The sequence below is a fragment of the Elephas maximus genome, chromosome 17, assembly GCF_024166365.1.
Source record: "Elephas maximus indicus isolate mEleMax1 chromosome 17, mEleMax1 primary haplotype, whole genome shotgun sequence".
In the NCBI taxonomy this organism is placed as follows: domain Eukaryota; kingdom Metazoa; phylum Chordata; class Mammalia; order Proboscidea; family Elephantidae; genus Elephas; species Elephas maximus.
Window position 1 is genome coordinate 60,156,344 of NC_064835.1, and position 144,179 is coordinate 60,300,522.

The 144,179-nt window shown below is 42.3% G+C and overlaps 1 protein-coding gene across 1 annotated transcript; it reads left to right on the top strand.

Annotated features, from left to right (window-relative positions):
* The first annotated feature begins 29,770 nt into the window (after positions 1 to 29,770).
* EVA1A (eva-1 homolog A, regulator of programmed cell death) lies at positions 29,771 to 93,982 on the top strand. The gene is made up of 5 exons (XM_049856359.1): positions 29,771 to 29,981; positions 30,097 to 30,375; positions 67,014 to 67,133; positions 71,488 to 71,637; positions 92,613 to 93,982. Exons 1-5 carry the CDS (start codon positions 29,771 to 29,773, stop codon positions 92,987 to 92,989), a joined length of 1,137 nt encoding a protein of 378 aa, XP_049712316.1. The 3' UTR covers positions 92,990 to 93,982.
* Positions 93,983 to 144,179: the final 50,197 nt, after the last annotated feature.

The following is a 144,179-nucleotide window of genomic DNA, read 5'->3' on the forward strand; positions in this document are numbered from 1 at the left end:
GTTAAACACTCAACTACTAGCTAAAAGGTTGGCGGTTCTAACCCACCCACACCCAAAGGCACAGTAGAAGACAGGCCTGGTGACCTGCTTCTGTGAAAGATCACAGCTTTGAATATCCTACGGAGCAGTTCTACTTTGCCTACGTGGGGTCGCCATGAGTCAGAATTGCCACCAAGGCAAATAACAACAGAAATTCATTATGATGCTTCTGAAATATTAAATGCTTCTTTTAGGCAAGAGAGAACAGAGGAAAATTAGGAGGTTTACCTTAGTGGTGTAAATATTCTCAACTAGGCATAACTGTGCTTGACTGATTATTTATTTAAGCTAAAGTGGATAAATAAAAGGAAGGAACCTAGACAAGGTAAAACATTTATCTCCAGATATATCTCTGATAGTATTGTCTACTGGATTTTCCCCCAAAAGCCTCATCCTGATTTGTGAGCTGCATGTGTCAATTGTATTTGAATATATTTACATATTCATATCCCAGTCAATTTTCAACACTTGCAAAACTTCTACAGCCCTCACTCACTAATGAGTCCTCTGGGAACAAAGCTGTCCTTTAACAAACCTGGCTGAGCTCAGTGGAAACAAACAGCGCATAAATCACACAGAGCAACCTTGACTTATGGCTTGTGGCTTAGGAGCAATATTTTTTGTAAGTCATGCCTATGACAAATACGTGCCCTTGCAATTTCTCCTTGACTAGGCCTTGCTACAAGTAGACAGGGGAAACCCTGCTCATGAACCATAGCCTTGAAGTGTAGTCCCTCATCCACTTTTTCTCTCTTCTGCACATTAAGGGACCCAGGCTCTCTATTACCTGCTCCCACCTATGAGAATGGGGAAAGATCACAAGAATTAATTCTTCATGTCTCAGCCAGTGAGTTCTACTCAATGTATTATTTGATCCTGGGTAACATCTATTGAGATTTTGCCCCTCCCTACCAATAGACACGATGCCATGGAAAAACAGTTCACACCTACAGATGGGACACTACGGTTAAAAGTAGAACTATTGTCTACATTGACATTAACAGAGATAATAGATGACCCCAGCTTCCATTAATCTTCTATCAGTGCATTTTCTCCTGTGGATGTTGTGTCAAGTTCATCACATGATGGGACAGAGAGAGTGTGCAAGGCCGAATGACCTTAACCATCACCGGTTTGAGGGATATTCGAACAAGTTGAAGCAGAGAATGAAAGTTTGTTTTATTAATGTAGCCAGAGGAGGTTTATTGAACTGTGTCCCCAGATCAAGGATTTGGGAACTGAATAAATGTACCCTCAGAGACCCCATTTATCAGGCGCCCAGTGGCTTAGAAAATTTTACATCCTTAGTGATGTAACAAATTTGAACAAATTGACCTTGAAATTGCAGGGGGGAAAAGTCAAGTGTACTTCTAATTTACGTAAGGAAGTGAAGGTATATGGTTTCACACTGGTGGATTTTCTTTATGAAACTTCCGTGAGTTAATTGGGGATACAGATTTGTGGAAACTGTAGATATTTGATGTAAATGAAGTCACAGTATCAGAAAAAAAGTCTCATATTGTTTAATGCATATAAATCATACTTTGAATTTCTGCAGCTGCCCTTGGATTGGAAAATTCAGGATACTCAGATTTGCCTAACATTTACTCTAACGGTGTGTGTCTCTTTCAAGAAGAACTGTTTGGATTAAAAGTGTGTTGTCTCCACCAAGAATAAGCCATAGCCCTGACGTTTTGGAGACAGGGATATGCGTACTAGACTAAATCGTGAATACATGCCGTTGTTTTAGTAACAATTTAGCCTGTTGATACCACTTCTGTAATTAACAGGACCAAAGTTGAACTGAAGCTAGTAGAGGCCTATAACGTTGTAGAAGAAAGATTTATAAAAGTGTGTTTTGGTCTGCTTTGGCACTGTGCTAAAATAAATAGATACATAGATGGATGGGTGGATGGATGGATGGATGGATGGATGGATGGATGGATGGATGGATGGATGGATGGATGGATGGATGGATGGATGGATGGATGATGGATGGATGGATAGATGATAGATTCATAGATGATAGATACATAGATACATAAATAGATACATAGATGATGGATGGATAGATGATGGACGGATGGACAGACGGACGGACAGACGGGCAGACAGACAGACAGATGGACAGACAGTCAGACAGACAGATAGATAGGTAGATAGATCCATATTTCTGGCTAGCGAACAGACTCTCAGTAAAAGTTGCATATATTCCACACGTGTATATGGCCCATTGTTGGAAAATCGGAATGTCCAGCTGGATGGGCTTCCTTGGAGTATTTCTGACTCATGGCCGGTCTCTGTAACAGTATCTGGTTAAAAAAAAAAAAAAATCAAGTTAATCCTGGGTTGTGGAGTAGAACTGCCTCGTAGGTTTTTTCTTTTTGGCTGTAAACTTTACCGAAGCAGACCACCAAGATAAGCACAAACCGTTTGTGCCACCCAGGGACCTAAATACTCGAGGGGGGTTGTTCAGGGCATGCCCAGGTGCAGGTATCCTTTGGCCAGCCTACTTTTTTCCCATCTGCGTGGCCCGATGCTCTCTTTCATCTCTGCGTGTAGGGTTCTGTTTCCATCAGCGTTCTGTAAGGAATGAGGCAAGAATGACTGGTTCGTTCAAGCAAAGACTTTTCACAGTGCCATGCAATCCGTGCGTGCCTCCTGTTCTGTGTTTTGCTTGCAGCATCTCAGCCCCCAGACTAGGATTTTCTCTGCTATGTGTTTGATGGTTACATGAAACATTCTTGGTAATGAGACTTAAATCTTTGCTCTGGATGAATGCCATCCTTAAGTATATGCTTGTAAGCTTGGGTTATTGCCACACTTATTTTGCGAACTTTTATCTGCACTAAGCTGTAATTTTGGTTTATCGTCCAGGCTCTGTAACAGATTCTAATCCCTCCGCCTCTGGTTTTGTTTTCAGCCTTTGTGTACATTAGCTCATCTCCAGCTGAGATATGTTTGGCATACTTGACTGTCTTACTGGCCCCCTTGCCTCGAAGCCATTTGTGACTGTTTAGAAGCACGTAGACAGTTTCTTTCCAGTGCTAATGGATTCAGCCATAGTCCATGTTCTTTACAAAAAAAAAAAAAAAAAAAAATTCTTTTGAGTTATTTTATGCTGTCCAATTTTTAGACATTTATTTCAGTCTTTTAACATTCTATAGTCACTCAAGGAGTGAAGAAAAGGGGTTTATGGTGGCTCCTAAACTGTTTACATAATGAAACTAGCTCAAATCTTTTTTATGGATTTTTTTCAGATCATAAAAGTAACATATGCTTATTCAAGAAAACTAGAAAACAGAGAAGAGTGAAAAGAGGAAAAAAAAAAAACAGTATCCAGAGAAAATGTACATTAACTTTTGAGTGTTTTTTTTCTTTTTATTCATTTAAATAGCATAGCAGTTAAAGTTACAACTCAGGTTTGCATCCAGTTTTTAATTTCATTTTATGTCATCAGCATTTCATTGTGTTACTACAAACAACGTAAACATTTTTAATGGTGTCAAGATGTTTAATCACAGAGGTGTACCATAGTTTAACAGTCCCTGGAGAAGGACATCATGCTTGGCAAAGTACAGGGTCAGCGGAAAAGAGGAAGACCCTCAACGAGGTGGATTGACACAGTGGCTGCAACAATGAGCTCAAGCATAGCAAGGATTGTAAGGATGGCGCAGGACTGGGCAGTGTTTCATTCTGTTGTGCATAGGGCCACTATGAGTCAGAACTGACTCAATGGCACTTAACAACAGCAACAATATTGTTGAATATTTTAATTTGTTTCTAAATTTTTACTATCATGCATAATGCTGTAATGAACACCTTTGTGCACATGGCTTTTAAAAATGTATTTAAAAATATTTTAATATATTAATATTTTGCTAGGCTGGTAGTTTGGTACTGAACCCAAAACTCAGGAGAAGTCTCACCAACACAAAGTTCAAATACTCAAAGGAAGTAAAACGGAAAAATCTGAATAAATATCTTACTAACTATGGTTCATTTATCAAAAACTAAGAAATTGACATAGGTGCCTTTGCTAAAGTATAGACTTTTGTTTAGATTTCCCTAGTTTTTCACTAAGGTCCTTTTTCTATTTCAGGATGCAATCCAGGACACAACATTGCATTTAAGATTCAATTTTTAGAACATGGTGAGAAGTAGCTTATTTAAACTTTCACAGTCTGAATTGCTTGCAGCTTGTCAGAACCTCACTGGTAGTTTGCTGCCTAAAACTCCAAAAGTCTCACCAGCACAAAGTACATTAGAACTTCCAGTACTTCCATCTTCAATACTTGGCTTTAGTTGATACAGCCCATGATGATGTTACCTCCTTTAGCAGCTTTATCTCTTTGTTGACTCACAGTGAATATCTATTCAAATAAAATTCCCAGGTCTTTATTACCTTAACCTAGCCTATCTTATCTTAACTGATGAGTTCTCAATGGGGGATGATATTGCCCCAAGGGGAAGAAGAGTGAAAAAATCTTAGACATTACGGGGGTCTGAAGCTCTGTAAAGCACAACCCAAAATAATAAGATCGCATTCCCTGTATTAATTTCTCTCATTAGGGAGAAATTAAACCAAATTTTCCCTTGTGGGGGCAATAATGAAAGTTATGCAGTTATTATCTTTAATAAAATACAGGTTGTCCCAATACGACATAATAATTTTGATCATATGGAAGCCGAGGATCCCTGGTAGTGCAGTGGTTAAGAGCTATGGCTGCAAACCAAAAGGTTAGCAGTTGGAATCCACCAGGTGTTCCTTGGAAACCGTATGGAGCAGTTCTACTCTATCCTAGAGGGTCGCCATGAGTCAGAATTGACTCGATGGCAACGGATTTGGTTTTGGTTATAGAGGCTTAAATGTATACCTTTACTATGAATTGATCTTAACCATCAACAAACATATTAAACATTGAAGCCCCTTGGCCATAACACTTTGGCTGCCCTAAAGTTTGAACCAGAGTTAGTGGTTTGGTACAATTATTCAAAACCTAAAGATTCCTCCTCGTAGAGAGCACAACACCATTTTGTTTATAAAAAACTATGATATAATAATAAAAAAAAAAACCTCAATTAAATGCTTTAAGAAATGAAGACAGATTAGGGCTGATGGTATTTTCTTGATTTTACCAGTTTAATAACCTAAATGAAATGGTAAACAAAATCAGCCTGGAACAACTATTAATAAATCTTTCCCAGTCCCTAATGATCATTGCATTCTCTCTCAATGCTTGTAAATCACCACCACCTTCGTCACCATCATCATTATCACTACCTTTTATTGAACAACTGGTATGTACAGGTTCAATGCTAAATGCCTCACATTTATTATCATTTTTCAGGTAGCTTATTTTATGTTGAAACCAGTTCTATGCGGCTAATTGTTGTTGTTAGTAGCCGTTGAGTTGATTTCAAATCATGGCGACCCCATGTGTATAGGGTAGAACTGCTCCATAAGGTTTTCAAGGCTGTGACTTTTCAGAAGCCCATTTCCAGGCCTGTCTTCCGAGGTGCCTCTGGGTGGGTTCAAACCACCAACCATTCAGCTAGTAGTCAATCTGTTTGTGCCATACCACTTTTAATCTTTGTGAAAATCCTATGAAGTAAATATTCATATCTGCATTTTTGGAGAAAAGGAAACTGAGGCTCAGGGAAGTTAAGTAAATTTTCAAGGCCATATTTCTCTCAAAGGGTGGAGCTAGCCTTTAAGATCTGCCTGATTTCAAAGCTCATGTGCTTTACCATAGTGAACACTGACTCTCATTCATATTTCTATCTTCATTAATATGTTCTATATTCCATGTTGGAAACTCTGGTTGCATAGTGGTTAAGAGCTGCAGCTGCTAACCAAAAGGTCAGCAGTTCAAATCCACCAGGTGCTTCTTGGAAACCCTATGGGACGGTTCTACTCTGTTTTATAGAGTCGCTATGAGTTGGAATTGACTCAACAGCAATGGGTTTGTTTTTTTTTTTTTTAATTTAATACTCCATGTTATGGATTGAATTGTGTACCTAAGAAAAATATGTTGAAACCCTGACTCCTGTACATGTGACTATAATCTCATTTGGGGAAATTAAGGGTTTTCTTTTGTTGTCAGTTAAATTAAATGAGGTGGTACTAGAGCAAGGTGGGTCCTATTCCTAATGCTTTCTTAGTGGTGTTTTATAAAAGAGAACAGACGTGGAAATAGGGCCACACACAGACAAAAGACAGAGGCCACATGAAGATGCATTTATAAGCAGCAGAGGAATGCCGAGGATTGCCAGCAGCCACTAGAGCTGGGAGAGAGGCATGGAACAGTTGCTTTCTCAAAGCCCTCAGAAGGAATCCACACAGCTGAAGTCCTGAATTTGGACTTCTAGCCTCTGGAACTGGGAGACAATAATTTCTGTTTTTAAAGCCGCCTACTTTGTGGTATTTTGTTATGGCAGGAAACTAAAATACTCCATCTGACTGGCACATACTTCCAGCATTCCACTTTTCCCTCTGTTTAAACATTTGGATATCATTTCATCAATCTCTACGCTTTCTTATTCCTGAGGAGTTCTGACCGCTTCCTCAGTCACATCTGTGTGTTCTGTTTCACATATGTGATTGAGGAAAAAAAAGAGAGCCCAGTAAGCTGGCATGGTAGAGATCTGAGCTTGGAGAATTATCTTCACTTAATTGGTACCCCCTTATCATTGCCAGCACAATTACAGGCAAACTTTAGGATAGAAAGATTTTGGGCACCATCCAGGGTAGGTAATGAAATCCCTTGGGGCTGGGCATTTGCTGGAGAAAAACACCCTCCTGACTGATCCCAGCTCTCAGAATTCTGCCAAGTGAATGTATGCTTTCGTTCGAGAGTTAGTAAGGCTGCAAATTTTATGAATCATTTGACTCTTTCCTGTGCTGCCCTGGTTACGTTTTCCTAAGTTTTGCCGATGAGTTGACCCAGCCATGGTTAGCAGATGAACTTGGAGGTTCTGGGGCCAAGAAGACTCCTTAAGGCAGCTGAGGAAGGCAGGTTGGCAGCATTCAGCAAAGCTTTTATAGGATATTGGGCCCTCTGACCAGCTCTGGGCCACCAACTCCATCATGGCTGTTTTTTCTTAGAACCTTGGGGGCTTTGAGGTGAACCTAGTCTCACTGTTTGGTGCTCTTCTATAAGACATATACCAGTCCAGTTGCCACTGAGTTGACTTTGACTCATGGCGACCCTGTATGTATCAGCATAGAACTGTGCTCCACAGGCTTTTAAATGGCTGATTTTTTGGAAGTAGATCTCCAGGCCTTTCTTCCAAGGTGCTTTTGGGTAGACTTGAACCTCCAAACTTTTGGTTAGCAACTGAATGTGTTAACTATTTGTACCACTCATGGTCTCCATTAGATTTTAGTGCATCTGAAACCAAAAACCAAACCATATCTATTGCCGTTGAGTTGATTCTGACTCATAGCAACACTACAGGACAGAGGAGAACTTCCCCATAGGGTTTCTAGGCTGTAAACTTTACGAAGCTAGATTGCTGCATCTATCTTCCTCAAAGCAGGTGGTGGATTTGAACCGACGATCTTGTGGTTAGCAGCCAAGCACTTAACCACTGAGCTTGGTTCCTTTTAATGATCTTAAAACATGAGAAAATGTTAGATAAAACTTCATTTTGATGGATTCACATTCCCTGATAGAAAGGGCAATAATTCTTTGGTTTTAATTCATGACAGATACAGAATAACTACAGAGAAAAAGTGCCAGTATACCCAAACCTCAATATAAATAAATGCCAACATTTTTATCATATTTTCTTTACTTTTTTTTTTAAAGAAATACAACTTTATAATAAATATGAGTTTGTCTTTGCTCACCTTCCCAATTACATCGATCTCCTTCCTTCTCCAGAAGGACCACCATGAATTTGTCAGGTAGAAGTATAAATGCATTATATTCATAAGTAATATATATTTGTAATTTGTACATAAATGGTATCTGTTATGGATTGAATTGTGTCCCCCCAAAAATGTGTATCAGCTTGGCTAAGCCATGATTTCCAGTATTGTGTGATTGTCTACCATCTTGTCATCTGATGTGATTTTCCTTTGTGTTGTAAATCCTACCTCTGTGATGTTAATGAGGCAGGATTAAAGGCAGTTACGTTAATGAGGCAGGACCCAATCTATAATACTAGGTTGTATCTTGAGTCAATTTTAGATATAAAAGAGAGAAGCAAGTGGAGAGACGGGGAACCTCCTACCACCAAGAACGAAGAATGAGGAGGGGAGCACTTCCTTTGAACCCGGGGTCCCTGCGCTCAGAAGCTCCTAGACCAGGGGAAGATTGATGACAAGGACCTTTCCTCAGAGCTAGCAGAGACAGAAAGACTTCCTCTGGAGCTGGCACCCTAAATTTGAATTTCTAGCCTCCAAGACTATGAGAGAATAAATTTCTGTTTGTTAAAGCCATCCACTTGTGGTATCTCTGTTATAGCATACTAGATAACAAAGACAATACCATTTTGTACATAATATTAATGCAACTTTTTCCACTCAACATTATTGTTCAAATTTATTTTTGTTGATATATAAAAAATCTAGTTTAGTCATTTAAACTCTATTATGGTATTCCACTGCTAAATATACCAATACTTATCTGTTTTCCTTCTGATGTTGTTGTTGTTAGGTGCCATCAAGTCATCTCTGAGTCTTAGAGATCTTACGTACAACAAGACAAAAGTTTGCCTGCTCCTGTGCCATCCTTATAATTGTTACTGTATTTGAGCCCATTGTTTCAGCCACTGTGTCAAACCAGCTCATTGACAGCCTCTCTCTTTCTCACCAAACATAATGTCCTTCTTTAGTGATTGGTCCCTCTTGATGACGTGTCCAAAGTAAGAGAGAAAAGTCTCTCCATCCTCGCTTCTAAGGAGGATTCTGACAGTACTTTCTCCAGGACAGATTTGCTCGTTTGTACCTCCTGATGGACATTTGCAAAGTTTCCAATATTTCGTGATGACAAACAAAGCTGAAATGAAACTTACTCTGTCTTCCACAGTTGGTCTTCATCTGAGGTCCTAATCTATACTTGGCATTGCTGGGTCGTCAACTTCTGCATTCCAGTTACTAAGAAACAGGTCTCCAAAGCAGTTGAACAAAATTGTACTACTATTAGCAGAGTTCAAATTAATTCCTGTTTTCTTTTATCCTGATGAATAGAAATATGTCAGACTTTTCAAGTTTTGTCATATTGAGGAATGTTAAATGGAAGCTCAGTGTTGCTTAAAGTTGGATTTGCCTCTAACTAGTATCTTCATAAGCAAATCACACTCTCCTTTTGGAACTTCCTTGTTTGTAACTTTTGCCCCTTCCTTTCTTATTGTGTTATTTTTTTTCTCTTTTTCTAGAAGTGTGTCTTCTCTTGATACTAAACCTTTATTAAGTTTGTTAAAAATGTCTTCTCACACTGTGTCTCTTAAAAAAAAAAAAAAAGACTTTAAAAAAAAATAGCCTTTACTGTACAGAAGATTTAGTTTTGATATAGGCAAATAATTTAGCCTTTATGATTTGTGCCTTTTGTGTCTTCTTTAGGAATTCCTTTCCTCTCCTAGGTAATATAGAAACTATTGTTTTTTCCCAGTATTTTTAGTTGTTTGAATTTTACATTTAGACCCTTAATCAATTTGGAACTTATTTTTTGAATGGTGTGAGGTGGGGATCCAATTGTCTTTCTCTGATATGGAAATTTACATATGGAAATCCAGTTGTCCCAGATGCTCTGATTAAATAGCCTGTCTCTCCCAAATAGTTTACAGCACCTCATCTATTTTATGGGCCCTGGAATTTTTTTTTTTTTGGTGGTGCAGTGCTTAAGAAATTGGCTGCTAACCAGAAGGTTGGCAGTTTGAATCCACCAGCTACTCCTCGGAAACCCTCTGGGGCAGTTCTACTCTGCCGTATACCGTATGCCATTGCTATGAGTTTAGTTGGTTTTTAGTATCTGTTTTATACCAAGGACTCATTTATACTTGGGTCTCTTTGTGGGGTCTTTATTCTACCTCATTGATTTATTTGCCCATCCCTGGGATATTAGTGTCTCACTTGCTTACTCTCTTGCTATTTAACTTATTACTGTACTTTATAGTAAGTCTTTGTATCTCATGGGGCAAGTTCTTTGGTTCTGTTATTCTTTTTCAGAATTGTCTTGGCTAGATTTTGGTCTTTTGTTCTTCCATATAAATTTAGAATCAATTTGTTCATTTCAGTGAAAAAGCCTATTAAGATTATGATTAGCATTGCATAGAATTTATAAGTTAAATTTGATGAGAATATTGTGTTAGAGATCTTCCATTTCCCCTTTAGGTGTCCCCTTCTCTATCTTACTCTCTTCCAAAAGCTGGCTCTACTCACCCCTCTTTGCACACCTCAGTTTCCTGATCTGTAAAATGGGGATAATGAGAGTTCCTTTATGATATTGTTATAAGGGATTAATATAAGGGATTAATATAAAAAATAGTAAGCCCTATATAATAGGCTATTAAATAAATGAATAAACTATTTAAGACGTTAAGGGACAGGTTAATATACATGAAAAAGAACAAAGAATTGTGAAGTAAAAACAAGCTAGATGTGAATCCTGAACATGAAAAATTGCTGACAGAAGAAAAAAGAATCAGAGATCTTGGAAATGTCAATATAAGCTCTGAAATTTAAAATACAAGTTGTTACATGGGAAATATTCTAGATTGGAAACTCTTTAGAGATAATTAATATATTGGGGTAAGATAATTAATATATTGGGGTATAGAACTGCGGAAATCCGCAAACTTTGATGGTGCAGTGGTTAAAAGTGCTTGGCAGCTAACTGAAAAGTCGGCTGGCTCAAACCCACCAGCTGCTTCATGAGAGAAAGATGTAGCAAACTGCTTTGCAAAGATTTACAGCCTTGGAAACCCTATGGGGGCAGTTCTATGTCCTATAGGGTCACTATGAATCTGAATCTACTCGACGGACACTGGTTTTGGGTTTTTTATTGCAGAAATCATAAAGAAAGTTGTAGAGAGCTAAACAGATAAGATGATGAATGACATGACATGAAAGGGAGACACAAAGTTTCCAACATAAATAAGAAATAAAGAATCAGGAAACAAAAGACATTACATTGCAGCAGAAAATCAACTTTGTTATTGTTGTTGTTGGGTGCTATCAAGTTGATTCCTATTCATAGTGGCCCCATGTGACAGAGTAGAACTGCCCCATAGGGTTTTCTTGGCTGTACCCTTTTCAGAAGTAGATCACCAGATCTTTCTTTCACAGAGCTTCTGGGTTGGTTCGAACCACCAACCCATTGCACCACCATGGCTCCTTCACTCAACATTAGAATTTTCCAAAAGTAAAGGAAAGCATGAGTTTTAAAATTATGAGAACGTAGAGGGTGCTGAGCAAGATGAAAAAAATAAACTCACAACTAGAGATATTATTGGGAGCTTTAGAACATCAATGATACAAAAATATTCTTAAAATTTCACAGAAAAAAAGGAAGGACAATTAGACTGGCAAAAAAATTTCATTAAAAAAATATTCTTAAAATTTCACAGAAAAAAAGGAAGGACAATTAGACTGGCAAAAAAATTTCATTAGTAACAATAAATGCCAGAAGACATAGAATAATATCTTCAAAGTTATGAATTGTTAACTTAGAATCCTATACCCAACTAAACACACATAAGTGATGAAAGATGAAGACATTTTTAGAAATATTAAAAATATGAGAATTTACCTTTTATATCCATACTTGAAGAGTTACTGTCTTAGTTTGCTAGGGTTGCCATAACAAAATACCACAAAGGGGGTGGCTTTACAGAATAGAAATTTATTTTCGCACAGTTTTGGAAGCTAGAACTCTAAATTCAAGGTTTTGGCAAGGCTACGCTCTCTCTGTTAGCTCTAGGGGAAGATCTTTTCTAGTCTCTTTCAGCTTCTGGTGGCCCTGGGCATTTCTTGGAGTTCTTTGGCTTATACCTGGATCTACACAAGGTGTCTTCCCCTATGTTTGAGTCTATTTCATGCCAAAAAAAAAAAAAAACCAGTTGCTATTGAGTCATTTCCAAATCACAGTGACCCTATAGGACAGAGTAGAATTGCACCACAGGGTTTCCAAAGAGTGACTGGATTTGAACTGCTGACATTTTGGTTAGCAGCCATAACTCACTGTAGCTCTTAACGACTGCACCACCAAGGCTCTTTTTTGTGCCAGTCCTTCTCTTTTATAAGACGCCATGCAGGAGGGATTAGGATTAGGATCCACCCTACTCTGGTATGATTTTGTTAAACAAAACATCTGCAAAGAAAAAAACAATTTCCCCAAACAAGGTCACATTCACCTGTGCAGGGGTTAGGACTTCAACATATCTTTTGGAAGGCACAATTCAATCCATACCAGTTACTAAAGGATGTAGTTTAGTAAGAAGATATAAACTCGCTCATACAGAAGACTTGGGAGGTAAGAAACAACAAGGAGCCAAACTATTCCTAAAATATGTTGGCAAATCTAATCAATGAATTAATTTAGAGGTTTAAAAAGATAAAACTAATATTCAATGGATAGGTAATCCACCTAAGGCCCTTTTCTTATTCAGAATGGGGAATGGTTGACAAGGAGGGTTGTGGCAGAGATATGTGAATGGACCACTTGGAATAGGCCTGTAGGTACACCACTTTAACAAGCCCCAGTCAAAGTGGTAGTCTCAGCTTTTGTAACCTACTTTCATGGAGCGAGCCCAGCTCTGGTCTCCTGTCAGGCATAGGGTGCTTTTGAGTCCCGTTACCCTTCAGGAGCTGAAACACCTCAGGGGTAGAATTCTGGCCCCTCTGCCCATTTCTAGATCTATAGTTTTATGGCTTCCACCCCTGATCATTATTATCTCATTCGTGAAAATGTTTGTGAGCACATCATAGCCTCATTAAATGTTTTGTTTGTTTTTTACTGTGTATTATCATCTGTGGAACAAAAGGAAAAGTTCCAAGGCAAAATGCATTGTGCCCTCTTGACTGCTCCCCCCCGCCCCCCTCCCCCAGCCTGGGCCGGATGATCTGTGGTCAGCTCAGCAACAGCACCACCCATTCCACAGGCTCCTCCGCATCACTGAGGAGGGGATAGGAATGGCATTTCCCAGAATCCCTTCCCTTCATGGTCACAGGTAAGTGAGAGCCACTGGCATGCGATTGGGAAGGCAGAGGGGTGGGAGAGGTCACAACCTCTGGAAGTAGTTGCAGGCAGAGGCAATGAAGTTCTTGGCAGCTTCAGGGTCTCTCTTGTGAATGACCTGCTTTGGTGCTATAAAAAACCCAAAATACCAACCCCATTGCTGTCGAGTTGATTCCAACTCATAGCGACCCTATAGGACAGAGTAGAACTGCCCAATAGGGTTTTCAGGGAACAGCTAGTGGATTCAAACTGCCGACCTTTTGGTTAGCAGATGTAGCTTTACCACTACAGCACCGGGGCTATAGGCAGTTGAAATGGCCAGTGGTGGCTTCTCGGAATTTCTCACTTCAGAGCTGCTCGCTGAGATAGACAGTAGAAGTTTCCTGATATTTGAAGTAGTTAGGTCTTCAGAGCCTCTCATGTCAGTCTTGCAGGCTGTGATCATCTCACATCATCTTCCCTGACCTTCTCTCCTTACCCCTACAAATAGACATGAAGGTTTCAAATGTCCTGCTTTAAAGGAGAGCTGGTGGTACAGTGGTTAAGAGCTTGGCTGCTAACCAAAAGGTCAGCAGTTTCAATCCAGCAGCTACTCCTTGGAAACCCTATGGGGCAGTTCTACTCAGTGCTATAGGGTCGCTGTGAGTTGGAATCGACTCAATGGCAAAGGGTTTGATTTTGTTTTTTTTTTTCAAAGTCTTTAGTGCTTTCAGTAGATTCAGGAGTGGGGTAGCCAGCTTCCAAGATGGCCTCCAATAATGGCTATTTCCTGGTATTCATGACTTTGTGGAGTTCCTTCTCTCACTGAATCAAGGATGGCCCTGTGTGACCAATAGACCAGAATAAGGTAGAAGGGACAGCATGTGATTTCTGAGACTAGATCATAAAAGACATTGTGACTACTTCCTTGGCCTCTTAGGAGACTTAAAAAGCCAGCTGCTCTGCCATGAGGACACTCAAACAGCACCATGAAGAGACCCACACAGTAAGAAACAGAGGCCTCCCACGAAGGAGCAGCACCAACTTGCCAACCACATGAGTGAGCTGCCTTGGGATGGACCCTCCAACTTCAGCCAAGTCTTCGGGAGACTTAAGCCGCAGTCAAGGACTGACTTCAACCTCTAGTTGTTGTTGTTGTTAAGCACTGTCGAGTCAGTTCTGACTCATAGCAACCCTATGTACAACAGAACAAAACACTGCCCAGTCCTGTGCCATCTTCACAATCACTACTTAAGCCCATTGTTGCAGCCACTGTGTCAATCCATCTCCTTGAGGTACTTCCTCTTTTTCGCTGACCCTCTGATTTACCAAACATGAGGTCCTTCTTCAGGGACTGATCCTTCCTGATAACATGTCCAAAGTATGTGAGACAAAGTCTTGCCATCCTTGCTTCTAAGGAGCATTCTGGCTGTACTTCCACCAAGACAGATTTGTTCGTTCTTTTGACAGTCCATGGTATAGTCAATATTTTTCAGCAACGCCATAATTCTGCCATAATTTAGAGGGAGTCTAAACTAAATCTTCCAAGTCAAGCCACTATCAAATTCTTGCCCATAAAAACCATGACAGATATTAAAGGATTATTGTTATAAGCCACTAAGTTTGGGGGTTTATTACTCAAAAGAGATAACTAATACAAGTGGCTTCTAGTTTCCTGACTAAGCCCTGGGTAATAAACTTTTCATTCTTAAATTTCTAAGTTGCCTCATGTACCTACACAGTCACTAAAAAATGAAAGTTGGACCCATTGCCACTTTCTTGCCTGGAATTATTTGACACGCCCAGGCAGCTTGTCTCTTTCAAACTCATTGTCAATTTCCAGTTAGAAGAGTTGTTTCTGTCTCCCAATATTATCAGCATGCCCATTATTTATTCTCTTTGCAGAAAGAAGTTGCAGGTTAGAGAGTGGTTAGAATGTACCCAGTTTGTTTCCTGTCTCTAATATTTTCTGGCTGTGTAATCTTGAGCAAATGTCTAAATTTTAGTTTTCTTGACTTTTAAATATGAATAATATAGTACCTATTCTACACATTTATAAACGGGTTAAATAAAAAAGTGTTTAAACACTTAAGACATAATGTCTGAAAAGTTGTGCTCATTTTTGATGGTTCCTATGATGATGATAATGGTGATGAAGAGTAGACGTTGTTGTTTGGTGTTCAAGGCCTCCCACAACCCCTTGCTGTTTTAGTTATCTACTGTTGCATGACATAAACCCTTTGCCATTGAGTTAATTCTGACTCATACTGACTCTAAAGGAGAGAGTAGGACTGCCCCATAGGGATTCCAAGGCCATAATCTTTATGAAGTGGACTGCCACATCTTTCTCCTTTGGAGCAGCTGGTGAGTTCAAACCACTAACCTTTTGGTTAGCAGCTGAGCTCTTAACCACTGTACCATCATCCCCAAAATCTGTAGTATAACACACAGACTGCTTTATTATCTTTCACAATTCTCTGGGTTGACTGGGGTTGGTTGGGTGGTTCTTCTGCTCCATGTAGTACCACCTGGGGCTGCAGTTATCCCAGGGCTTGATTGGACTGGAATATGCAAAATGGCTCACTCACATGTCTGTTGGCTGGAAACTCACTTGGGGCTGTTGATCTAAGAGCCTACACATGGTTCTCCATGTGGTTTTGGCTTCTTACAGCATGGTGGCTGGCTTCCAAGAGGCAGCATCTCTAGAGAAAAAGTTCAAGAAACAGGAAGCGAAAGCTGCTGATTCTCTTAAAAGCAAGGCCTGAAGCTGGCACAGCATCAGTTTTGCTACATCATATTTGTTAGGCAGTCACTGAGCCAGCCCGGATTCAGGGAGAGGAGAAAGAAACTAACCCAAAGAGCAGAGTGACATGGAATTTGCCACCATCTTTAATCTACCACATTTCCTCATTTTCTTTCTAGACAGCTTCCAAAACGATCCTAAGGGAATCCTGCTTAAGCCAGGTAAATCTACTGGCTTTTCTAAAATATGCCTAGTTATTTCTCACCTCTGTCCAGAGCCAGCCCTCCCCTCTCCATAAAGCCTTCCCTCAGATACCTTTACCCTCTGGCACACCTGGGATCATCAGATCTGGCCAGTATCAGTGCCTCCTGTGAAGTTTTATGATATCACCTGTGCCTGCTATTTGACACTTTCCAGGCTTGAGTGCTCATTTTGAAAGCAGTTTCTCACTGAGTGGATATTTTACTCCTTGACTTCCTGCATAAAACCTTGTGCAGGTCTTTCCATTAATCAGAAATTAGTAAGCATTTTTATGAGTACTAGTGGGTCAGTGGTAGAATTATTATCTTCAGTGCAGGAGACCTGGGTTTAATTCCCAGCCAACACACCTCATGTGCAGCTACCACTAGTCTGTCAGTGGAGGCTTGCTTGTTACTACGATGCTGAACAGGCTTCAGTACAGCTTCCAGACTAAGGTGGACTAGGAAGAAAGCCCTGGCAATCTACTTCTGAAAATCAGTCATTGAAAACCCTATGGATCATAAAGGTCTGATCCACAATGAATCATGGGACAGTGGGACACTGGGCAGTGCTTCATTCCATTGTGCATGGGGTAGCCAGGAATCAGGGGGCAACTTGATGACTGCCAACAACAAGAAGTTAGATATTTCCTGATGTGAATGACATGCTGTGGAGAGGCAGTGGTGGGATATACATACATTGAACACTTAGTATCAAGCACAATGCTACATGTTTATGTCATTGTCTTAATCATCTAGCACTGCTACAACAGAAATACCACAAGTGGATGGCTTTAACAAAAAGAAATTTATTTTCTCACTGTAAAGTAGGCTAGAAGTCCAAATTCAGGGCATCAGCTCCAGCAGAAGGATTTCTCTGTTGGCTCTGGAGGAAGGTCCTTGTCATCAATCTTCCTCTGGACTAGGAGCTACTCCATGCAGGAACTCCAGGTCCAAAGGTCATACTTTGCTCCTGGTGCTGCTTTCTTGGTGGTATGAGGTCCCCAACTGTCTGCTTGCTTCCCTTTCATCTCTTATGAGATAAAAGGTGGTGCAGGCCACACCCCAGGGAAACTCCCTTTACATTGGATCAGGGAGGCGACCTGAGCAAGGGTGTTACATCCAACCGGAATCCTCTTTGACCACAGGCAGAGATTATAACACATAGGAAAATCACAAAATGGAGGACAACCACACAATGCTGGGAATCATGGCCTAACCAAGTTGACAGGTGTTTTGGGGGGACACAATCCAATCCATGACAATCATCATCTCATTTATTCTTCATGACTGACTATCTTGTAAGAATTCTCACTATTCCCATCTGACAGATGAGGAAATCAAGTTCTTAACTTACCTGACTTGACACAACTAACAAGTGAGAGAACCAGAAATGAACGTTGATCTGTTTGACGTCAGGCCCTTATCTTTCACTGACATTGCCCTGCCTAAAACTCTCTTGAGATGAAGCTATCTGGGGAAAAAAAGGGGGAAAATGACATAAGTAAGGACTGTGGTTTCTAGAGCATTTGAACTATGAACTGCTCATGGCAAGGACATACTCTAATTGGCTTCTCTTTGCACAGTTATGCGCTGCCACTTGGGACCAAAGCTAAACATTAACCCACTCGAGCTCTCCCTTTTCTTTCCCCTTTTCCAACTCCCATGGCTCCCAGTGGCTTTGGTCAAAAAGACCCCATCCATTATTATTCCCTTTTAAACAGTGTGTCTGGGCATCCTGAGAGCATGTTTGGAAACACGTGGCATATTTGTGGTGATTAAATGTCCTTAGAATGTCTGGAGCTCCGGCTTCCACAGGCCTCGTGGCTCCAGCCTGGCCTGGGAGTCCCCGCTTAGGCCTGCCTTGGAGGACTCTCTAGCAAGTGCTTCTGGCTCCTTCTCTCCAGCCTGGGAGGGAAGAAAAATTGCTGGCCAGGCATTTCCAGGGTATTTGAAGGGGATCAAAGAGAGAAAAGCAAACACTGAGGAAAAATGTGCTATTTATTCTTGGAACAAAGTTACATTGGCAGCTTTCTCCTCTCCAGTAATACTTGTTTTCCTGAAAGGATTACACACGCGCTTGCTTCCTCCCAAAGGATTTAGCCACCACTCAGCTCATGACCTGCAACTTCTATTCTTTCCCCTCCCCTTCCACCATCCTTTCAGTTTTCTCACAGGCTGGGCAAAAATTAAAGAGATTAAAACCATCCATGAGAGAAAGTGGGTTAGTGCGGCTGCTGCAAATCTCCAGCGTCAGCAGCCTAGTCAGCAGTGCAAATGAACTCAGCCATGTGAGCGGCCTTCCTGGCACAGACAAGAGGGTACCAGAAGCTCTTGGCCTCCCTCGGAGAGGAAGGAGAAGGAAGAACAGGCTCAGTGAGGACGGCTTCTTGGTGGAGGTCTCTTTCCTTGGGAAAGCAATTTCAGTCATGTTTTTCTTGGGCAGTTCAGCTTTGATTAAATAAGTAAGCAGAAGCATAGATGGCTATGTGGCAGAATAATTTATTGAGATATTCTTCTGTGTCTTGTTCTCTTCGCTGTATGTACTTTTCTCTCCTCTATCCCAAGAAGGTAGCGAGACCCTTGCATGCCCTCGTGTTTGGCAGCTTTCTTGTTGCAGGGTGGAATGCAGATTTTCTAGTAAGGAGAAGCCATCCCTGTTCCTCTTTTTGTTTTAGTTGCTTAACTCGTAAAGGGGAATGGTGCTGCTCTGTGCTGGGGCAAGGGGGAGGGGTTTGGTATGCAGTCCAACTGGAGGCTAAGGGAGCCCCTGAAAATGGAAGAAAGTACTGGAAAATAGGGGGCACCTATGAAGTGTCAACCCCTGGCCCCGGCTGATGGACAGCAACCAAGATAGGGGCTGCTGAGAGGTGCTAAGGGGCATGAGCGGTGGGGTTGGGGTGGGAATGACAAAATTTTGGGAATCCCATAAAAAAAAATTCCCTAGGCCCAAGCCTCTGCAGAACCCGCTTCCAGGCTTCACATAGGCTTGGACAATGAGCATGGGGGTGGAGACCAGTGTAGACAGAATCTGGAGGGCCCTGTTATCATACAAGTCACCAAGGACCTCCACCTGACCCTGGGGAAGGGACACACCCAGTAATGACTGACATTGAATTTCCCTTGAAAGGGAATGGAGTGCTATGGATAAATTAAATTCAGTGTAGAGAAATAAAATTGGTGTGATGTTTCTTGCACCCTAATCACGTAATAGCACCTCCTAGATGCTAGACACTATCGATCTCTGGAGATGGAGAGACGGCCATGCATGTTATGGTCCTCCTGGGACTCAGAGTCCAGGCGGGGAGCTGTACAGAGTTCTACAATGAAGACACGTCAGATGGTAGGGACGCAGGAGACAGTGTCACCTCTATTAGGAGTAGGGAAGCCTTCTGAGAATGTCTCGCCTTCATTCCAAGTCTTACAAGATGAGCTAGAATTCCTCAGGGGAAGACGGGGTGGGGTTTGAGAACATTACATTCTGTACAGAAGCGTGAAATAGCATGACATGTTTGGGAAACTGTAATGAGGTTGGTGTGGCTGAAGTATAAGATGGGTTGCTACTGGGTGAGCTTTGCATCCATGCTAAGGAGCTCAGATTTTCCCCTGAACAAGGTGGGGGACCTCAGGCAGAGGAGTGCCATGAACAGATGTGACTGTTATGAAGCAAAGACAGTTAAGGAAGGTCACGAGTAGGAATGATCACAAAGGTAGGAGGGGAACTAGGACAATGGAGAAGTGCAGAATGAAGGAGGGAGCCAGTGTGTGAAGAGGAAGTAACCACTGGTGTCAAATCCAGCACAGAAGTCATGAAGACAAACACAGATGAGTCCACTGGGCTTTGAAATTTGGAGGCTCTTGGTGACTTTAATGAGGGAAGTTTTAGTGGGGTGTTACAGACAGAAACCAGGCTACACTGAGCTGAAGATTGAATGGTGGTTAAAAAAGGGAAGAGAGGGAATACATCCACTCCTTTGAGAAGTTCAGCTATCAAAAGAAACAAAGATATAGGGAAATCTCTAGAAAGAGATACAAAATGTACAAGATGATTATTTACTAATAATGTAGTGATATTTTTTTACACGATGGAGGAGGTTCAGACATGTTCAACGCTGAGGGGAAAGAGAGGTAAGGGAAGATTATAGACAAAAGGAAAAAGGAAGTCGAGCTGAGGAGGGAAGATCTGGCAAATAGAAACTTACAGCCCAGAAAAGACCCTCCCACCTGTCCGTGGAGTTTTAAATCACACACCTGTGTGGAAGCTCTGTTTCCCTGCTCATCTCATTGCAAGAAAACCTTATGAGGCTGAGAAGTATGTTGTTGTTGTTAGGTGCCGTCAAGTCATTTCTGACTCATAGTGTCTGGGTAGTGACCCTGTGTACAACAGAACGAAACACTGCTCAAACACTGCCCAGTACTGCACAGTTCTCAACAATCGTTGCTATGTTTGAGCCCATTGTTGCAGCCACTGTGTCAATCCAACTCCTTGAGGGTCTCCCTCTTTTTCGGTGACCCTCTACCAAGCATGATGTCTTTCCCCAGGGACTGGTCCCTCCTGATAACGTGTCCAAGGTACATGAGACAAAGTATCACCAACCTTGGTTCTAAGGAGTAATATGGCTGTACTTCTTCCAAGACAGATTTGCTTGCTCTTCTGGCAGCCCACAGCATAATATTCCTTGCCAACACCATAATTCAAAGGCATCAATTCTTCTTAGGTTTTCCTTATTAATTAAATCAAACAGATCATATTGTTAATAAATTAGTGAAACTTACTATCAAAAGGATTTCGAGTGTGGACACTTTGGTGATGTAAATGAATCAGACTTCCATTTATTATCTATACTTCTGTTAGGGCTATTATCTTAGAACATTTATTTACGTACAAAGTAGAGACCAAGCTCTATCACATATGTACACACAGAGGAAACTATTTGGTTGCTGGTTACAGCCACCAATTCAGAAATGGAAATCACTTCAGTTTTGGGAACAAGGGTAATGAACAGATTGCCATCCATTTGGTTTGATTAGATCTAGCACACCTGCGCTCAGGATGTTGTGTTCCAAAACTTGCTACAATGAAGTTATGAATCAGAGAACCAATGAAATGCCTGCACTGAGGGGGCAGTTCAGAAGTCCAGGACCCCTCATCTATCTGGTGAGTGTACATTCTTCATGGCAATTAATAGTTTGGTATGATTTGTCATCTGTCCCATATTTGTCCCCACTTATCTCTCAGATCAAATCACCCTATGAACTTCTCAAAACTTGCACCTTTCACACACTTATAGGAAACAGGTCTGTGAGGAATTTGGAAGAGTTGTAGGCAATCTCGTAATGGAACACTGAATGAAATAGGGTGTTTGGTTCAATTATGCTATTAGAGCTGAGCTATTAAATGTAATTTTATACTTTATTTTGAACCCTAGTGTCTTTCTCCTCTAAAAAATACTACTTTCAATAGTTTCCTAAATATGAAGTGTGATTTTTTAATAGGTCATGGGACCAAAACCAATCAAACCAGTTGCTGTCAAGTCAATTCCTACTCATAGCAACCCTATAGGACAGAGTAGAACTGCCCCATAGAGTTTCCTAAGAGCACCTGGTGGATTTGAAATACTGACCTTTTAGTTAGTAGCTGTAGCACTTAACCACTACACCACCAGGGTTTCTGGTCATGGTACAAAACTACTTATAGAGAGGTGCCTCAATTTTGTATTGACGGTCAGTGGTATTTTCATTTTAAAAATTGACATAGATATATATCTCCTAGATAATTTTTCAGGACCATATATATTATGGAGTCCCTGGGTGGTACAAATGGTTAATGTGATTGCCTGCTGACTGAAAGATTGGAGGTTTGAGTCCACCCAGAGGTGCGTTGGAAGAAAGGCCTGGTGATCTACTGAAAAATAAACTATCGAAAACCCTACTCTGACACACACAGGGCCACTATGAGTCAGAGTCGACTTGACAGCAGAGGGATCTAACTTGCATTTCCTTAACAGACAACTACAGTATTAGCAATTTCACTAGGTTTTTTTCATGGTTCTGTTGTCATTTTTTACAACTGAATCCTCTCAGTTTTACAGTGGCTTCCTGTTGGTTAAAAAGAGAGTATTTGTAGGGAAGATTTATCAAAGTTATGTTTGTGCTTATCTAACCTTGGGAGCCAGGATGAAAAATGTAAAGGAAACTTCAGCCTTGACATAAAAATTTCTCTATAAAAAAATGTATGTCGGGGGGTGGGGTGGAGAGAAGAAAAGAAGCCAAATTTATACTAAACTATGTTTATGCTTTAACTGATGAATATGTTTTGATTAAAAACCTATCATCAATCAGAGGTAATGTTGTATTGGGCAGCAGCAACAGGCTATAAAAATATTTTGATTTCTTCTCTATTACTCAAGCAAGATAAAGAGGTTGAGCCAAGAGTGTTTAAATCTCTACTCTTCTGACTAGGGCTATGAAGAAATAATTCAATGAGAGATAAGCCTCCAAGTCACAACAGAACAAACAAAGAAGATAATTGATGGTTTTCCTCATAACTACATCCATTTTTGGCACATGGAATTTTAAGGAAGGTGGGGCAAGTAATTAGAATACAAGGTGGACTCAGCTATGCCATTTATATTCCCTGGGGTTTTCAGTTCTATTAAAGCTTCTGTTATACACAGAATGGTGTCCCAGCATACCCTCACCTTCCTCTGTATAGGTAGAATTTCTCTTTCCAAAAAGAAAGAGAAGGCCTGGAGAGCATGAGTGTTACAATTTGGTGGTCTACATCTGGAAACTAGAACTTCAGAGGGGGCATGACTGTCAACATTGATTTATTTGGAGATTAAAGGCATCTATTATCCCTTGTAAAACCTGCTGAAAGGTTGGAGCGTAAATACGTGGTATGAAAGTCTTAGACCTTTGGTGTCTAGGAGGTGTTAGTAGCTAATGCTATCAAATGACTAGTTTTATTTCAGCAGGCTCTGGTGGAATGAATGAATTTAAATGCCCTGTAGTTATTGACTATCCATGGGCCTTAACAGAAACCCCATTATTCTGCTAAGGAATGTAATGCTAAAAGTGAGACAGTGGGTTAAAAAAAAAGAAAAAGAAGAAAGAAATTGTCCTGCTTTTCACAAAACTAACAATTCAGACAAGTCCAGGTTTTCTTCTCAAGCTCACTTTTGCTAAGATGAATAGATATGAAACCACCGTAGGGCAAAGCATTCAAAAAACAATTCTCTGCCTCCTGATTTTCCTAAAGTGACATCATTAATGGTGACACATTGGTGTCTCCGTCTGCACATCCATTAGCCTCTCATCTGGCCACAAGGCAATTTCCTTTGTCATTATTCGGCTTCCATGACTGCCTTGCTCCAACTCTCCAGGAGACCATTTACCACTTCTGGAATTAATCAGGGCTGGAGGTTTAAGAGCTTCTTGTAAACAGCACTGCCATGGTATAAGAGGACAAGGATTCTGGTTTCAATCATTTGTACTTTCTTGGGAGGGAACCAGACCTCCTACCCCTTGACCACGTGATGGAGATGACTTCACTTACCCAAGTCAGAAAGAAGACCAGGGGCTTTTGTCAGTTTGGCATTGTCTTAACACACCTCCACTGGTGGAGCGATTTCCACGTTCTTCTGTTCCTGATGACATTCGGAGATCATGCACTAGACTGAGCTCCTTACTGTTTTGTAAACTCCTTAACTGCGAGGATCTAGGTTTTGTCTCTGCATTTCCTGCAGAAATGGTTCTCAACCCTGGATGCAAATTTAATTTCCTTGGGGTGGGTTAAAAAAAAAAAATGTCCAGGCCCATCCCCAGAGATTCTGATTCGACAGGCCAGCCGGGGGCCCAGCTTGTGATTTCAAAAAACTTGCCAGGTGAGTGTAATGTGCAGCAAGGTTGCCTGCGGTGTCCAGGACAAGTCCCTGTCAAGGGCAACCTCCAGGAAGTGACAGTTAAATGGACTTCATTGATAGGTAAGCGAACTACAGAGTGCCAGAGCGTTTGGGTGAAAACAGAACAAGATATCTCACTGCAGACCTCTTGTGGTGCCTTTCGCAGCTCATCATTTAGAGGTAAAATAAAAAAAAACAAACAAGTGGCCATCAAGTCAATTTCGACTGCGGTGTAAATGGTTAAACACTTGTCTACTAACTGAAAGTTTGGGGGTTCAAACCACTGCTGATAATTTACATTTCCACCCTGGGTATACTGGGTCAGAATCTATAGTTTAACAAGATCCCCAGGTGATTCTCACGTATAATACATTTTGAGAACTACTGGAGCCCTGGTGATGCAGTGGTTAAGAGCTCAGCTGCTAACCAAAAGGTCAGTAGTTCGAGTCCACCAGCTGCTCCTTGGAAACCCTATGGGGCAGTGCTACTCTATACTCTAGGGTCGCTGTGAGATGGACACAACAGCAACAGGTTTTTTGGTTGGCTAATGGTTCTCAGAATTGGTCCTTAACCAGCAGTATTAGCATCAACTGGGAACTTGTTAGAAATGCAGATTCGTAGCAGGGGTTCTAACCTGAATGAGCCAGTTCAAAGCCCTGGGTCATACTCACCCAGAGGCACCTTGTAAGAAAGCCTGGGCAATCTGCTTCTGAAAAGATCACAGCCTTGAAAACCCTATGGAGCCTAGTTCTACTGTGACACACATGGGGTCTCCATGAGAGGTAAAACCATAGGGACCTAAAGTTCTCACCTTGGTTCAGCTGGTAGCTTGGTTTTTTTGCCTCCATTTGGGTTTTGTGCCTTCATTTCCACATCAGTAAAATTGGGATAATCCAAGTGGAAGGTCGAATTTTTGAGGCAAAACCCAGTAAAATTTGCCACAGTGAGCTTTGTGTAAAATCGTCAAGCTGCTGTCAGGTGAGCACAGATGAGGTTTTCAGAAGCGGAAGCAGCAGGAACGTGGCCAGAGTTCTCATCAAACTGTAGCTGACAGCAGGGAGTCTGCAGTCACGTGGAGGCAGGGATCCTCTGTCACCTTCTGGCATTGGGATGTTTGTGCTGTAGAATAAACGCCACAGCTCCCGTCATTGGGGATTAGAACCACCATGTCTTCTGTGCACTGACTGAAGGGGTCTGAGGGTCTAGACGTCTTCCGGGAGTAGGACTTACTGTTGGCCCAGACATCAGCATGGGGGACAAGCACCGGGAAGCCCTGCCATACTCTGCAGGGAAGCCCAGGCCTGCTGGTGTCACCTGTCCACATCAGCAGGGTGTTCACACGGAGAGCCCTGGGCCTCAACTCTGAGCCTGGACCCAGGCATGGAGTGGTTAGTTCACATTCTGGCTTCCTGGGGTGAAGCCTTTTCCTCTTCTAATCCCCCACACCTGGCTAGAACTGGTGCTGCACCCCATACCTGCTCACGACCCCCTGTGTTAGTCATCTAGTGCTGCCATAACAGAAATACCACAAGTGGATGGCTTTAACAAAGACAAATTTATTTTCCCACAGTCTAGTACATGACAAGTCTAAATTCAGGGCATTAGCTCCAGGGGAAGGCTTTCTCTCTCTGTTGGCTCTAGAGGAACGTCCTTGTCCTCAATCTTTTCCTGGTTGAGGAGCTTCTCAGGTACAGGGACCCCGTGCCCAAAGGACGCGCTCTGCTCCCGATGCTGCTTTCTTGATAGTATGAGGTTCCCAACTCTCGGCTTGCTTCCCTTTCCTTTTATCTCTTGAGAGATAAAAGGTGGTACAGGTCACACCCCAGGGAAATGCCCTCTACCTTGGATCAGGGAGGTGACCTGAGTAAGGGTGGTGTTACAATCCCACCCTAAGCCTCTTAACATAAAATTATAATCACAAAATGGAGGACAACCACAGAATACTGGGAATCATGGCCTAACCAAGTTGATACACACATTCTTGGGGGGACATAATTCAATCCATGACACCCTCCCTGCCTCTGCCTCTGTCCACCCTGTGGATTCCAACCCTGGCTTTTGTTCCCCAGCCACCCAATTTGCAGCCAGCCTACTCAACTCTGGTTAGGGACCATTTCTGAGACAAGCTGGAACAGCTTCACAAGGCACCACTGAGCCCTATGGTGCTCACACAGTGGCTTGATACCCCTTCTTCACATCTGATCTAAAATCTTACTTGATATTTCGTGTTATTCTTTAAATATGACCCCCTAGAGATGGAAACTAACAGCAACAGAGATGGAAATAGGAGTCTCTGGGTGGCACATATGGTTAAGTGCTCCACTACTAACCAAAAAAATTGGTGTTTGAACCCACCCCGAGGCACCTCAGAAGAAAGGCCTGGTGATTTGCTTCTGAAAGGTCACAACCTTGAAAACCCCACAGAGCAGTTCTACTCTGCACACATGGCATTGCCATGAGTTGTAATCGACCCGACGGCAACTGGTTATGATAGCCGTGCTATTAGTGAAGTGCTGGACACTCTCATCTCTGGGATAAATCACCCCAACATTCTCAGTTTCTCTCCACAGCCTATGGGCTACCCCCCTTATTTCCTCTCAGGCTATGGCATGTCAAGCCACACACAGTACCTTAGTAAAAAGTCAATCAAGGACAACCTATTTTATAGGTGGGAAAAATGAGGCACAGTTTGTTTTTGTTTGTTTTTCTGTGCTTTAGGCAAAGGCTTACAGATCAAATTAGTTTCTCATTAAACAATACACATATTGTTTTGTGACACTGGTTGCCAACGCTGAAATGTGTCAACACTCTCCCCTTCTTGACCTTGGGTTCCCCATTTCCATTCGTCCTGCTTTCCTGTCCCCTCCTGCCTTCTTGTCCTTGCCCCTAGGCTGCTGTGGCCATTTAGTCTCATATATGTAGTTGAGCTACATGTATAATTGTTTGTCTTATGGGCCTGTCTAATCTTTGCCTGAAGGGTGAACCTCAGGAGTGACTTCAGTACTGAGTTAAAAGGATGTCCAGGGGCCATACCCTTGGAGTTTCTCCAGTCTCTGTCAGACCAGTAAGTCTGGTCTTTTTTTGTAAGTTTGAGTTTTGTTCTGCATTTTTCTCCAGCTCTGTCTGGGATCCTCTCCTGTGATTCCTGTCAGAGCAGTCGGTGGTAGTAGCCGGGCACCGTCTAGTTGGAGGCACAGGGAGTTTTGATGTCTTCTAACACAACACGTGAGTGGGACTTGAAGTGAAGACTCTCCTTTCCAAGGCAGGGGCAGGGGTCCTGGGCAGTGGAGGACATGGATAATGGTGGCAGTAAAGCGTACTACTCAGGAAACTTAGACTTCAGAGACCAACTGATCTTCACTTCATGATGTCTCTGTTTTCTCAGCTATAAAATAGTAGAACCTAACCCATCAGGGTGCCATAAGAATTAAAAGGAGGATACACAGGGATTGCACCCAAGGGGCTCTCATTAAAAGGTAGTGCATGCACACATGTGTGCACACATTCACACATCCAATCAACACATGTAACCATGGAGCTGATAACTTCCAGGAGTTCCTTTCCAGGGCTCAGCCATAGCCCACAGGTTCCCTGAGGTAGTAGCTGGGAGCATCTGTTTCCGTGGGACCCAGTCACTCCCAAGTTCTTCCTTCACGTTTGTCTCCACACAAGAATATATATATACTTTGGAAAGTGACCTGAAGGACCTCCAAGGGGGCCCTCTGACAAGCAATGGGTGATGCGCCTATGTCCTGCTGCACAACCAGAGGTAGGGGTTGCCCTAGACAGCAGATCTAGTCCCTGCATGTCTGTGATTCCTTGAAGCAGTGCAGGGGTTCAGCAGTATCTTCCCCCTGATAACAAAATCAGGCAAGCACTTAGCCCAATGCCTGGTTTGTACTAAGCATTCAACAGACATTAACAGTTCTTAGGGGTAGCAACTTAAATCCAAAGTAGACTCACAGGTCAGAATGCTTCTAATGTTCTTCATCCAGCCTGGTGGGCAAATGAATAGGTTCTGGATTGGAGCCAAACAGTTTATGGAAACTCTATGCCCACCTACTGGCATTTGTGCCTCATTTATTCAACACATTTATTGAGCACCATATGTGTGGCCCTGTGCTGGGTGTACAATCTTCTGATCTCTGGTATTTATGCATGGCTGTGCTCTGGGCTGGCCTACACAGCATCACACCAGAAAAATCCACTTCTCAGCACCACCTCCCCATCCACCTGCTGATAAACCTGGAGAGTTAGGGGAGCACCGATGATGGCACCTTGCATGCCAGGGTGTGGAATTTGGAGTCAGCCAGGTGTGTTTTCTATTTTACAGGTAAGGAAGCTGAGGCCAGGGAGGGAATGCTTCTCCAAGTTCGGATAGTAATGTAATGGCCTCTGAGCCTAGAACCGGGCTCCCTGACTAGTTTAGGAAACAAGGGCTATTTTCACCAGACCAGCTGCCTCTGTACAAGATAACTTGTCTTGACGTTTTTACCCACGCATAGGTGTTCTTTTTCTTTCTGAAGAGCAAACTTTCAAGGTCCAATGAAGTAGCTCTTGAAGAAGTCTAGAACAGTGGCTCTCTCCTCGGGCTGTATTAGATCATCTGGAGGGCATTCAAAAATACTGCCGGAGCCCCACCCCAGACCAATTAAATAAGCATTTGTGGGGGCGAAGCTGGGGCTTCGTATTCGTTTTTTTTTTTTTTAAGCTCTCCAAATTTTTCTAATAAATACATAGTCAGGGTTGAGAACTAGTGGTCTAGAAAGCAGTGATTTTGAAACTGTAATGTATATTTGAATCCCGTAAGGATCTTATAAAAAGGTAGATTCTGAGTTTGTAGGGCAAGGGAGGGCTGAGATTCTGCATTTCTAACAAGATTCTGCCTTTCTAACAAGACCCTGCCTTTCTAGAAGGCTCCCATTTGATGTGTATGCTACCAGCTCCTGGACCACACTTGCAGTAGTAGCTCTAGAAGTTGCTCTTGGATTCCAGTCATCCAGGTGGTCACTGGTTAACTCCAGCCAGAGGCCTGGGAGTTCTCTCTCCCCTTCATCATCTGCTCATCTCCAGGCTATCCTGCCATTGGTCAGCAGATCTTGTCAATTCCTCCATGCCAGTATTTGTCAATTCCATCCTACAGCTTCCCGCAGCTCCTATCATCTCTTGGTGGGACCGGTATAACATTCTCTTCCCTGCTGCCGCAGCCATCACTCACCACCTGTCCTAGCTTCTTTGCTAGACTGCCTCCTAATGGGGGTTTCTCATTTCTTCTTATTTCTGCTGCTTTTACTACATAGCAAGCTCTCCCTCTTCTTGACAAGAGCCCAGAAGACCCCTGCACCCCAGTGGACTTCCTGCCTCTGCATTAGTGACCTTATGTCTAGGAACAAGATGCACTGACTCCAGCACCCAGATCGGCACCCATTAGGCTCTCAATAAATACTTGCTGAATTTAACAAATAAATTCCAACGTAGAATGTGCAAGGCGAAACAAAGGCCTCAGCTGCTCTCCTTCCAATCGATCAAAACAAACATTCCTCAGAGATTATGCACGGGGCTTTAAACGTCCCACTGGAGGAAAAAGTTGATCAGATTTAACAAAGTAAGTGCTTATTTCCTGTCTGGAGTGGGTGGTTTAATACAGGCTCAAAGCAGGCGACGGACAGGAATGAGAGGATGGATGCTGGCAGTGATTTCGAGGTCTGCTTTCAAATCCGGGCTCGCCTCAGCAGCGGGAAAGACTGGGGCTCCGGGATAGGGTGGAGACGGCCTCTGGGGAGCCTCATCCCGGCCCGGGAGAGTGTCGACAGCACGGGGAGGCAGGCGGGAGTTCGAGAGCGTGAAGTAACTTGGCACCGAGGGAGGCGCACAAGCCTCAGCCTTTCAGGTTTCCAGTCTTCCGAGCGCCCACGAGGGCTGTTGGCTTGGAAAGGGGGCGGGGGAGAGGGAGGGCAGGTCCGGAGCAGAGGGGGCGGAGGAGGGGGAAGACTGAAGGAAATGAGACAACCTTTTCCTCCCACTGACTCGGGCTCCTGCAGCGTCTGCGGGGCTCGGCGTGGCTGCCCGTGAGTGCCGAGGCCGGGACCCCGTGTCCCCAGCCCAGCTCCAGTCTCGCGCCCACTCCACTGCGATTTCTCTCCGAGGCGCCGGCGCTGGCTCAGTCCCCCGGCAGCGCTTTGTCTCGTCCTACCCTCCGCGATCTGCTCCGGGTCTCTCGGCAGCTTGGCCCGGCGCGCCCCGAACGCAGCCCCCGGAAGTGCGCACCGGCGGCCCCGGGGAAGGTAAGCGGCGCCCGGGAGCGCGCCCAGGGCGCAAGGGTGCTCCCATCCCCGGCGGGCCCGGATCTCCCCAGAGTGCCCCTCCTCCGAAGCTCCCCGAGCACTTCTGACCTGAAGCGGCTGCGTTGTTCCTGACCCCCTGCCCAGGTGTAGTAGGCTGGGTCTCCCCTCCCTCACCCCCGCAGAGGACTCTGCTTCCTAGTGCTTTCTTTTTGCCTCCTCTTCCTCCTACTTTCCTGTTACTTCCCTGCTCAACGCTCCTTTTTTCTGGATGAAATAACTCTCAACTCCTACATCTGCAGTCCGGCTTCGGAGAGTGGGTCCTTTCCAAATCCCGGCGCCTCTCTCGTTCTACGCCTCCGGGAGCAGGGGCTGCGTAGGGCTGGCGCATCGCATTGACTGGCTTTGACCCCAGGCCTGCCGGGCGCGGACCTTCCTGGAATTCTCGCGGAGCACGTTGAACTCAGTACCTGGCTTGTTTAGAAAGTGCCCGGCTTGCGCCGCGCGTTTGGCAACCCCCAGGAACTTCAAGTCAGAATGGATTGGGGAGTGCAAAGGCAGGCAACCCCTAAAGCCTCTTTGGGACCCTCAGCAGGTGGTGAGAGGGACAGTCAACTCCATGCCGCTCCATCTAGGGTTTCTACTGGAGTGGGGAGTGGAGGGGTAGGGGGGCACTTGATTCTGGATGGGCGTGCAGGTAATGTGATTCTGGAGGAGAGCAAACCACAACGCCTTCGCTTGACATTATTATTAACGTATTATTAACTGCTGCGCTTTCACATCAAGCCTGTGAGTAAGGACTTGTATCCCTAGTTTACAAATGGGCAAAAGAGATCCAGAGAGGTTGAGAAACAAGCCCAGGGCCACACAGAAGGGAAGGGGCCCAGCCAGGAGTTGAGTCCAGCTGGTTCTATCACACACCCCACATCTGGGCCTACAAAGGGTTCCTCTGCCCAGTTTGAACAGGAGCCTGCTTGCTCATACCACAGAGATCAGCTTTTCTTTTTTCTTTTTTTTTTGAGCAACTACATCTTGATTCTGTTCAAATCCAAACTGTTTAACACCGCCTACGCTTCCAGTTCAGAGTCCCTGAGTGGTGCAAATGGTTAACACTGTTGGTGCATGGCTGCTAAGCCAAATGTTGGAAGTTCAGTCCATCTGGAGGTGTCTCAGAAGAAAGGCCTGGCAAACTACTTCTGAAAAATCAGCCATTGAAAACCCTGTGGAGCACAGTTCTACTCTGACACACATGGGGTCACCATGAGTCCGTCCACTCAATTGGCAACTGGTTTTTTATGCTCCCAGTTTAGTGCTAAGCACTGAGGTCTCTCCTTTGAACCCACCCTGTCATCCAGTCTGTCACCAAATCTATAATTAATTCTTCCTCAGAAGTCTGGCTTCAGTCTCTCTTTTCCCTGCAAGACAATTGAGCACAATGACCAAGAGCCCAGGCCCTGGCGTTAGACTACCGGCATTTCTCTCCTGGGTGGGGCAGGTGAATTCACCTCTCAGTGGCTGGATTTCCTCATCTGTAAAATACAGATGTTTAGATGAGGGTTTAAAGGGTTTAGCATGGTTCTCAATGTGGGGCGTGTTTGTGATTTTGCCCCCAGGGACATTTAGCAATATCTGGAGACCTTTTTGATTGTCAACACATGAGGGGGAATGGAAAAAGAGTGCTATTGCGTCTGGTGAGTAGAGGCCAGCAATGCTGCTTGACGTCCTTCTACGCACGGGACAGCACCAAGAAAGAATTACCTCAATTATCCAGCCCAGAATGTTAATAATGTCAAGGTTGAGAAACCCTGGTTTAATATATCAGTTGACGAAGGTTGGCATTATTTGCAGCTCTCGTCCTCTTACCTTCTCCAGTTTGGCCAATTACACCAGTCTCTATCCCCATCTCTCCCCTCATCCCAGTGCCAGAAATCTGTTGATAAAACCACAGCAGTTCATGCTACTGTACTGCCTTAATGCCCTTGTTGTTCCCCCCATTGTTGACAGCAGGGGCAGGAACCTGCACATTTTACAAGCACCAAAGACAATTCCTCTGCGTATTAAAGTTAACTTTCAAAACGCATGGGACACATGGTGTCCCACCCACTTTTTATGCCTCTGGAGTTCTTTGGGAAGGAGGTAGCCTGATTTTAATGCCTTTAGCCACAAGGGAGGTACCTTTTGAAGAAACATGAAACTCGAGAACCCTGAGTTGGAGCCTCATTTTTGCATAGTATGAGCATTGTCTTTTTTTTTTTTTTTTTATGAGCATTGTCTTAGCTGAAGCCTCCTGTATGCGTGCATTTTCTAAATTTTTGACAGATTTGCCTTTATTTCTGTGAGATAAGCCTCTTCACTGTGTTTCCCAGTTACTATGTTCTTGTGAGGATGCACTTATCTTGAGAATAAGCCATTGCCGGTACTCATTCAGTCATACCAAACCAAACCCAGCCCATTGGCATTGAGTCGATTCCGACTCATAGTGACCCTATAGGGCAGAACAGAACTGTTCCATAGTTTCCAAGGAGTGGCTAGTGGATTTGAACTGCTGACCTCTTGGTTAACAGCTGAACTTTTAACCACTGCGCCACCAGGACTCCTCATGCAGTCATAGTAGCCATTTGCTCCTTGATGCTATTGTTTCTAGGTGTTAAATAATGCCTTTGCAATAAGAAATAAGGTGCTATAGTGGCACTTTTCAAGAGATTGGAACTCCTATAAGTTATTCTTACCCTGCATTCAATCTTAGGGTCCAGTCATTGCTTCCATGTGTAGCAAGTAGAATGCACCAGTGTGAGCAGTTCTGCAGTATTCCAGGGCAGCTGTTTCTCCTTCTTAGCTGTTAGTACTGCTTTTGTTATAACGAAGAATACGTAATAGTCATAATTTTTCTGAGTTTCAAATTCCTTTGGTTTTATTTATTTGGCCTGTAAGTACTGCTTTTGTAGTAATGAAGAATGCACTGTACTGATAATTTTCCTGAGATAAAAAATCCATTGATTTTATTTATTTGGGCTGTAAGTACTGCTTTTGCAGTAAGGAAGAATGCACTGTACCATGTTTTGAAAACTTTCATGAGAAAAAAGATTAAAAGACTAAGAAGAAGGAGACTAGAATAAAATGTGTATGCAGTCATTGCCAGGTGCCCTCATGTTTTACCTCATGCTCTGCACATTTTCAAGAAAAAAAAAAATTTTAAAAACTTGATTTTATCATTGACTCATATCGACAGCATTTACATCATCCAGGGTCCGTTGGGACACATGGGATCCCAGATTATGGGTATTGAAATCCATAACTTATAACAAAAATTCTGAATTGGTCCTTTAATGAGCATGCCTTCATTAGTGAAAACACATAGTATCAAGAAAAAAATTAAAGGAGAAAATAACTGGGTCTTGAAAGGTTTAGGAATCACTGTCTTGCATAATAAAATCTAACCTCTGACCTTGACACAAAAGCTCTTCCTGACCACCCTTATCCTTCCTTCCCAGCCTCACCTTATGCCCCTCCCTCTATGCTCCTGCTCAAACTCAGGACTTAGATACACTTGCCATTCCAGGTCCTGTCTTTTTGGAATGTTCTTCCTTCTCCTTGGCTGGCAAATTCCTCATCATTCTTTGGCACTAGACCTCAAGTCCCCTTCTGGGTGAAACATTTTTTAGTTCCTGCAGAGAGAGTTCTATTGCTCCCTGCCACACCAGCCCCAGCACTTTTTTCTGTGTATCTCTTTTGTAGTATATAGTGCATTGTATAGAGAGTCCGTGTTTGTCTCCCTGCTGGTCTCTGTGTTGCTTGAACCTAGTGCAGTGCTGTGCTCATGTGGTGGTTCAACTTGAGGGCTTTGGAGTCATGCTGCCTGCATTCAAATCCCAGCTCTGCCACTTATTAACTCTGTGACCTTGAGCAAGTTGACTCAGTGTCTCAGAGCCTCATTGGTAAAATAGTTCACGGCGCCTTTCCTACAGATTCACATGACTAAGTAATGGGACGGTAATTGTTCATCTTAATACTGAGTGCCTGCTCTGTGCTAGAGTCCCTGGGTGGTGCAGATGGTTAAGCGCTCAGCCACTAATCAAAAGGTCAGAGGTTTGAGTCCAGCCAAAGGAGCCTCAGAAGAAAAGCCTGGAGATCTACTTCAGAAAACTCAGCCGCTGAAAACTCCATGGAGCACAGTTCTACTTTGACACACATGGGGTCACTGTGAATCGAAGTCGGCTCAACAGCAGCTGGTTATATTACCTCTGTGCCAGTTCGTGGTTCACATTTAGCATTTTATGTTTCAGTCATTTAATCCTCATAACAACCCTTTAGAGGTAGTGCTGCTATTGCCCTTTTTTCCAAATAAAGAAATGGAGGCACAGAAAGGCCAAGCAATTTGCCCAAAGTCACACAGCTAATGAGTGGTGGAGCAGATTGGCACAAACGGTTGTACTGCAGAGCTCATGCCTTTCATACCTCACAGGTAAAAAGCTCAGCTCAGTGCTCGTCAGATAGTATGTACTCAGTAAATGTGAGCTGAGGTTTGCTGAGTACATTAATGAGAGCCAAAGTCCATTGGGCTTTTAGTCTGCACCATACTTGTGACCTAACACTATGCCATTACTTTCACAACCTCTGTTCTTGTCCTGCCCTCCTTGCCCTGCCGCGCAGTCACAAACGGGTAGGACCTCAGGGTCAGCCTGTAGTCACAGCGCTAGATCAGCACCAATTGTCTTGCTGCTAAATGGAGCCTTGTTGCCATAGGCCCTAAATGTTCCTGGCCACACTGAGAACAGCATTAACTCATTGTGTGGGGTCTGGGAGTAGATTACCACCCCTGCCTAGAGAGGAAGGTGCAGACATGGGTCAGAGACTGCCTGACCCCAGCTTTGTCCTTCCCAAGCGCGTGCCCTTTACATTATGGAACTAGTGCATACATGTCGGTGAAATCAATGAATAGTGGTGGGGGGGATGGATGGCTGTCGCCAGCGGGGCCTCCCACTTTGTAGTTGATCAGATGCAGGGCATTCCTTCTCCCCAGTGTTATGAGGAACGTTTCTGTATTAAGGGTAAAACTTGTTAAGGGTGCTTAATGACCCATATGGGGTGTTGGAGGACCCAATTTAGAGCCAGTCACTGATCCCCTATGTGAACCGTGCGACAGACATCAGATACTAGGTGACAGGTGATCTTTTCACCAACTTGAAGTCTTCCGTTTCCCCGCATGCAGCAGCCCTGGCTTTGAAAGCTGAGCCCCCGCCACCCCCCTTCCCACTGTCCCTTGGCCACTTGCTCTGTAGGCCAGACTGCCTTGCAAAATACCTGCACGTGTGTGTACTCTGGCTTCCTCTGCAGCTGCCCCGTACAGCAGTAATCCCCCCTCAGTTTGCTTGTTTTGGCAGATTGTCCCCTGAACTTCAACGGGATGAGGTCACCTGGTGTGTGTCAGGCCCTGAGATTTTGTTAGGGTCCAGAAAAACACTAAAGGCTGCCTTTGAGCATGGGGACAGATGGACACTTTCCTGCCCACTGATACACCACAGAGCCTTCAGGTCCCTAGTAATACTGCCCTCTCCCTTCTTACCACCAAACTCTTAGCATCTTCGGGCATTTTCTCCTCCTGGGTCACCAGCTATCTGATCTGAGAAACAGATTTCCCAAGGGCTTAATGACTGAAGTAAAAGACCAAGATCCTTGGGCACTGCTCGTTTTTTCACTGATGCTTTTTTAGCCTGGCTCCAGGAGATAAACTAGCCCAGGGTGAAATGTCAGGCTTGGGGCCAGGTCTGCAGACCTCTGATATCACACCCTGTTGGTTGCCATCTTGGGTAGCACCTCTTAACTGAACAGCAAACAGATTCCTAAGATGACTGGTTCCTGTTATGTGTGGCTGGTTCTAGGGAGACACAGCTCACCCTATTTAGGTCTTAGACTGTGTTGCTGTGAAATATACATCTGCTGTTTAACTCTGTGAAAACCTGTCTGGTGCTGTAAGGGGCATTCTGGTCTCGGACAAGGGTCTGAGTAGTGATGTGATCTTGAGATCTGAGTGCTGATGTGAGGTGTTGGGGTGGGCTTGGAATCCAGGTGTAATTAGCAGCTCTGTGCTGGGTGCTAGAAGACACGGTCTGTATAGTTAAGGGGGTCACAGTCTGCTTCGTGTGATGGACATGCAAACAGACCATCAGAATGTGCTAACTTGAAGGAGAGAGATCTGAACTGAGAACTGGGAGTTCAAAGGAACCAGCCGCTATCTCTGCTTAGAAGAGTCAGGAAAGGCTGCAGAGGGAAGAGGATGTCTGAGTTGGGTCTTGATAGATGAGTAGGAGCTTGCTGGGCTTGGGGTGGGAGTGGCAGACTGGTGATCAAGGGGCATTACAGACAGAACACAGCACGTACGTGGTACAGAGTCAAGAAGGGGCCTGGCAGATGCGTAGGAATATGGTAAGGGATTGGAGGGCTGGGGATGGGCCTGAGGAGGTGACCGTGACTTTTCGACAGCCCAGGAGCCTGTTCCTTTACTGTTGGAGATAATGGAGTGGGGATTTACAGCTCAGGTGTGCCGAGTTCTTTGAACGTCTCTGCTGGCCTGTTGCCTTCTGGGTCAGTAAGACCAGTCCCTGGTGGCCAGGGTAGGAACACTGTCTCCAGTAAGCAGAGAAACCACAGTTAGAAACAAAGCTGGGTTCAGTGCTTGTGGGTGATGTTTTGTTTTGTTTTCTAAGCCATGGCTGAGGAACTACGTGGATGCCCCCTCCAGAGTCTGGGCTTTTGAAAAATTCTCTTTTCCTCTCTCCTTCCCTCCCTTTCTCTTTCTCTCTTTCTCATTGACTCCACGGCAGTGCTTTTTTTTTTTTTTTTTGCTGGCATTTTACCTTTAGAGCATCCAAAAGTCTGTATGAATTGCTGAGTTTCCCAGGACCTAGAGAGAGAGAGACAGACCCAGAGATCCTCAAGGCTGAGATCTATCGTATATAAAATCTAGCCGGTGACCTGACAGATAGAGCTGTCAGGACTGACGCATTTCCAGGGAATCATGTTCACATTTGCAGTCCTTCTCCTTGAGTCCAGAGCCTTTTGAGTGCACTGATTGCATAGGGCCGACCCAGATGATGTGTACACCTACTTGTTGACTGGATGATGGATGTAGGTGCTTCTGTAGGTTTCATTTATTCACTCACCGATCTCCAGGCTTCATTCATTTATTCACTCACTGATTATTGACCCCTTGGCACATCAGAGACACTTAACCAAAAACCAAACCAAACCCATTGCCATCGAGTCGATTCTGACTCATAGTGACACTATAGGACAGAGTAGAACTGCTCCATAGGGTTTCCAAGGCTGTAAACCTCTATGGAAGCAGACTGCCACAACTTTCTCCCATGAGCAGCTGGTGGGTTTGAACCTCCAACCTTTCAGTTAGCAGCTCAGTGCTAACTCCTCAGAAACACTTAAAAAAAAAAAAACCTGACTGCCATCGAGTTGATGCCAACTCATAGTGACCCTATAAGACAGAGTAGAACTGCCCCATAGGGTCTCCAAGGCTGTAACGTTTACAGAAGTATCTTTCTCCCATGGAGCAGCTGTTGAGTTTGAAATGCCTGCCTTTTCGTTAGCAGCTGAGCACTTTAACCACTGCACCACCAGAGTTCTTCAGAGGCACTTAAAAAAAAAACAAAAAAACCCGTTGCCGTTGAGTTGATAGCGGCCCTATAAGACATAGTAGAACTGCCCCCGTAGGGTTTCCAAGGAGCAGCTGGTGGCTTTGTACTGCCGACCTTTATGGTTAGCAGCCGAGCTCTCAACCGCTGTACCGCCAGGGTTCAGAGGCAATTAGTGGGTGATAAATGAGTGAATGAATGCCTTAACATGAAAGGCACATTCCCAACCCTCAAGATGCTCACTGCTCGACTGGGGAGACAGACAAGAAAAGAAGCCCAACACAGGGGACTGGTGCCACGACAGAGAGGATGCAGGCACAGAGGAAGACTGAATCCAGCCAGGGGCCAGGGAATGGACCATCCTCCCTGCAGGACAAGTGTCCCACAGCTGACTCCTAGTGGCTGATAATGATCGTAGCTAGCACTGAGTATCCAGGGTGTGTGCCAGGCCCTGTGTTAAGGACTTTGCATGCGTTGATTACATTGATTCTGACAACCCCCCCCTGAGGTTGGTATTAGAGGAAGAAATGGGGTTCCACCCACAGCTGAAAGGCAGACCCAGGGCCAGATCCAGGCCACCGGACTCTGCTCTTACCCACTACACAGACAGCTCTCAAGGGTCACATTATCATCAAAGCTGCTTTTAGAAAATCTGCTTTTAAAAAGAGAAAGTACAAGGGTGTGAGCTGCCATGGCTGAGGCGGGAGTGACCATTTTCTCCCTGTTTTTCTTCCCCTTCCCCTCTCTCCTGCCTGATGTCTGAGGCATGCCTTGGAGCAGGAGAACATCTCTGCTGTATGGCTTAGAGCTTCTCTCTTCATCCTGACGTCCCCTCTTTGATCACTGAGGCAGCCTGTACTTTGTCCTCCATGGTGAGAGAAGGCGGAAATGCTGCTTAGCAGAAAAGTAACTATAAACTTGAGAGGAAAAGAAGGCTTTTCACGAAACACCTGCTGTAACTTAAGCCTCTGCCCTTTGGCCCTGTATCCTTTAGTCTGTGTCACTCAGACAGGTGGTGGCTGTGTGAAGGGACTGCAGAGGAGTTTGTTTCTGCAGGGGGACCTGTTCAACAGGGCTGCCTGGAGCTGCCTTCTGGCATATTACTGTCCTGAAGCTCCCTATCCTGTGTGCACTCGGCCAAGCAACCTCTGACCCTGCCCCCCTGTTTGCAGCTGTGAGACAGGGCTTGGACCTGGGTGGGCAGGACGAGCACTAGGAGCGGAGCCAGCACTACCACTTGCCTGCTGTGAAGACTCAGTCCCTTAATTTCTTAGTGCGTCAGTCACTTGGGGGAAAGAAGCATTGGCCTGGAAATTCTCCAGCGTTAGACCCTCTGCAGGTCTGAACAGGGTGAGCACCTTGCTGAAAATACAGCAAACGATGACTTGGATGCTCAGAGCCTGTGAAAGACACATGTGAGGGTGAACAGTGCCTCTGCTGGATGAGCTCATGTGCTCAGAGGTGGCTTGGTGGCCTTTGTGTGTCTGCTGAACTCAAGCTGTCACATTTACTGACACCCATGTGTGCAAGGCACAGTTCTAGGCCCTGGGGATGTGGAGATGAACAAGATATTCTTCCTGCCCAAGGAGCTCGAGAGGCAGTGCTGAGATGAACAAGGGAATCAGAGAGCGTAACGCAGTGTCTAACTGTTCCTTTCTCATCGTGGTAAATTCTCTGAAAGCAGGCAAAATGTCTTGTCGATTCCTGAATCACCAGAGTCTACCATAAACCTTTGCATACAGTAGGTGCTCAATCAATGTGTGTAGCCCTGCCCTAAAATGTTATGCTAGAGGCCACCACAGAGTACTGTGGGTGTCCAGAGGAGGGTTGCCTATAGTCAGCTTAGTGGGGACAGCAGATGGATCCAAAAGGAGGCTGAAAAAGGTACCTCAGCTGATGAGCTAAGGAGATCGTGGGCAGAGGGACAGCGAGCAATTAGAGCATGGCTGGCTGAGCAGGCATGCTGTACTCCAAGAAAGGAAGGTAGGCAGTGTGGTTGGAGGCAAGGGAGGTGAATCTGTAAAGGAGCGAAGAAATCACACCAGGAAGGGCCTTCCTAAAGAATTTGAACTTTATTCTGAAGGCACTGGGGAGCTACTGAAGGATTTCACACAGAGGAGAGACTGCAGCAGAGTTTCATGGTGAAAATAGACCTCTGGAAATGAGAGTTTATATCCAAGAGGAATCAGATGGTTGGCAGGGAGACCAGTTAGGAAGCCATTGCAATTTAAAAGGTGGAAAAACCTGGGCTTTGGAGTCAGACAGACTGCCCTCCGTCTATATCCCAGCCCCACAGCATCTCTGTGTAACTTGAGGGTATTTATTAAATGTCCCTGAGCCTCTGTCTTCTTATCTGAAAACAAGACAGTAATTCCTCCCTCATAGGATGGTAGAGAGGATTATGTATGACAAAGTATGTGAATTGTCTTCTACAGTGATTCATCAATAATTGGCATTCAGTAATAGTGGCAAATGTGATTAATTGTTTTGTTGCTCTTTATCATTATCCATGTGAGAAATAACGAGGTTCTAAGACACTGGTAAGATGGGTGGGGTGGAGAATTGGGCACGGGCTCAAGAAATACTTTGGCAATAAAGTGGACAAGATGTGATGACTGATTGAATGGAGGTGTAAGGGAGGGGCAGGAGTCTAGGATGATTCTGGATTTTTGCCTGGGCAACCAGCAGGAAGGATAGTGGGGCTATTCATCAGGAGGCAGAATGGAGGAGGAAGCAGGGGAGGAGGAGGAAGGAGCAGCATTTACTGGAAAGGAGGAGCTCGGTTTCAGACATGCTGAGTTTGAAGCATCTCAGGGATGGCCAGGGAGAAATGTTCAGTGGACAGATGGTTTTGTAGGTTTGACCTTCGGGAGAGAAGTCTTAAAGAAGATTCAAGAGCAAAGTTTTACCAAGAGGTTAAGCCATGGTGTAGACCAGTTACTTAAAGAGGTTGGGAAGCATAATCATAATGTCTAATGCTTATTCAGTATGTGCTCTAAACAGTTTATATGTATTAGTCTTCTCAACAGTCATTGCCAGGGAGGGCCGTTATTGTACCTATTTTACAGGTGAGTAACAGAGGCACAAAGATGTAAGTAACTTGCTAAAGATCACACAGGTATAAGCGATAGACCTAGAATTTTAGCCCATATAGTCAGGATCTGGGATCATGCTATTAAGGTCTGTACCAGATTGCCTTTGAGTGAAGGGCTTAGGGTGCCACACTGACCTCTAGGGGAGAGGAAAGGGAGGGTCCAGTGAAGGCATCATGGGGAAGGGATGCTGGGGAGACAGGAGGAAATGGGAGATTGGGGCGTGGAAGGGGAGAGTTTCCAGGAGGGAGGGATCAGCAGTACCAAATGTTGTAGAAGTCATGCAGTAAGGGAAGAATGAAACTAACATAGATGTGGTGGAAAGCTATTGGTGACTGACTTGGTGAGAGGAGTTTAAGAGATGAGCTGAGTTGAAAAACAAATAAGATGTGGGGAAGTGAAGACGGTAAATGTAGTCAACTCTTTCCAGTAGCTTGACCAGGAGAGTATCAAGAGAGAGAGAAGATGGTAGCTAGAGATATTCAGTAGAGAGGATGTTTTAGAGATGGAAAAGACCTGGCCACAAACAGACTATGCATGCTGGGAGACGTTATCTCTATGCTTTTCCTTTTCCATGTAGATTTCTAGTATTTCTCCCCATGTTCTGGACTTCTTTTGTGTGGATGGTTAGAAATCATTAAAGATGTCCCTAATCAGTGTTTCAGATCTTCAGCTTTTAAGAGGAATAGATAAATTTCCTTTCCCAATGCCTGACATGAATCATCGCGTATTGTTAATCTACAATACATCATCCCCTGAATTTATCTTTGAAATATTCTCTGAGAGAACACAATGTCATGGGACTCCATGTCATGCATAGGAAATTGGTGACAGCTTTGTAGACACCAAACCAAAACCAAACTAGTTGCCATGAAGTCTACTTTGGCTCGTGGTAGCTCCATGTGTGTTAGAATAGAACAGTGCTCCACAGGGTGTTCAATGGCTGATTTTTCAGAAGTAGATTGCCAGGACTTCTTTCTGAGGCACCGCTGGGTGGACTTGAACCACCAACCTTTCAGTTAGCAGCTAAGTATGTTGACCATTTGCACCACCCAGAGATTCCTCTACAGACACCAACCAAAAAACCAAACCCAGTGCCGTCGAGTCGATTCCGACTCATAACTACCCTGTAGGCCAGAGTAGAACTGCCCCCTAGAGTTTCCAAGGAGCGCCTAGCGGATTCGAACTGCCGACCCTTTGGTTTGCAGCTGTAGCACTTAACCACTATGCCACCAGGGTTTCCTCTACAGACACCGGGGAGGTGAGAATGATGGATGGAGCAAAGCCTTGAAGAAGAAGAAGAAGTAGAACATAGAGCGCAGTGTGGGTGGGAGTGAAGGAAGCACCAACTTTGGATTGGACAAGACACATCTGGTCCTCTAAACAGTGAGAAAGATGGTTGGGGATGAAGGCAAATTTGTGAGAGGAGAGAGAGTTGCTTGAATCTTGTAGGAAATGTTAAGCATGTTACAAGGAGGTTTGCTACAGGCAACCCTCTGCTTGGAAGGAACCTAGATGGTTTGGCTGCTGCTGTTTAAGTTCTTAATAAAGGAAAGGGCTGGCATTTCCCTACAAGTGCTTTGTTACCTGGTTTAGAGGACACAGGTCCAACAGGCTTTGAGAGGCTGTATTTATCTAGGGCCAAAGACATCTCTTTGTCTTAATACATAGGATTCCTTTGTTGTTCAGACCAGAGGGAGATACCATAGAGGGTTAAAAGCTTGCATAAAGGAGAAATTCAGATTCACCTTGGTTCATTGTGCTGGACCCTAAGCACCAAGGCTCAGGGCTAGGATTAGGGTTTGGCTGCCAAACTCATAAATTTGCCTTGGTTGAATTGGCGTGTTTACTCTTCTTGGAAACATCTCAGTGAAATGCACACACCTTCACAGAGGGCCTTTATGGATGGGGCTGTGTTCTAAGCTCTCCAAAGACACACTGTCCAGAATTGGAAAGGCCACACAGGAAATGGCCTTGGGATATTTTTTTCCACATGAAGCAGCAACTTGGATGAATTATTTGCTTAATCTTGAGCCTTCGGATATCAGGAGAAGTGAATGGTTGCCTCAGTACTGGAGGCCACTTCAAGGCAAGGAAGGATCCCTCCCTGCATAGCCCTCTCGCCAGCCTGCCCACCTGGGTCTTTTTGCCTAAATGTGGGCAAGATGCAGAGTGCATTGGCTGAGTGTGGTTGTGATATGTGGGTGACAGTGCATTTGGCTGGCTGTGAGTGTGATGGACTGACAGACACTGTCCTTGGCAACAGGAGAAGGACACTGAATCTTGCCTCACCTTTCTGCAGTAGGCAGGAGTGGAGGATGTCCTTCTCCAGGACAGCATGACACGAATACTGTACGGCTCAGTGCAAACATGTACTCAGTGAAGTTGCATAATCCTGCATGTGGCTTTATTTGGATTTCACAGGGTCTGAATTTGCTCTCATAGGAAAAGTCTATATACATGTTCCACGTGGGGTCCAAGAATAAGTGCACAGGGCTCTATATGTGCCCCAAATATCCAAGTCAAAGCTCTCAGTGATACTTATGCTGACCCAACCTCCTGGATCCTGGGGGTGCCAGAAGGGCCTAAGAAGCAGTATTGGTGTGCTCAGAAGGCAACAGCTATGACATTTTCGATTCTTTCACTTACATGACTCATCATTAAAATAATTTTTTATTCATCTAATTTTTTTCAGAAATATTTTATTGAAATGCTTTACTTCTTCAATTTAATTGTGGAGATATGTATACATGTATGTATGTATTTGCCATCTTGGCCGTTTTTAAGTGTACAATTCAGTGACATTAATTACATTCACCATGTTGTACAACCACCACCACTATCCATTTCCAAAAATTTCTCATCACCCTTAACAGAAGCTCAGTACCCCTTAAGCAATAGCTCCCCATTCCCCAGCCCACAGTCCCTGGTAACCACTAATAAACTTCATTGTCTGTATGCATTTGCCTATTCTAGATATTTCATATAACTGGGATCATACTATATTTGTCCTTTTGTGTCTCGTTTCACTCAGTGTAATGTTTTCAAGATTCCTTCATGCCATAGTCTGTATCAGAACTTTATCTTTATAGCTGAATAATATTCCGTTGTATGGATATTCCATGTTTTGTTTATTCATATGTTGACGGGCGCTAGGATCTTTTCCACCTTTTCAGTATTGTGCATAATGCTGCAATAAACATTGATGTACAAGTATCTGTTTGAGTTCCTGCTTTCAAGTCTTTTGGACTTGGGCCTCCACCAAGGAGTGGAATTGCTGGATCATATGGTAATTTTCCAAGAGGCAGCCATTCAAACAGAACAAGGGTATACTGTGAGATTTAAAGTCAGGAAAGGTGTGCGTCAGGGTTATATCCTTTCACCATACTTATTAGGTTTGTATGCTGAGCAAATAATCCAAGAAGCTGGACTATATGAAGAAGAAGGGGGCATCAAGATTGGAGGAAGACTCATTAACAACTTACGATATGCAGATGACACAACTTTGCCTGCTGAAAGTGAAGAGGACTTAAAGTGCTTACTGATGAAGATCAAAGCCTACAGCCTTCAGTATGGATTGCACCTCAACATAAAGAAAAGAAGAATCCTCACAACTGGACTAATAAGCAACATCATGATAAATGGAGAAAATATTGAAGTTGTCAGGGATTTCATTTTACTTGGATTCACAGTCAGTGCCCATGGAAGCAGCAGTCAAGAAATCAAACGACATATTGCATTGGGCAAATCTGCTGCAAAAGACCTCTTTAAGGTGTTAAAAAGCAAAGATGTCACTTTGAGGATTAAAGTGCACCTGACTCAAGCCATGGTATTTTCAGTCGCCTCGTGTGTATGTGAAATCTGAACAATGAATAAGGAAGACCTAAGAAGAATTAATGCCTTTGGATTATGGTGTTGGAGAAGAGTATTGAATATACCTGCCAGAAGAATGAACACATCTGCCTTGGAGGAAGGAAGTACAGCCAAAATGCTCCTTAGAAGCAAGGATGGCGAGACTTTGTCTCACATACTTTGGACATGTTATCAGTAGGGCCCAGTCCCTGGAGAAGGACGTCATACTTGGTAATGTAGAGGGTAAGTGAAAAAGAAGAAGACCCACACGAGATGGGTTGACACAGTGGCTGCAACAGTGAGCTCAAAGATCACGGGATTGTGAGGATGATACAGGACCGGGCAGTGTTTTGTTCTGCTGTACATAGGGTCTCGGTGAGTCAGAAGTGACTCAATGGCACCCAACCACAACAACATGGTAATTTTATTTTTAACTTTTTTGAGGACCTGTCAAATGGTTTTCCTCAGCAGTTTTACCATTTTACATTCCCACCAGCAATGTAGGAGGATTCCAATATCTCTACATCCTTGCCAATACTTTTTATTTTCCATTTTTCTAATAATAGTCATTCTTGTGTGTGTGTGAACTGGTATCTCATTATCATTTTGATTTGCATTTCCCTGATGACTAATGACATTGAGCATCTTTTTATGTGCTTATTGGCCATTTGTATATCTTCTTTGGAGAAATGTCTATTCAAGACCTTTGCCTATTTTTAAATTGGTTTCTTTGTCTTTTTGTTATTGAAGTTGTAGGAGTTCTTTATGTATTTTGGATATTAAACCCTTATCACATATATGGTTCCCCCCAAATTTCTCCCATTCTGTAGGTTGTCTCTTTATTTTCTTGATAAAGTCCTTTGATGCACAAACATCTTTAATTTTGATGAAGTCCAGTTTATCTATTTTATCTTTTGTTGCTTGTGCTTTTCTATTTCTGTGAAGAAGGCTGCTAAGGATTTTATTAAATCTAAAAAAAAAAAAAAAAATTTTTTTTTTTCTTTATAGATTGCTTTGGGTAGTATTGACATCTTAATGCTAAGTTTTCTAATCCATGAACATGGAATGTCTTTCTATTTATTTAGGTCTTTTTAAATTTCTTTCAGCACTCTTTCTGTAGTTTCCAGTGTACAAATCTTCCATCTCCTTGGTTAAATTTTATTCTTTTAGATGTTATTGTAAATGGAATAGTTTTCTTAATCTTCTTTTTAGACTGTTCATTTCTGGTGCATAGAAACATAACTGACTCTTGTATGTTAATCTTGTGCCCTGCAACTTTGCTGAATTCATTTATTAGCTTTCTTGTGGATTCTCCGGGATTTTCTTTATACAGGATCATGTCATCTGCAAATAAGAATAGTTCTATTTTTTCCTTTCTAATTTTGATACCTTTTTCTTGCCTAAATGCTCTGACTAGGACTTCTAGTCCAATACTAAATACCAGTGGTAAAAGTGGGCACCCTTGTCTTGTTCCTGATCTTAAGGGGAAAACTCTCAGTCTTTCTCCATTGTGTTAGCTGTAGGTTTTTCATAAATGCCATTTTTCATGTTGAGGAATTTCCCTTCTATTCCTAGATTACTGAGTGTTTTTGTCATTAAAGGGTGTTGGATTTTGACAAATGGTTTTTCTGTATCATTTAAGATGATCATGTGTTCTTTTCCTTTGTTCTATTAATGTAGTGCATTGCATTGATTGATTTTCTAAAGTTGAGCCACCCTTGCATTCCTGGGATAGATCTTATTTGGTCGTGGTGTATAAACCCTTTAATATGCTTTTGGATCTGGTTTGCTAATATTTTGTTGGTGATTTTTGCATCTATATTCACAAGAGCTATTAGTCTATAGTTTTCTTTGCTTGTGGTCTCTTCATCTGACTTTGGTATCAGAGTAATGCTGGCCTCATACAATGAATTAGGAAGTGTTCCCTCCTCTTATACTTTTTAGAAGAGTTTGAGAAGTATTGCTGTTAATTCTCCTTTAAATGTTTATTAGAATTCACCAGTGAAGCATCTGGTCTTGGAAATATTTTTGTTGGGCATCTAATCATTCTTTCATTAAAAAAAAACTGAGCAACTTCTATGTGGCTGGCTCCAGGCTAGGTGGTATAATGGAGTGGTGAACCAAACAGCTTTAGTTCCTGTTTCTTAGAGCATGTCATTAGGAGACAGATGTTAGAGAAATAAACATACAAATAATTATATGACTACAAACTATGTTAAGTGCTATGCTGGAAAAGAACAAGGTGCTATAGGAGAGAGAGAAAGAAAAGTTTAGATTGAGGATGTCTAACTAGCCAAAAGATTGATGGTTTGAATCCCCCAGAGATACCTCAGAAGACAGGCCTGGTGATCTGCTTCTGAAAGATAACAGCCTTGAAAACCCTATGGAGCACAGTTCTACTCTGTACACATGGAGTCATCATAGGTCAGAATCGACTTGACAGCCACTAACAACAACTGTGGAGATAGACATGTAGACCAGCGTGGTGCTAAGGAAGCTGCAAGGAAGGAGCCTTTGATAGGACTCCTTGGATAGGGCTGAGGAGTTACTTCTGGAAGGCTTCATAGAAGAAGTGACATTTAAGAAGAATTTTGAAGAATAGAAGTTTTCTATGTGTAAAGGGAGGAGTGTAATCTCGGCGGCAGGAATATGATGTGTTTTAGGTACTCTTATTCATCAAGGATCAAGTTTGGGCTACATTCAGGGGAGTAGTGAGAGATGAGGTGGGAAAGGTAAACCAGGGCTGACTAACACAGCTTATTAGTCTTTATATTAGTGACAAGTTGTTGGAGGGAGTGACGAGTTTCCAAGGAGACTGTTCTAGGATGGGTTGGCAAACTTTTTCTATAAAAGGTCCAAACCAACACCCACTGCTGTCGAGTCGGTCCTGACTCATAGCGACCCTATACGACAGAGCAGAACTGCCCGATAGAGTTTTCTAGGAGCCCCTGGTGAATTCGAACTGCCAACCTCTTGGTTAACAGCTGTAGTACTTAACCACTATGCCGCCAGGGTTTCCTATAAAAGGTCAGATAGTAAATACTTTAGTTTTGTGGGTTATACAGTCTGTTTTATAAAAGAATCCATAGACAGTATGTAAATGGATGAGTATGGCACCGCTCTAGGTAAACTTTATTTACAAAACAGTCAGTGGATTGGATTTACCCATGAGCTGTAGTTTGCCAACCCCAGCTCTGGAATGATAATTCCAGTGGCTCTGTGGAGGTTGGGTTTGTGGGTGGGGAGAGAATGGAGGTAGGGACGTCAGTGAGGGACGATTGCACCAATTCAGGGGCAGTGGGGATAGAGAAGATGGTTTGTGACATGCTACAAGGTAAAAATGACAGGACAATGTGACCAATTTGATAGGGGCATGCTTAGTGGATGCCTAATGCACTGATTCTTCCAGTGAAGAAAACAAAAGTCACTGACATTCTGGGTATATGGCTCAGACCATGCTCATGTCCTGGGAGGTCACCTGCTGGTCACCAGACAGTGTGCTTGGTACATTGTATAGATTACCTCATTCTTAAGACTTATTAAGAATACAATACAATTTAAGTTGTATTTCCCATTTTACAAACTGACATTTAGAAAAGGTAAGTCATTTGCCCAGTCATGTAGCTGTAAATGGAGGCACTGAGATTGAATGAAGGTCTAGCGCCCAAGTCATTCCTAAAATGCAGAGTCTTCTCCTTCTTCCCAGGATGTGACACGAATGCCCATCCCTTAAGCCTGTGCAGCTCCCCCTCCCCCTGCCCCTTTTCCCTTCTGTCCATTCTTAGACCCTCCCAGCCCTTTAAGGCTCTCAGTGAGCCTCTGGTGTAGCAAGGACTGGCTTACCTGAAAAACTGTGGAGCCTGGGCTTTTTTAGTCAGGTTGGGCATGAGGTTATTCTCCTGTGTTTGCTAAAGACATCCAGCAAAACTGGATTTACATTTTTATCCTGATGATTTATACATGTTACAATATAGAGAAGACAGCACGGTGTTAAGTTATGGATTAGGCATCTAGTGTTTTCAGTCATTTTGATCTGCTTGTAGTTCCCCAACTACAGAATTCTCTCTCCTGGATCTTCTTTCTGCAGGAATGTTCTGTCTGTTGGAATGCATTCCCCCTGCCACATCCTCAGCCCCGGGAAAGATGGTTCTCATAGGAAAAACACAGCCTCCGCCATGGTCTCCATTTCTCCATTTCCAAAGTTTCGCCCTGTCACAATTCCAGGAGCAAGGGACACGCTCTTTCTGCTGCACTAGTTAATTCAACAGCAAAAAAAATCTTTTTTTTGAGTGCCAACTTTATACCAGGGGCTATGCTAACTCTCGTTCTGCCCCTGCCTTTCTAACCAAAAAGATCTGTTTCTTTTACCTCCATTCTGCTTAGTATATTGGGTTTCCCCTATGTATTAAAACTCTTTCATTACCATTGGGTTAATGGTATACCAGCCACTTTTTATGCCTTTGGCCATCAGAAGTAAAGTGTTATTCTGGTTCTAACACATTTAGTGTCAAGGTGGGTCTCTTTTGAAATGCGTGAAGCTCAGCAGACTGGAATCTGGAGCCTCATTGTTGTGTAGGTTGAGCATTCTATTAGGCGATGCTTCCCAGATGTGTTAGTTTTGTAAACTTTTGCCTTTTTTCCCTTAATTTCTGTAAATAAGGCTTTCAAGCATAATTATGGCTTTCTTCTGTGATAGGTAGGGAGCCCTGCTGGGTTTATTTTGTTTTTCTGTGTCATATTTGGAAAATCAGAGGTTCTCCATGTAACCTAACGGGAAAAAAAAAAAAATTTTTTTTTTTTTTAAGCGCCACAATGAATTATTTCTCTAGCTCTCATTGATATATTGTCATACCACAGATCAGTGGTGCCACAGTGCCACTCGTCTCATTGATGGCTTGTATTACCAGATCATATTTCTCAAAATCCATATTACCGACCCAAAATTTAAACACACTCCATTAGTAAACATGTATTACAATACCGAAAACACGTCATCCAAAAAAAAATTTTTTTAAAGGAGAAACAATGTAGTAACAATGATTTTCAAGAAATTTTTTCATCAATGAGCAAAACAAAAGAAAATGAAATTTTGTTATATATTATCATTTTATTTGATAAGTCAAGTTTATAATACACAGTTAATTGATGAGACTTTATGATGAATTTGAAATTGAAGGTCTGGCTGAGAGTTGCAGCCTCGTAGCATACTCACTCACTATCAAATGCATCCCTGTGTTTTATATTGGCTGTACAGCCTTGAGAAAATTGTGAGACCTAGACTTTGGAAATGATAGCCCTTTTAAACAGGATACCATGCAGATTTAGGTTATTCTTTTTAAGAGAACCCAGAAACTTGAAAGAAAAATAAAGGGAAATTTTATTTTAATGTTGACTTACTAAGACTCTGTAACAATTTTTTGCATTCCTTAATTGTAAGGAATCTAGTAGAAAAGAACAGATAAACAGGGTCTTCTACCAATTTACATTTTTGGCAGAAAATACTTTGCAAAGCTATCCTGTGCCGTTATGAAATGTTAATTATGCTATTAAAAATAATAATGCCTGTTTCTCGCCAGTAATCACTTAAAGCCTTGGACACATCAAAAATATTTAAATTGGCCTGTGAAGCCCAAACTTCAGTTGTCAGTTTCATCACTGACACTTTCTCTGCCACAGGAGGAGGTAAGAGCATGGCCGAGCGCTCCAAGCTTAAAACAAGCACTTAACCTACCAGTAATACTTACCATGATGCAACATGTTATGTGGTCACTGTCTTAGTCATCTAGTGCTGCTGTAACAGAAATACCACAAGTGGATGGCTTTAACAAAAAAAAATTATTCTCTCAGAGTCCAATAGGCTAGAAGTCCAAATTCAGGGCACCAGCTCCAGGGGAAGGCTTTCTGTCTCTGTCGGCTCTGGAGGAAGGTCCTTGTTATCCATTTTCCCTTGGTCTGGGAGCATCTCAGCACAGGAACCTCAGGTCTAAATGACGCGCTCTGCTGCCAGCGCTGCTTTCTTGGTGGTATGAGGTCCCCCGTCTCTCCAGTCACTTCTCTCTTTTATATATCAAAGAGATTGGCTTAAAACACTATCTAATCTTATATATCTCATGAATATAACTGCCACTAATCCATCTCATTTCATTATAGTGATAGGATTTACAACACATAGGGAAATCACATAAAATGGTGGACAATCACACAATACTGGGACTCATGGCCCATCCAAGTTGACAGATATTTTGGGAGACACAATTCAATCCATGACAATCACTTATGATTGGACAGTTTACTATGCTATCTTCAGAGAGATAGAATATTTCATCTTTACAAAAGCAGACACTGCATGGGTGTCCGTGTGCCTTGCCTGCCATTTAATTGAGCCCAGTGCGCATGAGCCAGGGTGGGGGTACTGTATTTGCTTGTGCAGTTTTGCAACATGAGAAGACTTCCATGGATCTGAATTGTTAAAAGTTTTTTTTGGAGCTACAGCTTTCCTAATTAATGACATATCTACATGTGTTCAAACGTATTCATGGTTTTGGCAGGAGAACCTTTATTTTGAAATGGGCACAAGTATATTAACCTACAGCTCATGTAAACACCTGGGGTCTGCAATTGTTCACAGTGTAAAAACAATTTTTTTTAATGTGATTTGAATGGAACCCTTGGAAAAGATAGGTTCAACTCCATTATATTAGAGTAAGGCGTAAGTAAGGCAAATTGTAGATTCAGAGAACCCAGGATTGGGTTGTTTAGCGAGGCTTCCTAGGGAGAGCCTGCCTGTTGTGACAGGTAAATGTCTGCCCCAGTCATGGCTTTCACCCCCGAGGTGTTTGGCAGTTTGTGTTGAATTGAGTTGGCAGATTCCATGTGGATGTGGGACTAGCACCCGCTGGTGAGGAGTGACCAGGAAGGTCTCAGGCAGAAGCTACCTGCTTCCCCAAGAATCCCCCATGCACCATGGGGGCCTCCCCGCAGTCCTGCTGAGGGAAGTTGGCACATTCCACTTAGCTAGAATTTCTGTTCCTTCATCCAGCTCCCTAAGAGGTTGCTCTGGGCTTCCAGACCCCAAGTAGTCAGGATTTTGACCCACTCTGCTGACTTCCGTAAGGTCCTGTGATGGATTTAGAAGTCATCTTTGGGATTGGAAGGCCAAAACAGAAAAGGCTTAGATGATGAGGGATGTTTCTTGTTTCCATTTGTGTGTTTTTTGGTGGGGCATTATTTCTGCAAGTTCTCCTCTTTTGCAGACTCATCAGATTTACTGGACGTGGGAGATCCCACTGGCAGTAGACTGAAGCCTTTGCTTGAGAAATGCTGATTAGGAATAAAATGGTGGAAGTGGGTTGCCTTTTTTAATGGTGTGAATTAAGGATCCACAGGTTTGTCAGCAATTCTAGAGAGAAAAGCCACACGGAATTCAGACAGAATTATTAAAGTACATGTTGGTGTGACTGATCAATAGTGCTGAAATTCTTTTCATCCCCAGTGTAGTATGGATATTGGGATTATCTTCCATTCTCTTTCCTCCTAAGTCTCCCATGATGGTTTCTTCTTTCTCCAGTCAACCCTTGCAGGCTGTTTTCCCCAGGGTTCCAGCCATAGCCTTCTCTTTTCACACTTGGTGTTTTCTCTCAGAGTTACCTCATCTATTGTCATACCTTCAGCTGATGACTCCCAAATATCTTTAACTGTCACTTCTGGGGTCACAAGGTGGCCACAGTCTACTTTTCTAAAGTTATTCCCTCAAACTTCTTTTTGCACTTATTACAAGCTAACCAAACTCAGTGTTCTTGAGTCTCTACACATCCCTTCCGTGAGGGAGAATCTGACATGTGATATTTCAAAGAGCTTACAGCCTAATATTAAAAATACAAAAAGCACATACTTTCCTACATGCAAAAGACTGGCACACAGGGTGACAGGAGTCTAAAAGAGAGAGTAATTATGCATGCAGGGGAGGATCATAGAATGTTCTTGCAGAAGGTGATGTGATATGGACCTTGAAGGATGCGTAGGACTCAGAAATGCAGCGAAGTGCATTCTAAGCAGAACAAATCCTAGAGGCAGAACTGGATGGGAAGTGTATGGAGAAGAGAGTGGTTCCATCTGGCTGGACATTGGGCTGTATTGGAAAGGTAGGTTGGGAAGACCTCATGAAGGGCTTTGATTGACAGGCTTGCAGTTGAACTTTCCTCTGTAGGTGGTGCAGCTCATTGACGATTTTAGAACGGAGAAGTAGAGTTATTAGTAGGCTGATTCAGAATGCTCAGACTGTGAAAAGGGTAGAATTCCTGAGTTAGGGAAGCAGCAGTGGGGATGGGAAATTAAAAGAGATACGAGGTAGAATTTTCAGGGCAAGGGAGAGGAAGGGTCCGTGATGACCCTCAGGTTTGAGCCTGAGTGACTAGGAGGCTCAGGATAGTATGGACATTAGAGGCAGGCTGGGGGACTGAAATTAAGGCGTGTTTAGCTGTAGGAACCTCTAGCAAATGATGGAGATTCTCATCTGAACCCAGCCCTCCAAGTACTCTGAACCCTTTTAAGTCATCACAGTCTGTCCCTTTCCCCACTCCTGCCAGCTAGGACTAGCCCTGCCTTGATGCCCAAGCTTGTCTGACTTGAGGCAGTACACAGCTAAGCCAATCCCCACATGGTGGGTATTAGGGCATCATTTCTGCTGGGCTGACCTACGGCTTGTCTTGAGAACCTTGCTGCCCACCCTCAACCCATGCGCTGTACCTCACAGGGCTGGCCTTTGTTTGTCTCCTTTTCAAAGATCTATCCCCTTTCTGAGATTTTGAATCATATGGGCCCTCTTGGGACAGAAACCTTTGTTTTCAGTCTGGTACCAGGGTCCTGATATCATGTACAGACCCCAGGGGCTGAAAGCTGGTATTTAAGGATAACTTTCTGGGTTTTCTGTCTGTTCTACTAGTCTGTTCGACACCTTGTGGCCTCTGGTTGTTGACCATTTTTTTAAGTTCCATAGAACTGGCTCAACCTTCTGTTAGTAAGACCTAGTCCCTGGGGTCCGTGCCATCCTCATGGATGGGTTCTGGCCCTCTCCCCACCTTCGTGCTTCTTCAAGACAATCAGCACACCCAGACAGTGGCTCTCAGGAAGTTGGGATGTCCACACTTGGGACCTCACACCGTTTTGATTCCAGGTGAAGGCATCTTGCATTCTTCCTCCCAGATTTTGAAACTTCCTGTGGATTCTCACCCCTCTTTTCATGATCTGGTTGTCCCCTCACGACTGGATGCCAGACTTTTCATGCTACACTGGAGGTCTGTTGGATGACTGGTGCTCGCATCTCTCGTCTTGGCTGTTTTTGCTGCTGCGTGCATCTTGGTTCGGATGGCATCATTATCCAGTTCCATGGGAGCTTCGTTTGTGTTCCTGGTTTGGTGACAGTAGAATTAAACTGAAACTGGGGAGAGATCTGGGAGTGCCCAGAGCCTCTATGACTGACTTAGTCAGACATCTTCAGTCACTTTCTTCTTGTTCTAAGAACTTCACATGATTAAAATTTTGTACATGCTGTTTGAATTACTGTGCAATCTTACCCCAGTGTGGCTTTCTCAGAGGTTAATATTTCACTAAAACTATTCCTCTGGGTAGGCTGAAGTCAACAGCTGTGGAAACTCAACATTTTCTTTATACAATGAAACTTCAGGACAGTGCTGCTTTTCACATTTCTCAGATATGCTGCTCATTTGAGGGAAAAGAAAAGCACTCTTGGCAAAGTCCATGTGCCATGAGCCTGGTAGCCCCAGCTTGGGTTTCTATCTATTCAGATATAAAATAATGAGAAAATGTGGTTCTGAATGCCATTGTATAACATTGCCATGTAAAAGTTACATTTAGCATTTCTTGAGTGCCTACTATGTGCTAGGCATCTTACATGTTCTGCACCCTCACAAAAACCCTGTGAGTTTGCTGCCTGATCCCTGCTTTGCCACGGGTAGCAGGGCCTACCCCTGTGGCTGCCTTTCCCAGGCTCAAAGGTTCTCTGGCTTCTTGCTAGGTTTGGCCAAGGGAGGTACCAATGGGAGGTTTGAGGGTAGGGAAAGGAGGAAGTTGGATCTGTCTTCCCTTCTGTCTCCAGGCACTTCTCCAGTCATGGCTGGCTTTCCACTGTGGCTCTAGCTTCTACTTTATGGGTCTTCCATGGTTCTAGGTTCTTTCTGATGACCCTGGCTCCTGACTTTGGTAATACTGCTTCATCTCTTTGTCCCTTTAAGGCTTTAAATGCCTGTTGCCTTTTGCTGCTAATCTCTAGGTCATTTCAGGTCCGCTCTCATAGGAACTTGCTCCAACTAATTTTTTTGTTTGTTTTGTTTTTCCTTCCTTTTTTTTACCTGAGAACTATTTTCCCCCTCTTTGTCTCTCTTCTTACTGCAATGAATATAAAGCAAAATTTTTAAAAAAAGTACCTATTTTCTTATTCCCCAGACGTAGCTACTGTAACATTAACAAAAAATGAATCATGCTATTCATATTGTTTTGAAAACTGTGTTTTTTTTTTTTAATTTAGAATATATTGTGATGTATACTCACGCTTTTTTATATCTGCTTTTTTATTGTGGTCAAATATATGTAACAAAGCATTTGCTAATTGAACATTTTTTTACATGTGTAATTCGGTAACATTAATTGTGTCCATCACGTTGTACAACTCTCTGTTTCCAGGTTTTTCCATGGCAATGAATTCCCCTTTCCCTCACCCCCTTGACTCTGGTAACCACTACTTAACTTTGTTCTCTTTCCATGTGCCAATTCTACGTATTTCGTTTAAGTGGGATCATACAATAGTTGTCCTTTTACGACTGACTTATTTCACTTAGCATAATGCTTTTTGAGGTTCGTTCATGCTATAGCATGTTTCAGAACTTCAGTCCACTTTATGGCTGAGTAGAATTCCATTGTATGTATGTACCACATTTTATTTATCCACTCCGCCGTTGATGGATCTTTAGGTGGTTTCTACCTTTTGGCCATTAGGAATAATGCTGCAATGAGCATTGGTGTACAAGCATTTGTTTGGGTTCCTGCTTTCATTTCTTTTGAGTATAGGCCTCGGAGTAGAATTGTTGGGTCGTGTGGTAATTCAATGTTTAACTTCTTGAAGAATCGTCAACTGTTTTCCACAGCAGCTGCACCATTTTACATTCCCACCGGCAATGGATGAGGGTTGCAGTTTTTCCACATCCTTGCCAACATTTGCTGTTTAATTTCATTGTTTTAAAGTCATGCTAACTGGAAAACATCTTTAAACTCCTGATTTTGTCATGTATCCCAGCAGTTTTCAACTCTCAGCTCCTCTGTGACCTGCTACCAGTATTTCTGTTACATCACCAGTCACCAGTTCCCTGCTTTAAATTCTCTCTATTATAAATACTTGATGGGGTTTTTATTTTTCCCCTTAAATTCTAATTGATGGACTGAGGTAAGAATCATTTCAAAGACGAGGAAATAAGGAGTCAGAGAGGTTAACTAACTGGCCCAGTCTTAAAGATAGGAAGGGTTGGAGCTCGAGTTTAAACCTAGGTATATATATATATATTTTTTTTTATGCATATGTCTGTCTGTCCATCTGCATTGCACATGCAGACAGGCTGTGCCTCAGACTTCCAGCCAGCCATAAGACTGCCAGGAATGAGGAACATACACCCACTGGCATCAACCATTCTATTGGTGCTACGTTCATCTGTGATCGAGCCAGGCATGTGACACACTTACACAGTGTTGGCAAAGTAAAAGCCATTATTACTATTTATAGAAAGCAAATAGTGAACAATAACAACAGATTCTCAAAGGGGAAATGCTTACCCTTCCCCAGATAACTCACGTCCATTCTTATGTCTCTGGGCAGGCATGCCATGGTTCAGGTCAGATGCTATTTTTACGTCATTGCTACCTCTGGCCACCACCATACTGGGGGGCTTGCATGGCTCTGGAGGCCTCTGCTCTGCTGCTGGCCCTTGCATCACCTGCAAGAAGACCATTTCACAGGATCTCCTAAGCCTCTGTCCTTGGTTCCTTCTAAGCCTTTGTTACCAGCCCTTCCCACGCTACCCTGCCTGCAGGGCTCTTGCTGCCACACTACCCGGGCCCACACTGCCCAGGGTTGGTGGGGTGTACACCCCCTGCATGAAGCACACTCAGTCTTCTGCCTCCTCTGGGTCTAAGAGGTTCTCAACACAGGGAACGCAGGTCCTTGGTCCACTCCAGACTCTTCTTGATGGTAATGAGGCCCCCTGAACCTCTGTGGGATTGGCTCTTATATAAGCTTAAAAAAAAAAACCCAAATCAAATATGTTGCTATCGAGTCAATTATGACTCATAGCAACCCTATAGGACAGAGTAGAACTGCCTTATGAGATTTACAAGGCTGTAATTTTTTAATCTTTACAGAAGCAGACTGCCGCATCTTTTTGCTGCAGAGTGGCTAGTACTTCTTGCCAATTTTAAGGCATGCTCCTCCCACCAGTACCACAAACTGGCCAATCACTTCAATCAATAGGCCACAAATAACTCAGTTTCCATAGTAACTGCCCAATACTCTTGGTGGGTTGCAAATCACTCAATTTGCATAGTAAAATTGACCAATCCCTTGCAAGATTGTGGCCCAACCATTCATTTTGGGGGAGTTATAACACCATGGCTAGAAAGGCCATATAAAAGCACATTCACTACACCACACCACCCCTGATCAATAAAGCTTGTGCCCCTTGCCCTATATCAGTCTGTGTTCTGTTTACCAACACTATACGAACCCAGCGTAATTTCTCTTCAGTGTATAACCCCTTCATATTCTGGATAAAGAAAACACCCATAGTCTCCTCCTCCAGGGTTTCTAGGCGAAACATTCTTTGTCACTTCAGCTGTTCCTCATGAGAAAAGTTTTGTTTTTCCCCTAATATCTTGGTTGGGTCTTCAAAATTAGTGCTTCTCAAACTAATGTGCAGATTATGATTTATGGAGCTCTGGTGGCACAGTGGTTAAGAGCTACGACTGCTAACCAAAAGGTTGGCAGTTCAAATCCACCAGGTGCTCCTTGGAAACTTTATGGGGCAGCTCTTCTCTGTTCTGTAGGGTTGCTATGAGTCAGCATTGACTCGATGGCAAAGAGTTTGGTTTTTTTTTTTTGGTTTGGTGGCACAGCGATTAAGTGGCTGCCAACCAAAAGTCAGCAGTTTGAATGCAGCAGCTGCTCCTTGGAAACCCTACAGAGCAGTTCTGCTCTGTCTTTTAGGGTCAATATGAATCGGAATTGACTAGAGGGCAACGGGTTTGGTTTGTTGTATTTTTTGCATTAAAAAATATTTACTGAATTTTTTTGAGATAATTGTAGATTGCATGCAGTTGTAAGAAATAATACAGAGAGATCTTGTGTACCCTTTACCCAGTTTTACCTAATGGTAACATCTTGCCAAATTCTAGTACATCACTACCAGAATGTTGACAATGATACAGTCAAGATACAGAACATATCCATCATGATAAGGATCCCTCATGTTCCCGTTTTATAGCCATACCCACCTCCCTCCCACCTCCCACTTCTTCCTTAACCCCTTGCAACTACTAATTTGTTTCACATTTCTGTAATTTTGTCGTTTTAAGACTTACGTAAATGGAATCATACTGTATGCAACCTTCTGGGACTGGCTTTTTTTTTTTTTTTTTGCTCAGCATAATTCTCTGGAGTTTCATCCAGCTTGTTGTGTGTAAAAACTAACTAACTAAAGACTAAACTCAGTCTTTATTTTTTTTATTTCGTTATTGAGAATATACACCTTTTTCTTGTTGAGTAATATTCCTCAGTATGGATATTCCACAGTTTATTTAAGGATTTCCCTGTTGAAGTACACCTAGTTGTTTCTGGTTTTTGGATATTAAAAATAAAGCTGCTATAAATATTTGTATACAGGTTTTTGTGGGAATATAAGTCTTCATTTCTCTGGGATAAATGTCCAGGAGTGCAATGGCTGGGTTATATGGTAGCTGCACGTTCAGTTTTTTGAGAAGCTGCCAAACGGTTTTCCAAAGTGTCTGCGCCATTTTAGGTTGCCATCAGCAATGAGTGATCTAGTTTCTTCACATCTTGGCTAGTTTGTTTTATGTTTGCCAGTTTATTTTATTTTCACCTTTCTGATAGATGTGTAGTGGTAGCTGTCTGTGGTTTTAATTTTAATTTCCCTATTGGCTAATGATATTGAATATCTTTTCGTGTGTTTGTTAGCAGTGAAATGTCTGCCGATATCTTTTTCCTATGTTCTAATGAGATGGTTTGCTTTATTACAGTTGAGCTTTGAGAGTTCTTGTTATATCCTAGGTACTAGTCCTTTGTTGGATATGTGGTTTGTGATATTTTCTCCCACTCTGGGACTTCTCTTTTCATCCAATTAACAGTCTTTTCACAGAGTAAACGTTTTAAATTTTGATACAGTTCGATTTGTCGGTTTTTCCTGTTATGGATTGTGCTTCTGGTATCAAGCGTAAGAACTCTTTGCCTAACCCTAAATTCTGAGGATTTTCTCCTTTTAGTTTTTCTAAAAGTTTTATATTTTACATTTCAGGCTGTGATCACTTTTCAGTTAATTTTTATATAAAATTTGAGGCTTAGGTTGGGGTTTATTTATTTGCATATGGTTGTCCAATTGCTCTAGCACCATTTGTTGAAAGGGCTATCTCCCACTGAAGTGCTTTTTTGCATCTTTGTCAAAAATCTGTTGAACATACTTGTGTGGGCCTGTTTCTGGGTTTGTTATTCTGTTTCATTGATGTATGTGTCTCTCTGTCCACCAATACCACATAGTCTTGTTTATTAAGTCTAGAAATCAGGTAGATTGATTCCTCCCTCTTTAGTCTTTTTCAAGCTTGTTTTAGTCATTCTAGTTTCTTTGCCTTTCACATAAATCTTAGAATAATCTTGTCTATATCTATAAAAAAATCTTACTGATATCTGGATCAGAATTGCATTAAACCCGTGTACCAATTTGGGATAGAATTAACATCTTTACTATGTTGAGTCTTCTTAGCCGTGACTGTGGTATGCCCCTCCATTTCTTTAGATCTTTTTTGTGTTCTTTCATCAGTGTGTGTGGTTTTTAGCATACATGTCTGGTACATGTTTCGTTATATATGTGCCTATAAATACCTAAGTATTTCATTTTTTTGAGAAGTTGAAAATGATTTTGCAGTATTAATTTTAGTGTCCAGATGTTTATTATTAGTATATAGAAATATGATTGATTTTTGTATGTTTATCTTGTATCTCACAACCTTGCTAAACTCCCTGATTAGTTTTAGGTTAATTTTTTTAGATTCCTTGGAAAGTTCTACATGGTCATCTGTCCAGGTAGTAAATTATGTTGTCTACATAAACAATTATTTCTTTCTGATGTGTATGCTTTTAATTTCTTTTTCTTGCTTTACTGTAGTAATTAGAATGTCTAGCACTATGTTGAATAGAAATGGTGAGAGTGGAGATCTTTGCCTAGTTCCCAGTCTTAAAGGGAAAACATTCAGTCTTTCATCATTAAGTATAATGTTACTTGTAGGCTTTTCGTAAATGTTTTTTATCAAGTTGAGGAAGTTACCTCCATTTCTATTTTTCTGAGAGCTTTTATCATGAAACCAGCCCCAGTTGCCATTGAGTCGGTTCAGTCTCATGGTGACCTCATGTGTGTCAATGTAGAACTGTGTTCCTTAGGGTTTTCAATGGGTGTTTCTTTGGAAGTTGATTGCCCGGCCTTTCTTTTAAGGGGCCTCTGGGTGGACTTGAACATCCAGGGTTCCGATTAGTGACTGAGTGCGTTAACCATTTGCACCACCATGAATGATTTGCATAACCGTTGCCAGGGATTCCTTTTATTGTGAATGGGTTTTGAATTTTGTCAAATGCTATTTCTACATCAATCGATATGATTTTTCTCCTTTAGCCGGTTAACCCTTTTGTGATTCATGGAACATACTTTATCCCATCCACTTTTTGTCCTCTGGAGTTCTTTGGGAGTATCTTTTCCCACTGAAAGTATTTCCTTCCCTCCACTGGGGACTAACAGTGAAAGGTGAAAGAAACGTTCATTGAAGCAAAATAACTGGAATATTATGCAAAACCAGAGGTGCCCTTTGTACCCAAATAGAAGGTGCCCCACAATAAAGCCTGCAACCCAAGACCAGGGGGCCAGATGGGGCTCCCACGAATCATGTGTTTTCATGTAGTATTTCTCAAAATCTATATCACCAGCCAAAAATTTAAACAGACTCAATGTCTCAGCATGTGTTCCGCTACTGAAAACACGTTATTAACAAAAATTCAAAGCAGAAAATAATTGGCCTTGAAATGGTTAATATGCTGAATTACATTGAAAGATTTTTTTTGAATATTGAACAAGCCTTGCATCCTTGAAATAAATCCCATGCATTTGTGATGTTTATTCATGAGGGATATTAGTCTGTAGTTTTCTTGCTTTTTTTTTTTTTTTTGGTCTGTCTTTGTTTTTGATATCAGGGTAATGCTAACTTGATAAAACAAATTGGGAAGTACTCCCTCCTTTTGTATTTTTTGGAAGAGATTGTGTAGAATTGGTGTGAATTCTTTAAATGGTAGGATTCTTCAGCAAAACCATTATGGCCTGAAGATTATTTTGGGGGGATTTCTTAAATTATGGATACATTTCCTTAATAGCTATGGGGCTATTCAAATTATCTACTTCATATTGGGTGAGTTGTGGTAGTTTGTATTTTTTGAGGAATTGGTCCATTTCATCTAAGTTGTCACATTTGTGTGTGTAGAGTTGTTTCTCGTATTCCCTTATTATCCTTTTGGTGTTTACAAGGTCTGTATTCATCCCCTCTTTCATTCCTGATATTGGTGATTTGTGCCTCCTCTTTGTTCATCTCTATCAGTCTTACTAGAGTTTTGTTAATTTTATTGATCTTTTCAAATTACCAGCTCTTTGTTTCATTGATTTTATCTATTGTTTTTCTGTTTCAATTTTGTTTCAATATATGCTTTTATCTTTATTATTTTTTTTTCCTTCTGCTAGGTTTGGGTTTATTTTGCTCTTCTTTTTCCAGTTTCTTGAGATGGGAGCTTAGATTTTTAATGTGAGACTTTCCTCATGTCTGATAATAAGCAGGTTACCACCTATCTTGGTATATGCTCCCTGAACACAAATGTGTATTCTGTTTTTGTTTGGTAGTGTGTTACCATTTTCTAACTGGGCAATCTTGGGCAACCTTACCTTTCCATGCCTCGGTTTTTCCATCTGAAAGATGAAGATAATAGTAGCATCTATCTCACAAGGTTGTATGAAGCTTAAATATTCTATGTAAAGCACTTGGCACATTGCCTGACTGCAGAGGAAGTTCCCAATAGATGTGAGCTATTGGTATGATATCATTAAATTAATACGCAGTAGTCGAAGGTTCAGTTGAGATGTTACCTTTCTATAGAGTCTTTCTGGGCCCTCCTCACTGCTATCCCATTATGAGAATTACTTACTCTTTCCTACCTGCCCCCGTAGTGTACAATGATTTTATACTTCATTCAGCTTGCATTGTAGGTAGCTAGACTGCAAACCTCTCTCACTCACCATGTCTTGCTTATTTCTGCATTCATCCATTCAAAAGGAAGCACTTAGTATGAGTGAAGCATTGGGGCACAGAGGTAACTAAGACATGGATCTGCCTTCAGAGAGTTCTTAGTCCCTCAGTGACAATAGGCTGCTTTGGTAAATAAATGGTTCCAGTGGGCTTAATAGTGAACAAATTCAATATTTGTTGAAATAGGACAGCAGGTGCTGCCTTGAGATAGGAAGGTCATCTGCCTCGAGGCAAAAAGGCATCAGAGTGTGTTAGTTAGAAACTTCTGGTGAGTCATCTATACTACTGACCTGCCTAATCCTAAATGAAGTCCCTAGACAGACTTCGTATTAGATCCCTGCTGTAACAGCATCACTGGGAACTCTCATGATCTGTGGCCATTGTGTGAGTCCTGTCTGTGGCCACACCAGATCCAAGCCCTGGTTCGGTAACTCAGCCCTTAGGTATAACTCATTACAGAGCTCCTTGTTAGAATCTCAGGAGTTACATAAATGTCACTGATGGTTCAGAAACTGTTCATTCTGTTTTAAAGTCTGTATCTGTCCATCTTAGCCCCCCACACTTTAGCCCTTGGCTCCCAGCTCTGTGACGGAATTAGTTTTAAAACAGTAATGTGTCAGGCACTGTACTAGGCAGTAGGAGTGGAGAAGGATGTGACGTGAGAGCCCCAACAGCCAAGATTCATAGTCTTCACCGTGAGGCTGTTGTTAAGAAGCACAGGCCTGATTGTTTTATCATGTCTACCTGACTAAAGGATGCTTTGGTAGACAGGCTGGATATGAAGCCAACTTTGTATGGGTCAAGGATTGAATGATGGAGAAGAAATGGAGAGAGGAAATGTAAGTTTATATGAAGATGTTTGACTGGGGAGAGGAGGAGAGTGAGTGACAAGGAACTAGAGGGGAGGCTGAGTAAAGAGAAGTCATTTAAGGTGGGGGACAATTGAGAAAGTTTATAGGATAAGTAGATAAGACCAGTAGATTGAAAGAGAGGGAATAATTGGAAAAGTAGAAGACATGTTTGAGAAAGATTTTGTACATATACTCACATATATGTGGATATATATGTATGTGCATGTGTGTGTGTGTATAAATATAGAGAGAGACTGAGAGACTAAGGGAATGAGTTTGAGAGAGATTTAGAGTTACACACATACATAATTTCTTTATACATATATATAATCTCTGGCCAACTGACTGGAAGAGATCCATACTTGTGCCCATGCCAAAGAAAGGTGATCCAACAGAATGCAGAAATTATCAAACAATATCGTTACCATCACACACAAGTAAAGTTTTACTGAAGATAACTCACAAAGGGTTGCAGCAGTACATTGACAGGGAACTGCCAGACATTCAGAAGAGGACATGGAACAAGGGATATCATTGCTGATATCAGATGGACCTTGGCTGAAAGCAGAGAATACCAGAAAGATGTTTACCTGTGTTTTATTGACTATGCAAAGACATTCTACTGTGTGGATCATAACAAATTATGAATAACATTGGGAAGAATGGGAATTCCAGAACACTTTATTGTGCTCACAAGGAACCTGTACACAGACCAAAGAGGCAGTTGTTCAAACAGAACAAGGGGATACTGAGTGGTTTAAAATCAAGAAATGTGTACATCAGGGTTGTATTCTTTCACAATACTTATTCAGCTGTATGTTGAGCAAATAATCTGAGAAACTGCACTATATGAAGAAGAACGGGGCATCAGGATTGGAGGAAAACTTATTAACAACCTGCAATTTGCAGATGATACAACCTTGGTTGCTGCCAGTGAAGAGGACTTGAAGCACTTACTAATGAAGATCAAAGACCACATACAACCTTCAGTATGGATTGCACCTCAACACAAAGAAAAGAAAAATCCTCACAACTGGACCAATAAGCAACATCATGGTAAATGGAGAAAATATTGAAGTTGCCAAGGATTTCATTTTACTTGGATCTGTAATCAATGCTCATGGAAGCAGCAGTCAAGAAATCAAATGATGTATTGCATTGGGCAAATCTGCTACAAAAGACCTCTTTAAAGTGTTAAAAAGCAAATATGTCACCTTGAGGACTAAGGTGCACCTCACATAAACCATGTTATTTTCAGTCACCGCATATGCATGTGAAAGCTGGACAATGAATAAGGAAGACCAAAGAAGAATGAGGAATTGATGCCTTTGAATTGTGGCATTGGCTAAGAATATTGACTATACCATGGACTGCCAGGAGAATGAATGAATCTTGTCTTGGAAGAAGTACAGCCAGAATGCTCCTTAGAAGCAAGGATGGTAAGACTTCATCTCATGTACTTTGGACATGTTATTCGGAGGGACCAGTCCCTGGAGAAGGACATTATGCTTGGTAAAGTGGAGAGTCAGCAAAAAAGAGGAAGACTCTCAACAAGATGGATTGACACAGTGACTGCAACAATGGGCTCAAACATAGCAACGATTGCGAGGATGGCGCAGGACTGGGCAGTGTTTCATTCTATTGTGCATAGGTTCGCTATGGGTCGGAACTGACTCCATGGGACCTAACAACAACAACATCTACCTTCCTACCTACCTGCCTATATTGAGATCAGTCCAAAAAAGGAAGACAAAAGAAGGATGAATCATTAATGGAAAGAGGTCTTATAGGAATAAGGAGGAGATGGTTTGATCAAAAGCTAAGATGAAAACTCTCTTAGAGACAGGAGGGAGTACTTAGCCTGTGGGCAGGAGATAGGCAGGTGAGAGTTGGCGTAAGGCCAGAGGGTGGAAGGAGGGCTGTAGAAGTGTCCTGTTGAGAACAGACTTAGAGCAATTGGCTTTTGGTGTCCAGACTGTGTAGAGAAAAAGCAGACTCAAGGATCCACCAGGTGCTCCTTGGAAACCCTATGGGGCAGTTCTACTCTGTCTTACAGAGTCACTATGAGTAGGAATCGAGTCGAAGGCAGCAGGTTTGGGTTTTTTTGGTTAGGATAGGACTGAGACTGGGTAAGCCTGGAGATGATTAGAAGCCAGAAGGCTCAGAGGTTGGGAAGCACATTTGCTTTAAGTACAGGAGTGAAAGAAGTAGAAGCATAGAAGGTCTCGATTGGAGTGTGGGATTTCTGAGTTTAAGTCATTCATTCAACAGTCACTGAGCATTGGCTCTGTGCAGTTACTGTGGGAGGCTCTGGGAACCAAAGACCTGGTCTCTGATCTTAAGGAGTCACAGCCCACATTTCAGAGGTGGAGCCTTTTTAGGTGACGACAAGGTCCAGGATATGGCCCTGGAAGTGGTTTGCTGCAGTGGGTTGGAAGTGAAGGTCGTTGGAGCACAGGCAGCCAAGCAGCTAGTGGGCTAGCACACTGGATGTGTCATCCACAGGTTCCCTTCAGCCCGCTAGAGAAAGGGGGGCTCCTCTCTGCTCATTCATTTCTCTGGGGCCGTGAGTATCCTCTCCCAGCCCATGATGTAGGAGCTACTTCGTCATTTGCGCCTTTGTACCTCAGACTCTGTGTGACCACCTAGGGTCAGCCTGGTTGTGGTTTTCATTAGTGGAGAGTGGAGGGTGGGCAGGCTGCAAAGACCTGGTTCTGTGCTCTAGTATACACCAATCCCGCTTGGTAAGTTTCTTTTTCTTTCTTGTGCTTAATTTCTTCACCAGCAAAATGGAGATAGGAAAATGACACAAATCCTGTGTGGGCCAGAGGCAGAGGATAGTAGCTATGAAAACATAAATAAACAAGCAGAAGTTGGGATTCTGCAGTTTACAGGATGCCATGACGGCAGATGAATGAGTGTGTCTGCATGGAACTGAGGGACCGCTCAGTGTTGCCAGAGCTCTGTGACTGATTTCCTTTTTCCTACACGCTCCTAAACGAAGCTGGCAGCATAAAAGAGCCATGTGAGGTCCAGGCCTTTCAGAGGCCCCCACTGACTTTTTAGCTGGGCTTACGACTTCTGGGTGGAAGGTACTGGCTGGGGGAATCCATGTATCAGCATTTCCATGTTTTTAATGTCCACACAGAGCTGTGTGAGACTTCAATTCATGGCCTATCTGGGCATTGCTATCAGAAATAGAATTCTCCCCCTTCCTGTCCCAGCGAGGCTGGCCTGCGCACTTCACTGACAGGGGACCAGATGGATACATCCGCTTTAGCTGTACTGTGGGTTTTGGCTGATGGGAGGGAAGAGGAAGCAAATGTCTTTGATCTTTTACCTCTTGTTGCCTTTCTGCTGTGACCTTTGGAGGCTGGCTTCTCTGCCTGTCTGGTCCAAATTGCAGATGAAACTCTGGCAGTGGACTTCATCCTTTCAGAAGGTGCTGCTTCATCTCTCCACAGATCCAGACAGACACACCTGAGGCATTTCTGCCAGCTTCTGGATGACATCAGGTCCAAGGCATGATGTCATCTCCAAGCATGTGGTTATTCTTTGTGTGCCATTGTCTTTTCTTTCAGATCCTGAGACACCAACTAGGACCAACCAAGTTTCAGACGCCCTACTGCTTGATACCAGTATCATCAAGGATGAAGTCTTTCCAGATGTTTCTCTGCTCCTGACAGCACATCTTTCAACAGGTAGCTAAAATGAAAATTCGATTATCACCTCCTGACCAGTATATAATGAGATAGTCACCTGCATGGGAGCTTACATACCAGGAGATGCTCACTGTTGCTACTGAAATTAAGATGAAATGCACTAGCACCAGGTACATTTCATCTGAACTTTGCCATTCAGTGGCTCCCAAGCATATGAATGTGCAGCACTGGGAAGGAGGTTACCTCTAAGATGGAAGCTAGTGAAAACAACATACAGTGTATGCAATTAGTCATTCAGCCTAAGCGATGGCACTCATGAAGCTGGGTTTTTTTGTCATCTTCATCAGGAGACTAACGTGTGTTCATAAAGATAAGATTCTGGATGCAAGTGATGGAAAAACGTTCTCTCCTCTCAGTTGTGCTGTAGCTTGTTAGTAATTAGGTGAAGGAACTTTGGGTCACCCATGAGAGAATGGTGTTTGACAGTAAAATTTTTTAAGAATTGAGTTCTCCTGAGGGGTTGTTTGGGGTTGCTATAGGGTTGCTATGAGTCAGAATTGACTTGATGGTGACGGGTTTGGTTTGGAGCCCTGTTGGCACAGTGGTTAAGAACTTGGCTGCTAACCCAAAGGCTGGTAATTTGAATCCACCAGCCACTCCTTTGAAACCCTATGGGACAGTTCTATTCTGTCCTACAGGGTTGCTATGAGTCAGAATTGACTCAACGGCAATGGGTGTTTGGTTTTGGAGGGATTGGTTAATGTGATTCATTGCCCAAGAGCCTTGTCACTTCTGGTCATGGGAATACTGAGCTGTTGACCCAGGACTTGGACCTCTGACACTTTGATCAAGGCTGTTGGGAACTCCAAGCAGCCCTTCTCTTTGATACCTTTCTGACTGTGTTGACGATGTACATGAGATGCATAAACACTGAAATTGCTAGGCTGGTCAATGAAGTAGTGATGTTTGTTCTAGAACAGGGTTTTTTCAACCTCAGTCCTGTTAAATTTTGGACCAGATAATTCTTTGCTGTGGGGTGCTGTCCTTTGATTGTAGGATGTTTAACGGTAACCCTGACCCCTACTCAGTACATGCAACAGCCCCCACTGCAATTGTAACAACCAAAAATGTCTACAGGCATTGGCAAATGTCCTCTGGGGGAGGGGATCACTCCAGTTGAGAACCACTCTTCTAGGAGCTAGCCAGTGATGAGGGGCTTCCTCAAAGAAAACCCAAAATTACACTTGGAGGTGGATGAGTACTTCATGCCCCTTACCTTTATGTTGGTAGAAGATGCTGAAAAGTTTTAATTACAGGGTAAACCACCAATGAAGAGTGTCCAGAGCTACCTTGAGCTGTCCACCCTTTGTTAAAGAAGGACTCCAGGAGTGGAAGTTGAGAGTAGGATTTGACTCTGGGGTTCATCACTTCTCTAAATTCTTTAGGTCTTGTATCACTGACAGCTGCCCTAAACAGAATCTCCTCTGCCCAGTCCTGCCACCTGGCTTAGTTTCCTCACTTTCGAGGTACTCTGCAACCACCTGGAGAATGAGCTGTACGGCAGGGTTCTGCAAGATCAGACTTATAAAGATGGCACTAGCGAAACTCCTCGAAGGCCTGGGCTGTTGCGTAGACATCACAGTGCCAGGCTGAAGGGGCTTACCAAGGTCATATAGAGCACCACTTCTTAAACTCTCTTAGGGATCTTGTAAAATGTGGACTTTGACTCATTAGGTGCTCAAGATTATGTGTGTCTAACACGCTTCCACTTAACATTGATGCTACTGGTCCTTCAACCATACTTTGAGTAGTAAGGACCAGGCCAGGGATCTGCAAACTATGGCCCACGGGCCAAATTCAGCCCACCACCTGTTTTTTAAATACATTTTTATTAGAACACAGTCATACTTCTTCATTTTATGGTTGCTTTCACACTATAATAGCAAAGTTGAGTAGTTGAGACAGAGACTATATATCCCACGAAGCCTAAAATATGTTCTAGCCCTTTACAGAAAAGTGTCCTGACTGCTGACCTAGGCTGACTTCTGCCATGTGGACTGTGGAGCTTCTTCCTGGTTGATCCAGGTCATTATCTAGGATGGGCCATCCAGAGATTGTTTTTCCGTAGTCTTGCCCTGCCACCCTTCTGTGTCTTCTTCTTGCCTCGGCCACTGAAATGCTATTAGAGCCTGGAGCATGAAGAGCCTTGCAGGAAAAGTCTGAAACACAGTAAAGCTTCCATTTTGCTCGTGGCCCCTCACAGTCCTTATAAAGCAGTGCTGAGGAATGCTGTCCTTGGCTCCTCATCCAGAGCCACAGTCAGCTCTGGTATCCTTTGTGCCTCCAAGGTGGCTCGCCCTCCCCATGCTCAGAAATACTCTCAGAGACTTATAAATACAAAGCTCGTGCCTACTTGCTCTTTTTTTTTTTCATCCAGCCACTAAGCCATCCAATGTTTATTGAGAACCTTCTTTCATCAGGCTTGAATAACAAGAATTTATAAGACACCTCTCCAAGTCTGGGAGACAGACATATGAGATAATTCATGATATAATAACATAGGTGCAATAGTAGAAGACTATCTAGATACTTTGAAAGCCAAAGAAAGGAGTCTGGAGGATTCAAGGGGAGCTTCACTATGGTAGAACTTTTGACCACTCTCTTACAAGAAACTTTTGCTGGACAGATAAGGGGTGGAGGAGGGGCATTTTGGCAAAGGGGAGAACACAAGCAAAGCATGGAGAGATAAAAGAGCTTGATGTATTTGGAGAACTAAAGGTCATCTGTTGTTCTTGGAGCATTAGGCAAGCTTGTTTCTGTGTGTGTGAGTGTAGACAAGGGTAGGAGATGAATTACGAGTGAAGGCAGGGGTCAGATATTGTGGACGTAGATGTGCATTATGTTAAAAAGTTTAGTAGACATTAGTTAAAGGGTTGGTCTGTGGAATGAGGCAATCAGATTTGTACTTAAAAAAAAAATAGACCATTGGTGAGAATAGGTGTTAGTTTTAGCAAGAAGAAAGTATTGGCAGGAGGACAGGTAGGACAGGGTTGCAAAACTTCCAGATATGAATTGATGAGACTTGCATTCTCATCAGTTAAATTGGAGGAAATAGGTCTGAAGTGCCTACTGTCCCTACGTACTCAGATATACTCCAGGCCTTCATTTTCTTCTTGGGTCCAGAAGTCCTCAGACCTCCAGAACAGTCTCTGAACTCAGGGTGATGGTTCCAGCTATAGGCCTGTATCATCAGTTGTCGCCTTTGAGGAACTCAAGTGATTGCTGAAGAAGGCCATGTGCTTTGACTCAGCAGAGTAAGAATTGTATGTTATAATACATTCCATCCACTTGTGGAATCACAGCTCTCCCAGCCCTCTAGATGTGGCCTATGTTGCCGACATCTATGACCCACCTGGGAACCCAAGTTGCCTCCCCAAGGACTCGAGCCTTCTGCTTCTCCAAACTTCCCTGAGCCTGACATCCCTTCACACTCTGACTCAGTTCTCCACCATCACTCAGAGCAGCATTGAACAGGAGTCATCATGGTCTTTGCCATTGCCCTCCCCACACATCCTCAGGAACTCTCTGTGGAGGCTTCACTGAGTGAACTCGGTAATAATAATGCTTGTCTGAGCTGCAGCAGCAGCAGCTGGGGAGAGGACGGGTTCTCCCAGCCACAGGCCAAGCTGCTAAACACTGAGATCCTGCAGTTCCCTGCTCTGAACCCTGGTGGACAGCTCTGCCAGTGGGCAGTCTGTGGGCAGTGTGTGCCTGGTTGCCTATCACAGCCACCAGTGGGGTCATAGACCTGAGGGAGGGGCAGGAAGCAGGCTTGAGTTCCCAAATGCCTGTGGCATTTGGGAACTGAAACTGATTTGGCAGTTCTACAATAACCAGCACCAACCCAGTGCCAAGACTTGCCTTTGGTGATCTGTGGGGTGAGGCAAACTGATCAAGGTACAGAAGTGCCATCAGTGCAGGCTCAGGGGAAAGCAGAGCCAGGAGAGGAGTGGGCTGTGACTTGTGGTTAAAATGCAGTGATTAAGATGACTATGGTTTGAACTCAATAGGCTGCGCTTCAACAGTGAACCGGGGAAGATGATGTAAAGAAAACAGAGAAGGGTAAGGGGGAAATGCTAAAACGTGCAGTTGGGAGGAGATGGGGAAAAGAAAGGAGAAAGACTAAGAAAAACAGATGCAAGTTGCTCCTTCTTGAAAGCCAGAAAGCTCACTTGAGCAAAGAGGATAAGACCTGAGGTCTTTGTGGCCCCCAGCTGGGAAAACTAGCTGGCATTTAGGAAGTTGGCTCTTTGTTCTTGAGCCCAGGCTGCCTGGAACAGAGCCTCAGGAAAGCAGAATGTGTTCTCATCACTCCCTTTCTGTTCTCAAACAGAAGAGAAGAGAGGGAGGGTGGCCACCTTGATCCAGCAGAAACATCCCCTGGAGGCCTCCTCTGGAAGTGACACTGAGGCTGTCCTTCAGCCACAGCGCGTGGAGATGGCTTTACTCAGCAACATCCTAGCAGCCTATTCCTTTGTCTCAGGTAGGTGTCCAGTCTTCACTGAGCCCGGGCTGAGGCCTGGGACTGGGTCCACGTCTGTCTCTGGGTGGCCATCCCTGACCTTAGAAGAGAGATGCTACGTAATCACAGCAGTGGGGCTCTGCTGCGCTGAGTTTTCAGGCGGAAAGCCTTGTTTGGGAGTCAGGGTCAGCATTCTCTCATTTCGCAAATGACGGGTCCTAAGAGTTTTGTCTTATGAAATGTTTGGTTTCCTTACAGGTCAAGTGAGAGAATGAAGTAGCCCGGGGCTACTGTGGGCTTCAGTCATGCATTTAACTCTGATATGGAAGGGGGATGAGGAAGGGTCCTCTGCACCATCATTTCTGGACAGGTGTTCTCAGCCTCAACCCAGGTTGCAAGTGCGTGTGTGTGTGTGGGTGCCTGCGTGTGCTTGATGTGAGGTGTTTGATAACCTTTTGGGAGAAATGGAGACAGAAGGTGTGTGTAACTTGAGAAAATTCCCTGAGTGAGTCTTGTTATTTTTGCCTCTTCCCTGGTTCAAAGTTATACTGTTGTAGGCAGATGACTGACTTTCTCCCCAAAGATCATTTCTCGAGAACAGTTGCTGTTCAGATAAAAGGAACCTTTTTAAAGTACATGAAAATGCTCCATAGTTTGAATGACTAAACTGCATTTCTGCTGCGTGATTGTTTTTTTTTTTTTATAGTTTGATATTGTTTTGTTTTGTCCGATGTCTCTGGATGTTGTGTAAGAAGGAAAGGACTGAGGTTCTGATTAGATTTCCCTCCGGAAAGGACTGGTTTTACTTTCTAAATCTCTAGCTAGGTTTGCTAGGAGGTGACCTAAGAGTTCAGATGCAAAGATGGCATTTCTGTCTCCAATGGCAGCTCTACTCCAAGACCGAGGGCAAAGGAAACTCACGGCTTCTCTTTGTGAGAGGACCTTGGATGACGTGCAACAAGATTTCAGGAAAGGGCGCTTCTCAGGGCTTACCTGGGTGGGCTCCTTTGTGGTTTGGCAGATGCTGCAGGTGGTCTGCATTGCCTCAAGTCCAAGCTTCTGCCTTCTCAAATCAGTGAAGGCCCAGGCCATCCATCAGCTCCTCACCCACCTTAAAGAACTCTAGTGCCGCGGGGCTCCTTAACCAGCCGCCCATAAGCCAGAGGAATTTTAGCTTTGCTTTTTCTTTGAAGCAAGGGGAAAGGGCACTGGAACTGCCAAAACCATGTTTGAAACTCTGGCGTCTCATTTTTACAAGCTACTGAATAATGACTCCTTTAACTCTGTAATAAAGATATCCCTAAAATGAGGTCAAGGACAGCAGTGGTCCAGTGGTAGGATTCTCGCCTTCCACGCAGGAGACCTGGCTGGATTCCCAGCCAATGGACCTCATGAGCAGCCACCATCCATCTGTCAGTGGAGGCTCGTCCGTTGCTATGATGCTGAACAGGCTTCAGCAGAGCTTCCACACTAAGACGGACTAGGAAGAAAGGTCTGGCAATCTACTTCTGAAAGCAGCGAATGAAAACCCTATGGATCACAATAATCTGGTCCACAACAGATAATGGAAATGGCGCAGGACCATGCACCATTTTGTTCTGTTGTGAACAGAGCCACCATGAGTAAGGCGCCCAGTCATTGGCAGCTAGCAACAACAAAATTAAGTGGGGGGCAAAGGTGGTCACTAGTTTTCAAAGCCTTAAAGGACACCTACAAATTAAGTGTTGCAAGAAAATGTTCTCGGGGGAGGGCAAACACGGTACCGGACTTTGGTGCTCTGCTAGGCACAAGAAGTACCTGGCAGTTTTCCATTCCAACCAGCATGACCCTCAGCTGTGGCCCTTGAACGTGGTAACTCATTGAAAAGTCTGGTGTTTACTGTGTGTCTTGTGATCTTGTCAAGGCCTAAAGGGTACATGGCCCTGCTTGTCTCTCTCCTCCAACCTCCCTCCCTCCTATTTCATCATCTGCAATTAAAATACCTCTTGGGATACAGAAAGAAATGCTTCTTTTAAGTGCAGCCTGAGATAAGAAGAGAATGCAAGGAAACCGGAAAGTAGAATGGCCAAACTAAGATGTGTTTGATCCAGTAAATGGAGTTGACAGCTGGAAATAGATTCTGAAATGTGGAACTCTTTCTGGTTAAAAAGTTAATGAGTAAAGAAACTGAAAAATATGAGGCTAAATACAACACAGTAAAACCTGCAAAAGCTGGGACCTGTGTAAGGTAGAAACATGTCAGAGAAGGAACACCGAAGTACTTTCCACTAAAATGAGCGATAGAAAAGCGCTAAGACTGCACCCTGTCAAAGGCGGAAAACTTCCAAGACCGGGAAAAACAAGGCGGTCCTGTCAAATTCTGGATCTCACGGGTTTCACTGTACGTACAAATAAGCCTTATTTTTAAAGAAGAAAAGAGAATAAATGGATCAGAATTGATGATAGAAAGTATTATAGAAGAAAGTCGTGGAAACTTTCTTGATCGTCTAGCTCTCTGATGTTCTCATTCTGTTGTATCTGGTCTTCTACTACATAGGGGACCCAAACCCTCATATTTTCTTCCACTGTATCAGTTGCCTCTTGTCCTGTCCATGTGGTCCATCATTTCCACAACACACGTGCTAATATTATATATACACGTGCTAATACATACCAAAAAACCAGGTGCTGTTGAGTCATTTTTGATTTTTGGTGACTCCATGTGTGTCAAAGTAGAATTGCACTCCATAGGGCTTTTGATGGCTGATTTTTTTGGAAGTAGATCACGAGGCCTTTCTTCCAAGGTCCCTCTGAGTGGTCCTTACAGTTAGCAGCAAGCACAGTTAGCTGGTTTGCACCACCCAGAGACTCTTTGCTAATGCCCACAGCTTCCTTATTCCGGTGCCCTGCTTCTGATTAACTCACCAGGTGAAACCCTGACTGAGGGAATCCTACTTCTCCCTTCTTTCCCTCTGCACCAAGCTACCAACTGCTGCTACAGATTTGCAGATTGAAACCACAAGAAATTCCTGGCCTCCAACTGAGCCTTTAACACAGTGCTCTAGTCTTTTTTATTTGCTTGTCTCTTTTTTTATTTGCTTCCGTATTCTTCAAAACAGTCATTTCAAACCTTGGCCATTCCAAAAAATTTAAATATCTTTTAATCAAAACGCACCCTGAAAGTAAATGACAAATTCAGAAAAAAAATTGTGGTGTTTATGAGGAAGGATTGAGGTTTATAACATAGCTCTTGCAAATCAGTGAAAGATAAGTGTCCCAAAAGAAAAGTAGACAAAGGACAAGAATCAACAAGTTGTAAAAGAAGAAATACAACTCATCAATAGAGCATAAATGGCTCCAGTTCTGGCGATCTCAAACCAATACAAAATGGAAACAACCATGAGGCTTAAACTTTTTTTACTTTAGAAAATCCTCAAAGATTGAGTGATTATGTAAGCAGCTTTGGAGAAAGTAGGGGGAGATAAGTACTCACACCTAGTGCTGATGGGATTGTAAATACGAATGGCTTGCAATATCCATCGAAAGCTTTAAAAACGTCTATACTACTTAGCCAGCAACTCCACTGGTAGGAATTTATCTGAGGGAAATAATTAGAGATGTGGGCAAAAGTTTTATTCTGAGGGTGATTCATCTCAGAATTGTTGATGATAGTAAAAACTTAGATGAATATTAACTGAAATAATTATATTAATGTTAATAGTTTAAAAAAAAAAAAAACATGGCCGTTGAGTCAATTCTGACTCCTAGTGACACCATAGGACCCAGGAGACCTGCCCCATAGGGTTTCTAAGGAGCGCCTGGTGGATTCAAACTGCCAGCAAAATTTGGTTAGCAGACGTAGCTCTTAACCACTACGCCACCAGGGTTTCTGATGTTAATAGTTAAGCTACGTTGTTAATGTATATGATGTGCTGTGAAGTAAATGAAGCCTGTTTTCACACAGCGTATGCAGTACAATCCCATTTATGTGTATATGTTCAGATGTATATGTAATCATGGAAACCCTGGTGGCATAGTGGTTAAGTGCTATAGCTGCTAACCAAAAGGCCAGCAGTTCGAATCCGCCAGCTGCTCCTTGGAAACTCTATGGGGCAGTTCTACTCTGCCCTATAGGGTCGCTATGTGTTGGAATCGACTTGATGGCAGCGGGTTTTTGGTTGTATATGCAATCATATTTTACTTCAGATGATATCCGTGTGCCAGGATTACATTTAAACAATTCTCTTTGAGTGCCTAACTGTATTCCAAGTATACCTATGTTTACTGTATAGTATTTAACAGGAATTTGAAACGTTTTTTCCTCTGAGCTTGGTATGAGGGAGGTGATCTCTCAGTAGTGACCTTCATCCACCACAATCAATTGGTAATAGTCACGAATTTGGGGATTTGAGAAAGTATTGCTGTTTTATGTTATTTATTATTCCCCCCTTTTAAACTGTGGGTTGTTTCTAACTGAAGATGTGGCAGCCTCTCAGTAAATTTTTGTGAAATAAATACAATAACCATTTATCAACTTATAAAATTTGTAAGCATTTAAGCAGTTGGATTATCTCTTGCTGAAGAAGAGTTTGGTGAACGTGGTACTTTCATACACTGCTGATGGCAGGGTGATTGATGTAACACTTCCGCAAAGTTAGTTGTCAGTGTATATCAGAGCTGTAAAAACGTGTACTCTCCTTGACACAGAGAATCCTTTTCTGAGAATCCATTACAGGGCAACACGCAAACCGAAAAACACACACACAAAGGAAAGAGTGTGAAGTGCAAAGATAATCTTCCTAGCGTTATTTTGTATAGTAATAAGAAAAACTGCAACAACCTAAGTATCCAAAGATAGGAAACTGTTTTTCTAAACTGTGGTACCTTCACTGAATAGAATATTATGTAGCCATTATCAGGTATGATTGTCAGGAAGACTGTGTAGCAATGAAGAAAAATGTTAAATGTTGTACATTGTATGAAATATATGTCTGCTGAAAAATATGTAGATGTTTTATCTACCCTGGTTATAACCAAGTAAATACAAATAAATAAATAAATATTTATATGAGAGACAGTGTGAACAAAATATTTATATTAGAGAGAGTATGAGCAATAGAAAAAAAGAGTCACATGACTATTAGTGTGTAGTTACATTCAGGTTTTTTCTATTCTCTACTCTTTTAATGTTTATATGTTAGTGAAACCTGTAAGAGCTGGAACTCGACAAAATTGCCTTGTTTTTCTGGGTCTCACAAGCTTTCTGCCTTTGAAAGGGTGCAGTCTTACCACTTTCCTATCATTCTCTATTAGTGGAAAATATTTGTGTTTTCTTTCTCTGACAGGTTTCCGCCTTACACATGTTCCAGCTTTCACAGGTTTTACTGTGTGTGTATGTTTATATATATGTATATAAGTCTTTATGTATGTATGTATATGTATATATACCTACACCCAGACATACACAGACACACATATATATGCAAAAAAGAAAAAAGAGTTGCTTTCAAGTCGACTCTGACTCTTGGTGACCCCATGTGTGTCAGAGAAGATCTGTGCTCCATAGGGTTTCAATGGCTGGCTTTTCAGAAGTAAATAGCCAGGCCTTTGTTCCAAGGCACCTCTGGGTGAATTCAAACCTCCAACCTTTCAGTTAGCAGCCAAGTTCATTAACTATTTGCACCACCAAGGTGTGCTAATTCTCTCTCTTTCCCTCTCTCTGCATACATATACGCATGTAGTCCCCAACTTATGATGTATTAGGATTAAAAGGAACTACAGTTACAACCAATCTTTTTTTTTTTTACATCTTACCATTAGTAATATGTACTACATACAGCATTGCAATGAGTAATTTTCTGATATTATCATTCTCAGATGTTCAATTTTATGACTTACCGTTTAAAACACTGCCATATAGCAGGCTATGGCTTGATCTGGAATGGACTTGGTATCAGTGTGGGAGTCATAACAGACAGAAAGTTGGGCAATGTTCACCTCTAATGACATACAACAATTGAACTGCACAGGCGCTCAGCAGCCGTTATGACTCTGACTTCATTGTTGACACTGATGCCAACTTTATTGTAGACCAGGCCTGTAGCGTGATCTTATTCAGTGTTTTGTACCAGAAGAAACATTAGTTGTTAATTTGAAGCTAAGTTGTTCAAGTTTCTTTAACTGTAACACCTGCACTGCTTATACCCCCAACAATGTGTCTAGCAAGAGAAGTCATGCCATTGAACGTTCAGATTTATGAAGACGCTGATTTAAGTATAAATAAAGATCGGACGGAGCCCTGGTGGTGCAGTGGTTAAGATCTTGGCTACTAACAAAAAGGTTAGCAGTTAGAATCCACTAGCTGCTCCTTGGAAACCCTATGAGGCAATTCTACTCTGTCCTATAGGGTCACTATGAGTCAGAATCAACTCAATGGCGATGGTTTTTTTTTTTTTTTTTTTTTGGTTAAAGATCCGATTTATAAAGATACTGTTAATAAAAGGCGATAATAATGAAAACTAAAAGAAAAACAATTAGGTATTTGACTTACATCAGAACTGACTTATGACAGAGTTGTAGGAATGGAACCCAGTTGTAAGCTGGGGAATACCTGTAAATATATGTATATATTCACATATAAAATGTTATTAACTAAACTTTTAGGACTTGAGTATCCATGATTTAATTCAGGGAATGCTTGTGAGACACTTAATGAGCAAGGCCCTGTGCTGGATGCTCTTGGAATCCAAAGTAAATCAAATGGATTCTGCCCTCAAATTCCTCACTGCCATCTGGGAAAGACAATGGTTACATAGCTAATTATAATACAACTACATAAAGTGCTGCCTAGATTGGAGGGGCTGTTCAATCACACCCTTCCTCTCTTCCCGACTCCAGAAGCCAGAAAAGCATCAGATACAGTCTGTTCAGCAGGGGTACAGTGAACTAGAGAATGAGTCAGGCCTTCTCCCAACTCCGCATGGGTCCCAGGGCAGCTGTAGAACTGCAGGTCTTTCTCATTGCAGGTGAAGAAAATGGACAAGGTGGAGTAGGATGAGAGGTAGGGAACTGGAAGCCCTCTTCTGGGGTGCTTGCTGCCTGGGATGGAGAGAGCTGACGACAGGGGTAAGGAAGAAGTGAAGGTGAAGAGCACACACCAGAGCCAGCCCAGTGGGACCAGGCATTCTCCAATACTCCTTCCTGAGAGCAAAGAAGTCAGTGCTGGAAGGGAGAAGTAAGGAAGCTTCCTCTCCAGTTTCAGAGAAGGCAGATGTCTTAGTCTTCCCTTCCCTATGGGGCAGGGCAGAATCTCTTACAGAGACATTCTTATAATACATCAGGAGTTCTGAGAAAAGAGAGATTACACTGAGTGGTCTCTGATTCCACACAATCCTGTTCTTCTCTTTAAAGCCTATTTTTAAAACTTCTTCCTTTTCATTTAAGAGATCAGGAGCTCTGGGACCAACAAGAGGGCCCAGGCAGGGAAAGGTTACATCTTGCATGGAGACTGCTGTCCTGGCTCCACCAGTCCTGTGGTGCCGTCCTCTCCCACAGAGTCTGCTAGGCCTGATCTGACCTCACAGGGTGCAAATGAAATTAGCCCAGGACCTCCTCATAGGGCCTCTTCCTGTCCATGAAAACAATGACCCTGCAGGAAACAAGATATAGCAATACATTTATTTTTATTTATTAAGGGAAAACAACCCACAGTAGCCCTCCCCACTCAGTTTCCTGGGTAATTAACAGCTGTCTGGATCTGGTCAAGACCAGGGTGGATCATTGGCCAAGAGGAAGTGAGCTGGAGCAGAAGCTATTAGAGAAGAGAAAAAACAACCACTGGAGAGCTCCACTTTTGATTTTTGCAGGATGATGAAAAGAAATAGCTCAAGTTATATCAGCCGTGAAAGTCAGCCCCCGTCACCTGCATGGAACCCAGTGAGGCACATTTGCCCTCTTGGCTTGCTTTCACTTGGCCACTCTGAGAATCCATTCAGGGCTGCTGTAGGCAAAAGAGGATATTTTCTGATCTAGGAAGCAGGAGGGGATGCACTAGTTAAACTAGGGGGAGAGCAGTGGTTTCCAAGACACAGTTCAAAACTATCTTCAGTCAGGCCTATGTAATAGGTGGGCTGAGAGGAGAGTATGAACACCAGAACAATTTATATTTCTACCTTGAGTATCAAGTATCATGCTGGTTACAGCATAGACTTGTGAAACAGGTAGACCTGCTTTTGAAGCCTCATATGATGAGCCTTATCTTTAAAACAAAGGTAATATGACTTAACCTGCTCTGCTGAACTGTGGTAACGGTTAAAGGTATACACATCCTGGCTAATAGAAACATTCAATAAATGATAGCTTGCTCATTCCATCTACCCGCCCACCCACCCACTCATCCGTCTGTCTATCCATCCATCCATCTCCCTACCTATCTACCTAAACCTTCCTTTCTTTTCTTATCCCTCCCTCCACCCTTCCCCTATGTAATAAACCAAAACCAAACCCACTGCCGTTGAGTCGATTCTGATTCACAGGGACCCTATAGTACAGGGTAGAACTGTCCTATAGGGTTTCCAAAGAGTGCCTTGTGGATTCAAACTGCCGACCTTTTGGTTAGCAGTCCTAGCTCTTAACCACTGTGCCACCCTATGTAGTAACAGAAATTTACCTTCTCACAGTTCTGGAGGCTGGCGGTCCAAGATCAGTGTCAGCGTATTGATTCCTTCTGAGGCTCTGAGGAAGAATCTGTTGAACCGCTCTTTCCTAGCTTTGGGTAGCTCCAGGGATCCCTTGGCTTGGAGCTGCAACATCACATGGTGTCTCTTCCTCTATATCTGTGTATCTTTCCCTCTTTTATAGGGACAACAGCCATATAGCATTAGGACTCATCCTACCCCGGTATGACTTTATGTTAGCCTAAATAATAACATCTTCAAAGAATCTATTTTCTAAACAGGGTCACATTCACAGGTGCAGGGGTTATGACTTCAACATATCTTTTGGGGGACACAATTCAATCCATAACAATATATATATAGTATGTATATCTGTTTCTCAAGCTGAAAGAACTGAAGAAAAAATTCTAGCCTTGAGTTGCATTAGTGAAGGATTCCATGGGGAAAATATTAAACGATGCAGGAAGGATCAAAAGAAGATGGAAGGAATACACAGAGTCATTATACCAAAAAGAATTAGTTGATATTCAACCATTTCAAGAGGTGGCATATGATCAGGAACCGATGGTACTAAAGGGAGAAGTCCAAGCTGTTCTGAAGGCATTGGCGAAAAACAAGGCTTCAGGAACTGATGGAATATCAATTGAGATGTTTGAACAAACAGATGCAGCGCTGGAGGTGCTCACTTGTCTATGCCAAGGAATATGGAAGAGAGCTTCCTGGCCAACTTACTGGAAGAGATGCGTATTTATGCCTATTCCCAAGAAAGGGGATCCAACTGAATGTGGAAATTATAGAACAATATCATTAATATCACGCGCAAGCAAAATTTTGCTGAAGATCATTCAGAAACGGTGCAGCAGTATATCTACAGGGAACTGCCAGAAATTCAGGCCGGTTTCAAAAGAGGACGTGGAACCAGGGACATCATTGCTGATGTCAGATGGATCCTGGCTGAAAGCAGAGAATACCAGAAGGCTGTTTACCTGTGTTTTATTGACTATGCAAAGGCATTTGACTGTGTGGATCATAGCAAACTATGGGTAATATTGTGAAGAATGGGAATTTCAGAACACTTAATTGTGCTCATGAGGAACCTTTACATAGATCAAGAGGCAGTTGTTCGGACAGAGCAAGGGGATACTGATTGGTTTAAAGTCAGGAAGGATATGCGTCAGGGTTGTATTCTTTCACCATACCTATTTAATCTGTACGCTGAACATATAATCCGAGAAGATGGACTTTGTGAAGGAGAACGGGGCATCAGGACTGGAGGAAGACTCATTAACAACCTGCGTTATGCAGATGACACAACCTTGCTTGCTGAAAGTGAAGAGGACTTGAAGCACTTACTAATGAAGATCAAAGACCACAGCCTTCACTATGGATTACACCTCAACATAAAGAAAACAAAAATCCTCACAACTGGACCAATGAGCAACATCACGATAAACAGAGAAAAGATTGAAGTTGTCAAGGATTTCATTTTACTTGGATCCACAATCAACAGCCATGGAAGCAGCAGTCAAGAAATCAAAAGACGCATTGCATTGGGTAAATCTGCTGCAAAGGACCTCTTCAAAGTGTTGAAGAGCAAAGATGTCACCCTGAAGACTAAGGTGTGCCTGACCCAAGCCATGGTATTTTCAATCACATCATATGCATGTGAAAGCTGGACAATGAATAAGGAAGACCGAAGAAGAGTCGACGCTTCGAATTGTGGTGTTGGGGAAGAATATCGAATATACCACGGACTGCCAAAAGACTGAACAAGTCTGTCTTGGAAAAAGTGCAGCCAGAATGCTCCTTAGAAGCAAGGATGGTGAGACTGCATCTTACATACTTTGGACATGTTGTCGGGAGGGATGAGCCCCTGGAGAAGGACACAGTGCTTGCAGAGTACAGGGTCAGTGGAAAAGAGGAAGACCCTCAACGAGGTGAATTGACACAGTGAATGCAACAGTGAGCTCAAGCATAGCAACAATTGTGTGGATGGCGCAGGACCGGGCAGTGTTTCGTTCTGTTGTGCATAGGGTAGCTATGGGACAGAACCGATTCGACGGCACCTAACAACAACAACAACAACATATCTGTAAGCATTTTTAGATATTCTTAGACTGAGATATTGGAAAAGCGTTCATGAAAGGATTCCTCTTGTGAAGGGGCTGTGACAGAAAGGGAGTAGCTCTGCTGCTGCGTCCATTCTACCTTTGTATGTTTCTGTTGACTTTAATTTCATTGGAGATAGCGGCCAGGAAGATTATGCTGGAAGCCCTCATGATCTGAAAATCCTTATAGGGAATTTAGGTGAATCTTCAAGAAATGGAGACAGAATTCTAGAGCTCAGTACTCATGCTGCAAGGGAGGGCTATGTTTGCTGCCTTGGTGAATACTTCAGCTGTTTAGAGGTCTTAAAAGGCAGCCTCTTCCAAATTGATTTCTAACCTACCAACATGGATTGATTGAATTAAGTTCTTTTAATGCTTGGCACTTATACTAAGGGAAAAGAGATTGAATTATTGGCTGAGTTGGGCAATAAAGGATGTGGATCTGACCATTCACTCCTACAGAGTCCATTCTCCTGCCCATCAGAGCAGAGCCAGATTCCGGTTGGTGCCTCTTCTTCCAAGATGTTATATCAGAAATGAGGCTTTACTCCTCTTGTTGGCTGAGTTCATTCTTCAAAAAGCTGTGGCTTAACTATTTTTATTGTTAGCTGTTGTAGAGTCAGCCCCCGACTCATGGCTACCCCATGCACAGCAGAATAAAATGCTGCCTGGTCCTGTGCCAACCCCATGTTCGGTTGTTGCTCAGACCATTGTGGTCCACAATAATTTCCATTGACTGATTTTTTTTTAAGTAGATCATCAGGCCTTTCTTCCTGGTCCTTGCTAGTCTGGAAGCCCTGGTGACACCTGTTCAGCATCATAGCCACAATCCACCATTGACAGATGGGTGATGGTTGTGCGTGAGGTACATTGGCCTAGCATCAAACCTGGACCTCCTACACGGAAGGCAAGGATCGTACCACTGAACCACCACTGTCCCAGCTTAATTATAAATGGTTCCATTCCTTTAATTTGCTTAGGGGGGCAAAGCTTAATCAATGCAGGAATCAAAACCCTTTTATTTTTTGCCAGTCATACTGAGCAGTACAAACTTTGTTGTGTTGTGTACTGTTGGGTAGTTTATTTACTCAAAATCATACCTTTTGTTGGCTGAGTTCATTCTTCAAAAAGCTGTGGCTTAATTATTTTTATTGTTAGCTGTTGTAGAGTCGGCCCCCAACTCATGGCTACCCCATGCACAGCAGAACAAAATGCTGCCTGGTCCTGTGCCAACCCCATGATCGGTTGCAGAATGTCTCCTTTTCCTGAGGTGAATTTTCACAATAATGTTCTGGAGGAAAGTCCTCATATTTAGAATTTTTGTTTTACACTCGTAATGAAGTGATTCTTAACAGAACTCAAAAAAAAAAAAACTATATAATTCTTCCTTCTGCCCAAAGTGGGGCTTAAATATTTGCGTGAAGTTCAAGTCTTGACACTGTGAGCACTCCATCAATGCAAGGGAGAAAGACTCAGTTTTATTAAAAGTTAATTATCCAAGGAAATATATCTGCTAAGGAGCCCACGTTCTGGCAATCCAGCTCAGGAGTCAGGGCTGGGCACGAAGAGGGTGTGTTTGTGGGTCCAAAAGCCAGTTGCTGGCAAGTCAGTTCTGACTCATGGTGGCCCCATGTGTGTCAGAGCAGAACTGTGCTCCATAAGCTTTTCGGTGGCTGAAAGTGACTGTCGGAAGTAGACAGTCAGGTCTTCCTTCTGAGACACCTCTGGATGGACTTGAAGCTCCAACCTTTCAGTTAGCAGCCGAGCACATAACTGTGCTCTGTTTGTGGATCAGGGGTAGAGAATGATGTGTTTGGCTTGTCTGGATAAGGGGCTTCTGTGGAGGAGTTTAGGGAGGGAGATCGAAACCAGATTATTGAGGGCTTTGAGAGTCTTATTTTTTTTTTTAATTTTGGAAAAAATAACAGGTCACATAATAGGAGTCACATTTAAAAATGTTACATTGGTATCAGTGTGCAAAATGAATTGGAGGTGAGAGGGACTGCAGTCAGATTGTCCACCTAGGAAGCTGTAGTGACAATCCAGGTGTGGAAAAATGGCAGTGAGAATGGAAGGGATGGAAGAGACATGAAAACAAATTATTAAGAATGATTAATTCATGAGGTAGACACCAAAGTGAGTCAAAGGTGACCCAGTGACCCTGGGGGCTTGGGGAATAGGTGGCTGGGAGAATGGGGAAGACTTGGTTAGAAAGGAAGCAGTCGAGAGAAAAAAAGGAAGGAGAGAGGTGGGAGGGGAAATGGAGAGAAAACTTGTTGATATGAGGTAAAAGAAGATGAGTTTGGTGTGAGATATGTTTTGTGTGAGGTTGGATAGTACAGGAACAGGTTTTAAACATAAAAATGATAATTTTTAGGAACTGCAGGTTGTCTTAGTTATCTAGTGCTGCTATAACAGAAATACCACAAGTGGACGGCTTTAACAAAGAGAAATTTATTTTCTCACAGTCTAGTAGGCTAGAAGTCCAAATTCAGGGCTTCAGCTCCAGGGGAAGGCTTTCTATCTCTGTCAGTTCTGAAGGAAAGTCCTTCTCATCAGTCTTTCCCCGTACTAGGAGCTTCTCCTTGCAGGAACACTGGGTCTAAAGGAGGCTCTCTGCTCCTGGTGCTTCTTTCTTGGTGGTATGAGGTCCCCCACTCTCTGTTTGCTTCCCTTTCCTTTTGTCTCTTATAAGATGAAAGATGGTGCAGGCCACACCCCTGGGAAACTCCCTTTATATTGGATCAGGGATGTGACCTGAGCGAGGATGTTACATCCCACCCTAATCCTCTTTAACCACAGGCAGACATTACGATTTATTTAAAAAAAAAAAAAAAAATTGCCATTGAGTTGATTTTGACTCATAGCAACGCTATAGGACAGAGTAGAACTGTCTGATAGGGTTTCCAAAGAGCGCCTGATGGATTTGAACTGCTGACCTTTTGGTTAGCAACCACAGCACTTAATTACTACATCACCAGGGTTTTCTATGATTTATAACAGAAAGGAAAATCACAAAATGGAGGACAACCACACAACACTGGGAATCATAACCTAACCAAGCTGAGAGGTATTTTGGGGGACACAATTCAATCCATGACATAGGTCTTAAAGAGATGGATAGATTTTTTTTTCCGCAATTAGTTTATATATTCATGGATAAATGTCATTTATTACAAGAATGAGACAATGAACATTCAATTCCTATTTTTCATTTTTATAGATGTGAGGATTGAGAAACCTTGTTCACATAAATAAGTAGACGGGAACGAAAGAGGTTTTGTTGTAGTGAAGTCACTCAAGTCTTTGAATTAAATTTCAGCTATATGCCAAAAATCACAGTGATCTGTCATCAAAAATTATTTTTGATGATCTATCAGTTCACAACTTGATTAGGCTCCCCTTCAGCTCTGTTGAAAACGAAGAACTGGAAACCGACTTGGAAAAAGACATGTTACTCAGCCATTTGAGGCATTCACCTCCTCGACATTGACATGGATATTTTCAGTTGTTATTTCACTTGGTGGCCATTTTTGCCCCCAGTGGCAGTGCTCCATGGTAAGATTTGGGAGGTGGGAGGAGTTCTATCTTCCTGAAATGGAGGAAGGCCACCTGTGGAAGCGGGTGCTGGGGGAGAGCTCACCCCTCCATCACAAAAACACCTTCTAAGGCAGATTCGGTATAGGAAAGAACAATGAAAATGGCTATTGAAGGTCTATAAATTGATTCCCTTCAAATTGTCTTGTCTGTTCACCTTTTGGACAGTCTTTATGTATCCCTGGGGGCATCTGTACCCACTATGAAGACTGTTCATCTAGAGTAAAGCTCACAGCCGTCAGGTAAATTGTAGGCCCTTTGCAGATCCACAGGGACTTAGGCAGGGTCAATGGCCAGATTGGACCATGGGTGTGTGGACAGAGGCTTGCCCTGGGCTCCCTGACCAGCCGTCACCCCAACCAGAATGACCTTATTCCTGCCTAATGCAACTGGCAGCAGAAAGTCCATTCTGTTAGCAATTAAGGGTGGTTTTGGAGGGAGAATCAAGCCTGTTTTAGAGAAAAAGAGCTCCTTGGGAACCCCTGACAGAGCAGACAGGCCCAAGACACGGCCCTTGGCAGAAGTTTTATCTTTATAAACCACAGAACCCATTTTCCAGCAAATGGATTTTCATTTTACTCTATCACAGCATTTTTTCCTTTTGGATTATCATTGTAAATGTAGCTAGGCTTTATAGAGACCACTCTGGACTGAACCTTTCTTGCCTTTTTGGTTTTCATTCCCCAAGCATACTGACTTTTCACCAATTCGGCCGCTCTCTGAGTTTATGCCAATGGTACTCCATAGACACTTGCATTATTTTACTCAGTGACACTCAACTCCAATTATTTTTGTTTTGTGTCTATTTATCCAGTTAGACTGCAAGGCTCAGCAAGGTTGTGATTGGCCCAAGTTCATTTGCCTAATCATTGAGTGAGCCTTCCCCCTACTTTACAAAAGAAAGACAAATCATCAGATTTAACCAAACCATAGGATTCCAAGCCCAGGACTCTTATTTTCCCAAGATGTGGCCAGTGTATCTGATGGCTTAAGACTTTTCTCTTTGCTGTATCATCTTGATAAAAATCAGGGTCATTCCAGCCTGTAATCAGATAACATGTTGTTATATACTAATGTATTCCCTGATAGCTTTGTACACACTTATTTGGACCAGGCCAACATGAGCTAATTATAGATAAGTGCAGATTGTTGTAGATTTCATGGGCTGTCCCAGTCATTACTTCCTTAGGGAAATTATAAACCTAAGGGCAGAGGTGGTACCCTGTCTTGTGGCCCCACAGCTTTTGGCATAGGAGTTTGTCAGTGGATAAGCAAATGGATTCTGAGAATAGAGGACCCTGGGTAGAATAAGCGGCTTGCAATCAGCTGCTCATCTAAAGGTTGGTGGTTCAAACCCACCCAGCAGCTCTGTGGAAGAATGGCCTGACAAACTGCTTCCATAAAGATTACAGGCAAGAAAACCTTATGGAGCAGTTCTATTGTGTAACACATGGGGTCACCATGAGTTGGAATCAACTCAATGGGAACAAGCAGTGTCTACGTTGATTCTCCCAACAGCCCTGTGTAGTGGTAGCACCTCAGCATTGATAGCAGTGCCACAGAAGCACAATGGAATAGTGAGAAGAGTATAGACCTCAGAACCAGATAGCCTTGGAGACTTGGTTTGTTTGCACAGGCCCTTCTACTAGTCATGTGGCCTAGGGAAACAGCACTACCTTTCTTTTTATTTCCTCAAAGGTAACCGAAAAGGGAGGAGGAAGAAGATATAGAGGGAGGACTGCAAGGAGGAAGAGAAGAAAAAAAGGGAGTGATTCTGAAGCTTGGGGCTGATGACGTCAATGGATTTTGTTAAATTGTAGAAACATATTTGGACCTCTGTGGTTGAAACCTTTTGTAGGTCCTGGGAATTCAAAGACTTAATAAGATTCAGTTCCTGCTGCACACAGTCTAGTGGGGAGACAGAGGTAAAAATGACAGTAAATAAAGCAGCGTGCTGGCTATGATGGAGGTGCACATGGAACATGAGGGAAATCAGTGAGACGTCTTGTGAGCTCTCTTGTACCTTGAAGATAAGGTTGAGACACCTAGACCACATGATAGGATGACTAGGTAAATTCATGACTGCTGAAGAACATGGCTTCCACTTATATTGAGGGGGACGGGGTCAATATTAACCTGGAAATAGGGCTTTAGTAGCTTGTTACAAGTAACTCTCCCCTTCTATGTTTTTACATTGTCTTGGGTAGAGTTATACAGGTTGGTTTTAGTGACTGACCAAAACTAACATGTGTAACTTGGCAGTGAGAGATTATTTTCAATGACAAAATCAAGATTATAAAAGATCTCAACAGTCTGGAACAATAAAAAAACAACCCAGTGCTGTGGAGTCCAAATAGTCCCACCATAACAAGATGAAGTTTTTGTATTTGAATTACAAAAAAAACCCGAATGGGTAACATTTTTTTTTTTTTTTTAAATGGGGAAGATAGCTTTAATGCCATCACCTTTGTTAAAGCCTTACAGGGCTTACTTGATAATAAGTTCAGTGAAAGAAGATATAGGGATCTGGCCATAAAAATATTATTTAGAGCTTTATGATTATGCTTAGAAATATAGATTAAAGAGGTATAGGCTATGGTTCTAATATTTTCTGTGCTAGAATATTATGATGTTCAGAAGAATGACTGCAAATAGTTAAAAAATAATGTTTCTTGAAATTTAGCCATTGTCTAAGATTTTGTCACCTGATGTGATTTTCCTATGTGTTTCAAATCCCACCTCTGTGATTTTAATGAGGTGGGATTAGTGGCAGTTATGTTAGTGAGGGAGGACTCGATCTGCAAGATTAGGTTCTGTTTTAAGTCAATCTCTTTCGAGATATAAAAGAGAGAAGCAAGCAGAGAGACGGGGGACCTTATACCACCAAGCAAGAATTGCTGGAAGCATGCATCCTTTGGACCTGGGGTCCCTGTGCTGGGAAGCTCCTGGACCAGGGGAAGATTGGTGACAAGGACCTTCCTCCAGAGTTCACAGAGAGAAAATCTTCCTCTGGAGCTGATGCCCTGAATTCAGACTTCTAGCCTACTAGACTGTGAGAGAATAAACTTGTGTTTGTTGAAGTCCTCCACTTTTGGTATTTCTGTTATAAAGCACTAGATAACGAAGATAGCCATTAACAAATATGTAAAGGGTGTAATGGAAAAGAGGAATTTAACATCTTTATGTAGATCATTCCAAACCACTTGGACTTTCCTACGTTCACATGCTATTTCACACTTGTGTGACTTTATTCATGCTTTTCCATCTGCCTGGAACAGTATTCTTTATCGTCTTCAAATGATCAACCCATCTTAGTCTTCAACTCTTGGCCCAGAATTGATCTTTCTAGAAAGCCCTAGCAGACCCGCATATCTGGAGCTAGCTTCCCCACCCACCTTTGTGTTTCCAGAGGTCCCTTCCTATGCTACCACTCTGACAATGCCCTTTTGCACTGAAATGGGGTGGTTCTGCTTCCCCAGCTTCTGTCAGTCCCTCAAGGCAGGGGCTCTCCCACTGCACTCAGTGTTTTCTGGATATAAACTGGACAGGACACAGTTTCAGGCTCCTTCACTGCACTTCCAGCCCTTTGTTGACTATTCTTTTATTGACTGTTCTTGTTTTCTGTTTTCTTCTCCACTCTTCTCTTTGCCCTTGGGATTTATGTCTGTTTTGTTCACAGCCCTGCCATTTCATTGCAGCTTTCAGAGGGGCACAGATTCATAAACACCTGCGTTCAATATGCTGGGTTTAAAATGTTTTATTTGATGCAATTTGGTACAATGCATAAAACTTCAAAATGCCTATATCTCTTGGCCCGGCCCTTCTGTTTCTAGATAACTAAGTTGCATAAATACTTGTTTGTGCATAAGGAGAAGTGTACAAGGTTACAAGGACATTGACTCTAGAGCATTATTGTAGTTAAAAAAAAAAAAAAAAACCAGTGCCGTTGATTATTGTAGTAGTAAAAAAAAATTGGAACACTATCTATGCCATCAGTAAGGAAATAGCTAAATAAACTTTGACAGGTCTATGTTACAGAACACTCTGCAGCCATCAAAAAGAATGTTGTTGACCTAAATGCACAGATCTGGAAAGCTCTCCTAAAAATATTATTAAAATTAAAAGGCAAACTTGTATCATACTTGATACCACGTATAGCCTTTAAAAAAAACATGAAACAATATCATATATTTCAAGTCATACTTAAAAGTGAATACAAACCCAAACCCATTGCCGTTGAATTGATTCCAACTCATAGCAACCTTATAGGACAGAGTAGAATTGCTCCCTCCATAGGGTTTCCAAGGAGAGGCTGGTGGATGCGAACTGTCGACCTTTGGTTAACAGCCAAGCTCTTAACCACTGTGCCACAAGGGCCCGAAAAGTGAATATAGATTATGGAAAACTGATGTCAGTCTTGGGTCCTGCCAATTTGACCATGCTCTGTGACTCAAGGCCAGGTATGTCCCTGTGTTGTCACACATACCTAGAAAAGGAAGGCTGTTTACCCAGAGGCCTTCATTCTGTTGAGTACATCTTCCAGATGTCATCACTGGGTTCATTAAGCATTTTGCTCATCACTAGCATGATGATTTCCTTCTCTCACCAAAGAAGAGCTCAGATCCCCTCCCAACTCTCGCATTTAACATGATGAGGTTATTCCTAAATGCCTGCATTGGCTTTACATTTGTGATTATGTGAATTATCTATTGCTGTAAAACTAATTATCCCAAAATTCAGTGGCTTAAAATAACACACACTTATTATCTCTCAGTTTCTGTGGATCAGGAATCCCGGTGTGACTTGGCTGGGTTCTCTGATTCAAGGTCCCTTAGAGGCTGCAGTCAGATGTCAGCTGGGGCTGCGGACACCTCAAGGCTTGACCAGGAGATGATTCACTTCCAAGTTCACTCACATGGTTGTTGGTACAAATCAGTTCCTCCAAGGCTGATGACTGGAGGCTGCCCTTAGGTCCTTGCTATGAGAACCCTTCTGTAAGGACCTCACAACATGGCAGCCTACTTTTTCATCAGAGCAAGTGAGAAGATCCAGACAGAGGGTGAGCAAGACGGAACTCACAGTCCTATGTAACCCAATCTTGGAAGTGACATCCCATCACTTTTGCCGTATTCTGTTTGTTAGAAGTAAGTCACTAGGTCTAGCCCGCACTCAAGCAGAGATGCTTACACAATGGTACCAATCCCAGGAGGCAGGGGTTATTGGGGATCATTTTAGAAGCTACCTACTACTGTGATTAAAAGATAATTCCAAGGGTTGTGCGAGCAAATACAGAAGCAAAGATTTTTCAGTTACAGGTAAAAAGGGGCTTTAGAAGTACATCTCTTTCAAGACCCAATCATTTTCTCCTTTGAATTTTTTCTTGATACTGTGTTTTTTCACTAATTAAGGCATGCCAATTAAAGGACTAATTCAGAATTTTATTATGAGTTATGGATTTTGATACTCATTATGTGGAATGACATTGTCCTGGCAGACCCTGGACATAGTAAATACTGATGATATGAGTCAAGGATAAATTTTTTTTTTTTAATTTTAGTTCTTGAAAATTTTCAAAACATGAAACTTTTCAAAACATGATACAATACATTCTTCCATACTACAAAATCAGCACTTACAGCCCAAATAAAGCCGAAGGATTTTATTATCTTAGGAAAATTACCACTACAATGCATTCTTCATTACTGCAAAAGTAGTACTTACAGGCCAAATAAATAAAACTAAAAGCATTTGAATCTCAGGAAAATTACCACTACTGTGTATTCTTCATTATAACAAAAGCAGTACTAACAGCTACACATGGAAGCAATGATTGGGCCCTAAGATTTAATGAGGGGTAAGAATAACTTATAGGAGTTCGAGTCTCTTGAAAAGTACCACTGTAATGCATTATTCCTTATTGCAAAGGCGTTGTTGACTGTTCATAAGCTAGAAAAGCTGGGAGCCAGTAACACCTGGAAACAATGAATGGTGCCAAGGAGAAAATGGCCACTATGAATGAATGAAGACTAAGAATACATTATTCTCATGATAAATAAGTTCTCACAAGAACATAGTAACTGGGAAACAAAGTGAGGAGGCTTATCTCACAGAAATAAAGACAAGCCTGTCAAAAGTTTAGAAAATTTACACATCCAGGAGGAATCACCTAAAACAATGCTCAATTTACACAAAAATGAGGCTCCAGCTCAGGGTTCTTGAGTTTTATGCATTTCAGAAGGCTCCCACCATGAGGCTAAACACATTAAAATCAGGCTACCTCCTTCCCCAAGAACTCCAGAGGCTTAAGAAGTGTTTGGGATACACTGTGTCCCACGGGTCACAAAATGGTTTGAAACAAATGGTTCTTAAGTACAGTTGCTAAATAGTTATATTTTCTTTAAGTTTTCATTTTGAAATAATTTCAGACTTCAAGTTGCAAGAATAGGAAAAGAACCCCATATGCCCTTGACCCAGCTTCAGCATTGGTCTGTAATTTTTTTTTAATGCATTAAGAAACTTGTCATATGGGAGGGCAGAGTTTGTAACCATCAGAGCTTGGGAGCCTGATAAGGTTTGTGATGTGGGCTGGATTCATATTTGGTCTCTCTAATATTTTTTTTTTCTCGTTCTCCTTCAGAGAATCCTGAGCGAGCAGCCCTATATTTTGTTTCTGGCGTGTGCGTCGGACTGGTCCTCACCCTGGTTGCCTTGGTGATGAGAATCTCTTGCCACACGGACTGCCGGCGGCGCCCCCCCAGGAGGAAGTTCCTGCAGGACGAAGAGAGCAGCAGCGAAAGCAGCGACAGTGAGGATGGCAGCTTGGACACCGCGTCTGACCTCTCCGTCCGCAGACACCGCCGCTTCGAGAGGACTTTGAACAAGAACGTCTTCACCTCCGCAGAGGAGCTGGAGCGGGCCCAGCGACTGGAGGAGCGGGAACGCATCATCCGGGAGATCTGGATGAATGGCCAGCCTGAGGTGCCCGGGACCAGGAGCCTGAACCGCTACTACTAGAGAGCGGGGCAGCGGTGCAGCATCCCCACCAGCCTTTCAAGCCCGAGCTGCTGGGAGCTGCCTAGAAGAAACAGGGTCTACACGAGGGTGGGTGGGCACAGGGCACTGAACCCAGTTCTGCTGATAGACACAAGTAGATGGGTGAGGAATGAATGCCTGGCTTTTTGTTACGGCGGCAGAGAAAAGCAGGACAACCCATAGTCTAGCCAGGAAGGCTGATTTCTGCCCCTTTTTTTTTTGACTGAATGTGTGGAGAAATAGAAAAACCAAGTTGGCTCATCCACCTTTCCAAGTCTTGGAATGGTGCTGGAAAACTGTCTCCAGCAATGTATGGGTAGAAATCAGAGAAACGGGACTGTGGTTTCTCTCGATTTTTGAGGCTCTTTGAAGTTTCAACAGATTTCATTAGGATGTCTTACTCCTTTGCAAAAGCAAAGATTGTTGTGGCATCAGGGCTAGGAATAGCAGGGTGAACTTAACCCAATAAATGCAATTTTCTAAGTGACTCCATGCTATGGAGGTCATTTTGATCCAGATAGCATGATCCATGCTTATTATTTATAGCTAATTTTTTAATCTTGTGTTGCAATGGTAACCTTGTCCATTTTAACTGGCACCTCAGGGATTAAAATCCTATTTTTTAGTGTATTTCCTCACCTCATTCATGAAAATGAATAGAATTATTGTATTATGGGAGAAGTGTCAGTGAATTATAAAATGTCAATAACCTCAAAGGATGAAGGGTTTTATTTTAAATAGTTTATAAAATATATATATTAATATGTATATTTGAAAATGCTGCATAAAAATAAATGTTGTGGGTTTTTTTTTTCTCCCCCTTCTGAAGAGAAGACAGTTTTGTTATAACTGCAGATGTACATGATTTTAAACATTTTGTGCAAAAACGCAAATAACTTTGATTTTCCAAGAGACGAATGGGAATGGGAGAAGGTGAGGAATAAAGCCAAAATTAGGATAGGGTAAAAAAATAAATGTTACATAAAATCATCTTTGTTTTATGTCTGTTTCTGTGATTTTTTTTGTTTACCTTAAATGACAACCCTGTTATATAGGTGAGTATGATCTTTTGCCAAGCCCTTCAAGGATCTGAATGGAGAAATAGCTCCAGTATGACTATGACCTTTTCATTTTCTGTATGTTGTATGTTAGGGTTGCAGTATGGTTGTATGATTGAGTTATTGTTAGGCAGATAAAGGAATAGAAGATTTACCTAAGGCTGGAATAAGACTGTGGCCCATTTATAGAGGTAGGAAGTTGGTAGGGAAGGAAGAGAGGCAAGGCTGCGCCACATTTAGAAATGGTTACAGAGGAGGACGTGACGTCATGCAGATTAATAAACGTGGATAGTGAGATCTGTCTGTTGGCTCCCTTCTCTTGTCATGGAGTGAATTCCTGTTTGGCCTATCTGGTTGCTAGAACCTTCCTACTGTGATCCCTCCTATCCAATGACTTCATAACCATGCCTATGTGGATGCTCAGGAGACTTCTTCTGGCTGGGCCTCTGTTCTTTAGCAACCCACTCACTGTTAGAGGGGTTGGAGGGCTGTCTTTAGAACTGAGCAGTCATGAATCTCTGTTTGCCAAAGGGGCGATACAGTATGTTCAAAACCATCTGTGATTGACCTCATTTTGGGTGGCCTCAGTGGCGAATAACAAGTACCAAAAATCTTGCTAAATCAGGATCTCTGAACCCTTGTGTTTTCAGTCCCTTAGCAACAACTGTGGGAATCATCCCATTATCCTAAGCTTTAAATTAACATCATCTATTTTGGTCTGCTAAGGAGCCCTGCTGGTGCAGTGGTTAAGATCCTGGCTGCTAGCCAAAGGTTAGCAGTTTGACTCCACCAGCTGTTCCTGGGAAACCCTATAGGCCAGTTCTAATCTGTCCTATAGGGTCACTGTGAGTCAGAATCTTGATCTGTGTCTCTGACAAAAATGAAACAATTTAGAGCTGACTTTATTTCCAGGATGCATCCAAGGCTGATTACAGGCAGTGATTATGACCCTTGTTAGGTAGGGGCTACAGTGGTAGATAATGTTTTGGTGGGAGCTGGGGCATCTGGTTTTTCCACTTTTTACTCCAATATCCTGATGCCTTTCTACCAAGTCCATAAAATTCCAGTCTTTAGGGTGGTGGGGGCATAGCCTGAGTTAAAAAATACACTAGTTGACAGTTTAACGAGTTGCTTCATTTGCATATAACAAAAATTTCTGCTTCTCAGCCTAAGATAAGGGCATCTCCACTGTTGCCTTCCTTGCTCTGATTCAGTCTTGACTCCATCTTTTAGATCTGCCATGCCATTCCTGGTTCCAGTGTCTATAGTAGGCCGTTTTAGTTTGCAACACCACTGCTCATCTGTCAATTTGTCGTACTGTGGTGGCTTGCATTTTGCTGTGATGCTGGAAGCTATGCCATAATCAATGACCATGGAAGCAGCAGTCAAGAAATCAAATGATGTAGTGTATTGGGCAAAACTGCTGCAAAAGACCTCTTCAAAGTGTTAAAAATCGAAGATGTCACTTTGATGACTAAGGTACGCCTGACCCAAACCGTGATATTTTCAATCACCTCATATGCATGTGAAAGCTGGACAAAGAATAAGGAAGACTGAAGAATTGATGTATTTGAATTACAGTGTTGCTGAAGAATATTGAATATACCGTGAACTTCCGGGAGAATGAACAAGTCTATCATGGGAGAAGTACAGCCAGAGTGCTCCTTAGAAGTGAGGGTGGCTAGACTTTATTTCAGTACTTTGGGCATGTTGTCAGGAGAGACCAGTTCCTGGAGAAGGACATCTTGCTTGGTAAAGTACAGGGTCAGTGAAAAACAGGAAAACCCTTAACGAGATGGAGTGACATAGTGGCTGCAACAGTGAGCTCAAACATAGCAATGATTGTGAGGGTGGCACAGGATCAGGCAGTGTTTCATTCTGTTGTACATAGGGTTGCTGTGAGTCAGAACCAACTTGACAGCCCCTAACAACAACAACAGTGGTTTACAATAGAAAGATATCCAACTTAAGAGCATTTATTGACTCACATAACTGGGAAGGGCAGAGTTGGATCTGGCCTCAAGAATGACTGGATTGAGGGGCTCAAATGTTAGGAAAAGGTTGGTCTTTCCTCTTAGGTCTCACATTTGCTTTTTTCTGCTACTGGCCTCATTTCTTTCTACTGCATATGAAATTGTGACACACTTGTGTTAGAGTTGGTACAAGTTGGATTTCTTGCCATGGATCAAGTTCCCACATAGCCTACAGATTGTGTGTATGTGTGTTCGTGTAGCACAGTCTCACTATTTACCTAGCTCAGTACACAGCAGCAAGGTAGCATGGGAAGAGATACTTTTGGTGCAGCTTCCTGATCTTCCTAGGTTCCACAGAAAAGCACTAGCTGATAATTACAAGTCTGACAAGGCTTTCAAAAGGGTAAGGTGCCTTAGGAACTCAAGAGATCCTCCTCAGGTGTAAGGGAGCTCCCACCACCTACTCTTGAGAGCCTCCTCCTTACCTGCAAGGCACAGATGGTCATTATCAATGTATGGCATATTCAGCTGAACCTCAGCCATGTGGTAGGGAACATGTCACAGGCACTTCTGGATTTATATAAGCCCAATACAAGGACCCCAGGGGAAAGAAACACCTTGCTCCAAAATTCTGAATATAAAATCACAGGGAAGGACTCCTTGGTCTTGCTTCTGTGATGTATCCATCCCTGGACCAATGACTGTGGCCAAGGGGGTTAGGCCTGGCCAAGAAGACAGTAGAAATAGGATACTGGGCAGACACTAGCAATAACCACTATACCCATGTTTCTTATCTTTCTTGGTTTTCTATCTTTTTTTTTTTTTTTTTTTTTTTAGTTTTCTCACTCTTCTTCCTTTTTCTTACCTCTTAATATTGATCCATCCATAGTTCTAACCTTAACCCACTGGTCTTCTCACTCCACATATCCTGAGATATCTCATATGCTGCAATGGCTCTAATAACCACTGGCTCTAATGGCATGCTATCGATTTTACATATTTCTATCCAGTCCTGGATAAGTTTCATACCTATATAGCTTACTGGTGCTCAACCACAGGAGACATTTGTCCCGCAATTGGCAATATCAGGATGATATTTTTTGGTTCTCATAATTGGAAGGAGGGTTGCTATTGGTATGTAGTGAGTAGAGGCCAGATGTGCTGCTAAACCTCCTACAATGCTGAGCCCATCCTTCCAGCCATCCCCATGAAGACCCCATACATGTGAGTGAAGAAATCTCCATGTGATTCCAGCTCTCAGCCATTTGACTCCTCTCAACTATATCATTAATATCACACGCAAGCAAAATTTTGCTGAAGATCATTCAAAAACAGCTGCAGCAGTGTATCAACAGAGAACTGCCAGAAATTCAGGCCAGTTTCAGAAGAGGACATGGAACCAGTGATGTCATTGCTGATGTCAGACGGATCCTGGCTTAAAGCAGAGAACACCAGAAGGCTGTTTACCTGTGCTTTATTGACTATGCAAAGGCATTCGACTGTGTGGATCATAACAAATTATGGATAACATTGCAAAGAATGGGAATTCCAGAACACTTAATTGTGCTCATGAGGAACCTTTACATAGATCAGGAGGCAGTTATTCAGACAGAACAAGGGGATACTGATTGGTTTAAAGTCAGGAAAGATATGCGTCAGGGTTGTATTCTTTCACCATACCTATTCAATCTGTATGCTGAGCAAATAATCCCAGAAGCTGGACTATATGAAGAAGAACGGGGCAGCAGGATTGGAGGAAGACTCATTAACAACCTGCGTTATGCAGATGACACAACCTTGCTTGCTGAAAGTGAAGAGGACTTGAAGCACTTACTCATAAAGATCAGAGACCACAGCCTTCACTATGGATTACACCTCAACATAAAGAAAACAAAAATCCTCACAACTGGACCAATGAGCAACATCATGATAAATGGAGAAAAGATTGAAGTTGTCAAGGATTTCATTTTACTTGGATCCACAATCAACAGCCATGGAAGCAGCAGTCAAGAAATCAAGAGACGCATTGCATTGGGTAAATCTGCTGCGAAGGACCTCTTTAAGGGGTTGAAGAGCAAAGATGTCACCTTGAAAACTAAGGTGCGCCTGACCCAAGCCATGGTATTTTCAATCACATCATATGCATGTGAAAGCTGGACAATGAATAAGGAAGACCGAAGAAGAGTTGACGCCTTTGAATTGTGGTGTTGGCGAAGAATATTGAATATACCATGGACTGCCAAAAGAACGAACAAATATGTCTTAGAAGAAGTGCAACGAGAATACTCCTTAGAAGCAAGGACAGTGAGACTGCGTCTTATATACGTTGGACATGTTGTCAGGAGGGATCAGTCCCTGGAGAAGGACATGATGCTTGGCAAAGTACAGGGTCAGTGGAAAAGAGGAAGACCCTCAACGAGGTGGATTGACACAGTGGCTGCAACAATGAGCTCAAGCGTAGCAACGATTGTGAGGGTGGCACAGGACCGGGCAGTGTTCGTTCTGTTGTGCATAGGGTCGCTATGAGTCGGAACCTACTCGACAGCACCTAACAGCAACAACAACAGCCAAAGCCCCAGACCGTGTGGAACAGAGATCTGTTGAGCCCTGCCTAAATTCCTGGCCCACAAAATTCATGAATGGTTGTTGTTTTATGCCACTGAATTTTGAGGTGGTTTGATACACAGTAAATACTGAAAAACTCCCCAAACTGCACTCATCAACTGCTCTATTTCTATTTTCTATGTCAGACAATGAGTGACAGCACAAGTTACAGGATTACCCATATCAGAAGCCTGGGATCAATTGCAGGCTCCTTTTGCTTTAACCCTCACATATAACTAATTAGCATATTTTAGGTCTTCATTTTTTTTTTTTTGCATCTATCCCTTCTCTACAACTTAATTCAAGCCTTAGATCATCTCCTGCCTGAATGATTATGAAAGCCTTCAAACTGGCCTTCAAGTCTTACTTCCCATAAAGCCATCCTGAATACAACTACCAGACTGATCCCTTATAAATGCTTAGCTGCCTATGTATCAATCCCTCTTTTAAGCACCCCTAATTTCCTCCCATTGCTTATTGAAATTCCTAAATGCCTCTATATAGTACTCCAAGTCCCCCACGGCAGGACCCTATAGTTTCAGCTCCTACCCATCCTTGCTCATTCCCTTGCACTCCAGTAATACTGGATTACTTGTAATTCTCTTCCACACTCTTTGTTCTGGTTGTTGCTTCTTCTTTCCCTTATTCTTTTTTTCCCAATCTTCTGATCATTCTTGACTCAGCATCAATGTGTCCTCTACCAGGAAGCCTTCTAAGTCTTCCCCAGGTTGGACTAAGAATTGTCCTCTAAATTTCCATGTATCCTGTGCTTGCTATGATCGCTGCTCTTACCATGTTGTTTTGAAATTATCCATTTGTACTCAAAGGCAGGGAGTCTGCCTTGTTTATCTTGGGTCCCAGCAGATGCACAGCACTTGTCACATCATATGCATTCTGCAACTATTTGTTGAGCTATGTTGTTGTTGTGTGCCGTAGAGTCAATTCCAACTCATCCAAAAACCAAGCCAAACCCATTGTCTGATTCATAGCAACCCAACAGGACAGAGTAGAATTGCCCTGTAGGTTTTGCCAAGGAGCGCCTGGTGGATTCCAACTGCTGACCTTTTGGTTAGCAGCTGAGCTCTTAACCACTGTGCCATCAGGGCTCCATTCTCCTTCTCTTGGGCAGATGGACTACATTTCTCAGTCTCCCTTGTAGTTAGATGTGGTCATGTGACCAAATGCTGCCCCGTGGAATGTTACAGGGTTACCTACTTGACCTTTGCTGTTTCTTTTGAAGCCTGAGTCATAAAGCTTCCCATGAGATCCTCTACACTCTCCTCCCTGTCTGCTGGCTGGCAGCACAAGACCCAGAATTCTGAGGGAATGGTGGAGCCACAAAATGGAAGGAGCCTGGGTTTCTGAGTGACCATACAAAAGGCCACTGTTATGGAATGAATTCTGTTCCCCCAAAATATGTGTTGGCATTCTAACCCCTGGACCTGTGGATATAATCCTGTTTGGAAATAGAGTTGTCTATGTTATGTTAATGAGGTCATGCCCAAATAAGGTAAATTCTAAACCTAATCACTTTTGAGTTATAAAAAGAGCAGATTAGACAAAAACCAAAAAAATCAAACCCATTGCCATTGAGTAGATTTCAACTCAGCAACCCTGTAGGACAGAGTAGACCTGCCTTATAGGTTTTCCAAGGCTGTAATCTTCATGGCAGCAGACTTCCATATCTTTCTCCCACCTACCTTTCAGGTAGCAGCTGAGCACTTAACCACTGCATCACCAGGTCTCCTTAGATTAGACACAGGTATGCACAAACAGGGGAAGACAGATGCCATGTGAGGATCATCTACAAGCTAAGGAACCAAGGAACACCAGGGACCTACAAGAAAGAAATTGAAATGGTGAAGACCCTGATTTGAACTTTTAGACTCCAGATCTGTAAGAAAATAATCCTGTTTTTTAAAGTCACCCACTTGTGGTATTTCTATTACTGCTGCACTAAGGAACTAAGACAACACCCACTGAACAGGAGCATCCACATTGCACTTTGTGTGAGAGGAGAGAAATTGATAAGATAAATCCTTGCACTTAGGGGTGGAAGAGCTTTTGAAGTCTCTGGTTCCAACTTCATATGTCTAGACATGCTTACTCTGAACTCATTCTTCATGAATACAATTTATTCAAAACTTTAGATGGAGTTCTAAAGATCAGAATAACTCTCCTACTTCGGAAGCAATTTCCCTTCACCTAGCAAAAAAAATTTTGCTAGGGTTATTTTACGTTTATCAAAGATATCCATCCATTCACCTTCATGTTAGGGGTGAAGTTAACTTGTTTCTTGCCTTTCCTCTTTTGATGGTAAATATTTTGAAATTCATTTGTATGTTCCTCATGGTACTGTTCTCCTTTTATTCTAATATTTTACTTACACGTATGTATTTCTTATATTCTGCCTTGTCAAAACAAAGTAGATCAGTAAATACTTTCTGCCTATTACCATTAAAAAAACAAAAAAACAAACCCACTGCCGTTGAGTCCATACCAATTCACAATGACCCTGTAGGGCAGAGTGGAACTGCCCCATAGGGTTTCCAAAGCTGTAAATCTTTAAGGAAGCAGACTGCCACATCTTTCTTCCGTGGAGCTGCTGGTGGATTTGAACCACTGAAATTTCAGTTAGCAGCCTAGTGCTTTACCTACTGTGCCACCAGGGCTCATGCCTATTATCATAGTTGTCCCAAAAGCTTCAGCCTCCTGTTTCTCATAGTGGCAGTTCTGATAAATTCACATCCTCTTGCTCTTCTAGTCAGCTTTGGGCAGAGCAACATGAGCCTTGTTTCTTATGCCTTTCTTCATCTTCTCAACCTACGCTGTGGTTGCACAAACTGAAAATGGACTCCTTTAATGTGCTCAGACAAGGTGTGTTGATCTAATTGTTTGGCAGCCCAAATCAGGCTTTAAAGATCATGATACATTATTCCCTCTTCCTGAGTACTGGCTTTAACATTTAAAAAAATAGCGCCAAAACTTTTAACTTCCAATTTCTTCCCAATTGATATCTTCTTGAAAATCTGCATCATGACCAATGTTGATTTGAAAATTCATAATTTTTTTTTTTTTAAGTTCTAAAGTTATGAGATCCCTAGGTGGCGCAAATGGTTTGCCATTGACTACTAAGTTAAGCACTTGGCTGCTAACCAAAAGGTTGGTGGTTTGAACGTACCCAGAAGCTCCAATGGAGAAATACCTGGTGACCGGCTGCAATAAAGATTACAGCCTAGAAAACCCTGTGGGGGCAGTTCTACTCTGTCAAATGAGGTTGCTGTGAGTCATAAATTGAGTCGACGGCACCCAACAACAACTAACCTAAAATGGTTGGTGGTTCAAACCCGCCCAGTGGTACCTTGGATAAAAAGGCCTGGTGATCTGCTTCCGTTAAGATGACAGCCAACAACATCTCATGAAGCAGTTCTACTCTACACACACGGGGTCGCCCTGGGCTGCCATGCACGCTCAATAACACAAGAGAACTTATGTCAAGGAACTAAAAAAGACTCATGCCAAGGAACCAAAATCACTGGAAATGCATCAACGACAACCGATGAGCACATTTCAAAAGCATTTAGTCTGTCAGCCACTTCTGTGCTGAGCCTTAGCCCTGCCTTGTAATAAATACTCAGTAAAAACTATGACTAGGTAACACCTCTGATCCTGCCTACTGTTCCCTCCACCCCTAAATGAATAGGTATAACTATAAACTTCACAGTGCTTGCACAAATCGGGGAACTCAATCTGAGGTCAAATTCCCACTTGCTAGCCTGAATTCCCACTTACTAGCCTGCAAAATAAGCTCTTCCTCTCAAAACACAACATCTGAGAGTTCGGTTTCTTGCATGCTGGGCATGGACCAATTGGTCCAATTTCACTGGCAACTAACAACAACAACAAAGATATGAGTTGCTTTCTTACCCTGGGGTAAGAATATCTTCTTTGTTTTTTCTAGATAGAGTCTAATTCCTTCTTTGTGTCCTTGCTGTTCCTTACACTTTCACACTCCATATGACTCTTTGCACTGTCTTTATGCCACGAATCTCTGAGTCCCTAACAGCTGTACCATATCTCACTCACCTGTGAATTCTAAGGGTGCATGCAGGGCCTGTCTCACAGCAACTTCTCTTTATTTTTTGAATTAATAAAATAACGAATGAAATTTTGGAGATTGTGCAAAAGGTCCTATTGCAGTGTGCTGTTCCAGAGCCCCAAAGGCTTGATTGTGTGACAAAGTTGATTTCTTAAGTTCAAGATAGATAGATAGCTTCCATTAAGTTGACTCTGACTCATGGCAACCTTATGTAAAACAGAACAAAATGTTGCCCGGTTCTGTGTCATCCTCATAATTGCCAGCATGTCTGTCTTTGTTTGGGAGTTGTACTGAAACTTGTCCACCATGAGTGACCCTGCTGGTGTTTGAAGTATAGCTTCTAGTATCACAGCAACATGCAAGCCACTGCAGTATGATAAACTGACACATGGATGGTGGTCTGTTTTGTCTGCCTTAATTTATTCTTTTCTCTACTATGAACCATTTCTTTGTCTCTTTCAACTTTTCAGTCTCTCCTGTCTTCGTCTACGATACCCAGATATGACAATGTGATAGAACTTTCACTCCACCTTCTATGTTCAACCCAGCACTGCAGGTCTTACATGATTCTTACAACCTACAGATTGGGAGAAATTTTGGGGAACCATATATTTGATAAGGGTCTAATATTCAAAATTTATAAAATACTTTTACAATTTAACAACAAAAAGACAAACAACTCAATCAGAAAATGTGCAAAGGACTTGAACAGAAATTTCACCAGAGGATATTGAAATGGCCAACAAGCACACGAAAAGATGCTGAAAGTCATTAGCTATTAAAACAAAACAAAACAAAAGCCCATTGCCACCAAGTCGATGCTGACTGATAGCTACCTATAGGACAGAGTAGAACTGCCCCATAGAGTTTCCAAGAAGCGCCTGGTGGATTTAAACTGCTGACCTTTTGGCTAGCAGCCGTAGCTCTTAACCGCTATACCACCAGGGTTTCCCATTAGCCATTAGGGAGATGGAAGTCAAAACCACAATGAGATACCATCTCATCCCTACTAGAATGGCAATGATAAACAAAAAAACCAAAAAATATTAGGTGTTCGGGAGGTTGTGGAGGAAAAGCAACGCTCATCTATTGCTGGTGGGGATGTAAATTGGTACAGCCACTGTGGAAAGCAGTTTGGTTGTTCCTCAAAAAGTCGAACATAGAACTACCATATGACCTAGCAATTCTAAGTATATACCCAGATGATCTGGAAGCAGAGACTTGAACAACTCTTAGCAACCCTGTAGGACAGAGTAGAACTGCTCCATATGGTTTCCAGGGAACACCTAGTGGATTTGAACTGTTGGCCTTTTAGTTAGCAGCCATAACTCTCAACCACTACCACACCAGGGGTTTATAGAAACCAAAAATTATTAGTGGTTATCAGTAGGGGATAAAAAGGGAAAAGAGGGAATTTTTTTTTAGGGTGAATTGAATACAGGTTCCTGATGGTAGGATAATTTGGAAAAAAGATAGCAAGAATGGTTGCACAACTTGCAGAATGTAATCAATGTCACTGAATCGTACACGTAGAAATTGTTGAACTGCTGTATGTTGAGTTGTGTAGATTTCTACTGCACCCAAAAAAAGATCCATTTTAGATTTCCAACCTCCAGAGCTGTGAGATAATACATTTGTGTTAGTTTTAGTTAATAAGTTTGTGGAAATTTTTTACAGCAGCAATGAGAAACTAATACCTTTACCAGCCCTACGTTCCTAAGGTTGTAGAAGAATCATAGGCTTCACCAGAAGGTCTCAGGAAATAAAAAGACTTCCCACAAAAAAAAAAAAAAAAAGACCAAACTTACTGGCCTGACAGAGACTGGAGAAACCCCAAGAGTATGGCCCAGGATGCCGTTCAATACTGAAGTCACTCCTGAGGTTCACCCTTCAGCCAAAGATTATACAGACCCATAAAACAAAATAAGACTAAGTAGGCACACCAGCCCAGGGGCAGGGATGAGAGGGCAGGAGGGGACAGGAAAGCTGGTAATGGTGAACCCAAGTTTGAGAAGGGGAGAATGTTGACATGCCGCGATGTTGGCAACCAATGTCACAAAACAGTATGTGTATTGTTTAATGAGGAACTAGTTTGCTCTGTAAACCTTAATCTAAAGTACAATTTAAAAAAAGAAAAGAAAAGGCAAATGTATAGAGACCAAAGTTTATTAGTGGTTACCAGGGTTAGGAGGAAAGGGGAATAAAGAGGTTAACGGTGAAGGAAAATTGCACTGATTAAGGATATTGCACAGCCGATTATTGTAATTGCTGTCAATATGCTGTACACTTGTAAACAGTTGAATTGGCAAAGGTTGTGTGATAAATATATTTGAAACAACAAAAAAGAGTAGCTGCTGAGGCTGCTTATGTACAATCAAACACCTCATGGGATTTGATTTCTTGGTTTGGAGGTTTAGGGTCGTGGTTTCGTAGCCTAATAAGGTATTTAGTGCTTCTGTTTTACTTCCTAGTTCGTTGTATAGTACCTGGAGTCTTAAAAGTTTACAAGCAGCCATCTAAGGCACAACAATTGATTTCTATTCACCTGGAGCAAAAGAGGAAGAAGGAAAGTCAGGAATGCAAGGAGGATATGGAATGTGTGGCTAATTGTCTCCATGAGGTAAACTGCCTTCTTTGCCGTGGGACAAGAACTGAATGGTGCCCAGCTACTATTACTGAATATTTTGATCAAAGATTCCGTAGAGGATACCTGATCAAAATGGGGGAAATGCAGAACAGAATATCAAATTCTCATAGACCCTAGACTTCCTGGAGCCATGGAAGGTGGATGAACCTCTGAAACTATTCCCCTGAAATAATCTTTAAACTTTAAACCAAAAATATCCCCTGAAGTCATCTTAAAACTAAACAATAACGTAACTCAACTAGTAAAAAAGGCCTGCCTTGAGCGTTATGCTCTTTTAGGAGCTATTTACAAAAAACCAAACCCGTTGCCGTCGAGCTGATTCCAACTCATAGTGGCCCTAAAGGGCAGAGTAGAACTGCCCCGTAGAGTTTCCAAGGAGTGGCTCGTAGATTCGGACTGCCAGTCTTTTGGTTACGAGCCAAGGTCTAAGCCACTGAGCCACCAGGACTCCAAGGACTATCTAAAAAAAAAAAAAAAATTTTTTATGGGGTCAAATTGACAACAGCAACTCGAACAATTAGATAGAAACCTTAAAGGGCAGTGAGTTTGTGTTCATGAGGGAGGAACAACTCAGAAAAGGAGAGTGAGGAATGTAATCAATGTCACTAAATTGTACACACAGAAACTGCTGAATTGGTGTATGTTTTGGTGTGTATATTCTCAACAATGAAATAAGTAAAATTTAGGAAAAATAAAAGAAAGGAAATATAGTGAGCTCCTATAGGCAAGCTGAGTAGGAGGTCAAGGGAAAGTTGTCAGAGAAAGTTCAGAGTATAGGAGATATTTCTGCTTACAGAGCAACGGTTTTAGAAATTGGAAAAGGCACCCCAGGAAGAGCTCAGTTGTAAGATCAATGGGGGACAGAAGAACTGCAGCGTGGAACGTGGCTGAAAGAGAAGGGGAGGCAGATGACTGAAGGCCTGGGATATAGGGCATGGCTGCATTAGTTGGCCACAAGTTCTGAATGGCTTCTGCCAGGTGTCGACCTCAAACCTAATGACGTCCCTGTTGGCAGAAGAACAGGAAGGAAGCGAGCCCTTAAAATTATATGAGTGTGCTTTTATGTCAGCCATATAAACCCTGTTACTTCCTTTGCAATCAGAATATTTATCTCCACCTGCCTCTTAAGTTCAGATGAATTTTTCCCCCTCCAACTAATAATCCATCTGCTCAATAATGTTTTGGATAATTTGCACACAGTGGTATCCCTGGAAACCAGTTATTTGTCGCAGATACAGACAACCCTTAGGATTCAAAACTGTTCACTAAACTGTTCACTAAACAGACCAGTATCTCTTAAGACAACATTTCTCCCATTACATTGTGCAGATCGCCAGTTACCACCCCTTGGAATTAGGGGTCCACAGAACAGTTTGGGAAAAGCTGCCTTAAATCATTTAGGCTGAATGCATAACACTGATTAAAATCGAAATTTGAAGCGAGCACTGCCTGTGTTCTAGGTCTCAGAAGAGATACCAATACATGGAATTCCCAAGGCTATCTCAGAAATTTGGGTCCAGAGTGAACCGACTCTAGAATTCTGAGTTATTTCTGAACAATATGAGTATATAAAAGGCATGAAAATCGAAGGCTACTTTTGGAGGTTCTCTCCAATCCCCTGAGTAGATTTTGAACTTTATGAATCAACTTACACGTGGGTATAATGGCTCACCAGCAGCCCATCACCACCAGTTCATTCTAGGTGATGGGTGTCAGAAGGCAAAGACTTCTCTAGGGGCCAGGAAGGCAGCAGATGTTGCTAAGGACCTCATCTGTGTTGAGGATGCCCAAGTCTGCTCCTGTGCCTAACCCTGAAAGTATGAAGGATGTTGGAAACACTGATGTTCCCTGGTTCAGTGGGAAACAGAGACCAGATGGTCAACCTTGACAAGTTGCAAATGGAGAGGTGGGCAGTATATTAATTGAGTTTAAATGCTCTTATGCACCCAGTGCTTAAAGGTTATTTAGGTAGGTAATTCCTTGCTTTCTTGCTTGTCTTCCCAACTAGACTCTAAGTTCTATGCCATCAGTAAATTTGTCTTACTCAGTATTCCTAGCACAATGCTCAGCCCTTAGTATGTTCTCAGGAAACATGTGCTGAGTGAATGATTGAATGTTAAGTTTTAGTATCCAAAAGCCCTTTTGCAATTGAGGTAATTTTAATGTACAAAGTGGTAATATTAATTGCAGTATTTCGAGTTTTGAATTATGGTCTTGGCGAAGAACATTGAGTATACCATGGACTGCCAGAAGAACGAACAAATCTGCCTTGGAAGAAGTACAGCCAGAATGCTCACTGGAAGCAAGGGTGGCAAGACTTCATCTCATGTACTTTGGACATGTTATCAGGAGGGACCAGTCACTAGAAAACAACATCATTCTTGGTAAAGTGGAGGGTCATCCAAAAAGAGGAAGATGTATTGACACAGTGGCTGCAATAGTGGGCTCAAGAATAGCAACTGTGAGGATGGCACAGGACCAGGCAGTGTTTTGTACTATTGTACGTAGAGTCACTATGAGTCAGAGCTGACTCAATGGCGCCTAACATCAACATTTCAGGTTGGTTTCTGCCAGGCCTTTTGAACTCGTCGATTGAGAAAATATGTCATATTTTAGTGAAAATGAACAAATAAAGCAATCTCTGCGTATGTCTGAAAGATTCTATTATTTAACATAAAAAAAAACCTATGAAAGAGTAGAAATTTTTTTAAAATTTTTATTGCGCTTTAAGTGAAAGTTTACAAATCGATCAGTCTCTCACACAAAAGCTTATATACACCTTGCTACGTGCTCCCAGTTGCTCTCCCCTCAATGAGGTAGACCTCTCCCTCCCTCCACTCTCTCTTTTCACGTCCATTTTGCCAGCTTCTAACCCCCTCAACCTTCTCATCTCCCCTCCAGGGAGTAGATGCCAACATAGTCTCAAGTGTCCACCTGATCCAAGAAGCTCATTCTTTACCAGCATCTCTCTCCAACCCATTGTCCAGTCCAATCCCTGTCTGAAGAGTAGGCTTTGGGAATGGTTCCTGTCCTGGGGCAACAGAAGGTCTGGGGGCCGTGACCACCGGGGTCCTTCCAGTCTCAGTCAGACCATTAAGTCTGTTCTTTTTATGAGAATTTGGGGTCTGCATCTCACTGCTCTCCTGCTCCCTCAGGGGTTCTCTGTTGTGCTCCCTGGCAGGGCTGTCATTGGTTGTAGCCAGGCACCATCTAGCTCTTCTGGTCTCAGGCTGATATAGTCTCTGGTTTATGTGGCCCTGTCTCTTGAGCTCGTAATTACCTTGTGTCATTGGTGTTCTTCATTCTCCTTTGATCCAGGTGGGTGAGACAAATTGATGCATCTTAGATGGCCGCATGCTAGCATTTAAGACCCCAGATGCCCAGAGTAGAAAATTTTTAAAGCACACAGTTTTTTCCCCAGAGACTTCTTGGCATACATTCTGGAGTTTCAGCTTGCATCATTTCCACAAGGATTTGCTGAGCACAGTGTTCAAGACACCGTGCCAGGCTCTGCAGAGGGTGCACTGTACCCCTACCTCAGTCTGCAGAGGAGATAAAGAAGTGCATGGTAACTGCTTTGCAGAGTATAATGTGATAAAAGAAAGACTGAAAGATGCAAAGTGCTGGAAGTTCCAAGGAGAGAGAAAACACTGGTAGCTGGGAACATAGCCGTGGACCTGCCTTTGTTTCCCTGATGTGCTCAGGTTTTAGGAGAATGAACACTCGATGACATAAGGAAGCCCAGATAAATGCATGTTGAAAGTATATACACATCAATTAGCCATATTGAAGGAACCAATTGAAGAAAAACCAAAAGGAGAACACCTCCTATGCCAGCTGAACATGATGTGCTTGTCGTATTTGCCTTCTTTCACAGGGAGCATGGCCTTATCAGTACATTCTTATTACCACTATTGTCTACCTCCATGTGTTGTAGGTGCTTCATTTACCAGCATACTAAGTTATTTCTTGTTGACCAAAGTCCTTTGTGGGAAAATAATGTATTCCCGTTCATGAGAGGGAGTCCCTAAATGGTGCAGATGGTTAACACACTTGGCTGCTAACTTAAAAGTTGGAGGTTCAAGTCCACGCAGAGGTGCCTTGGAAGAAGGACCTGGTGACTTAATTCTGAAAAGTCAGCCATTAAAAACCCTATGGAGCTCAGTTCTACTCTGATAAATATGGGGTTGCCATGAGCTGTTTTTTTTTTTTTTTTTTTATGAGCTGGAGTGAATTCAATGACTTTTTTTTTTTTTTAAATATATGAGTAAATTTTATAATACAGAACTCTTCTCATCCTAGATCAGCAGAAAATGCCCATCTGATCCAGGTTTTCTATCCATTCAAAACAATTTTAAATGACTATACATAAAATTCCTTTCTGATATATCCACAGAGACACTAGACTTGAGCCTGAGGAATGGTGAGGACACTGACAGAGAAGTGGGGAGTGATGACATTTTGGTTACAGAGGGGAAATATATTCTCTCCTCCCAACCTGGGAGTCAAACTTGGATATCTGGCTAAGGAGATTTCTAAGCAAGTTCTTAAAGGAGCCATGAAGTTTCTTCTTGCCACTTATAGTAAAATGTGAAAGGAAAGAAATTGACTTTAAAACGAACTGTGCGAAAATGAAAACAAAACTTAAAGATTTGGAAAATTCTGTTTTACAAACTAAGGACGCATGTCCTAGAATTTTCACCAAGGATGTGGCTACACAGTCTTTGCTAAAGAGATTAAGCCTATAACTGATGAATCTAACCATCTACCACAGCAGTAAACCTATCAGCGTAGACTGAAAGGGACAGAGTGAAAATGAAAGGAAAGAATGCTGTCTGCCTCTTGGAATTCTACAGGCAAGAAACAGACCAAAGGAGCTAAGTCTGTTGTCCTCCAAGAAAAGAAAAAGACTATCCCTGGAGCAGCTTGGAGATCAGCAGAACTGTTGAAAAGAACACAGGAAGCGGAGTTGCCTTCTAGGTTTCAAAGGGTAGGGCCACAGCCTCTTAGGTTTCAAAGAGTTGGATCTTTGCCTATTTGGTTCTGAAGTGTGGGGCTGCCATTAAGATGGGCCAAGAGGATAGAGTCACCATCCAAAGCTGAGCGGGCAGGGCTGCCATACCCAGGGGGTAGAAGAACTGGGCCTGCCAGGGCCAAAGAGGTGAGGTCACCACTGAGACGGACTCGGAGTTTGAATGTACCAGCTGCCCCTTGGAAACACTACGGGACAGTTCTAGTTCTACTCTGTCCTATAGGGTTGCTTTGAGTCCAATGGACTCAACGGCAATGGGTTTGGTTTTTGGTTTAGTGTTGTCCCTATTTTTTCTTCCATAATCTCTATAATTTTAGGTTTTACATTTAGGTCTTTGATCCATTTTGAGTTAGGTTTTGTTTATGATGTGTGGTATGGAGCTTGTTTCATTTTTCTGCAAATGAATATCCAGTTTTGCCAGCACCATTTTGTTAAAGAAATTTTCTCTTCCCCATTTAATGGACTTCAAGCCTTTGTCAAAGACCAGCTGTCCACATGTGAACACATTTACTTTTGGGTTTTCAATTCTGTTCCATTGGTCTATGTGTCTTTCATCATACCAGCACCAGGCTGTTTTGACTATTGTTGCTGTATAGTAGGTTCTGAGATCCCGGAGTGTGAGGCCTCTTACTTTGTTCTTCTTCAATAATGCTTTCCTTTTCCAGGGCCTCTTTCCTTTCTATACAAAGTTGATTATTAGTTTTTCCATCCCTTTAAAGAATGTTGTTAGAATTTGGATTGGGATTGCATTATATCTGTAGATCACTTTATGTAGTATTGACATTCTCACAATATTAAGTCTTTGTCTTAGTCGTCTAGGGCTGCCATAACAGAAATACCGCAGATGGATGGCTTTAACAAAGAGAAATTTATTTCCTCACTGTAAAGTCAGCTAAAAGTTCAAATTTAAGGCATCAGCTCCAGGGGAATGCTTTCTCTCTCTGTCGGCTCTGGAGGAAGGTCCTTGTCCTCAATCTTCCCATGGTTGAGGAGCTTCTCAGGCACAGGACCCCAGGTCCAAAGGATGTGTTCTGCTACTGGTGCTGCTTTCTTGGTGGTATGAGGTCCCCAACTCTGCTGGTTTCCCTTTCCCTTAAGAGATAAAAGGTGATGCAGGCCACACCCCAGGGAAACTCCCTTTACCTTGGATCAGGGAGGTGACCTGAGTAAGGGTGGTGTTACAATCCCACCCTAATACTCTCACCATAAAATTACAATCACAAAATATAAGACAACCACACAGAGCTGGGAATCATGGCCTAACCAAGTTGATACACACATTTTGAGGGGGACATAATCCAATCCATGACAGTCTTCCTATCCATGAGCATGGTATATTTTTCCATATATGTAGGTCTCTTGGTTTCTTGCAGTAGCATTTTGTACTTTTCCTTGTATAAGTCTTGTATGTCACTAGTTAGATTTATTCCTAAGTATGTTGTCTTTTTGAGGGCTATTTAAAATGGTATTGTTTTCCTGATTTCCTTTTTGAAGTTCTCTTTGTTGGTGTAGAGGAATCCAACTGATTTTTCATGTTTATCTTGTACCCTGCCACTTTCCTGAATCTATTAGTTCCAGTAATTTTCTTGTGGAATCTCTGGGATTTTCTATGTATATGATCATGCCATCTATGAATAGGGTTAGTTTTACTTCTTCCTTACTAATTTGCATGGCCTTTTTTTTCTCTTTATTGCCTTATTGCTCTAGCTAGGGCTTCCAGTACAACGCTGAATAAGAAGGATGATAAAGGGTATCCTTGTCTGGTTCCCTTCTCAGGGAAGATGCATTCAGTCTCTCTCCATTGAGAATAATGCTGACTGTTAGCTTTGTGTATATGACCTCAGCTACACTGAGGAATTGTCCTTCTATTCCTGTTTTGCTGAGAGTTTTTATCAGGAATGGATGTTGGACTTTATCTAAGGCCTCTTCTGCACTGAGATAATCATGTGATTCTTGTTCCTTATTTTATTTACTTGGTGGATTACGTTGATTGATTTTCTAATGTTAAACCATCCTGGCATACCTTGTATGAAGCCTGGTTGGTCATGATGTACTATTTTTTGATATGCTGTTGAATTCTATTGGCTATAATTTCATTGAGAATTTCTATGGTAAATTCATGAGGGATATTTGTCTGTAATTTTCTTTTATTACTGGTGTCTTTGCCTGGCTTTGTTTTCATGGTTATGCTGTCTTCATAGAATGAATTCAGGAGTATTCCTTCCTTTTCTATGTTCTGGAATATTTTGAGTAGTATTGGTGCCAACTCTTCTCTGAATGTTTGGTAGAATTCTCTTGAGAAATCATCTGAGCCAGGGCTTTTTTTTGGTTGGGAGTTTTTTTTTTTTTTAATGACCACTTCAATCTCTTTTGTTACAGGTCTGTTCAAATTTTCTACCTCAGTTTGTGTTAATTTGGGTAAGTGGTGTGTTTCTAGAAATTTGTCCATTTCTTCCATGTTTTCTAATTTATTACAGTATAATTTTTCATAATATTCTGTTGTGATTCTTTTTATTTCAGTTGGTTCTGTTGCAACGTCACAGATCTTATTTCTTATTTGGGCTATTTGCATCTTCTTCTTTTGTCATTTTAGTCATTGGTTTGTTGATTTTATTGATCTTTTCAAAGAACCCTCTTCTAGTCTTGTTGATTCTTTTGATGTTTTTACTGTTTTTGAGTCATTTATTTCTGATCTAATCTTTATTATTTCCTTTCTTCCTGTGGCTGTGGGCTTCTTTTGCTGTTCTTTTTGCTCATGTCGTAGGGTTAAGGTATTGATTTTGGACCTTTCTTCTTTTTTGATGTGTGTATTTATTGTTATAAATTGACATCTGAGTACCACTTTTGCTGTGCCCCAAAGGTTTTGGTACTTTGTGCTTTCATTCTTGTTTGATTCTAGGAATTTTTTTAATTTCATTTTTAATTTCATCTATTACTCAGTGGTTTTTTAAAAAATTGTTATTCAGTTTCCATGTATGTGATTTTTTTCCTTGTTCTTCTTTCTTTTGATTTCTATTTTAAAGTGTTGTGATCAGAGAAGATGCTTTGTACTATTTTGATAGTTTTGGATTTATTGAGGCTTTCTGGCTTAAAATATTATCTATTCTGGAGAATGATCCATGTGCATTGGAGAAGAATGCATACTGTGCTGCTGTTGGGTGGAGTGCTCTGTATATTTCTATGCGGTCAGGTTGGTGATTGTAATGTTTTGATCTTTTGAATCTTTGCTGAGTTTCTTTCTAGTTGTTCTGTCCTTCATTGAAATTAGCATGTTAAAGTCTCCTATTATTGTGGAACTGCCTATTTCTCTTTGTAATGCTGTTAGAGTTTGTTTTTATTTGGGAGCTCTGTCATTGTGTACATAAATATTTATTATGGTTATGTCCTCTTGGTGAGTTGAGCCTTTAATTGTTATACAATGCCATTTCTTCTCTTTTGTGGTGGACCTTGCCTTAAAGTCTATTTTATTAGAGATTAATATTGGCACTCCTGCCCTTTTTTGGGTACTGTTTGCTTGATATATTTTTTTCCATCCTTTGATTTTTAGCTTATTTTTATCTTTGTTTCTAAGATATGTCTCTTGTAGACAACATATTGATGTTCTAGACAACATTTTTTTTCTTCTTTTTTTTTTATCTTTCTGTTACTGTCTGTTTCTTGACTGGTGCATTTAACCCATTTACATTCAGTGTGATTATCAATAGGTGTGAATCAACTGCTGTCATTTAGTTGTGTGTTTTTTTTTTGTATGTGATGTTAACAATTTCTTTGTTATGCTTACTTTTCTATACTCTTTGTTTATGTATTTTTTTTTCCATTTCCTTCATTTTTGTTGATTTGTGTTTACTGAATCTTTATAGTTTTCTTCTTTTTTTATTTTGGTGAGAAGGTTTATTAATTTTCTTTGTGGTTATCCTGAAATTTACCTTTATCTTCCTAAGTTTAAAACAATTTGTTATAGCTTGATATCACCTTGACTTCAACTCCATATGGAAGTTCTGTAACTACACTACTAGTTCCCTCTTTTTATTTTGAAGTTGTTGTCATTTACAGATTGATGTCTCTGGTTCATTTTTTCAGCCTTGTACCTTTATTTTATTTTTTGAATTCTTTATCTTGGTTGGTATCTGGGTGATGCTGTCATCTGTTCGCTGTTTTCATTCAGCTTCTTCTCGCAATCAGTGTTTCATCCAATTCTTTACCCTTTCATTTGATGCTCAGTGTTCTCGGATTGTTAGGTCAGAGTGGTGTGTCTGACTAAGCTGCCGTCTTGGCTCCTTCCCCTCATTGGTATGTTTGTTGCAGCTATTGTCTCAATCTACCTTATTGAGGGTTTCCCTCATTTTTACTGACCCTCTACTTTATCAGTCCACCCCCTTAGATACACAACAGGAATCAGCTTGAGGCCTTGAGAAGTCCTATGTAGCTTGGCTTGTCAACACAACAGGAGCCCTTTGGCATCTGCTTTAGCCAGTGACCACTGTTAGAGCTTCATATGACCATGTGAGTTAAGGGCACTAATCAAGTATTCCTTGACTTGGCATTGCCTTTCATGAACACATGGGCACCTTATTGGCAAGGGTGCTAGGACAGGCCATGGTAAGCATATGGCAGATTCCGGACCCTAACCTTCTCTTAATCTCAATAGCAGATACCCATCCATGAGAAGGGCCTGACTGTAACCTATATATAATGAAACTAGAAAATCAATAGATTAAGGTAAGAGGTGAGACTATGTAAGCTAAATATCCAAAAATCCAAATTTAACATGTAAAACTTTAGCTATCGACAATAAGTTGTTATTTAAAATAGCACAGCTATTAGAGTCCTGGAGCCCTGGTGTAGTAGTTAAGAGCTCGGCCGCTGACCCAAAAGCCCACAGTTTGAATCCACCAGTTGCTCCTTGGAAACCCCATGGAGGCAGTTCTGCTCTGTCCTATAGCGTTGCTATGAGTCAGAATCGACTTGATGGCAATGGGTATCAAAGTCCTGGTATTCATGACAAATTTCTGTGTATCCATGCACCAGAGTTACTAGGAGAGTAGAAAAAATATGGGTTCTATGGCCACAACTTTATAGATTTTGAATCAATTATCTGAGGTGAGATTGGTACCCACATATGTGTATTTTTCAACCTCCACCCGTCCACCCCCCACCATTCAGGTGATTTTTGTGCATGGTCAGGTCTGTGAGCTTAATCTGTAGGCCTTTTTACTCCCAAAGCCATGTCTTTGAGACAATTGGAAGACCACAGATCTATGTTCTAAATGACATGATTCTAAAGAAAAGATGAGAACTCTGGGGTCTTCAGATAAAAGACCTATTGAATACTGGCTACTATTACTGTTCTTTTGAAATTGCCCCATGTCTGTAGCTCTTTATCCACCTAATGAGCCCCTCTTGCCTTACCAGGCAAACCCTGTATCCACTTCCCATAGGCTGCATCATCGGACACAGGGTTTATAATCAGGGTGTCCAGATAATTGATCTTCCAAACTAGGGAACTTTTGAAAATGAAAGACAAAAAAAAAAGCCAGTGCCCTAGAATCCATCCTGACTCATAATGACCCTATAGGACAGAGTAGAACTGCTCCACAGGGTTTTCAAGGCTATTATTTCTACAGATGAAGATTGTCACATCTTTTTCCCGTGGAGCAGCTCGTGGGTTCGAACCACCAACCTTTAAGTTAGCAGCCAAGCACTTAACCACTGAGCCACCAGAATTCCTTCAAAACGAAAGGGAGCACTCTTAATAATCACCTTAGGGCAAGAGGCATAAACTAAGCCTGTCTAGGGCAAATAGAGATGTATGTTGATCCTATTATTTCTCTCTAAGCTTTTACCACCCCACAACAGCCCCATTCTTAGACTCTGTTAATAAGTGACAAAATTTGTCTGCGACTTCTTCCTCCCTCATCTACTACAGAAGTTTGTACATTTTGGTTTATGACCTGATGTCTAACTATATTCTTCTTTTAAATCATATTTACTATGACATATTTCACTCATACAGAAAAGTGCAGAGAATTACACTACCAACACCACCAGACCCTGTCAGATCCCAACGTTTTGCACTATTTCATACTGTTCTAAAGAAAGAAAACCTTACAGATACAGTTGGAACTCTTTGTTTTCCCTTCCCCCTTCCCAGCCTCACTGTCTTCCCTGAGAGAATCTCCGTCCGAATTATCATTCCTGAATTTAGCATCCCTTTGCGTGGTTCTGGAAACCCTCGTGGTGTAGTGGTTAAGACCTATGACTGCTAACCAAAAGGTCAGCAGTTCGAATCCACGAGGAGCTCCTTGGAAACTCTATGGGGCAGTTTTACTCTGTTCTATAAGGTTGCTATGAGTCGGAATCGACTTGATGGCAACGGGTTTGGTTTTTTCGTTTTGCATGTTTTTGGAGCCAAGCGGCATAGTGGTTAAAGAGCTTGGCTGCTAACTAAGAGGTTGGCAGTTTGAATATGCCCTAGAGAAACTCTCACGTCTGTTCCAAGAGAAGGTATGTACTAGAACTGTCATAGCTGCATTGTTTATAGTAGCAAAACATCGGATAAACATGAATATGCATGGATGGGAGAATTGGATAACTAAATTGTGGTCTATTAAATGGTCTTTTATGCAATGTTCAAAGTGAATGAATCAGTTACATGTATTAACAAGTATGGAAACCCTGGTGGTGTAGTGGTTAAATTCTTTGGCTGCTAACCAAAGGGTCAGCAGTTTGAATCTGCCAGGTGCTCCTAGGACACTCTATGGGGCAGTTCTACTCTGTCCTATAGGGTCGCTATGAGTCGGAATCAAATCGACGGCACTGGGTTTAGTTTTGGTTTTTTGCTATTAACAAGTATAAAAAGAGCACTGGTAGCACAGTAATTAAGTGCTCAGCTGCTGACTGAAAGGTCAGTGTTTCAAACCCGCCAGCCTTTCGAGGGAGAAAGATGTGGCAGCCTGCTTCGATAAAGATTTATAGCCTTGGAAACCCTATGGGGCAGTTCTATTCCATCCTATAGGGTCACTATGAGTTGGAATTTGACAGTAGTGGGTGGTGGTGTTATTAGCAAGGATAAAATTCTAAATATACAATATTAGTGAGAAAAGGCAAATTGCACAATAATACATACAGTTTTAAAACAGGCAAAACAATGCTGAACATTACTTATGGATTCATACACGTGTGGTAAAGTGTAAAAACATACAACCAAAAACCAAACTAAACTCATTGCCATCGAGTTAATTTCAACTCGTAGTGACTCTACAGGACAGAGTAGAACTGCTGCATAGGGTTTCCAAGGAACACTTGCTGGCTTTGAACTACCAACCTTTTGGTTAGCAGCTGTAGCACTAAACCACTATGCCACCAGGGTTTAGGAGCTATAATTCTGAATTCATGGTGCTGGCTCTAGCGAAAGGTTTTCTTTATCTGTTGAACTCTGTAGCCCCCGCGTTCTTCAATTTATTGGAGATCCTCACGTGGCATCTCTCTTCCCCCGTTTGTGCTTCCTTCTGTCTAATCTGCTCTTTTTATATTGCAAAAATCATTAGGTTTAAGACACACCTTGTGTTAATATGGCCTCATTAGCATAATAAAGAAAACCCTATTCCTGAATGAGATTACATCCACAGGTATGAAAAAAAACCACTGCCATGGAGTTGATTCCGACACATAGCGACCCTATAGAACAGAGTAGAACTGCCCCATAGGGCTTCCAAGGAGCACCTGGCAGATTCAAACTGCCAATCTCTTGGTTAACAGCCATAGCACTTAACTACTACACCACCTTTCCATATATTATTGTGCATCCAGGATTTCCCCCTCTATGAATTACACATTCATATTCTTTGCCCCTTTTTACTACTGGGTTGTTTTGCTCTTACTAATTTGTGGTGGTTCTTTACAAACTCTGGATACAACCCTTTGTTGGTTATTAAAAAAAAACTGCCATCCAGTCAATTCCAACTCATAGTGACCCTATAGGACAGAGTAGAACTGCCCCATAGAGTTTCCAGGGAGCACATGGTAGGTTCAAACTGCCGACCATAGCTCTTATCCACTACACCCCCAGGGTTTCTTTGCTGGTTATATGCCTTGTAAATCTCTTGGTCCGTTTGCGGCATCTCTTGTTAGACATAAGCTTTTATTTTAGTGGAGTTGGATTTATCAGTCTTTACATTTATGGTTTATATTTTTTTGTGTGTCTTATGGAAGAAATCCTACCCTACTCTGAAACCAAAAAGTTATTCTCCTATATTTTCTTCTAAAAGTTAAAAAAAAAAAAAGTTCTGTTTCATACTTAAGCATTTATCCTCCTGAAAATTAATTTTTATTGATGAAGAAAGTTAGGGATCTAATTTCATTTTTTCCATAGGGATAACCAATTACTCCATTGTCGTTTGTTAAATAGTCTATCCCCTCTCCCACTGCTCTGCAGCACATCTCTGTAACATATCTGTCCATCCCTGGAGCATTACCACAATTAATGAACACAGATTTATAAGGAGTTTTGAGATTTGGTAAATTAATCTCCTTACTTTTTTCTTCTTCGAGATTGTCTCAGTAGTTCTTGGTCCTGGGCTCCTCTTTAAGCAATGCGCTGAGAGTCGATACAGGAGTGAAGGTACCTCTGTTGGTTCCTTCATGTTGGAGGATGTCCACTTTTCCCTCAGGAAGCTCCTTGTTTTGCTCATGCTAGAGGACCACGTTAAATGTAAAATATAGACCCAGTGAGGGGGCTGACATCAGTGCATATGTTACAAATTTGTAAAGCTTAATTGTCTTCTTCATGGAAAGTAGTTCTCTTATTTCCTTCTCACACCTTAGTGGATACTTTTATATTCTCTGGGAGTGAAAACCCCATTTTGAAGACCTCTGACCTAGATCAATTGGTTGCTCTTAAAATAATAGATTCCTGGTCCCACCAGAACAGCGAATGAGAATTCATGGAGCAGAAGATTGAACTTTTATTTGTATGTTTAACAAATACCCTGGATAATTCTGTTGTATTACCAGGTTTGGGAGCCACTCTGCTAGTGAGTTTGGCTTATCTAAAACTAAACAAAGCAACAAAAACAACCAGTTGCCATGAAGTTGATTCCAATTCATGGTGACCTCATGTATGTCAGAGTAGAACTGCGCTCCATAAGGCTTTCAATGGCTGATTTTTTCCCAACTAGATTATCAGGTCTTTCTTAGAGGTATCTTTGGGTGGACTCAAACAGCTAACCTTTTGGTTAGCAGATTTGCAGCAGTGCACATTAAGAGGGACTCCTAGCTTACCAAAATGGTTCTTTATTCTAGGGAAGATGTGAATTTTGCTGGTTTGTAGGTGGTAATCAGGCTTCCCCCTCCCCCACCAACCACTCCACTCTAGCTGATTTCCAAGAAGAATGGATAGGTACACTAGGGCCCTAAGGCCAAATCCTGCCTGCCTGTCTTTGTATAACCTGCAAGGTGAAAATGTTTGTTACATTTTTTAGTGGTCAAAGCAAATCAAAAGAAGAATATTTTGTGGCACATGGAAAGCATGTAAAATTTAAATTGCAGTGTCCATAAATAACTCTTATTGGAACACAGCTACTCCCACTAATTTACATATTGCCTGTAGTTGCTGTCTTGCTACAATGACTGAGTTGAGTAGTAGCAACAGAGACAGATGGGTTGCAAAGACTAAAATATCCACTATCTGGGCTTTTACAGAAGTGATTTGCCAACCCCTTGTCTAGAGCAGTGAGCAGGAATGTTATTGGCCATGGTGTATGGAATGGTGCTGTCCTAAGGTAAAATCACCACAAAGTTATAGTAAAAGCTTTATTCGGCATAAGTTCAAAGAGGCAAAAATCGGAAACGGACAAGCATGCTGCCAGAGCCATGTCTGTCCTAATCCCAGGAACGTTAGAGAATCATCAGTATATATATTAACATTACAAATGGGTAAAATCACTGAAAGCTTCATCTTTTCGCAGATTGGCTAAAAACTGCTAAATCACTGTGATTTTACATTTGGACTTGTCTTTCTTAATAATCATTGGTGCAGGTTTCATTGGCAACAGTCAGGAGGGTCTTCATTGGTCCAGCAAATCTCACTATTTACTAAATGCCTATAGAAAAAGGTAAGAGTTCAAAGTGTGCAGGTCTTTTGTGCTCTGTTTGATTAGTTTATGTGAAAGGTTCCCTAAAAGATGTTTTCCAAGATTGTCCTAGCTGTTGTCTTTATGGAAACCCTGATGGTGTAGTGGTGAAGAGCTACGGCTGCTAACCAAAAGGTCAGCAGTGTGAATCCAACAGGTGCTCCTTGGAAACCCTATGGGGCAGTTCTGCTCTGTCCTATAGGGTTGCTATGAGTTGGAATTGACTCCACAGCAATGGGTTTTTTGTTTATTGTCCTTATGCCTCAGGGCCCAGTTGTGTCCTTGTGAGTCCAGCTCCAACCGGGTCACATTTTTTATGCTCAAAAACAGAGGGATAATGGCTCCGATTTTATCTCCTAAGTCAGTACTTTCACAGAAACCGAGTCTGAGCAATGAGCTCTGTCTTATAATTCTTTCTGCCACTGTCTTCTCTAGTTCTCTAGTGAGTCTCTTGGGGCTCTGAAAGCCTGAAGTCAGAGCCACTATAATGCCTTACATATCTAGCCTCTCCTACTTTAACAGTAGGGTGCGGTTTCCTTATTGACAGAATGTTACATTTTACAGATATGGAGATTAAAGATGCATCGCTTAGAGAGACATCCTAGCCTGGAGGCCAAGGGTCAAGGACTTGAAACCAGACCCTTAAGTTCGAATCCTGGCTCCAACACTTAGTAGCAGAATGACCTTGGGCAAATTACTTAACTACTTTGTGCCTCCATTTCCCCAACTGTAGCTGGGGAAATCTATATCTCACTAGCTGGGACTTCTTAGGATGGAGACCCTGGGCTCTTTGCTATACACTCTACAGTCAGACGAGGCTAGGTCTTAAAATCTTTCTATGACCCAGGAAGTCTGGACCAAAGAAAACTTTGTAATGTCTCCAGTACCTTAAAGCACCAAAAGCCAAACCCATTGCAGCTAAGTCGATTCCGATTAATAGTGATCCTATAGGACAGAGTAGAACTGCCCCATAGGGCTTCCAAAGAGCGCCCGGTGCATTCAAACTGCTGACCTTTTGGTTAGCAGCCGTAACTCTTAAGCACTGTGCCACCAGGGTTTCCCCCCTAGGACCTTAGTACCTATTTATACTCTCTTCCTTCTTTCTGTCTCACTACTAAGCCTAATTAGTTTGATTTTTATATCAAGCCATTTTCCAGTTATTGTTCTTATTTACCCCTATAAATCTGAATGTTACTATGCAATGAACATTACCTTTGTAAGCAGGTGAGAGACCTCCCTCTACTGGGCATATACACAACTGCTGCCCACACTTGGAAAAAAAAAAAAAAAAACCCTAGTTTTTATATTATGTATTGAAAAAGAAAACATCTTTTTTTCTGTAAAAAAAATGGCTTTATAATACAATCTTTCCATAAGATGAATTGTCACCAAGTCCCTGCTTCTTCTCCGAGTTCTTTTGTCCTTTGCCCAAAGCAGCCAGATGGGTGTTGCCGTGACCCCTCTTGGTAATGACAAAAACAGCACCAGGGTGTTGTCAGCATTTGCCTTGTGATGTGCGAAACAGGCAGAGCTGGCAGGCAGGGCCACAGTGCCCTTAACTTGTCTGCTAATGGAAACAATTTATTCTAAAGCCAATTTGATGTTCTTAGACTCAGGTCTGTACCCGTTCAGCACCGGAGGGCACTAATTTCTTTGGCTGCCCGGTCTGAGGAGGAATGCCACAGCCTTTCTAGAACTAGTTCTTACCACGTGCCCCCCACCCCACCCCTGACTCTTTTCTCATTCTTATTAAACAGGCATTAGCCAGGGAAATGGAACAGCTTGTTCCTGGATAGAGATATAAGAACAAAAACCCACTGTGGCTGAGCCGATTCCAAGTCATAGTGACCCTAGAGAACAGAGTAGAACTGCCCCATAGGGTTTCCAAGGTTGTAAATCTTTACAGAAGCAGACTGCCACATCTTTCTCCTGAGGAGTGGCTGGTGGATATGGACCATCAATCCTTCAGTTAGCAGAGTGCTTTAACCACTGCATCATCAGGGCTCCTTATGTAAGTGACTTCTTTCCATTAGCTCAGAGTAAATAGAATACAGGGACGTGGAAGAAATGATGCTGGAGGGGTGAGCTGGGTGTACTGTGAATGGGTCTTTTATCCTAAGAGTTGAGTCTTTATGCTGAGTCAAAGGGTCACAGTCTTAAAAGCCTGCAGGGGGCAGGCAGGCCTGGGAGTGAGTGAAGCAGCTGGGTGGGCACAGGAGAGAATTTGACCCATTCAAAAGGGGCAGCAACGATTTTAACTAGCCAATGTGCAAAAGAATTTTTTTTTCAAATAAATCTGTAAATCTGTATTTTAAATATTAGAAATTAATTAAAATACTCCCACCCCCCATCCCCCCTCAGTTTAGGATAGATCCCTGGTGGTGCAGTGCTTAAGAGCCTGGCTGTTAACTAAAGAGGTCAACAGTTAGAATCCACCAGCCACTCCTTAAAAACCCTATGGGGCAGTTCTGCTCTGTCCTATAGGGTCGCTATGAGTCTGCATTGACTCGAAGGCAATGGGTTAGTTTAGGTTACCTTATGATACAAGTTAGTAATTTATATAAACAAACAAGTGACCTGGAGTAGATTATAAAGTCAATAAAAACTAACCTATTCTGCTGCTTTGTCTCTGGGGTCATCATATAGCTGGTTAGTTCTCTTTCAGGCAAATTTTCAGAATGATAAGAATTGAGAGCTGCTCTGAGTTCCTGGCCTGGCAGAACACACTTCAGTTTCTCCCCAGAGTGTCATGCCTAACCCAGAGGGAAACCCTCACTGAGGTGGATTGGCACAATAGCGGCAATAATGAACTCAAACTTACCAATGATCATGATGGTGCAGGACCAGGCAACATTTTGTTCTATTATGCATAGGTCGCCATGACTTGGAACCAACTTGATGGCAACTAAGAACAACAAACAACAACACAGAGAAGTCAGTCTGGAGTTTATGATGGACTTCTTTTTTGCCTGATTGTGGACTGGTGATTATGCACACAGTACCAACCAGCCCGTTGCCTTTGAGTCGATTCTGACTCATAGTGACCCTATACAACAGAGTAGAGCTGCCCCATAGGATTTCCATGGAGTGACTGGTGAATTCAAACTGCCCACCTTGCGGTTAGCAGCCGTAGCTCTTAACCACTGCACCACCAAGGCACAGAATAGTGCTTAATACATGCTAAGTAAATAAATTAATGCAAGAAAGTTTCACTTCCTATCACAGAAAATGCAATCCCTTAGATTAAATGAAATCATATGCCTTACAATGCTGATGACGGACGGCTTTATTATGGGGCTATAAAATAAAAATTTCTCATTTCCAGCTCATGGCTGACTCAATTATATGTCAAGAGAAGTGACTGAAACCTATTATTTGTATGTGGGAGAAGGAGGCAGATCATGAGAAGGCGTGTTTTTTGTAAACACTAAAAAAAGGTAAAGTATCCATTGAAAGCGAGGAAGACTGTCCCCCAGAAAAGGAGGTTCCACTGTTAGAACAGGGCTCTTCGTGGGGACACTTCATTGGATCGTGCATTCGGCAGGCCTTTATTAAGAAAGTCCTCTATATCAGGCTCTGAGCATGTAACCGTGCACAAGACACCACTGTGGACTTTATAAGCAGACAGTGACAACACAGAATGACAAGGCCTATGGAAGAGAAGGCACAGGGTGCTTTGGAAACTCTTAGGAAGACATCTAAACCAGCCTGGTTGGTGTTTTGTGGAAGCGATGCCTGTGATAAGGATTATAAAATGAGTGGGAAGCAATCAGGAGATTTTTTTTTTTTTATTGGCAGGTGGTGGGGAGAGGTGGGCAGAAGAGTGTACCGAGAAGAGGAAAGAGAACACTCAAAGCCTGGGAGGCAAGAGGACCTTAATATATGCCAGAAGGGAAAGACGTTTATTACAGCTGGTGTTTAGCATGTCAAAGGGGAGTGGTAATATCTGAGGCTGAAGCCATAATTAGGAGGATAGCTCCTGCAAGGCCTTGTAAACCCTGTTAATTTAAGGAATTTGGACTTTATTATAATAACAAAGGGAAAACATAGAATTTTTTTTTTTTTACTTTTATTGTGCTTTAGGTGAAAGTTTACAGTGCAAATTATTTTCTCATTCAAAAATGTTTACACAAATTTTTTTTGTGACATTGGTTGCCATTCCAGCAATGTGACAGCACTCTCTCTTTCCCGTTCCAGCCTGGGTTCCCCGTGTCCATTTGTTCAGTTTTCCTGGCCCTTCCTGCTTTCTCATCTTTGCTTTTGGGCAGGTGTTGCTCATTTGGTCTCTTCTTAGACTGAACTAAGAAGCATGTTCCTCACCTGTGTTATTGTTTGTTTCATAGGCCTATCTCTGGCTAAAAAAATAAAAAAGGTGGACTTTTTTTCATTGTGCATTCAGTGGAAGCTTACAGAGCAAATTCTTTTCCCATCAATAGTTGAATATAAAGCGCTCCATGCCATTGGTGTCATTCCCCACAATGTCAGCACTCTCCTGATTTCCGTCCTAGGTCCCCTATTTCCTTTCGTCCTGATTTTCTACCGCTTCCAGCCTTCTTATCTTTGCTTTTAGGCAAATGTTGCCCTTCTGATTTCATATAATTGGTTGATCTAAGAAGCACATTCCTCTCTGGTATTGTTGTTTATTTTATGGACATGTCTATGGTTTGGCCAGAAAAGGCTCCAGGAATGGCTTCAGTTCCAATTCAGAAGGGTGTCTTAAGGCCATAGTCTCAGGGGTTCCTCCAGTCTCTGTCAGACTGGTAAGTCTGGCCTTTTTAATGAATTTGGTTTTTTGTTCTACAATTTTTCTCACAACAATTTTTCTCTCACTCTGTCTGGGACCCTGTGTTGTGATCCCAGTCAGAGCAGTTGGCAATGGTATGTAGGCACTATCTAGTTCTTATGGTCTTGGGGTTGCATAGGCTCTGGTTCATACGATCCATTAGTCCTTTGGACTAATTGCCCCCTCGAGTCTTTGGTTTTCTTCATCCTCCTTTGCTCCAGATGGAAAGAAACCAATAGTTGTATTTTAGATTCTGCTCGCAAGCTTTTAAGGCCTCAGATGCAGTAGGATGCAGAACTTTGTCTTTATGAACTATGTTGTGCCAATTGGCATAAATGTTCCCTGAGCCTATTGTCCTTTGCCTTCGAGCCTAGGAGCTTCTCCTGCAAGGTATTTGGTTATGTTTAAGAACTTGCCCTGACTGTGGCCCTTGTGTGCTCTATCGTCTGTATTAAGATGTAAGCAGCACCTGAGAGGGCGGAGCCAAGATGGCGGACTAGGCAGACGCTACCTCGGATCCCTCTTACAACAAAGACACTGAAAAACAAGTGAATCAATCACATACATAACAATCTACGAACCCTGAACAACAAACACAGATTTAGAGACAGAGAACGAACTAATACGGGGAAGCAGCGATTGTTTCCAGAGCCTGGAGCCAGCGTACCAGTCAGGTACGGCACAAGCACAGAGAGCTGCTCCACCCCCCTGAACTAACCCCGGGAGGGGGACCAGCCGGTTCCGTGGGCGGCGTGGGACGCAGCCGGTAGGAGAAGTCCCCGGGTGGCAGTGACTGGTCTTGGAGCAGGAAGAGCAGCGTCCCAGCCGGGGAACCGTCTCGCCGGGATTTGGACTGGACGCAGGTACGGCATAAACACGGAGAGCTGCTCCACCCCCCTGAACTAACCCCGGGAAGGGGCCCAGCCGGGTCGCGCAGGCGGCGTGGGACGCAGCCGATAGAAGTCCCCGGGAGGCAGCGACTGGTATTGGAGTGGGGAGAACAGCGTCCCAGCCAGGACACTCGGTCACGGCACAAGCACGGGGAGCTGCTCCACCCATCTGAACTAACCCCGGGAGGGGGCCCACCTGGTTTGCGGGGGCGGCACGGCCACGCGGCTGGAGGGACGAGAAGTCCCCAGGAGGCAGCGACTGATTTTGGAGTCGAGAGTGCACCGTCCCAGTAGGGGAGCCTTGACGTTGGGCGTGGGGCTGGAAGCGGAGGATCTGACCGTGACTCCAGCGGGCCAGACCCCCGGGCAATCTCCACACAGCCAGCACACATAGGCGACGCACCCGCGGGAATCTCAGATATAGTAGTCGTTCCAAGCAAGACAAGCAACTCTGGCTATATTCTGAGGTGCTACTCTCCTATCTCTCTGTTCCCTCCCCCACCCTCCCCAGGCGGCTTCATTAACATCCGAATAGCCTGAGCCAGAGGGAGAACTCTGATAGGGGTCTGACTGCATTTTTTTTTTTAGCGGATTTTCTGGAAAAACTAGTTTCCCAGTGATGGCTCGGAGACAACAATCCATATCAAACCACTTAAAGAAGCAGACCATGACAGCTTCTCCAACCCCCCAAACAAAAGAATCAAAATCTTTCCCAAATGAAGATACAATCCTGGAATTATCAGATACAGAATATAAAAAACTAATTTACAGAATGCTTAAAGATATCACAAATGAAATTAGGATAACTGCAGAAAAAGCCAAGGAACACACTGATAAAACTGTTGAAGAACTCAAAAAGATTATTCAAGAACATAGTGGAAAAATTAATAAGTTGCAAGAATCCATAGAGAGACAACATGTAGAAATCCAAAAGATTAACAATAAAATTACAGAATTAGACAACGCAATAGGAAATCAGAGGAGCAGACTCGAGCAATTAGAATGCAGACTGGGACATCTGGAGGACCAGGGAATCGACACCAACATAGCTGGAAAAAAATCAGATAAAAGAATTAAAAAAAATGAAGAAACCCTAAGAATTATGTGGGACTCTATCAAGAAGGATAACCTGCGGATGATTGGAGTCCCAGAACAGGGAGGGGGGACAGAAAACACAGAGAAAATAGCTGAAGAACTCCTGACAGAAAACTTCCCTGACATCATGAAAGACGAAAGGATATCTATCCAAGATGCTCATCGAACCCCATTTAAGATTGATCCAAAAAGAAAAACACCAAGACATATTATCATCAAACTCACCAAGACCAAAGATAAACAGAAAATTTTAAAAGCAGCCAGGGAGAAAAGAAAGGTTTCCTTCAAGGGAGAATCAATAAGAATAAGTTCAGACTACTCAGCAGAAACCATGCAGGCAAGAAGGGAATGGGACAACATATACAGAACACTGAAGGAGAAAAACTGCCAGCCAAGGATCATATATCCAGCAAAACTCTCTCTGAAATATGAAGGCGAAATTAAGATATTTACAGACAAACACAAGTTTAGAGAATTTGCAAAAACCAAACCAAAGCTGCAAGAAATACTAAAGGATATTGTTTGGCCAGAGAACCAATAATATCAGATATCAGCACAACACAAGGTCACAAAACAGAACGTCCTGATATCAACTCAAATAGGGAAATCACAAAAACAAACAAATTAAGATTAATTAAAAAAAAATACACATAACAGGGTATCATGGAAGTCAACATGTAAAAGATCACAATAATCCAAAAGAGGGACTAAATACAGGAGGCTTTGAACTGCCATATGGAGAGTGATACAAGGCGATATAGAACAATACAAGTTAGGTTTTTACTTATAAAAATAGGGGTAAATAATAAGGTAACCACAAAAAGGTATAACAACTCTATAACTCAAGACAAAAGCCAAGAAAAACGTAACGACTCAACTAACATAAAGTCAAACACTATGAAAATGAGGATCTCACAATTTACTAAGAAAAACGCCTCAGCACAAAAAAGTATGCGGAAAAATGAAATTGTCAACAACACACATAAAAAGGCATCAAAATGACAGCACTAAAAACTTATTTATCTATAATTACCCTAGGAACCTGGAAGGCATTATGCTGAGCGAAATTAGTCAGAGGCAAAAGGACAAATATTGTATAAGACCACTATTATAAGATCTTGAGAAATAGTAAACCTGAGAAGAACACATACTTTTGTGGTTACGAGGGGGGGAGGGAGGGAGGGTGGGAGAGGGGTTTTTATTGATTAATCAGTAGATAAGAACTGCTTTAGGTGAAGGGAAAGACAACACTCAATACATGGAAGGTCAGCTCAATTGGACTGGACCAAAAGCAAAGAAGTTTCCGGGATAAAATGAATGCTTCAAAGGTCAGCGGAGCAAGCGCAGGGCTCTGGGGAACATGGTTTGCGGGGACTTCTAAGTCAATTGGCAAAATAATTCTATTATGAAATCATTCTGCATCCCACTTTGAAAAGTGGCGTCTGGGGTCTTAAATGCTAACAAGCGGCCATCTAAGATGCATCAATTGGTCTCAACCCACCTGGAGCAAAGGAAAATGAAGAACACCAAGGCCACACGACAACTAAGAGCCCAAGAGACAGAAAGGGCCACATGAACCAGAGACCTACATCATCCTGAGACCAGAAGAACTAGTTGGTGCCCGGCCACAATCGATGACTACCCTGACAGGGAGCACAGCAGAGGACCCCTGAGGGAACAGGAGATCAGTGGGATGCAGACCCCAAATTCTCATAAAAAGACCAAACTTAATGGTCTGACTGAGACTAGAGGAATCCCGGCGGCCATGCTCCCCAGACCTTCTGTTGGCACAGGACAGGAACCACCCCCGAAGACAACTCATCAGACATGAAAGGGACTGGTCAGCGGGTGGGAGAGAGACACTGATGAAGAGTGAGCTAATTATATCAGGTGGACACTTGAGATTGTGTTGGCAACTCTTGTCTGGAGGGGGGATGGGAGGATAGAGAGAGAGGGAAGCCGGCAAAATTGTCATGAAAGGAGAGACTGGAAGGGCTGACTCAAGAGGGGGAGAGCAAGTGGGAGTAGGGAGTGAGATGTATGTAAACTTATATGTGACAGACTGGTTGGATTTGTAAACGTTCACTTGAAGCTTAATAAAAGTTATTAAAAAAAAAAGATGTAAGCAGCACCTACAGTTATGTATGTAGAAGTATACACCACAAAACCTATATCTGCAGGTGGGTGTGTTCCCTTACACCCTCCCACACCTCTTGGCATAGCTATCTACCTATGTACCTCTTTGTAAATTAGTGTTTGTTAATACTATTGTTCAGGATCGTTTATGCTATAGCAATTACCATTATTGGCCTTTGTTCTTACATTCCTCTCAGTGTCCTCCCATGCCTTGGTCATGTTTTGTTGACTTCTCCCATGTTGTCTATTGCCTATCCCTTTACCAATATTAACATGTGTCTTCTATCTATTCAGTAGTTTTCCTTCTCTCCCTCTCTTATCCCTGGTAACCATCAAAGAGCTTTTTTTTTCTTTCTGTGTATAAACCTTTTCTTATTTCTTTATAACAGTGGCCTCATATAACATTTGACCTTTTGTGATTGACTTATTTCACTCAGCATAATGTCCTAGAAACCATAGAATTTTAATCAAGAAATTCATCAAGGGACTCACATGATCACACTTATATTTTAGAAACGTCGCTTTGTGGTAAGGAGAATAGTTGAATTGGAACAAGCTTGAAGCAGAGGGATCGGTTAGAAGCTTGTTGAAGTGATTCAGCAGTGGGATAACGGTGGCCTGGAGCAGAAAAGTGGCAGTGTGGTTGGAGAGAACTGCACAGATGTGTGGGGGTCTAAGAGATAAGAGTTCACACTCACTGTCTCACACACACACCTCTTAGGAACTTATTAGATGCAGGGGTGGTGGACCAAGAAGAAATGAGCTGTGAAGACTGCATTTGGATTGCTTTGGGCCCAGTGAGATAAGAAGTACAGGAGGAGCAGCAGGCTTCAGATGGGGCGGTGGAGGGGGGAGGATGAGACGGATATGGTTTTAGATGTTGAATTTAGATATTTTTTGTCCATCTGATTAACGGATCTTTTTTTGTGTGTGTGCTTTAAGTGAAAGTTTACAAATCAAGTTAGTTTCTCATACAAAAATTTATACACGGCTTGCTATATACTCCTAATTGCTCACCCCTAATGAGACAGCACACTCCTTCCCTTCACTCTCTCTTTTCATGTCCATCTGGCCAGTTTCTGACCTCCTCTGCCCTCTCACCTCCCCTCCAGACAGGAGATGTCAACATAGTCTCATGTGTCTACTTGATCCAAGAAGCTCATTCTTCACCAGTATCATTTTCTATCCCACTGTCCAGTCTAATCCCTGTCTGAAGAGTCGGCTTTGGGAATGGTTCCTGTCTTGGGCTAACAGAAGGTCTGGGGACCATGACCACTAGGGTCCTACTCTCAGTTGATTAACGGACCTTGGGGCAGTGGTGGTTCAGTGGTAGAATTCTCACCTTCAACGCAGGAGACCCAGGCCTGATTCCTGCCAATTTACCTCATGTGCCACCACCATCCATCTGTCTGTGGAGGCTTGTGCGTTGCTATGATGCTTAACAGGTGTCAGAGGAGCTCCCAGAATGGGACAAACCTTAAGGAAGTCGGCAATGTACCTCCAAAAATCAGCCAATGAAAATCCTATGGATCACAGTGGTCTGCATGGCGATCCACAACTGATCGTGGGGAAGGTACGGGACTGAGCAGCATTACCTTCTATTGTGCAAGGGGTTGCCATGAGTTGGGCAGCTAACAACAACAACAAATTGTTCTTAAATTAACAGTGATAAATTGTAGAGATTTGGGAGGCATCAGTATTTCGCTGATAACTGAAGTTCTGTTAGTTGATGGGCAAAGTACAGCAGATGCTCTCTTATTAGCTGTTGTGGAGATCTGCAGGCAGACGGGTAATCAAAATTTGGGTTAAAGTGAGAGGGAAAAATGACATTTTTTTTGTGTGTGCCTGTAAAATGATAAAAAAAAAATTGGGGTTAACTCAAAGCAAATATATTCCCATGATAATCTTTGATATAATATTATGGCTTTGAAACAGAAGAAACAGCAGTGGGAGTTCTATGTGGTCTTTCTTGCATAGCGCACACTTAATTTGTGATTCTAAATCTATTACTCAGCTTCAGGTTCTGTAAACTGGAGTGAGCACCAAAAGACACTTGCCAAAAAATCTGAATATTTCCTCTGGATATTGACTTTCCCTTTTGGTCATTCACAGTTGTTTCACCCAACAGAATTCAAGAGCATTTTTTTTTTTAAGCAATTTGTCTTTGTTAAATTTTTCAGAAGCTTTCATCTCTCTTTTTGCAATTGCATTTTATCAGATAATGGGATATTTAAGTACACCACATTAAAAAAAAAAACCTGTTGCTGTCAAGTCAATTCTGACTCATAGCAACTCTACGGGAGTAGAACCGTCCCATAGAGTTTCCAGGGAGCACCTGGTGGATTTGAACTGCTAACCTTTTGGTTAGCAGCCATAGCTCTTAACCACTACACCACCAGTGTATATAAAATAACAAATAGAGTTAGATGAGGAACAAACGCAGCTCACTCTTGGTAAGTACGCAACTCATCTGGTGGATACCAAGAACTGGCATTCTTAACAGTAACCAACCTGAGTATGGGCCAGGGGAGAACGGGGAATAATCGTTCATCTGCTGATTAGTTGAGACTGTTTAAGAGAAATTCTACTATACTGTAAATTTTGTGAATATAAACGTAGTGATAATTGCTTTGAAATCATCAATTCTGTTTTGTAAAATCAACCTTTAAAATCAAACACATGATCTCTCAGAGAAACAGGGTTGCCGTTGCTGTCTTTTTGTTTATTGCAGTAATAAGACATGCATGGGCACATCTTTCTCAGTTTTCAAATAAAAAATAGAATTCCATATTAAAATGGTGATCTTAATTTTATACCAAGTCTTGGTGACCAAGAGCAACTTTCATAGTTAAAAGGACCTATGCCTTTCTCACTGTTTCTAAAATGTTTTGAGCTTTCCGTAAATCTAACCTTATGCACAGATGGTGATTAGATTGATAGTTTAAATTATTTCGTTGAGCTTGGCATCATTACCATCTTTCATCACTTTGCGCTCAACGTTGTGGGCTACTCATCATCAAAGTGGCTTCACCTCTTTATCACTCACTGCCTGGCCATGAGTGTTTCAGATGTTGTTATTACTGTTGTTGTTATGTGCCATCAAGTTGGTTCCAACTCAAAGCGACCCTATGTATAACAAAACAAAATACTACCCAGTCCTGTGCCATCCCCACAATCGTTGCTATGTTTGAGACCACTGTTGCAGCCACTATGTCAATCCAACTCATTGAAGATCTTCCTCTTTTTCACTGAACCCCTACTTTACCAAGCATGATGGTCCTTCCTGATAACATATCCAAAGTACATGACACAAGTCTCACCATCCTCACTTCTAAGAAGCAGACTGGCTATACTTCTCCCAAGACAGATTTGTTCATTCTTTTGGTAATCAATGATACATTCAATATTCTTTGCCAACACCATAATTCAAAGGCACCAATTCTCCTTCAGTCTTCTTTATTCATTGTCCAGCTTTCACATGCATATGAAAATTGAAAATACCATGTCTTGGGTCAGCCTCACCGCCTTAGTCCTCAAAGTGACATCTTCAGTTTTTAACACTTTAAAGAGGTCTTCTGCAGCATATTTGTCCAATGCAATATGTCCTTTGATTTCTTGCGTGCTGCTTCCGTGGGCATTGATTATGGATCCAGTTAAAATGAAACCCTTGGCAACTTCAATATTTTCTCTGTTTATCGTGATGTTGCTTATTGGTCCAGTGTGAGAATTTTTGTTGTCTTTTTTTATGCTGAGGTGCAATCCATACTAAAGGCTGTATTCTTTGATCTTCATCAGTAAGTACTTCAAGTTCTCTTTGCTTTCAGCAAGCAAGGTTGTGTTGTCAGCATAACTCAGGTTGTTAATGAGTCTTCCTCCAATCCTGATAAACCAGAAACCCTTGCTGACAAGTTGGTTCCAACTATAGCAACTCTATAGGACACAGTAGAACTGCCCTATAGGGCTTCAAAGTAGCAGCTGGTGGATTCAAAATGCTGACCTTTGTGATTAGCAACCAATTCCTTCCCAGTCTGCTAAAAATTCCCGAGGTTCCTCATCCTGCCTCTTCAAGCTCCTCATTCATTGTTTCTTCTAAATGTACTAGAAAGAGATAAAACAAGATATGCAGAGCATTCCTATATTGACATAATTAAAGTCCTGTTCCAGTGACAGGGCTCCATGCTGATTTGTTTTGTCTTCTTTATAGTGGAAAGAACAGCTTCCCTCTTGAATTTAATATTTATCATATCCGCCTGACTCAACTCCCACCTTGTTCTTTCTTCTGTTTGCCCTCTTCTTCCTTGACACCATCATCCCACTGTCTATCTGTGATCATGAATTATCAATGTGAGCAGCATCCTTGTCTCTTTCATCTTTCAGCCCTACACCCAGTTAGTCACCGAGCATTATCAGTTCTCCCTTCTCAATTTATCCTCTCACTTTTGCCCTCACTGCCACTTAATTCTCTCACCTGGATTAAAGCCTTGTGTTCCTGATTTATCTCCCTGCCTCTAAATTTGGCCTATCTGTAATTAGCTGTTCACATTGCCACCAAAGTGATATTTTTTAATGCAAATTTGTGTATGTCACTTGTCTGTTTAAAACACCAGCCCAGTTGCTCAACCCCATCAAGACAAAATCCAAGATTTTGTCTTGCTTTTGCTTACCTCTTTAGCCCCCTCTGCACTGCACCAGACTCCTTTGAGTCTCCCAAATTCATTGCACAGTTTAATATCCTCTTGCATTCTGAGTGCCCCTTTCTCCACTTGGAAGCATGGCAAACTCCTCATCCTTTACAACCCATGTGCCACTTTCTCCAAGCAGCCACCCTGTACCACCTTTGTTCTTCCCTCCTTCCTTGGTGCCATTTCTGAATATTGATCTGCCTCTATTGTATAGACAGATTTATTGGAAAGTCTGTTTCTCCTATAGAACTATGAGCTCCTTGACCATGAACACTGTCTCGCTCATGTTTGTATCCTAGCAAACCACCTGCCACACTGAAGGAAACTAGAGATTTATTAATGGTTGGTGTATAAATGAATAAACATATGAATGAATGTGCAGTTCCTTCTTTTACCCCTTGTGATAGTTAAGATTGTGTGTCAACTTGGCTGGGCCACGATTCTCCGTGTTTTGGCATTCGTGTGATGTTATGGTCACTTCCCTGTTGGGATTTGAAGTGCGGTTACCCCTTTGATGGGATCTACTGTGAGTAGCCGATTGGTTGAAGGGCGTGTGACCTGCATTGAGTTCTGACAGGCTGGGGGCTTTTGCTCATTTTGGATCCTGGAGCTGGCTCCTGTTCTTCTAGCCTCCAGTTCTTGCAACTTGAGCTAGCAGCTTACCTGTGGTCTTGGCTGCCAATCTTGAAATTTGTCCATCTTCACAGCCTGTGAGCAACAACCCTGCTCTCTAACCTGACAATCTTGGGTTTGCCAACCCCTGTGGCTGCGTGAATCAGGAGAAGCCTCTATACTGACCCATGGACTTGGGACGTTAGAGCCTCTACAACTATGTGAGCTATTTCCTTGAAACAAATCTCTCTCTATATATTTATGGAAACCCTGAAGGTGTAGTGGTTAAGTGCTATGGCTGCTAACCAAAAGGTCGGTAGTTCGAATCTACGAGGTGCTCCCTGGAAAGCCTGTGGGGCAGTTCTACTCTGTCCTGTAGGGTTGCTATGAGTCAGCATTGACTTGGCGGCAATAGGTTTGTCATATATATATATTTTATATGCTTTACTGGTTTTGCTTCTCTAGAGAACCTAGCCTAAGACACCCCTTGTACTAGTGAGAAAAATTTCAGTCCTGAATAGATGATATGTTCACAGGATCTGGCCCTAGGGGAATGCGAGAAGAGACAGACTAGATCTCTGTGAAGACCAATAAAATAAGCCTGCTGGATACCCCAGGTGTTTGTCACTTTTGGGGTCAGAAACGAAGAATAGCTGGTCTCTATACAGGACTTCCCTCACCCCCATCCCCACTCTAGAAGGAAGCTTTACTAGCAGGGTAGAAACATGAGACTTTTCCTGGCATGCCTTGTGGAAACTACCCCATAAGACTAGCTAAACTGTATATAATAATAAATGTCACTTAAACATTTCTTATATTTAATGAGCACTCACAGCATTATTAGGGAACCTTAGGGAGAAAGACTTCTTAGCAAAGTTTAGGACTTAGTGGTTCAGGAATTGGGAATGTGAGTTTTATGATCCATGTGGTAAAACCCGTAAATACTGAGATGATATTATCTGCAAAATAGCTATCCTTTCATTATTACTTTTGTGAAGAAAAAGCTACCCTCCAGCACTAGAACAACTAATGCAAAATTGAACCAGCAATTCCTTACTAAATTAGTTAGGATTCTGGCTTGTTAATGAAATGGCCTGACTGAACTAGTTTATACACAAAAGAAAATTTATTATAAGATTGTAAGCTTGCCTCGTGGAAGCCAAGAATGAGACTGCAACTGCTCCTGGAATAACTGGACCCAACAGGGTTCTGGTTCATCTCATATTTCCTCACCTCTCAACAGTTCTAGTCTTCTCTATTCTCTGTCTTTCATAAATCAGCCATATTTGCTTCCTTTTGACCACCCCATGTAGGTGAGAAAGATTTTTTTAAAATAGTTCTAAATTTTTATTTTAAAAAGTATCATACAAAAAAATTAACTTTTTCATCTTAAAAAAATTATGAATTGTAATACATGTATAGACTTGAATAACTATCACCACAATCAGGATACAGAACAGTTTAATAGCCCCCAAAACTCTCACAAAATCTCTTTACAGTCACACCCTACTCCCACCATATCTCTTGGCAACCACTGATATGTTCCCCATCATATAGATTTGTCTTTTTGAGAATGTCATAGAAATGGAGTCGTGTAGTATACAGCCTTTAGAGACTGGATTCTCTCATTTAGTGTAGTAACTTTGAGGTTAACCCCAGTTGATGTGCGTATTAATAGTTCCTTCCTTTTTACTGTTCTGTAGTTCTACCCTTTCACATTGTGTTGCCATGACTCAAAATCGATTCCAAGGCACCTAACAACAACAGGATTCCAATGCGTGGGCGTACCGTGATTTGCTTATCCATTCACCTACTGAAGCATGAAATAAAATATCAATGCTTACCTCTTTATTTGCCAGAAAAAGGTTACCTGATGTTCTTGGTTTCACATCTAAAAAGCTTGGTAAGGCACTCATTGGGCCAACATGCATTAGATCGCCATCTCTGAGAAAGTCAGCTAGAATTGTGGGGAGGAGGTGTGGGGATTGGTCCAGCCTGGTCCATGGCCAGCCTTGGCATATCATCAGTGGCCAGGAGTGCAGAGTCATGTGAGAACAGGGCAGGCAGCTACCAGGAACCGTTAGGATGGGGTGGGAGGCCCACAGTGGGGGAAAACAATGCTCTCTTAACCTATTCTCCCATGAACCTCTTCCCACATAAAGCACTCTGAAAGGTATGGTCCCCCACCTTAATTCATAAACTGTTAGAGCTGTGCGGCAAACTCAGCTTGGTAGGAGCAATCGCATTACTCCATCGTCTGGGTGGTAACAGACAAGGGTAATGATTGCCCAGTCTTCTTAGCTAGACTGGCCCTGCTACCTCAGCTTTGGGACTTGCTCAAATTTCCTCAACAACTGCCCAGATTCAAGCAGAAAATCAAAGAAATATTTGGTTTAAGCCCAAGCTGGGGCAGGCATTTTGATTGCAAATCATGTTCTCGTTTCTTGCTTGTTTTTTCTTTTCTTGAAAGATAAAAGGCTTCCTTTTCTCATTTTCGCATCTAAGTAAAGCATGGTATCTTCTAATCAGTGCTCTACTGCCTTCAAAATACATTTATTCTGCCAGCGCACAATAATGGCTGTGATTGACTAAGGATTGAAGCCAGGCTTCCACTCAGCTGTGTCTGTCACCCACATATCACATACATCAAACCACGCTGCCTTGGCTTAAATCCCTAAAGCCAAGAAAACAGAAAAGAAAAAGTAAAACCATTGTTGATCTCACTCCTAGAGGTGCCTTGGTCTTTGTTCCTGGGGAAGAGTTGGAGCCCATAAGTACAGCAAGTGGAACTCAGGATCCCCTATGCATTCATTCAGAGCAGTGACCCTGTGATCTCTGTCATATGTAGGGCCTCTGGAAAGATTTGTTTGAAGAAGGAATTCCAGTGCTGGGAAAAAAAAAAAAAAATCTGAGAACTAGTGCCCTAGCCGAATACAGAGATGCAGAGATTCGTGCCCACTTACACATGCCAGCAGCTAGTTGTACCCCTGTTTTGTCTTTCTTTTGAAATTTTTTTCTTATTTGGAAGTTGGTTCAGAAAAAGTTGTCCCCTTTTTTGGTGTATTCATGAAGAACTTTTTGGTTTGTTTTGTTTTTAAGTTTTAAAAAAATGTATTGAAGCAATTAATGTTCTTTGTAGAAAAATTATAAAACAGAAAAAAAGAGGTGACTAAAAAAACCATCCCCCAATTCTACCGCGCAGAGACAGGTACCCCTGATATCTGATTCAATCATTATACCTTCAAAATATACAGCACATGCACCCCTTTTCTTCCGTTTCCAGAGTCCCTGGGTGGTATAAATGATTAATGTGCTTGGCGGATAGCCGAAAGGTTGAGGTTTGAGTCCACCCAGAGGCACCTTGGAAGAAAGGCCTGGTGACCTACTTCTGAAGAATCAGTCATCAAAAATTGTATGTAGAACAGTTATACTCTGATACATATGAATCAGAGTTGACTTCATGGCAACTAGCTTGTTTTGTTTTCTTCCATTTCCATTGCCACCAGCCTTGTTCAAGCCCCTTGATTGATCTCTTCATTCCACTTTTGTCTCCTTGCCTTGGTTCTCCTTACATCAACCAGATTAATCTGTGAAAAATAGAAATCCAGTACATCAGTCCACTTTTTAAAACTTTTCAATATCTTCAATGGGTAAATAAAACAGCCTTCCTGTGAGCCACAAGGGGCTACATGTTCTGGCCCTGGGAACCTCTTTAGCCATGTCCTCACCCTCTCCCTTATTTCGATCTGTGAGTCTCAAGTCAGTTCCCAGTGGATTTTTCACTTTGATCCATTCTGCACAACATGGCTAAGAAATTCCTCCAGGTGTCTGTGGTCTGTTGACACCCATCCCTGGTTTCTAATGTTAATACAGATGACTTTCTCTTTGGACATTTTATTGAAAATTTGAGAGAGAAGAGATTGGGTAGATAGAATCATGCTGCTATCTTGCCTCCCTAAGAGAAAGCTCCTATCCACTCAATAGTCAGTGGCGCCTTTTTGTGCAGTGACAGCTGCATCCCTAAGTCATGATGATGAAAGCCAGAGTAAACAGGTTTGGCTGTACTGAGTGCCTGTTCACCAGGGCTCCTTTCAACACTAGCAAAGTAATATTGTCACCACCATTGGCCCCTTTATTGGCCTCATCCACATATTTCTCCCATGGCAAGTTCAGGCACTGTCCAAGGTGAGAACAGGAAGCCTGTGACCAATGGGAAGTGCATCTTCATCTTGCAACACCAAATGGGGCAATGCTGGTGCTGAACATGCTGTGGAGTCCACTGGTGCCTTTATTCCTTTATGAAAAGCTGAGGCTCATTTGAAGGGGAGACCCAACAGGGTTATCATCTCTGCCCATTCTACGAATGTCATCAAGTTTGTGATGGCAATAAACCGTGAGATGAATGACCACTACTTTAAGACTATCAGCAATGGGGCCACATAAACCAGAGACTCCATCTGTCTGGGACCAGAAGAACTAGATGGTACCCCGAAAAACTCAGCTACCACCAATGACCATCCTGACAGGGAACACAACAGAGGGTCCCTGATGGAGCAGGAGAAAAGTGTGGTGTAGAACTCAAATTTACGTAAAAAGATCAGAATTAATGGTCTGACTGAGACCGGAGGAACCCTCGAAGCCATGGCCCCTAGACAGTCTTTTAGCCCAGAACTAGAGTCATTCCCAAAGCCCGCTCTTCAGAGAAAGATTAGACTGGACTATAAAACTTAAAATAATACTCGTGAAGAGTGTGCTTCTTGGCAGGATGAGAAGGCAGAAAGCGACAGGAGCTGGTTGGATGGACATGGGAAACCTGGGGTGGAAGAGGAGAGTGTGCTGTCACATTATGGGGACTGCAACTAATGTCACATAACAATGTGTATAAATTTTTGTATGAGAAATTAACTTGTATGAGAAATCAACTTTCACCTAAAGCACACAAGAAAAAAAAAAAAGGAATCTGAAAAAAAGAAAACACAGTTAAACATCAAAAAAAAAAAAAAAAAAGATTGTCAGCAATGCCTCTTGCACCTGTAAACTCTTAGCCTCCTTGGCCAGGTCCGTTGTGATGGTTAATTCTGTGTGTCAACTTGACTAGGCTACGGTGTCTGATCGTTTGGTCAAACACTAATCTAGACTGTGTTATGATTAAATCAGTTGTCCTTAAGTAAAGCAATTTACTCTCGATATTGTGAATGGGTCTCAACTAATAAGTTGAAGGTCTTAAGAGCAAAAAGGAAGTTTTCCCTACGGGATATTCTGCCTCCAGACATTTTCCCAGAGTTCCCTTACTCTTTACTCTTCCTGTCATCTAACCTACGGATTTTGGGACACAAGACTTTAATAATCTCCAGCCTGTCATCTGACCTACGGATTTGGACTTGCTGTTGTTGTTGCTAGCTGCCATCAAGTCAGTTCCACCTCATAGCGACCCTACGTACAACAGAATGAAACGCTGCCTGGTCCTGCGCCATTCTCACAATCGTTGTTATGTTTGAGTACATTGTTGCAGTCGCTGTGTCAATCCACCTGGTTGGGGTCTTCCTCTTTTTCTCTACTTTACGAAGCATGATGTCCTTCTTCAGGGACTGGCCCCTCCTGATAACGTGTCCAAAGTATGTGAGATGAAGTTTCCCCATCCTAGCTTCTAAGAGACACTCTGAATGTATTGCTTTCAAGACAGATTTGTGTGTTCTTCTGGCAGTCCATGTTATATTCAGCATTCTTCACAAACACCATAATTCCAAGGCATCAATTTTTCTGTCTTCCTTATTCATTGTCCAACTTTTGCAGCATATGAGGCGATGGCTTGGATCAGGTGCACCTAAGTCCTCAAAGTGACATCTTTGCTTTTCAACACTTTAAAGAGGTCTTTTGCAGCAGGTTTTCCCAATGCAATATGTTGTTTAATTTCCTGACTGCTACTCCCATGGGTTTTGATTGTGGATCCAAGTAAAACGAAATACTTGACAATTTCAGCACTTTCTTCCTTTATCATGATGTTGCTTATTGGTCCAGTTGTGAGAATTTTTATTTCTTTATGTTGAAATGCAATCTATACTGAAGGCTGTATTCTTTGATCTTCATCAATAAGTACTTCAAGTCCTCTTCGCTTTCAGCAAGCAAGGTTGTGTCATTTGCATATCACAGGTTGTTAATGAGTCTCTTTCAATCCTGATGCTGCATTCTTCATACAGTCCAACTTCACGGATTATTTGCTCAGCATGTAGATTGAATAGGTATGGTGAAAGATACAACCCTGATGCACACATTTCCTGACCTTAAACCACATGGTATCACCTTGTTCTGTCTGAATGACTGCCTCTTGGTCTACGTACAGGTTCCTCATGACCACAATAAAGTGTTCTGAAATTCCCATTCTTCTCAATGTTATCCATAATTTGTCACGATCCACACAGTTGAATGCCTTCGCATAGTCAACATCTTTCTCGTATTCTCTGCTTTTAGTCAAAATCCATCTGATGTCAGCAATGATATCCCTCATTCCACATCCTCTTCTGAATTTGGCTTGAACTTCTGGCAGTTTCCTGTTGGTGTACTGCAGCAACCTCTTTTGAGTGATCTTCAGCAAAATTTTACTTGGACTTGCTAGTCCTCCACAACCGTGTGAGCCAATTCTTTAAAATAAATCGATCTGTTTTTCTCTCTCCTTCTCTCTTTATCTGTCTGTCTGTCTAATCTAATCTATCTATCTATCTATCTGTCTGTCTGTCTATCTATTGATCGATCTATCTATCTATAGATCTAGCGATCGATCTGTCTATCTATCTATATAATCTATCTATCTATCTCCCTCCCTCCCTCCCTATCTACCCACCTACCTACCTACTTACCTACCTATCTTACTGGCTCTGTTTCTGTAGAGAATCCTAAGACTGCTGTCATGACATTGGCATTGTTGAGAGATTTGTGACCACGGTTCATGCTATTACTGCCGTCTAGAAATCTTTAGGTAGCTCCTCTGGAAGTGTATAGCATGATAACTGGAGTACTGCCCAGAATATCATTCCTACATCCACTGGCTTCACCAAGGCTAGAAGTCATGCCATCCAGAGCTGAATGAGAAACTCACTGGCATGGCCTTCCAAGCCTCCATTCCCAGTGTGTCTGTCATGGACCTGATCTGACCTCTGAAGAAAGCTGTCTAATAAGACAACATCAAAACAGTGGTGAAACAGATGTCAGAAAGACCTGTTAGGGACATCCTGGGCTACATGGAGGTTTAGCAGTAATATTTACTCCTCCACATTTGGTGCAGGGGCTATCATTGCCCTTTGCAACCACTTTGCCAATCTTATTTTTTGATGTAGCAAGGAATTTGGTTACAGCTCCTGTGTGGTGAGCTTCATAGCCCACATGGTCTCTAAAGAGCAAGCACCCTGGACCAACAGCCCCAGCAACAACACGAGAAGAACAGAAAGCCCTTGGGATCTGGGGAATCATTGCCCCAACTCTGTTTCTTAAAGCACTGAGAATCTGTCATTCTGGGAACAGTTTCCGTACCACGTCTCCTGAAGAAGGGGAGGGCTGACAGAGACCTACATTGTCACAGAAAAGGAGTCCTGGTGGTGCAGTGGTTAAGCACTAGGCTGCTAACCAAAAGGTCGGCGATTCATACCTAGAGAGTGGCTGTATGGGAGAAAGATGTTCCAGTCTGCTTCCAGAAAGATTACAGTTTTGGAAACCCTATGGGGCAGTTCTACTCTGTCCTACAGGGTCGCTATGAGTCAGAATTGACTTGATGGCAACAGAAACGGGATCTTGTCATAGACTGTTGATAACATCGGTAAGTCTATTCTGTACTTCAAAAAGTTAGTTGAAGCAAACAGAACAACAACCCCCCTCCGAAAGTAAACAAAACAGTTCAAACCAGAAAAAAACAAAACAAAAAGGAAAAAGAAAGATAAAAATGGTTAGCGGAATGAGTTCCCTAACTTGAATCTCTCATTCGGAGGCAAATGATGTTTTCTGAGCAGAATCTGTCTATGGCTTGGGACTCCCAGTGGAAGGCTCCAGGGTAGAAAATTAAAGAACCGAAGTCACACCTTAAGCTTCTTCCTTTTAACATATGCTGTCAACTCCTGCTTGGACAGTTGATGGCCCTAAACCACCAGGCAGGACTAGCTTAAACTTTGAGTAAATGACTCTGCCTTGGGGCCAGCCTCCCTTCATATTTACATATCGCTGTTTTTATGTGAATGCATAGCAGTCAGAACTTTTGTGTAGCAGCGCATGGTTACAAATGATTTTCGCATACATTATCTCATGTTATTCCAGTTCCTCTACTCATATGAAATTAGCCACATCTCAGGGCCTCAAAATTAGGGTCTCTAACCCCAATATTTTCAGTAGTCTCCACTGAAATGCTAAAATGGATCATCTTTAGCAACCTTACTTCCCCTTCTCATGTTCCTATCCTGTTCAGTGGTTTATCCGACAAACTATTCACTCAGTGGAGCACAATGAGTGCTCAGTAAGTATTTATTGAGGGAATTAGTGAATGAATAAACAATGATTTTTTTTATACCTACATTTAAATTAATAGCTTAATGTGCTTTTCTGTTTGTCTGAAAAGTTTCCAATAGCATCTTAGTGAACACGCCCACGTTTTCATCCTCATTGTCTACATAGCCTCCATATCCCACTTGTCTGTGTTCAGATTGAAGCAGGCAATGAATTGCCATGGAACATGCCAAGTACTTTCCTTTTTTAATACCCACACTGCAGTTTGTTTCTCTGCCTGGAATGCTTTTCTCTCCCACACCCTTGTCTATCAAATGAACTTCACTCATTCATAACTGCCTAGTCTAAATACCAGGCCTACCCTGTCCATTTCCACCCCATCCTCCCAGCCAGTATTAATTGCTTGCTTCCATTGCACTTTATAGACACTTATAGAGTTTATAACATGAATTATGATGATTTACTTATGTCTCGGCCTCTTTCCTGGACCAGTGAATCTTAACCCAGACGACATAGTTGAATTACCTGGAGGACCTCAGAGGCACTGAGTCAGAATCTCTGGGGTGGAACCCGGGGGTCTTTATTTTTATTTAACAAGGACCTCAGTTGCAATCTTTTGCAATCCTTTGGGCTTGCTTTAGGAAGTCGTTGTCTAAACTGTGTAGTTCTTAAATCAAGGAATACATATTACTCAGCTTTGTACCCCAAGCTTAGGAGAGCTTGGAATATGGGAGACACTCAATACATGTTTATTGACCAAAACTGAATTGGTTAGAACTCCCTGAGTTCTTTTTCTAAACTACTTAGTTTAACAAAGGAAAGGGCAGCATGTAAAGGAAAAAACAAATGCTAATAGTTAATAGTGTAATTTCCAAGAGCAGCTCAGGAGATATTTGAAGGCAGAATGGGATTCCTAACGTTTGCCTATCAGACCCTTACGCAAGGCC

Excerpts from the sequence above, each read along its gene's own strand:
- EVA1A (XM_049856359.1), top strand. The coding sequence starts at position 29,771 with ATGGATGCTGGCAGTGATTTCGAGGTCTGCTTTCAAATCCGGGCTCGC. Across the intron at positions 30,376-67,013 it reads CACCGGCGGCCCCGGGGAAG|ATCCTGAGACACCAACTAGG; the intron begins GTAAGCGGCGCC and ends CTTTTCTTTCAG. Across the intron at positions 67,134-71,487 it reads GACAGCACATCTTTCAACAG|AAGAGAAGAGAGGGAGGGTG; the intron begins GTAGCTAAAATG and ends GTTCTCAAACAG.